Source organism: Tachyglossus aculeatus, chromosome 16 (genome assembly GCF_015852505.1).
Source record: "Tachyglossus aculeatus isolate mTacAcu1 chromosome 16, mTacAcu1.pri, whole genome shotgun sequence".
NCBI classification, from domain to species: Eukaryota; Metazoa; Chordata; class Mammalia; order Monotremata; family Tachyglossidae; genus Tachyglossus; species Tachyglossus aculeatus.
This window is the reverse complement of record NC_052081.1, coordinates 45,613,872-45,734,170: the sequence shown is the minus strand read 5'-3', so window position 1 is coordinate 45,734,170 and position 120,299 is coordinate 45,613,872. Positions and strand designations below refer to the sequence as shown.

General features: G+C 48.6%; 1 protein-coding gene across 1 annotated transcript; it reads right to left on the bottom strand.

The window, feature by feature from the left end:
- Positions 1 to 13,573: 13,573 nt before the first annotated feature.
- Positions 13,574 to 58,202, bottom strand: MFSD2A (major facilitator superfamily domain containing 2A). Its single transcript, XM_038757881.1, has 14 exons — positions 58,091 to 58,202; positions 53,185 to 53,310; positions 47,617 to 47,741; positions 31,397 to 31,520; positions 29,988 to 30,066; positions 29,389 to 29,564; positions 26,529 to 26,619; positions 24,893 to 25,014; positions 24,184 to 24,267; positions 21,463 to 21,546; positions 21,238 to 21,350; positions 17,989 to 18,132; positions 17,695 to 17,865; positions 13,574 to 14,316 (listed from the first exon to the last, which is right to left on the bottom strand). The coding sequence occupies exons 1-14, from the start codon at positions 58,178 to 58,180 to the stop codon at positions 14,259 to 14,261; spliced, it is 1,587 nt and encodes a 528-aa protein (XP_038613809.1). The 5' UTR covers positions 58,181 to 58,202; the 3' UTR covers positions 13,574 to 14,258.
- Positions 58,203 to 120,299: the final 62,097 nt, after the last annotated feature.

Sequence of the window (120,299 nt, the reverse complement as noted above, 5' to 3'; positions counted from 1 at the left end):
GTACTAAGCGCTTGGGAAGTACAAATTGGCAACATATAGAGACAGTCCCTACCCAACAGTTATTATTATTATCTATTATTATTTATTATTTATTTATTTATTCTATTTATTTTATTTTGTTAGTATGTTTGGTTTTGTTCTCTGTCTCCCCCTTTTAATCAATCAATCAATCAAACATTTATTGAGCGCTTACTATGTGCAGAGCACCGTACTAAGCGCTTGGGAAGTACAAATTGGCAACATATAGAGACAGTCCCTACCCAACAGTTATTATTATTATTTATTATTTATTTATTTATTCTATTTATTTTATTTTGTTAGTATGTTTGGTTTTGTTCTCTGTCTCCCCCTTTTATCATCATCATCAATCGTATTTACTGAGCGCTTACTATGTGCAGAGCACTGTACTAAGCGCTTGGGAAGTACAAATTGGCAACATATAGAGACGGTCCCTACCCAACAGTGGGCTCACAGTCTAAAAGGGGGAGACGGAGAACAAAACCAAACATGCTAACAAAATAAAATAAATAGAATAGATATGTATAAATAGAATAGATATGTATTTATTGAGCGCTTACTGTGTGCAGAGCACTGGACGAAGCGCTTGGGAAATACAAGTCGGCAACAGATAGAGACAGTCATCCTCATCATCAGTCGTATTTATTGAGCGCTTACTGTGTGCAGAGCACTGGACTAAGCGCTTGGGAAGTCCAAGTTGGCAACATAGAGAGACGGTCCCTACCCAACAGCGGGCTCACAGTCTAGAAGGGGGAGACAGAGAACAAAACCAGACAAACTAACAAAATCAAATAAATAGAATAGATATGTACAAGTAAGATAAATAAATAAGTAAATAAATAGAGTAATAAATATGTACAAACGTATATACATATATACAGGTGCTGTGGGGAAAGGAAGGGGGTAAGATGGGGGGTGGAGAGGGGGACGGCCCTCTGCTGGAGTAAGGCTCCTGATTGGCTGGGCTTGCGGCCCCTAAATCCGAGGCGTGCTGTGATTGGTCAGATTTAGAAGAGGCCACGCCCCCTTTCGACGAGGCGGGCGCGGTCCCGGTTTCGTCCCGCCCCCCCGCTGGAGGAAAGCTCCTGATTGGCTGAGCTGTGTCCCCTAAGGCCGAGGCGGTGCTGTGAGTGGTCGGGTTTAGAGGAGGCCCCGCCCCCTTTCGACGAGGCGGGCGCGGTCCCGGTTTAGTCCCGCCCCCCCGCTGGAGGAAGGCTCCTGATTGGCTGGGCTTGCGGCCCCTAAGGAGGAGGCGGTGCTGTGAGTGGTCGGGTTTAGAGGAGGCCCCGCTCCCTTTCGACGAGGCGGGCGCGGTCCCGGTTTGGTCCCGCCCCCCGCGGGAGGAAAGCTCCTGATTGGCTATGCTTGCGGCCCGTAATGTCGAGGCGGTGCTGTGAGTGGTCGGGCTTAGAGGAGGCCGCGCCCCCTTTCGACGAGGCGGGCGCAGTCCCGGTTTAGTCCCGCCCCCCTGCTGGAGAAAGGCTCCTGATTGGCTGGGCTTGCGTCCCTAAATCCGAAGCGATGTCGTGATTGGTCGGTTTTAGAGGAGGCCCCGCCCCCTTTCGACGAGGTGGGCGCGGTCCCGGTGTAGTCCCGCCCCCCGCTGGAGGAAGGCTCCTGATTGGCTGAGCTTGCGGCCCCTAAGACCTGGGCAGTGCTGTGAGTGGTCGGGCTTAGAGGAGGCCCCGCCCCCTGCCGGAGGGAGCCTTGAGGGGAGGCCCCGCCCACTTTCGACGAAGCGGACCAATGAGCGGGCGCCGTCCCGGTTTAGTCCCGCCCCCTGCTGGAGGAAGGCTTCTGATTGGCTGAGCTTGCGGCCCAGTGGGGAGGCGAGAACCCTCCGCCCTAAATTCATTCATTCATTCACTCAGTCGTATTTATTGAGCGCTTACTATGTGCAGAGCACTGGACTAAGCGCTTGGGAAGTACAAGTCGACAACATACAGAGACGGTCCCTACCCAACATTGGGCTCACAGTCAAGAAGGGGGAGACACACAACAAAACAAACTAAATAGACAGGTGTCAAAATAATAATGATGGCATTTGTTAAGCACTTACTATGTGCCAAGCACTGTTCTAAGCGCTGGGGGGGATACAAGGTGATCAGGCTGTCCCACGTGGGGCTTACAGTCTTCATCCCCATTTTACAGATGAGGTCACCGAGGCCCAGAGAAGATAATAATACTAATAATAACATTTATTAAGCACTTACTATGTGCAAAGCACTGTTTTAGGCACTAGGGAGGTTACAATAATAATAATAATAATGGCATTTATTAAGCACTTACTATGTGCCAAGCAGTGTTCTAAGCGCTGGGGGGGATACAAGGTGATCAGGCTGTCCCACGTGGGGCTCACAGTCTTCATCATCAATCATCATCAATCATATTTATTGAGTGCTTACTGTGTGCAGAGCACTGTACTAAGCGCTTGGGAAGTACAAGTTGGCAACATATAGAGACGGTCCCTACCCAACAGTGGGCTCATTTACAGATGAAGTCACCGAGGCCCAGAGAAGTGAATAATAATAATAATAATAATAATAATAATGGCAATTATTAAGCACTTACTATGTGCAAAGCACTGTTTTAGGCACTAGGGAGGTTACAATAATAATAATAACAGCATTTTTTAAGCACTTACTATGTGCGATGCACTGTTCTAAGCGCGGGGGTGGATACAAGGTGATCAGGTTGTCCCACGGGGGGGGGCTCACAGTCTTCATCCCCATTGTACAGATGAGGTAATTGAGGCCCAGAGAATAATAATTATGGCATTTACTAAGTGCTTACTATGTGCAAAACACTGTTCTAAGCACTGGAGAGGTTACAAGGTGATCAGGTTGTCCCACGGGGGGACTCACAGTCTTAATCCCCATTTTACAGATGAGGTCACCGAGGCCCAGAGAAGATAATAATACTAATAATAACATTTATTAAGCACTTACTATGTGCAAAGCACTGTTTTAGGCACTAGGGAGGTTACAATAATAATAATAATAATGGCATTTATTAAGCACTTACTATGTGCCAAGCAGTGTTCTAAGCGCTGGGGGGGATACAAGGTGATCAGGCTGTCTCACGTGGGGCTCACAGTCTTCATCATCAATCATCATCAATCATATTTATTGAGTGCTTACTGTGTGCAGAGCACTGTACTAAGCGCTTGGGAAGTACAAGTTGGCAATATATAGAGACGGTCCCTACCCAACAGTGGGCTCATTTACAGATGAAGTCACCGAGGCCCAGAGAAGTGAATAATAATAATAATAATAATAATTATGGCAATTATTAAGCACTTACTATGTGCAAAGCACTGTTTTAGGCACTAGGGAGGTTACAATAATAATAATAGCATTTTTTAAGCACTTACTATGTGCAATGCACTGTTCTAAGCGCGGGGGTGGATACAAGGTGATCAGGTTGTCCCACGGGGGGGGCTCACAGTCTTCATCCCCATTGTACAGATGAGGTAATTGAGGCCCAGAGAATAATAATTATGGCATTTACTAAGTGCTTACTATGTGCAAAACACTGTTCTAAGCACTGGGGAGGTTACAAGGTGATCAGGTTGTCCCACGGGGGGACTCACAGTCTTAATCCCCATTTTGCAGATGAGGTAACTGAGGCTCAGAGATGTGAAGTGACTTGCCCAAAGTCACACACCTGACAATTGGCGGAGGCGGGATTTGAACCCATGTGTCTGTTACTGTTATATTGTACTCTCCCAAGCGTTTAGTACAGTGCTTGCACCCAATAAGCGCTCGATAAATACGATTGAATGAATATGGAGCGTTTAGAACTTAGTAAGCGCCTAACAAATAATAATAATAATAATAATGATGGCATTTGTTAAGCGCTTATGATGTGCAGAGCACTGTTCTAAGCGCTGGGGGGAAATACAAGGTGATCAAGTTGTCCCACGTGGGGCTCACAGTCATCATCCCCATTTTCCAGATGAGGGAACTGAGGCCCAGAGAAGTGAAGTGACTTGCCCAAGGTCACACAGCAGACATCATCATCATCATCAGTCATATTTATTGAGCGCTTACTGTGTGCAGAGCACTGTACTAAGCGCTTGGGAAGTACAAATTGGCAACATATAGAGACAGTCCCTGCCCAACAGTGGGCTCACAGTCTAAAAGTGGGCTCACGGTGGAGCCGGAATTCGAACCCATGACCTCTGGCTCCAAAGCCCGGGCTCTTTCCCACCGAGCCACGCTGCTTCGACCGTGGCTGCCCTCAGCTCCACACCGCCGGAGCACGGGTAGGGAATGAACGGATCATCATCATCAATCAACATCATCATCATCAATCGTATTTATTGAGCGCTTACTATGTGCAGAGCACTGTACTAAGCGCTTGGGAAGTACAAATTGGCAACACATAGAGACAGTCCCTATCCAACAGTGGGCTCACAGTCTAAAAGTGGGCTCATGGTGGAGCCGGTATTCGAACCCATGACCTCTGGCTCCAAAGCCCGGTCTCTTACCCACCAAGCCACGCTGCTTCGACCGTGGCTGCCCTCAGCTCCACACCGCCGGAGCACGGGAAGGGAATGAACGGATCATCATCATCAATCAACATCATCATCATCAATCGTATTTATTGAGCGCTTACTATGTGCAGAGCACTGTACTAAGCGCTCGGGAAGTACAAATTGGCAACACATAGAGACAGTCCCTGCCCAACAGTGGGCTCACAGTCTAAAAGTGGGCTCATGGTGGAGCCGGGATTCGAACCCATGACCTCTGGCTCCAAAGCCCGGGCTCTTTCCCACTGAGCCACGCTGCTTCGACCGTGGCTGCCCTCAGCTCCACACCGCCGGAGCACGGGAAGGGAATGAACGGATCATCATCATCAATCATCATCATCATCATCAATCGTATTTATTGAGCGCTTACTATGTGCAGAGCACTGTACTAAGCGCTTGGGACGTGCAAATTGGCAACATATAAAGACAGTCCCTGCCCAACAGTGGGCTCACAGTCTAAAAGTGGGCTCACGGTGGAGCCGGGATTCGAACCCATGACCTCTGGCTCCAAAGCCCGGGCTCTTACCCACCGAGCCACGCTGCTTCGACCGTGGCTGCCCTCAGCTCCACACCGCCGGAGCACGGGAAGGGAATGAACGGATCATCATCATCAATCATCATCATCAATCGTATTTATTGAGCGCTTACTATGTGCAGAGCACTGTACTAAGCGCTCGGGAAGTACAAATTGGCAACACATAGAGACAGTCCCTACCCAACAGTGGGCTCACAGTCTAAAAGGGGGCTCACAGTCTAAAAATCGTATTTACTGAGCGCTTCCTGTGTGCAGAGCACTGGACTAAGCGCTTGGGAAGTCCAAGTTGGCAACATACAGAGACGGTCCCTGCCCAACAGATGGGAAGGAGGCCTCGCCGCCCTCGCCACCGCTTCCTGCTTGTCCTCCGGGCTCCGTTACCAAAGATGGTCACGTCTGGGCGCCCCGGCGGCGAGGAGGAAGCGCCAGGCGAGGTCTGTTTCCGGGCCCGAGTCGCTCCGGGTGGGCCCGAGCTCCCGTTACTCAGAGGGAATGAAATGTGAGGAATTTCATCCCATTGCTACCCGGTTTCTATAATTACACTGACATCTAGCGATGTCTTTCATCGAGCCAGGCCGGACGGGAGGCCGCACGAACGCTATTTCGGTTCCCTCTTCCTCCTCCCTTTAGGCCCGAAGAGCAGATCAGGGCTCACACCCTCCGCCCAGACACTTCTCCTCTCTCCCCCTCCCTCGGAGCTATAATTATTTCTAAAAAAAACCCAACAAGTGTCTGCTTCCCGCCCCCATCCCAAGTGTATGCAGTCTGGGAGGCTGCTTCCAGCCTCCCATTTGGTGCCTGGAGGAGGTGGCCAAGAATAACCCTGTTAAACTTTCTTTCCAGAATTCCCGAGGGCTCTGGAAACACGCTCTCATCCCGCCGTAGGCCGGGAGCCCACTGTTGGGTAGGGACCGTCTCTATATGTTGCCAACTTGTACTTCCCAAGCGCTTAGTACAGTGCTCTGCACACAGTAAGCACTCAATAAATACGATTGATTGATTGAGAGGGAGAGCTGGCCATCTTACCTCCTACCCTTCCCCACAGCACCTGTATATATGTATATATGTTTGTACATATTTATTACTCTATTTTACTTGTACATATCTATTCAATTTATTTTATTTTGTTAGTATGTTTGGTTTTGTTCTCCGTCTCCCCCTTTTAGACTGTGAGCCCACTGTTGGGTAGGGACTGTCTCTATATGTTGCCGACTTGGACTTCCCAAGCGCTTAGTACAGTGCTCTGCACACAGTAAGCGCTCAATAAATACGATTGATTGATTGAGAGGGAGAGCTGGCCATCTTACCTCCTTCCCTTCGCCACAGCACCTGTATATATGTATATATGTTTGTACATATTTATTACTCTATTTATTTATTTTACTTGTACATATCTATTCTATTTATTTTATTGTGTTAGCATGTTTGGTTTTGTTCTCCGTCTCCCCCTTTTAGACTGTGAGCCCACTGCTGGGTAGGGACTGTCTCTATATGTTGCCGACTTGGACTTCCCAAGCGCTTAGTCCAGTGCTCTGCACACGGTAAGCGCTCAATAAATACGATTGATTGATTGAGAGGGAGAGCTGGCCATCTTACCTCCTTCCCTTCGCCACAGCACCTGTATATATGTCTATATGTTTGTACATATTTATTACTCTATTTTACTTGTACCTATCTATTCTATTTATTTTATTTTAATATGTTTGGTTTTATTCTCCGTCTCCCCCTTTGAGACTGTGAGCCCACTGTTGGGTAGGGACTGTCTCTATATGTTGCCAACTTGGACTTCCCAAGCGCTTAGTACAGTGCTCTGCACACAGTAAGCGCTCAATAAATACGATTGATTGATTGAGAGGGAGAGCTGGCCATCTTACCTCCTTCCCTTCGCCACAGCACCTGTACATATGTATATATGTTTGTACATATTTATTACTCTATTTATTTTACTTGTACATATCTATTCTATTTATTTTATTGTGTTAGTATGTTTGGTTTTGTTCTCCGTCTCCCCCTTTTAGACTGTGAGCCCACTGTTGAGTAGGGACTGTCTCTATATGTTGCCAATTTGTACTTCCCAAGCGCTTAGTACAGTGCTCTGCACACAGTAAGTGCTCAATAAGTACAACTGATTGATTGATTGATTGATTGAGAGGGAGAGCTGGCCATCTTACCTCCTTCCCTTCCCCACAGCACCTGTATATGTGTATATATGTTTGTTCATATTTATTACTCTATTTATTCATTTATTTTACTTGTACATATCTATTCTATTTATTTTATTTTGTTAGTATGTTTGGTTTTGTTCTCCGTCTCCCCCTTTTAGACTGTGAGCCCACTGTTGGGTAGGGACCGTCTGTATATGTTGCCAACTTGTACTTCCCAAGCGCTTAGTACAGTGCTCTGCACACAGTAAGCGCTCAATAAATACAATTGATTGATTGATTGATTGAGTTCCGGAGTTCCTGTTTCCTAATTAATAATAATAATGTCGGTATTTGTTAAGTGCTTACTATGTGCAAAGCACTGTTCTAAGCGCTGGGGTAGGTACAAGGTAATCAGGTTGTCCCACGTGGGGCTCCCAGTCTTCATCCCCATTTTCCAGATGAGGTAACTGAGGCCCAGAGAAGTGAAGTGACTTGCCCAAAGTCACACAGCTGACAAGTGGCGGAGCCGGGATTTGAACCCATGACCTCTGACTCCAAAGCCCGGGCTCTTTCCACTGAGCCACGCTGCTTCCCACTGGCTGGACTGACCTCCCTTAGAGAAGCAGAGTGGCTCAGTGGAAAGTGAGCCCACTGTTGGGTAGGGACCGTCTCTATATGTTGCCAACTTGTACTTCCCAAGCGCTTAGTACAGTGTTCTGCACACAGTAAGTGCTCAATAAATACGATTGAATGAATGAATGAATGAATGAATGAATGTGCAAAGCACTGCTCTAAGCGCTGGAGGGGGACACAGGGTGATCAGGTTGTCCCACGTGGGGCTCACAGTCTTAAACCCCATTTTACAGATGAAGTAACTGAGGCTCAGAGAAGTGAAGTGACCTGCCCAAGGTCACACAGCAGACATGTGGCAGGGCAGGGATTAGAACCCAGGACCTCTGACTCCCAAGCCCGGGCTCTTTCCGCTGAGCCAAGCTACTTTTTTTATGGTATTTATTAAGCGCTTACTATGTGCAAAGCACTGTTCTAAGCGCTGGGGAGGTTACCAGGTGATCAGGTTGTCCCACGGTGGGGCTCACAGTCTTAATCCCCATTTTGCAGATGAGGGAACTGAGGCCCAGAGATGTGAAGTGACTTGCCCAAAGTCACACACCTGGCAATTGGCGGAGGCGGGATTTGAACCCATGTGTCTGTTATGGTTATATTGTACTCTCCCAAGCGTTTAGTACAGTGCTTGCACCCAATTAAGCGCTCGATAAATACGATTGAATTAATGCAACCCCCCAGTGGGAGATGGGGTGGGGGCCAGGGGAAGTTGGGAAAGAAGATGCAGAGAAGCAGCGTGGCTCAGTGGAAAGGAGCCCGGGCTTTGGAGTCAGAGGTCATGGGTTCAAATCCCGGCTCCGCCAAAGCTGTGTGACTTTGGGCAAGTCACTTCACTTCTCTGGGCCTCGGTTCCCTCATCTGGAAAATGGGGATGAAGACTGGGAGCCCCCCGGGGGACAACCCGATCACCTTGTATCCCCCCAGCGCTTAGAACATATAGAACTATGAACTTAGAACATAGAACTATGCGCTTGGCACATAGTAAGCGCTTAATAAATGCCATTAAAGATAAAAAATAAAAAGATTTGCACATAGTAAGCGCTTAATAAATGCCATTAAAAATAAAAAATAAAAAGATTTGCACATAGTAAGTGCTTAATAAATGCCATTAAAAAATAAAATTAAATTAAAAAAAAAAGATGTCACCTCACCCCCTCTTGTCCCACCCCAAATTTCAGAGTCCTGAGTCGGTCCAGCTGCTGGGGGGGTGGGGGGGGGGGTGAGCCACTTGCCAGGAAAAAAGGGGGATGAGAGGTCAGGAACTGTGCCGGGAAGGGAATGGGATTTGTTGTGGTTGTGCTCCCGGTTGTCAAGGAAAGGAGAGAAGGAGAGGGAGCCCAAGTGGGAGAGGCCCAAGTCCTTGAGGGAAAAAGATCCGTGGGGAAGGGAACAGGGAGAGGTGACTAAGGAGGATGGAAGGGGTGGGGTGGGGGAGATGGGAGGTGAAGAGGGAATAATACTTGTCTGCTGTGTGATTTTGGGCAAGTCAATCAATCAATCGTATTTATTGAGCGCTTACTGTGTGAAGAGCACTGGACTAAGCGCTTGGGAAGTCCAAGTTGGCAACATATAGAGACGGTCCCTACCCAATAGTGGGCTCACAGTCTAGAAGGGGGAGACAGACAACAAAACAAAATATATTAACAAAGTAAAATAAATAGAATAGATACGTACAAGCAAAATAAATAGAGTAATAAAGACGAACAAACATATATACATATATATAGGTGCTGTGGGGAGGGGAAGGAGGTAAGGCGGGGGGAGAGGAAGGAGGGGGCTGAGTGTGGGAAGGCCTCCTGGAGGAGGTGAGCTCTCAGTAGGGCCTTGAAGGGAGGAAGAGAGCGAGCTTGGCGGATGTGCGGAGGGAGGGCATTCTTCTCTGCGCCTCAGTTACCTCATCTGTAAAATGGGGATTAAGACTGGAAGACCCAGGTGGGACAACCTGATAACTTTGTATTTACCCCAGCGCTTAGAACAGTGCTTGGCACCTCGTAAGCGCTTAACAAATACCATCATTATTATTATTATCTGTTAAGCACTTACTATGTGCTGAGCGCTTGGCACATTGTTGCCAATTTGTACTTCTCAAGCACTTTGTACAGTGCTGTGCACACAGTAAGTGCTCAATAAATACGATTGAATGAATGAGTGAGCCCACTGTTGGGTTGGGACCGTCTCTATATGTTGCCAACTTGTACTTCCCAAGTGCTTAGTACACTGCTGTGCACACAGGAAGCGCTCAATAAATACGATTGAATGAATGAATGAGCCCACTGTTGGGTTGGGACCGTCTCTATATGTTGCCAACTTGTACTTCCCAAGTGCTTAGTACACTGCTGTGCACACAGTAAGCACTCAATAAATACGATTGAATGAATGAATGAGCCCACTGTTGGGTAGGGACCGTCTCTATATGTTGCCAACTTGGACTTCCCAAGCGCTTAGTACAGTGCTCTGCACACAGTAAGCGCTCAATAGATACGATTGAATGAATGAATGAATGAATGAGCGCTGTATTAAGCGCTGGGGTGGATCCAAGCAAATCGAGTTGGGCACAGTCCCTGTCCCACGTGGGTCTCAAAGTCTCCGCCCCCATTTTACAGATGAGGGGACTGAGGCCCAGAGAAGTGAAGTGAGTTGCTCAAGGCCGCACAGAGGACAAGGGGTGGAGCCGGAATTAGAACCCACGACCTTCTGACTCCCAGGATGGAGTCAGATAATAATAATAATAATAGCATTTATTAAGCGCTTACTATGTGCAAAGCACTGTTCTAAGCGTTGGGGAGGTTACAAGGTGATCAGGTTGTCCCACGGGGGGCTCACAGTCTTAATCCCGGCTCCTCCAGTTGTCAGCTGTGTGACTTTGGGCAAGTCACTTGACTTCTCAGTGCCTCAGTTCCCTCATCTGGAAAATGGGGATTAAGACTGTGAGCCCCCCGTGGGACAACTTGATCACCTTGTAACCTCCTCAGCGCATAGAACAGTGCTTTGCACATAGTAGGCGCTTAATACATGCCATCATTATTATTATTAATCCCCATTTTACAGGAAGCATTCATTCATTCATTCAATCGTATGTATTGAGCGCTTACTGTGTGCAGAGCACTGTACTAAGCCCTTGGGAAGTCCAAGTTGGCAACATAAAGAGACGGTCCCTACCCAACAGTGGGCTCACAGTCTAAAAGGGGGAGACAGAGAATAAAACCAAACATACTAACAAAATAAAATAAATAGAATAGATACGTACAAGTAAAATAGAGTAATAAATCTGAACAAACATATATACATATATACAGGTGCTGTGGGGAAGGGAAGGAGGTAAGATGGGGGGGATGGAGAGGGGAAGGGGCTCAGTGTGGGAAGGCCTCCTGGAGGAGGTGAGCTCTCAGTAGGGTCTTGAAGGGAGGAAGACTTGGACACCCAGCTGACAATTGGCGGAGCCGGGATTTGAACCCACGACCACTGACTCCAAAGCCCGGGCTCTTTCCACTGAGCCACGCTGCTTCTCCCACCCCAAGGCCAAGTCCTCTCGGCAGCCGGAACACCTGGCCCCAGGGTGCAGCTGAGGACACGGATGTTGGTCCCCCCACTTTCCCTCCTCCACCTGCCCCCCGGGGCTCCTCCCGCTCCAACCTCTGACACGCAAGAACTTGTGTGCCCCCAAAACAACGCCCTTCCCTCCTCCCCTCCCGGCCGCTCCCCATCCCCTGGTTGGCCCCGCTGCTGAAAAATGTGCTCACCGAGGGTGAAAAAAACCTACCCCGCTCCTCCGGGCTCTGGGGTGGCAGAGGCCCATTCGTTCAGTCGTATTTATTGAGCGCTTACTGTGTGCAGAGCACTGGGCTAAGCGCTTGGGAAGTCCAAGTTGGCAACATCTAGAGACGGTCCCTACCCAACAGTGGGCTCACAGGCCCAGATCCCCTCACCCCCTTTTCCGGCCATTCCCAGAGACCGTTAGATAATCAATCGATCCATCGTATTTATTGAGCGCTTACTGTGTGCACGGCACTGGGCTAAGCGCTTGGGAAGTCCAAGTTGGCAACATCTAGAGACGGTCCCTACCCAACAGTGGGCTCACAGGCCCAGATCCCCTCACCCCCCTTTTCCGGCCATTCCCAGAGACCGTTAGATAATCAATCGATCCATCGTATTTATTGAGCGCTTACTGTGTGCACGGCACTGGGCTAAGCGCTTGGGAAGTCCAAGTTGGCAACATCTAGAGACGGTCCCTACCCAACAGTGGGCTCACAGGCCCAGATCCCCTCACCCCCTTTTCCGGCCATTCCCAGAGACCGTTAGATAATCAATCGATCCATCGTATTTATTGAGCGCTTACTGTGTGCACAGCACTGGGCTAAGCACTTGGGAAGTCCAAGTTGGCAACATCTAGAGACAGTCCCTACCCAACAGTGGGCTCACAGGCCCAGACCCCCTCACCTCCTTTTCCGGCCATTCCCAGAGACCGTTAGATAATCAATTGATCCATCGTATTTATTGAGCGCTTGCTGTGTGCAGAGCACTGTACTAAGCGCTTGGGAAGTACAAGTTGGCAACATCTAGAGACGGTCCCTACCCAACAGTGGGCTCACAGGCCCAGATCCCCTCACCCCCTTTTCCGGCCATTCCCAGAGACCATTAGATAATCAATCAATCAATCATATTTATTGAGCGCTTACTGTGTGCAGAGCACTGGGCTAAGCGCTTGGGAAGTCCAAGTTGGTAACATATAGAGACGGTCCCTACCCAACAGTGGGCTCACAGGCCTAGACCCCTCACCCCCTTTCCCGGCCATTCCCAGAGACCGTTAGATAATCAATCAATCAATCAATCAATCGTATTTATTGAGCGCTTACTGTGTGCAGAGCACTGTACTAAGTGCTTGGGAAGTACAAGTTGGCAACATATAGAGACGGTCCCTACCCAACAGTAGATAAGGCGAGGCTTGTCCCAGCTTCGTGGGGAAGAAAAATCAAGGAAGAAGAGGAGCTATGCCTACACCGGCGGTCAGAGGGATGATATCCGTGTCATGACAATGACTCTCCCCACGTTCAGAATCTTATTCATTCATTTAATCATATTTATTGAGCGCTTACCGTGTGCAGAGCACTGAACTAAGCGCTTGGGAAGTTCAAATAGAGACGGTCCCTGCCCAACAGTGGGCTCACAGTCTAGAAGTCATGGCCTAGTGGAAAGAGCCCAGGCTTTGGAGTCAGAGGTCATGGTTTCGAATCCCGGCTCCACCACGTCTGCTGTGTGACCTTAGGCAAGTCACTTAACTTCTCAGAGCCTCAGTTACCTCATCTGTAAAATGGGGATGAAGACTGTGAGCCCCCCGTGGGACAACCTGATCAGCTTGTATCCCCCACCCAGCGCTTAGAACAGTGCTTTGCACATAGTAAGCGCTTAACAAATGCCATCATTATTATTATCTCCTCCAAGAGGCCTTCCCTTCCTCTTCTCCCACTCCCTTCTGCATCGCCCTGACTTGCTCCCTTTATTCATCCCCCCTCCCAGCCCCACGGCACTTATGTCCCCATCTGCCATTTATTTATATCAATCAATCAATCAATCGCATTTATTGAGCACTTACTGTGTGCAGAGCACTGTACTAAGCGCTTGGGAAGTACAAGTTGGCAACATATAGAGAGGTCTGTCTCCCCCCTCTAGACTGTAAGCTCATTTAGGGCAGGGAATGGGTCCGTTTATCAGTACCGCGTGCTCTTCCAAGCGCTCTGGACCCAGGAAGCGCTCAATAAATATGACCGACTGACACGTGCTCCCCTCCCCAGGGGATTTCAGTGCCACATGCGCGCCCGCCTGCTTACCCGCATGCTCGGCTTCCGTCCAAATCACTCACCGTCCGAAGATCGCGCGCACGTTCTTAGTCACCGATCCCCCCATCTTTAGTCACAGCCTCGCACGCACAAACCCACGGCGAGGGTTTTCGACAACCCGCTTCCCTTTTTCCTCGCCCCCGCCCCTCCAATTAATAACGTTCACAGCACCGCGGGTTTGCTTTCCGAACAGTTGTATACCCAAATAGGAAAATATTTCATCTGTACAGCGTCATTAAGTTATTAATTAGTCTTAGAAAACGTTTCTCTACATTAGTGTCGCGTCCCCCGCCCGCCCCGCGGTGGAGAGGGGGCAGAGATCGCAGCGTATTCACAGTGTCGGCGCCGGCCCCGTCGGGACGCGCCGGGCCCGGCCCTCGTCGTCCGACCAGGGGATGGTCGCAACGGTGCTCGCTCGGTAGGTCTCGTGTAATGTACACTACTCCCGGCGCCCGGGGTCGGCCCCCCGGGCCCGCGGTCCACCCCGTCTCCCGTCCCTCGACGAGCCGGGATGCTCCGGGCTGGCGCCGGCCATCGTGGTCCTGCTCGGGACTCCGGGCCCTCCGCTCTCACAGGATGCTGGCCAGCTCTGTGGAGTCGGAGTCCGAACTGGAACTGCTCTCGTCCCTGCGGAGACAACGGGAGTGGGCCACGCTCCTCCGGAAAGGCCGGGGAAGACGGCGGGGCCCGGCCCGGGAGGGAGCCGAGGAATCGGGAGCCCCCGGGTTCCGATCGTGGCTCCGCCGGGCGACCTCGGGGGGAGTCACTTCGCCTTGGGGCCTCAGTTTCCGCAAAATGGGGATTGGGAAGCAGCGTGGCCCGGTGGCGGGCTTCGGAGCCAAATCCCGGCTCCGCCAACGGTCAGCTGGGTGACTTTGGGCAAGTCACTTCTCTGGGCCTCAGTTGCCTCATCTGGAAAATGGGGATGAAGACTGTGAGCCCCCCTGAGGGATAACCTGATCACCTTGTAACCTCCCCAGTGCTTAGAACAGTGCTTTGCACATAGTAAGCACTTAATAAATGCCATCATTATTATCATTATTTTTCTCTGGACCTCAGTTCCCTCATTTGGAAAATGGGGATGAAGACCGTGAGCACCCCGAGGGATAACCTGATCACCTTGGAACCTCCCCAGTGCTTAGAACAGTGCTTTGCACATAGTAAGCACTTAATAAATGCCATTATTATTATTATTTTTATTATTATTCTCTGGGCCTCAGTTCCCTCATTTGGAAAATGGGGATTAAGACTGTGAGCCCTCCGAGGAATAACCTGATCGCCTTGTAACCTCCCCTACGCTTAGAACAGTGCTTTACACATAGTAAGCACTTAATAAATGCCATCATTATTATTATTATTATTATTCTCTGGGCCTCAGTTCCCTCGTCTGTAAAATGGGTATTAAGACTGTGAGCCCTCCGAGGAATAACCTGATCACCTCGTAACCTCCCCAGTGCTTAGAACAGTGCTTTGCACCTAGTAAGCACTTAATAAATGCCATCATTATTATTATTATTCTCTGGGCCTCAGTTCCCTCATCTGTAAAATGGGGATTAAGACTGTGAGCACCCCCGTGGGACAACCTGATCACCTTGTAACCTTGCAGGTACTTAGAGAAGCAGCGTGGCTCAGTGGAAAGAGCCCGGGCTTTGGAGTCAGAGGTTGTGGGTTCAAATCCCGGCTCCGCCAATTGTCAGCTGTGTGACCTTGGGCAAGTCACTTCTCTGGGCCTCAGTGACCTCATCTGGAAAATGGGGATTAAGACTGTGAGCCCCCCGTGGGACAACCTGATCACCCTGTAACATCCCCAGCGCTTAGAACAGTGCTTTGCACATAGTAAGCACTTAAAAAATGCCATCATCATCATAAGACCGTGAGCCTTGTGTGAGACACGGACTGTGTCCAACCTGATCAGCTTGTATGTATCCCAGCGCCTAGTACAGGGGCTGTCACAGTAATAATAATAATAATAATGGTACTTGTTAAGCGCTTATTACATGCCAAGCACCGTTCTAAGCACTGAGGTAGGTACAATTTGATAATAATAATAATGATGGTATTCGTTAAGCGTTTACTATGTGCAAAGCACTGTTCTAAGTGCTGGGGAGGTTACAAGGTGATCAGGTTGTCCCAAGGGGGGGCTCACGGTTTTAATCCCCATTTTACAGATGAGGGAACTGAGGCCCAGAGAAGTGAAGTGACTTGCCCAAAGTCACACAGCTGACAGTTGACGGAGCTGGGATTTGAACCCATGACCTCTGACTCCAAAGCCCGGGCTCTTTCCACTGAGCCCTGTTCCTTCTTCATTTGATCAGTAGGAAGGGCTTAAATACCATAAAAAAAAGTAGGAGGGAGAACAGGTACTGAATCCCCATTTTGCAGGTGAGGAAACTGAGGCATGGAAAAATGAAGTGACTTAATAATAATAATAACGATGGTATTTGTTAAGCGCTTACTATGTGCAAAGCACTGTTCTAAGTGCTGGGGAGGTTACAAGGTGATCAGGTTGTCCCAAGGGGGGGCTCACGGTTTTAATCCCCATTTTACAGATGAGGGAACTGAGGCCCAGAGAAGTGAAGTGACTTGCCCAAAGTCACACAGCTGACAGTTGACGGAGCCCAAATTTGAACCCATGACCTCTGACTCCAAAGCCCAGGCTCTTTCCACTGAGCCACGTTCCTTCTTCATTTGATCGGTAGGAAGGGCTTAAATATCATAAAAAAAAGTAAAAGGGAGAACAGGTACTGAATCCCCATTCTGCAGGTGAGGAAACTGAGGCATGGAAAACTGAAGTGACTTAATAATAATAATAATAATAATAATAATAATAATGACAATGGTATTTGTTAAGTGCCTACTATGTGCGAGGCACTGGGGAGCCCAGAAGGTGATCAGGTTGTCCCACAGAGGGCTCACAGTTTTAATCCCCATTTTACAGATGAGGTAACTGAGGCACAGAGAAGTGAAGTGACTTGCCCAAGGTCACACAGCTGACATTTGGCGGAGCCGGGATTTGAACCCACAACCTCTGACTCCAAAGCCCGGGCTCTTTCCACTGAGCCACGTTTCTTCTTCATTTGATCTTCTAGACTGTGAGCCCACTGTTGGGTAGGGACCGCCTCTATATGTTGCCAACTTGGACTTCCCAAGCGCTTAGTCCAGTGCTCTGCACACAGTAAGTGCTCAATAAATACAATTGAATGAATGAATGAATAGGGACAGTCTCTATATGTTGCCAACTGGCATTTCCCAAGCGCTTAGTCCAGTGCTCCGCACACAGTAAGCGCTCAATAAATACGATTGAATGAATGGGGACCATCTCTATACGTTGCCAACTTGTACTTCCCAAGCGCTTAGTCCAGTGCTCCTCACACAGTAAGCGCTCAATACAACTGAATGAATGAATGAATAGGGACGGTCTCTATATGTTGCCAACTTGTACTTCCCAAGCACTTAGTCCAGTGCTCCGCACACAGTAAGCGCTCAATGAATGAATGAATGAATAGGGGCTGTCTCTATATGTTGCCAACTTGTACTTTCCAAGTGCTCAGTCCAGTGCTCCGCACACAGTAAGCGCTCAATGAATGAATGAATGAATAGGGACCGTCTATGTTGCCAACTTGTATTTCCCAAGCGCTTAGTCCAGTGCTCCGCACACAGCAAGCCCTCAAGAAATACGACTGAATGAATGAATTTGATGGGTAGTAAGGGCTTAAGTACCATACCAAAAAAGCAGGAGGGAGAACAGGTACTGAACCCCCATTTTGCAGGTGAGGAACCGAGGCACGGAAAGGTGAAGTGACTTGTCAGCAGGCAAGTGGTGGAGACCCCCCCGGGGATCCGGGTGACCCCAGAACCACCAGCATCACAGACTGAGGTGATGGTGGCCGGACTGGATGGCAATTCCTTGGCTCATTCAAGCCACCCACCCCGGGGCAGCCGCAACAGAGGGGTGCTTAAGACAGGGACACCGTCCCGCCTCCCCACCCCCCGCCAGGTCCTAACCGCTGCATGGCTTTCTTGTTCTCTCTCCGCTTCTCCTCGTTGATGGGGTACAGCTTGAAAAGGAACAGCCCCAGGAAGATGAGGACGATGGGGGCCGCCGTGACCAGGGCCTTCAGGGTCATCTTCACCGCTTCGGGCTGGGAGCAGCCGCGGGTCTCGTAGCCGGCGAACCTGAGGCCGTTGGAGGGGGAGACGGGGGGTGGTCTGCGAGGGCCGGGCCGCTCGGGGTCCCTAGCCGCGGGCACCCTTGGGTGGCTGCCCCCTCTCCGCCCTCCCCGGGGGCCGGGAACTCACTCGAGGCTCAGCGTGGAGATGCCCAGGGAGATGCCCGAGGCGAACTTGGTGAAGAAGACGTAGAAGGAGAAGAAGATGGCCTCGTGGCCCCGTGATTTGGGGTGCGTCAGGTTGAAGTCATCGATCACATCAGGGAGCATGGACCTGACAAACGTAACAGACGGTGTTTAATAATAATGATGATGGCATTTATTCAGCGCTTACTATGTGCAAAGCGCCGTTCTAAGTGCTGGAGATGCCCAGGGAGATGCCCGAGGAGAATTTGGTAAAGACGACGTAGAAGGAGAAGAAGATGGCCTTGTGGCCCCATGATTTGGGGTGCGTCAGGTTGAAGTCAGCGATCACATCAGGGAGCGTAGACCTGATAAACATAACAGACGGTGCTTAATAATAATGATAATGGCATTTATTCAGTGCTTACTACGTGCAAAGCGCCGTTCTAAGCACTGGAGATGCCCAGGGAGATGCCCAAGGCGAATCTGGTAAAGACGACGTAGAAGAAGATGGCCTCGTGGCCCCGTGATTTAGGGTGCGTCAGGTTGAAGTCAGCGATCACATCAGGGAGCGTGGACCTGGCAAACCTAACAGACGGTGTTTAATAATAATGATAATGCCATTTATTCAGCGCTTACTATGTGCAAAGCACCGTTCTAAGCGCTGGAGATGCCCAGGGAGATGCCCGAGGCGAATTTGGTAAAGAAGACGTAGGAGAAGAGGATGGCCTCGTGGCCCCGTGATTTAGGGTGCATTAGGTTGAAGTCATCGATCACATCAGGGAACGTGGACCTGACAAACCTAACAGATGGTGTTTAATACTGATAATGGCATTTACTCAGCGCTTACTATGTGCAAAGCACTGTTCTAAGCGCTGGGGAGGTTACAAGGTGATCAGCACTTAGTACAGTGCTCTGCACACAGTAAGCACTCAATAAATATGATTGAATGAATCAGGTTGTCCCATGGGGGGCTCAGTCTTCATCCCCGTTTGACAGATGAGGTAACTGAGGCCCAGAGAATAATAATAATAATGGCATTTATTAAGCACTTACTATATGCAAAGCACCGTTCTAAGCGCTGGGGAGGTTACAAGGTGATCAGGTTGTCCCAAGGGTAACTGAGGCCCAGAGAATAATAATAATAATAATGATGGCATTTATTAAGCACTTACTATGTGCAAAGCACCGTTCTAAGCGCTGGGGAGGTTACAAGGTGATCAGGTTGTCCCACGGGGGGCTCACAGTCTTCATCCCCATTTTACAGATGAGGTACTGAGGCCCAGAGAAGTGAAGTGACTTGCCCCAAGTCACACAGCTGACAATTGGCGGAGCCGGGGTTTGAACCCATGGCCTCTGACTCCAAAGCCCAGGCTCTTTCCACTGAACCACGCTGCTTCTCGTAATAATGGTAATAATAATAATAGTATTTTGTGGTATTTGTTAAACACATTATATATTATATGGCAGGCACTGTTCTAAGTGCTGGGGTAGATACAAGTTAATCGCGTTGGACACAGTCCATGTCCCACGTAGGGCTCCCCATTTTCCAGATGAGGTAACTGAGGCCCAGAGAAGTGAAGTGACTTGCCCAAGGTCATACAGCAGCAGGCTAGACTGTGAGCCCGTTGCTGGATGGGGACTGTCGCCTAACTGTACTTTCCAAGCGCTTAGTCCAGTGCTCTGCACACAGTAAGCGCTCAATAAATACAACTGAATGAAGACTGAGCCCCCTCCTTCCTCTCCCCCCCCACAGCACCTGTATATACGTATATATGTTCGTACAGATTTATTACTCTATTTTACTTGTACATATTTATTTTATTTATTTTATTTTGTTAATATGTTTTATTTTGTTTGTCTCCCCCTTCTAGACTGTGAGCCCGCTGGTGGGTAGGGACCATCTTTAGATGTTGCCAACTTGTACTTCCCAAGCGCTTGGTACAGTGCTCTGCACACAGTAAGTGCTCAATAAATACAACTGAATGAAGACTGAGCCCCTTCCTTCCTCTTCCCCTCGCCTTACCTCCTTCCCCTCCCCACAGCACCTGTATATATGTTTGTACATATTTATTACTCTATTTAACTTGTACATATTTATTCTATTTATTTTATTTTGTTAATATGTTTTATTTTGTTGTCTGTCTCCCCTTCCTAGACTGTGAGCCCGCTGTTGGGTAGGGACCGTCTCTAGATGTTGCTGACTTGGACTTCCCAAGTGCTTAGTACAGTGCTCTGCACGCAGTAAGTGCTCAATAAATACGACTGAATGAAGACTGAGCCCCCTCCTTCTTCTCCCCCTCCCCCTGCCTTACCTCCTTCCCTTCCCCACAGCACCTGAATATATATGTTTGTACACATTTATTACTCTATTTATTTTACAGCACCTGTACATATGTATATATGTTTGTACATATTTATTACTCTATTTTACTTGTACATATTTATTCTATTTATTTTATTTTGTTAATATGTTTTGTTTTGTTGTCTGTCTCCCCCTTCTAGACTGTGACCCCGCTGTTGGGTAGAGACCGTCTCTATGTTGCCGACTTGTACTTCCCAAGCGCTCGGTACAGTGCTCTGCACACAGTAAGTGCTCAATAAATACGATTGATTGATTGATTGATTCTATTTATTTTATTTTGTTAATATGTTTTGTTTTGTTGTCTGTCTCCCCCTTCTAGACTGGGAACCCGCTGTTGGGTAGGGACCGTCTCTATGTTGCTGACTTGTACTTCCCAAGCGCTCGGTACAGTGCTCTGCACACAGTAAGCGCTCAATAAATACAATTGAATGAATGAAAGAATGAATGAAAAGTGGCGAAGTCGGAATTAATAATAATAATAATAATAATAATAATAATAATAAAAAGCACTGTTCTAAGCGCTGGGGAGGTTACAAGGTGATCAGGTTGTCCCACGGGGGGGCTCACAGTCTTCACCCCGATTTTACCGATGAGGGAACTGAGGCCCGGAGAATAAGCGGCTCGCCCAAAGTCACACAGCTGACAATTGGCAGAGCTGGGAACCCAGGTCCTCCAGACTCAATCAATCGTATTTATTGAGCGCTTACTGTGTGCAGAGCACTGTACTAAGCGCTCGACTCCCGGCCCAGGCGCTCTCCACTAAGCCCCGCTTCTTCTCCTGACCCCTGTGCCCCCTGCCCGTCCTCAGGCTCTGCCCACGAGAGGAAGGGGGTTCAGGATCCCTGCCCACTGCCCGGCCCGCCGCCGCCGTAGCCGCCCTCCTTTGCTCACCAGGGCAGGAGGAAGGCAGCCGCCACACTGATGCCCGCGGCCACCGCCACCACGTAGGTGACAATCAAGTTGCTCTCCAGGACGGCCACCAGGACAAGGAAGGGCACGGCGGACTGTGGAGCAGCGGGGAAGAAGGGGAAGGGGAAGGGGAGGGTCACTGGGGTGGCCGGGGCAGGGATTCAGCCCACTCCGACCTCCGCCGCCCTCCCCCTGCCCTCGGCTCACCGAGATCCCGACGTACACGGCGGTTTTCTTCCCAAACTGGGTCAGGAACCACTGCCAGATGGGAATGGTGAGGGTGGCGGAGACCTGAGCGGGAGGAGGGAAGAGGGCGGGTAAACCAAGGCACCGGAGGCCGACAAGGGAATCCGCTGGAGGGAACCGGGCAAGGCAACTGGCCCCGAAGCCTAGTGATGATGATGGCATTTATTAAGCGCTTACTACTACTAATAATAATAATGATGGCATTTATTATGCGCTTACTATGTGCAAAGCACTGTTCTAAGCGCTGGGGAGGTTACAAGGTGATCAGGTTGTCCCACGGGGGGCTCACAGTCTAAATCCCCATTTTACAGATGAGGAAACTGAGGCACAGAGTAGTGACTTGCCCAAAGTCACCCAGCTGACAATTGGCGGAGCCGGAATTTGAACCCATGACCTCTGACTCCAAAGCCCGGGCTCTTTCCACTGAGCCATGCTGCTTGTCATGGATGGGGCTCAAGGATGGGATTGAACCCCCCTAACCCCCCAATCTAGAAGGGGTGGCTGTGAAGCCAGAGACAGGGTGGAGGGGGTGGGAAGGACAGAAGTACTTCCCAAGCGCTTAGTACAGTGCTCTGCACATAGTAAGCGCTCAATAAATACGATTGATGACAATGATGATGACGCAAGGTGGTTGTGTGTATGGGAGTGAGTGTGTGAGTTTGTGGCTGGAAATGTGTGTTCATTCATTTATTCATCCTATTTATTGAACATTTACTGTGCGCAGAGCACTGTACTAAGCACTTGGGATGGTAAAAAGAAGCATTCCTATTCCCTGGAGGGTGGCCCACGTCCTCCCCCGGGCCTAGAATGCCCTCCCTCTGCCCATCCGCCAAGCTAGCTCTCTTCCTCCCTTCAAGGCCCTACTGAGAGCTCACCTCCTCCAGGAGGCCTTCCCACACTGAGCCCTTCCTTCCTCTCCCCCTCGTCCCCCTCTCCATCCCCCCGCATCTTACCCCTTCCCTTCCCCACAGCACCTGTATATATGTATATATGTTTGTACATATTTATTACTCTATTTATTTATTTTATCATCATCAATCGCATTTATTGAACGCTTACTATGTGCAGAGCACTGTACTAAGTGCTTGGGAAGTAAAAATTGGCAACATATAGAGACAGTCCCTACCCAACAGTGGGCTCACAGTCTAAAAGGGGGAGACAGAGAACAAAACCAAACATACTAACAAAATAAAATAAATAGAATAGATATGTACAAGTAAAATAAATAGAGTAATAAATATGTACAAACATATATACAGGTGCTGTGGGGAAGGGAAGGAGGTAAGAGGGGGGGGATGGAGAGGGGGGCGAGGGGGAGAGGAAAGAGGGGGCTCAGTCTGGGAAGGCCTCCTGGAGGAGGTGAGCTCTCAGTAGGGCCTTGAAGGGAGGAAGACAGCTAGCTTGGCGGATGGGCAGAGGGAGGGCATTCCAGGCCCGGGGGATGATTGTACCTATCTATTCTATTTATTTTATTTTGTTAGTATGTTTGGTTTTGTTCTCTGTCTCCCCCTTCTAGACTGTGAGCCCACTGTTGGGCAGGGATCGTCTCTATATGTTGCCAACTTGTACTTCCCAAGCGCTTAGTCCAGTGCTCTGCACACAGTAAGCGCTCAATAAATATGACTGATTGATTGATTGATTGATTCCTGAAGCTCAGCCACCTGGAACTAAGGCATCAATCAATCAATCAATTGTATTTATTGAGCGCTTACTCCCCACCGCCTCGCCCCTCCCGTCTCCCTCGGTGCTGGACTGGACAGTCTTTGAGACTGTGAGCCCACTGTTGGGTAGGGACTGTCTCTATATGTGGCCAATTTGTACTTCCCAAGCGCTTAGTACAGTGCTCTGCACATAGTAAGCGCTCAATAAATACGATTGATGATGATGATGACCCCACTTTCCCTGGCACCTGAGCTGGTGCTGAGCTCTGGGGTGGAGTTGGGCCCACCCACCCCCAGGCTGGAGATGTCTGGCCAATCTAGACCACTGGCTGGGCCTGGGCCCCAGTTGGCTTGGGTCCTTAAAGAGGGGGAGGTTGGTGGGACTGTTTTTTTGGCCTCCCCTCGGACCACACCAGCCTGAGACGCTCCTCCTCTTTCCCCACGCTTAGAGAAGCAGCGTGGCTCACTGGAAAGAGCCCGGGCTTTGGAGTCAGAAGTCATGGGTTCAAATCCCAGCTCTGCCAATTGTCAGCTGGGTGATTTTGGGCGAGTCACTTCACTTCTCTGGGCCTCAGTGACCTCTTCTGAAAATGGGGATTAAGACTGTGAGCCCCAAGTGGGACAACCTGATCACCTTGTATCCTCCCCAGCGCTTAGAACAGCGCTTTGTACATAGTAAGCGCTTAACAAATGCCGTCATTATTATTATTATCCTCACTCTAACCCCAGTGTTCCCTTACCACGCCCCCTCCATCCTTCACACACACCCCCAAAAAAATCCTAAGATCCCTAACCGTGCCCCCTCCCATCCATCACACACACAAAGCCCCCCGCCAGCCTTTTCTTCTCCTCGTCCCGGGCGGCGGGAGCCAGGAACAAAGAGCTCACTGTTCTCCTACCCCAGGCCCTGCCCACTCTGGCCTTCCCACCCAGTCATCCCTCCCTCCATTCCCAGCCCCCACGCGACTCCATCCACGGGGAAGGTTGTGGGGAAAGATGTAGGCTGTCGGGGGGAACGCACCATGATGGCCAGGAGCAGATTCTGGAACTCGTTGCGGAAGCCCAGCGTGTAGGTGCAGAACAAGGCAAAATTCCCTTCCACCAGCTGCAGAGACAGAAGCCGGGACAGGGAGAATTTGGGGGGACGGTGGGGGATGGCTCAGCGGGGCCCCTCATTCATTCAACGGATTTATTGACCGCTCGCTGTGTACGGAACACCGTACTAAGCGCTTGGGAGAGCGCAATAGAACAACAAACGGCCACGTCCCTGCCCACGATGAGCTCACAGTCTAGAGAAGCAGCGAGGCTCAGTGGAAAGAGCCCGGGCTTTGGAGTCGGAGGTCATGGCTTCAGATCCCGGCTCCGCCACTTGTCAGCTGGGTGACTCTGGGCAAGTCACTTCACTTCTCTGGGCCTCAGTCCCCCCATCTGTCAAATGGGGATGAAGACTGTGAGCCCCCCCGCGGGACAACCTGATCGCCTTGTAACCTCCCCAGCGCTTAGAACAGTGCTTTGCACATAGTAAGTGCTTAATAAATGCCATCGTATTATTATTGTTATTAGAGGCCCCTCCCCGCCGCGCGGGACAACCTGATCGCCTTGTAACTTCCCCAGTGCTTAAAACAGTGCTTTGCACATAGTAAGCGCTTAATAAATGCCATCGCATTATTATTATTATTATTATTATTATTATTATTATTATTAGAGGCCCCTCCCCACCGGTTGCTCACCATGAAGGCCAGGGAGGTGAAGAGGAAGCCGGCAATCAGCTTGATGTAGGGACCGTGGCTCATGACCAGTTTGAGCCCCTTCCAAAAGGAGACGGGCTTGTCCGTCTGGGAGTCACAGGGTTCTGTGGGGTTGGGGGGGACAGGGAGAGGATGAGGAGGCTGCCCCCACCCCCGCCATTTCCCTAGCCCACCCTGACCGTGATAGACCCCCGGAATCTTGCCAACACACACACTCACTCACTCACCACGGGGTCAAAGGCCCAGGCCTGAGGAGGGGCGGAGGCAGGGAGGTACCATTATTGGGTTTCCACTCTGGGTCCCCCCTTTTCCCCCTTCCCCCTCCATGAAAGCCCCTTTGTGGCTGGTCAGTGAGACCGTGTGCATCCGCCCATCCGGACGGGAGTGGGGCTAGGAGAGGCGAGACAGATTCCCTCTTTGTCTCCGGTGATGTTTGCGCCTCTGGGAGCATCTCCCCGCCCCGTCCCGCTCGTGTTGGGGGGGGGAGCAGCAGGCCTCTGAGGGGCCGGAGAGGCCAAGTCTCAGCCCCCCCAGGCCTCGAGACACTTCCCACCCCCACAACGTTGCTGCCTCCTCCTGCTGCCCTCCTGGACCCCGGCTCTTCCGCTGTCAGGGGCCACGATGAGGAGTCGGGATGGATGCAAGGGGCCCAGCTGTGTGACCAGAGTGGGGGGCTCCATCTCCACCCTCTTGCTGGAAGCTCTGGAGACCCCGGAAAACAGCTATAAAGGGCGGGAGTGGCCCCTCGGTGACTGCGGGGACCCCTCCTCCAGTGAGGAGCCTGTGGCCACCCAAGGAGAGCGGGGAAGGAGGGCGGCTCTGTGCCACCTGATGTTCCATACGGGCAGGGTCCGGGGGGAAGATCTCGGGGTCCCCATGGGAGCGGGGAGCCTCTCCCCAGAGGAAACTGGGGTGCCCCTCCACCTGTTGGCACTCCAGTAGCGGCAGTCAAACCGAGTCACACAGCCCCTCATTCCCACCTCAGGTTCCCCCGGGCCCACCCACATCCCCCCGGCCCCAACTCCGCCCCAGACCCCTAATAATAATCATGATGGTATCTGTTCAGCGCTTACTAACAAGTCCACTTAAGCTTACTTAAGTCCAGCGCTTAGAGAAGCAGCATGGCTCAGTGGAAAAAGCACGGGCTTTGGAGTCAGAGGTCATGGGTTCGAATCCCGCCTCTGCCACATGCCTGCTGTGTGACCTTGGGCAAGTCACTTAACTTCTCTGAGCCTTAGCTACCTCATCTGTAAAATGGGGATTAAGACTGTGAGCCCCATGTGGGACAACTCGATCACCTTGTATCCCCCCCAGCGCTTAGAATGGTGCTTTTCACATAGTAAGCGCTTAACAAATGCAATTATTATTATTATTATTATTATTATTATTATTATTATTATTATTACTATGTGCCAGGCACTGTACTAAGCGCCGGGGCGGATCCAAGCAAAGCAAGAGGGACACAGTCCACGTGAGGGGCTCACAGTCTCAAACCGCACTTTCCAGATGAGGGAACTGCGGCTCAGAGAAGCCAAGTGACTTGTCCAAGATCACCCAGCAGACAAGTGGGGGGTGACCAGGGCTCTATCCACTTGGCCGCTTCTCGGTTTGCCCTTACCCCGCTGCTCCTTCACGCCCAGAAAGAGGATGACAGCGCAGAGGATGTAGATAGCCACGATGACCCCGGCCGCGATCATGTACGCGTTCTTCTGTGGGAGGCAAGGACATTTTTGGGGGGGCGGGGAGGAGAGGGAGTGGTCATCAGGGGGTCAGCGAGGGCAGCGGACCCCAAGTTCAGAGATCTCTCCCTGCTTCCCCGAGCCATCAGCCAGTCAGTCGATCATATCTGAGCGCTTACCATGCTCAGAGCACTGTACTCGTGTACTCTCTGTAGTAATACTAATACTAATAATAATACTTCATAGTCTTCTAGACTGTGAGCCCACTGTTGGGTAGGGACCGTCTCTATATGTTGCCAACTTGGACTTCCCAAGAGCTTAGTCCAGTGCTCTGCACACAGTAAGCGCTCAATAAATACGATTGAATGAGTGAATGAATAGGGACCGTCTCTATATGTTGCCAACTTGTACTTCCCAAGTGCTTAGTACAGTGCTCTGCACACAGTAAGCGCTCAATAAATACGATTGAATGAATGAATGAATGAATAGGGACTGTCTCTATATGTTGCCAACTTGTACTTTCCAAGTGCTTAGTACAGTGCTCTGCACACAGTAAGTGCTCAATAAATACGATTGATTGATTGACTAATAATAATGTTGGCACTTGTTAAGCGCTTACTGTGTGCCAAGCACTGTTCTAAGCGCCGGGGAGGTTACAAGGTGATTAGCTTGTCCCATGGCGGGGAGCTCACACAATTTTAATCCCCGTTTTCCAGATGAGGTAACTGAGGCCCAGAGAAGTGAAGTGACTTGCCCAAAGTCACACAGCTGACAGTTGGCAGAGCAAGGATTTGAACCCACAACCTCTGACTCCAAAGCCCGGACTCTTTCCACTGAGCCATGCTGCTTCTGTACACAGAGAATAGTGCTTTTTTTATGGCATTTATTAAGCACTTACTATGTGCAAAGCACTGTTCTAAGCACATTTATTCAGCACTTTCTATGTGCAAAGCACTGTTCTAAGCGCTGGGGAGGTTACAAGGTGATCAGGTTGTCCCATGTGGGGCTCACAGTCTTAATACCTGTTTTACAGATGAAGTAACTGAGGCACAGAGAAGTTAAGTGACTTGTCCAGAGTCACACAGCTGACAATGGGTGGAGCCGGGGTTTGAACCCATGACCTCTGACTCCAAAGCCCGGGCTCTTTCCATTGAGCCATGCTGCTTCTCATAGTAAACACTTACTAAATGCCATTATTATTATGATTATTACTAAGCGCTTGGGAGAGTACGTTACAACAATAAACCATCACTTTCCCTGCCCACAACGAGCTTACAATCTAGCGGGGGAGACGGACATTAATAGAAATAAATAAATGACCGATATGGACATAAGAGCTGTGGTGCAGAAAAGGGAGGATCAGGCACATCATCTCCTCCAACACCACCCCCGACTCCACATTCATTCATTAAATCATATTTATTGAGCGCTTACTGTGTGCAGAGCACTGTACTAAGTGCTTGGGAAGTACAAGTTGGCAACGTATTCATTCATTCAATCTCATTTATTGAGAGCTTACTGTGTGCAGAGCACTGTACTAAGCGCTTGGGAAGTCCAAGTTGGCAACATATAGAGACGATCCCTACCCAACGGCGGGCTCACAGTCTAGAGCGGTCCACAGCGGTCTTCCCTTCCCCACACTTGACTCTGGTGGTCCTCCAGCTCATCCTTCTCAATCAATCAATCAATCAATCACATTTATTGAGCGCTTACTGTGTGCAGAGCACTGTACTAAGCGCTTGGGAAGTACAAGTTGGCAACATATTCATTCATTCACTCAATCGCATTTATTGAGCGCTTACTGTGTGCAGAGCACTGTACTAAGAGCTTGGGAAGTCCAAGTTGGCAACATATAGAGATGGTCCCTAGCCAACGGCCGGCTCACAGTCTAGAGCGGTCCACAGCAGTCTTCCCTTCCCCACACTTGACTCTGGTGGTCCTCCGGCTCATCCTTCTCAAGTTAAGACCCCCACTGGGGGTGGTGGGGGCAGCCGTGCCCTCCAGCCGGGGCCTTGCCAAGGGGTCACGGGAAACGGCCTGGGCCTGGGCAGGCCGTGCCCACCCGTGGGCGTTTTCTGTCCCATTAGGGCCTGGGCCCATTCATTCATTCATTCAATCATATTTATCGAGCACTTACTGTGTGCAGAGCACTGTACTAAGCGCTTGGGAAGTACAAGTCGGCAACATATAGAGACGGTCCCTACCCAACAACGGGCTCACAGTCTAGAAACGGGCCACCACCCTGGGGGTCAGCCAGGGCTGGGCCCAATCAATCAATCAATCAATCGTATTTATTGAGCGCTTACTGCGTGCAGAGCACTGTACTAAATGCTTGGGAAGTACAAGTTGGCAACATATAGAGACAGTCCCTACCCAGCAGTGGGCTCACAGTCTAGAACGGGGAGACAGAGAACAAAACCAAACATATTAACAAGATAAAATGAATAGAATAGATATGTACAAGTAAAATAAATAGAGTAATAAATATGTACATACATATATACAGGTGCTGTGGGGAAGGGAAGGAGGTAAGATGGGGGATGGAGAGGGGGACGAGGGGGAGAGGGGGAGAGGATACAACCTATCGGGAAGCCTCTGGAGAGGACTTCCCAGGAGCTTTGATGACGGCGAGAGTTATGGATTGGCAGACTTGAATTGGGGTGGAGGAACTTAATAATAATAATGTTGGTATTTGTTAAGCACTTACTATGTGCCAAGCACCGTTTTAAGCACCGGGGTAGATACAAGGCCCAAGTAGACCAAAGCCCCCCCCACCCTCCGCCCCCCGCCAGGACCCACCGTGCTGGTGAGCGAGCCGGAGTCGTGCGTCCTGTTCACGTCCTTCGTGGCCCCCGAGGTGTTGCTACTGACGGTGTTGAGGATGGTATTCGGGAGGCAGGGAGTGTCCACCTGGCCCACGATCTGCCCCTGGATGGCAGTGCCCAGCACGGTGCCCAACACCTCCACCGTCATTCCTGGCAGAGCGGGGAGGACAGAGGAGGTCATCCCCGCTGCAGGGGCTGGGCAGAGAGGGGGGTCCCCTCCATTGGATGTCTCAGCTCCAAGATCGTCTCTCACTGCCTCCCGCCCGCTAATACGGACTCTCTCTCTCCCTCCCTCCCACGGCGGGTCAGAGGACGCCTGGCAAAGACCTCAGAACTTCCTTAGGATGGGGAAGTGGGAAGGACAGCGCAATTTTCTCCCATCCTGGCTCACAAGCCACCATCACGGGGTGTTGAGTTTCCTCTGTGGGGGACACACACTCACACACCGCCTCCCACCCCAACGTCTGAGCGCCCGACTTCGGGCGTCCCCGCCGGCAAGCGGTCAGCACCCCCGCGGCGGCGTTGGAGGGGACGGGGCGAGGTTTTGACCGCCGGCGGCGGGGAGGGGCTCACGGTAAGCGGTGGCCGAGTCTCGCTCGCTCTGCTCCGTGCTGATGAACATGGTCAGGGCTGAGTACGGGACGTGGAAGCACTGGGGAGGGAAAGCCGAGGGCTCAGTCGTCAGAAACCCACTCGAGGCCCGCGGGAAATGGGGATCCCGAGGCCGGGAGCCCAGCTTCCTCCCCCTAGGTCCCCGCTCTTTCCTTCTTGGAAGCCCGACGCACCCTGGGAAGAATAATAATAATAATGATGGCATTTATTAAGCGCTTACTACGTGCAAAGCACTGTTCTAAGCGCTGGAAGCCCGGTGTACCCTGAGAGAGGGTCAGGGGCAAACCCATTCCAGGGGAGCCACAGGAGGCCTCTAATCAGGGCAGGCTCGGGCCTCCGCCGACTCATCCGTTCACTCGGTCGTATTTACTGAGCGCTTATTGTGTGCGGAGCACTGTACTAAGTACTTGGGAGACTCCAGTACAGCATGGCATAGTGGGTAGAGCATGGGCCTGGGAATCAGAAGGTCATGGATTCTAACCCCAGCTCCGCCACTTCATTCATTCATTCACTCAGTCGTATTTATCGAGCACTCACTGTGTGCAGAGCACTGTACTAAGCGCTTGGAAAGTAGACTGTGAGCCCACTGTTGGGTAGGGTTACTGTTGGGTCTCTATATGTTCCCAACTTGTACTTCCCAAGCGCTTAGTACAGTGCTCTGCACACAGTAAGCGCTCAATAAATACGACTGATGATGATGATGATGATGATGAAAGTACAAGCTGGCAAGTCAGCCGGGGGGCTTGGGCAAGTTACTTCACTTCTCTGTGCCTCAGTTACCTCATCTGTCAAATAGTAACAACAACGATGGCATTTATTAAGCGCTTACTATGTGCAAAGCACTGTTCTAAGCGCTGGGGAGGTTACAAGGTGATCAGGTTGTCCCACGGGGGCTCACAGTCTTCATCCCCATTTTACAGATGAGGGAACTGAGGCACCGAGAAGCGAAGCGACTTGCCCGAAGTCACCCAGCTGACAGTTGGCGGAGCTGGGATTTGAACCCACGGCCTCTGACTCCAAAGCCCGGGCTCTTTCCACTGAGCCACGCTGCTTCTCTATGAGGACTGGGGACTAAGACTGTGAGCAGGACTGTGTCTAACCCAATTTGCTTGTATCTACCCTGGCGCTTAGTACAGTGCCTGGCACAAAGTAAGTGCTTAATGCCATCACTGTTATTATTGATGATAATTGTCATTATTAACAATGACTCCCTCCAATCCTGCGAGCCCCGAGACAGAGTCTCCTGGTCCCATCCCAGAGGAGGCCGAGAGGGCCCGGTTCGGGAGGAAGAATTGATTTTTTTCCTCTTGCTGCCCCCGACTCAATCAATCAATCAATCGTATTTATTGACCGTGACCACCGTGACTCACCGTGACCAGGGTCTCGAACAGGCAGTAGAAGATGAGGTACCAAATCACCTGCCCCGTGGAGAAATCCGGCACGAACCAGATGAGGAAGTAGGTGATCATGGCGAACGGGGTGGAGAAGATGATCCTGATTGCGGGTGGGGACAAAAAAAACAATCAATCAATTCCATTTATTGAGGGCTTACGGTGCACAGAGCACTGTACTAAGCGCTTGGGACAGCACAGTATAAAAGACACATTCCCTGCCCGCAATGGGCTCGGCCTGATTCTTCAGGAGAATTTTAATAATAACGATGGCATTTATTAAGGGCTTACTCTGTGCAAAGCACTGTTCTAAGTGCTGGGGAGGTTACAAGGTGATCAGATTGTCCCACGGGGGGCTCCCAGTCTTCATCCCCATTTTACAGATGAGGGAACTGAGGCCCAGAGAAGTCAAGTGACTCGCCCAAAGTCATACAGCTGACAACTGTAAAATGGGGATGAAGACTGTTAGCCCCAAGTGGGACAACCTGATCACCTTGTAAACTCCCCAGCGCTTAGAACAGTGCTTTGCACATAGTAAGCGCTTAACAAATGCCATCAAAAAACCCAAAAAAACTGGCAGACCTGGGATTTGAACCCATGACCTCTGACTCCAAAGCCCGGGCTCTTTCCACTGAGCCACGCTGCTTCTCCACCGTCAGGGTAGAAGAGGTGAGAAGCAGCATGGCACAGTCAGAAGGTCATGGGTTCTAATCCCGGCTCCGCCACTTGTCTGCTGTGTGACCTTGGGCAAGTCACTTCAATTCACTTAGAGAAGCAGCCTGGCTCAGTGGAAAGAGCATGGACTTTGGAGTCAGAGGTCATGGGTTCGAATCCTGGCTCTGCCTCTTGTCAGCTGTGTGACTTTGGGCAAGTCACTTAACTTCTCTGGGCCTCAGGTAGCTCATCTGTAAAATGGGGATGAAGACTGTGAGCCCCCTGTGGGATAACCTGACCTTGTATCTTGTATACCCCCAGCTCTTAGAACAGTGCCTTGCACATAGTAAGTGCTTGAATAATGCCATTATTATTATTATTATTATTATTATTAATATTATTATTCTCCGTTGCCTCAGTTCGCTCATCTTGTAAAACGGGGATTGAGACGGTGAGCCCCACACGGGACAAGGACTGTGTCTAATCCTATGGAAAGTGACTGGCACATAGTTAATGCTTTACAAAGACCATAATTATTCATTATTAAGAGGGGAAAGGAGTGGCGGGAAACCAGGCTGGAAAGAACGGACCGCAACAGTGAACCAGATAAAAATGTGTTCGTGTTTCCACGCCTTCCCCATTGGACTATAAGCTCCTTGAAGGCAAAGGAGGGTATCTTGAGATTCCTCTAGACGCTCCCTGGCCCTCCCAGCTTTCCCCCAGTGCCCAGTCTGGACTGTTGACTTGTTGAGGGTCAGGGGACCCACTCCCAAAACAGGGACCGGTCCTCGTTTCAAAGCCCCGAGGCCACCGGATACATCTGGTAGGACAGAAAGCCGGTGGCAGGACACGAGGGAATGTGGGGGACACAGGAGAGGAGGGGATGGACCGAGATCAACTCCCTCTCTTCTCCCGCACCCCCCACCAGCCCCAGTAATCATCCCCTCCTTACGGGAAGCAAGGCATCAAAGGATCGGATGAGGAAGGGGATCTCCAACAGCTATGCTAAGGCCCAGACCGGGGGAGTCCGAGGGAAGCAGAGGGCGAGGATTCAGCCCACCCTCTGTCCCGTTCCCAGGAGCCTTTCAGCCGGAATTCCCCTCCCACCCTCCCGGAGAAAACTCCAGGCACAGGAGGCGTGTAGGGAATTTTGGGGAAGACGGCCAGGGGATACGAGCTTGGACGAGCCTCAATCAATCAATCAATCGTATTTATTGAGCGCTTACTGTGTGCAGAGCACCGTACTAAGCGCTTGGGAAGTCCAAGTTGGCAACATATAGAGACGGTCCCTACCCAACAGCGGTCTCACAGTCTAGCTGGGCTGAACAAAGTTCATCCATTCATTCAGTCGTATTTATTGAGTGTTTACTGGGTGCAGAGCACCGTACTAAGCGCTTGGGAAGTCCAAGTTGGCAACATATAGAGACGGTCCCTACCCAACAGTGGGCTCACAGTCTAGCTGGGCTGAACAAAGTTCATCCGTTCATTCAGTCATATTTATTGAGCGCTTACTGGGTGCAGAGCACCGTACTAAGTGCTTGGGAAGTCCAAGTTGGCAACGTATAGAGACGGTCCCTACCCAACAGTGGGCTCACAGTCTAGCTGGGCTGAACAAAGTTCATCCGTTCATTCAGTCGTATTTATTGAGCGTCTACTGGGTGAAGGGCACCGTACTAAGTGCTTGGGAGGGGACGATGCAACCACAGATGGACCAATCCCCTGGCTATGGCAAGCTCACAGTCTTGGGGAGGCGTGGAGGGAGAGAGTGATAGAAAGTCAACAGCTTTAATAACCACATGGCGAGGGCGAGATAACAGTAGAGCCGGAGGAGGGAAGTCCACCAGAAGGGTAGACTGAGGCTGACAGCTGCCCGCCTCCCTTTTTCTGTCACGGGGCCTTCTTCTCTAAGGCCCTACTGAGAGCTCACCTCCTCCAGGAGGCCTTCCCAGACTGAGCCCCTTCCTTCCTCTCCCCCTCGTCCCCCTCTCCATCCCCCCCATCTTACCTCCTTCCCTTCCCCACAGCACCTGTATATATGTATATATGTTTGTACATATTTATTACTCTATTTATCTTACTTGTACATATCTATTCTACTTATTTTATTATATTAGTATGTTTGGTTTTGTTCTCTGTCTCCCCGTTCTAGACTGCGAGCCCGCTGTTGGGTAGGGACTGTCTCTATGTGTTGCCGACTTGTACTTCCCAAGCGCTTAGTCCAGTGCTCTGCACACAGTAAGCGCTCAGTAAATACGATGGATTGATTGATTGATTCTCTACTGTTTTTCCCCTCAGTAAAGACCACTGACTGGGCTTTGGGAAAGAAGATGGAGGAGAGTTGAGTCCTGGCAGTGTAATTATAGTGACCATCTTGGGGTTGAGAAGGCCCCTGCCCTTCCACAGGATTCCAGGAGGGAGAAGGGATTACAAAGCTAAACTTCCAGAATACACTTCTAGACGGTGAGCCCGTTGTTGGGAAGGGATTGTCTCTATTTTGCTGCAGGATGGTGCTTAGTACAGTGCTCGGCACACCGTAAGTGCTCAATCAATATGACTGAATGAACGAATGAAAGAACTTTCTCCTCCCAAGGGGAGTGAGTGTTTACTTTGGGCAGGGCAGTGCTCTAAGCGCCCTCGGGAGAGTATAATACGGGAGGTGGACATTATCCCTGCCAAGGAGCTTCCTCTCTAGTGGGAAAGGCGGATTTTAAAATAAATTCCAGAGGTTCGCCTCCCTGGTCTTTTAGACTTTTACAGTCTTTTAGACTGTGAGCCCACTGTTGGGTAGGGACCGTCTCTAGATGTTGCCAACTTGGACTTCCCAAGCGCTTAGTCCAGTGCTCTGCCCACAGTAAGCGCTCAATAAATACGATGGATTGATTGATTGATTGGTGGCCCAGAACTTCAGGAGTAGGGACAGGGAGAGGAGTCAAGGTTGGAGGATGGAGAGCAGGACGACGCAAACGTACCCACCCCACACTCTCCGCCTCCCCTCCAAACTGGGCTCCCACATTCTGTGTGCCAAAGCCAATCAATCAATCATATTTATTGAGCGCTTACTGTCTGCAGAGCACTGGACTAAGCGCTTGGGAAGTACAAGTTGGCAACATATAGAGACAGTCCCTACCCAACAGTGGGCTCACAGTCTAAAAGATCGGATACTAGCCAACTGACCCTTACAATTAGTCCTCGGTTTAGGAGCCCTGGTCTTCTGAAGGACACGGGGACACCGGAGCCGACCAACAGAGCCAGAACTGAAAAGGATGCGGGGAAAACAGACCAGCTGACCCTTTCCAAACCTTGGGAGAATACAATATAACAATAATAATAATGGTGGTATTTAAGCACTTGCTATGTGCTAAGCACTGTGATAATCATAATAATAATGGCATTTTATTAAGCGCTTACTATGTGCAAAGCACTGTTCTAAGCGCTGGGGAGGTTACAAGGTGATCAGATTGTCCCACGGGGGGCTCACAGTCTTAATCCCCATTTTCCAGATGAGGTCACTGAGGCCCAGAGAAGTGAAGTGACTTGCCCAAAGTCACACAGCTGACAGTTGGTGGAGCCTGGATTTGAACCCATGACCTCTGACTCCAAAGCCCAGGCTCTTTTCCAATGAGCCACGCTGCTTCTCTTGGCTCAATGGAGGAGGGCGGGGGTGGTACCTCGTGGCTCAGTGGAAAGAGCCCAGGCTTTGGAGTCAGAAGTCAGGGGTTCAAATCCCAGCTCTGCCAATTGCCAGCTGTGTGACTTTGGGAAAGTCACTTCACTTCTCTGGGCCTCAGTTACCTCATCTGGAAAATGGGGATGAAGACTGTGAGCCCCATGTGGGACAACCTGATCACCTTGCATCCTCCCCAGCACTTAGAACAGTGCTTTGCACATAGTAAGCGCTTAATAAATGCCATTATTATTATTATTACCTAATGGTCACCCCCAATGGAGGATGGGGGGTGGTACCTAATGGTCACCCCCAAAAAGGTATAGCTCTTAGCTATAGCAACCCATTGGTCGCAGGGCCCCAAGCCTGGGGGTGGTGGGCCTCAGTTACCTCATCTGTAAAATGGGGATTAAGACTGTGAGCCCCCCGTGGGACAGCCTGATCACCTTGTAACCTTCCCAACACTTAGAACAGTGCTTTGCACATAGTAAGTGCTTAATAAATGCTATTATTATTATTATAATTACCTAATGGTCACCCCCAATGGAGGCAGGAGGGGTGGTACCTAATGGTCACCCCCAAAAAGATATAGCTCTTAGCTATAGCAACCCACTGGTCGCAGGGCCCCAAGCCTGGGGGTGGTGGGGGGACGGAGACGGTGCCCTTACTGTTTGCTCTTGGTGGTGGGAGACTCTCTTTAATGATGGCATTTATTAAGCGCTTACTATGTGCAAAGCACTGTTCTAAGTGCTGGGGAGGTTACGAGGTGATCAGGTTGTCCCACGGGGGGCTCACAGTCTTAATCCCCACTTTACAGATGAGGGAACTGAGGCACAGAGAAGTTAAGTGACTTGCCCAAAGTCATACAGCTGACAATTGGCGGAGTTGGGGTTTGAACCCATGACCTCTGACTCCAAAGACCATGCTTTTTCCACTGAGCCATGCTGCTTCTCATGAGCTCCCTTCCCTTCCCTTGGTACAGTGCTCCGCACAGAGTAAATGCTCTTTTTTCTGGTATTTTTTCAATCAATCAATCGTATTTATTGAGCGCTTACTGAGTGCAGAGCACTGGACTAAGCGCTTGGGAAGTCCAAGTTGGCGACATATAGAGACGGTCCCTACCCAACAGCGGGCTCACAGTCTAGAAGGAGCGCTTATTAAGTGCCAGGCATCGTTCTCAGCGCTGGGGTAGATACAGGCAAATCAGGTTGGACCCGCTCCCTGTCCCACGTGGGATTCACCATCTGAAGCCTCATCTGTTTCCAGATGAGGAAACTGAGGCCCAGAGAAGTCGCTTGACTTGCCAAAGGTCACAGGGCAGACCCGGGGCGGAGTTGAGGTTAGAATCCAGGTCAATCAATCAATCAATCCTATTTCTTGAGCGCTTACTGTGTGCAGAGCACTGGACTAAGCGCTTGGGAAGTACAAGATGGCAACATATAGAGACGGTCCCTACCCAACAGTGGGCTCACAGTCCTTCCTACTCCCGGGCCCGGGTTCTATCCACTATGCCGTGCTGCCTCTCGACAACCTCAATCGATACGTTCAGGAGATACTACTGATTGGTTGATTGATTGATGGATAATACGTTCAGGAGCTACTATTGATTGATGGACTGATTCCCCCTCTCCACCCAGCTCATGCCTGCTTCCTGGTAACTCTGGGATCCCGGCAACCCCAACAAGAAACCAGGCGGGCGGGGGCAGGACTCGGGAAAGTTTTCCATTCCTTCAAGGGAGTATGACGCCACCCAGAGAAAATCCAGCAGCCGCCTCCTCCGGATAATAATAATAATAATAATGATGGCATTTATTAAGCGCTTACTACGTGCAAAACACTTTTCTAAGCGCCGGGGAGGTTACAAGGTGATCAGGTTGTCCCACGTGGGGCTCCCAGTCTTCATCCCCATTTTCCAGATGAGGGAACTGAGGCCCAGAGAAGTGAAGTGACTTGCCCAAAGTCACCCAGCCGACAATTGGCAGAGCCAGGATTTGAACCCATGACCTCTGACTCCAAAGCCTGCGCTCTTTCCACTGAGCCACGCTGCTTCTATCATCAGCCACGAGGGAGGGGTGTGGTACTGCCCTCCCCCTGGGTGGGGAACGGGGGAGAGTGGACACTCCCATCGGAAAGACGCTGTCATCAAGGCACATATGCGTAAGCACACATGTCACCGGGCAAGTCAGTCAGTCAATCATGTCTACCGAGTGCTCACCGAGTACTGAGCACTGCACTAAGCGCTTTTTTTAAATAACGGCATTTATTAAGCCATTAATAAGCGCTGGGGAGGTTACAAGGTGATCAGGTTGTCCCACGGGGGGCTCACGGTCTTAATCAGTGCTCTCCATCCTCCCCATCTTACCTCCTTCCCTTCCCCACAGCACCTGTATATATGTTTGTACATATTTATTACTCTATTTGTGCATATCTATTCTATTTATTTTATTTTGTTAGTATGTTTGGTTTTGTTCTCTGTCTCCCCCTTTTAGACTGTGAGCCCACTGTTGGGTAGGGACCGTCTCTATATACTGCCAACTTGTACTTCCCAAGCACTTAGTACAGTGCTCTGCACACAGTAAGCGCTCAATAAATACGATTGATTGATTGATTAGAACAGTGCTTTGCACATATGAGCACTTAATAAATGCCATTATTATTATTATTATTATTATTATTAATCCCCATTTTTCCAGATGAGGTAACTGAAGCACAGAGAGGTCAAGTGACTTGCCCAAAGTCACACAGCTGACAAGTGGCAGACCCGGGATTTGAACCCATGACCTCTGACTCCAAAGCCCATGCTTTTTCCACTGAGCCTCGCTGCTTCTCTAAGCGCTTGAAAGGGTATGAACAGTGTGCCTTTGGGCAAGTCACTTCACTTCTCTGTGCCTCAGTTTCCTCATATCTGGAAAATGGGGATTAAGACTGTGAGCCCCCTGTGGGACCACCTGATCTCCTTGTAAACTCCCCAGTGCTTAGAACAGTGCTTTGCACATAGTAAGTGCTTAATAAATGCCATTATTATTATTATTATTATTCCCTGCTCACAACGAGCTTAGAGTCTATAAGGGAAGACTGACATTAATATGAACAAATTACAGATAGGGACATTCATTCATTCAATTAATAATGATGGCATTTGTTAAGCGCTTACTATGTGCAAAGCACTGTTCTAAGCCCTGGCGGGGATACAAGGCGATCAGGTTGTCCCACTGGGGGCTCACAGTCTTAATCCCCATTTTCCAGATGAGGGAACTGAGGCTCAGAGAAGTTAAGTGACTTGCCCAAGGTCACACAATTCAATTGCATTCATTGAGCACTTACTGTGTGCAGAACAATCAATCGTATTTATTGAGCGCTTACTGTGTGCAGAGCACTGTACTAAGCGCTTGGGAAGTACAAGTTGGCAACATATAGAGACGGTCCCCACCCAACAGTGAGCTCACAGTTTAGAAGGGGGAAACAGAGAACAAAACAAAACATATTAACAGAATAAAATAAACAGAATAAATATGCACAAGTAAAATAAATAGAGTAATAAATACATACAAACATATATACAGGTTCTGTGGGGAAGGGAAGGAGGTAAGGCGGGGGGGGGGGATGGAGAGGGGGAGTAGAACAGTACAGTAGGACACTGTACTAAGCGTTTGGAAAGTACAATTCAGCAACAAAGAGAGACAATCCCTGCCCACAACGGGCTCATAGTCTAGAAGGGGGAGACAGGCATCAAAACAATTAAACAGGCTGTGAGCTCACTGTGGGCAGGAATGTGCCTGTGGTTATGTTGGCCTCTCCCAAGTGCTTAGTACAGTGCTTTGCATTCGATAAGCGCTCAGTAAATAGGACTGAATGAAGGAATGAATGCCGTGGGGCTGGGAGGGGGAGATGAATGAAGGGAGCAAGTCAGGGCGATGAAGGAGGGAGTGGGAGAAGAGGAAAGGAAGGCTTAGTCAGGGAAGCTCATTGTGGGCGGGGAATGTGTCTGTTACACTGTAATAATAATAATAATAATAATGGCATTTATTAAGCGCTTACTATGTGCAAAGCACTGTTCTAAGCGCTGGGGAGGTTACAAGGTGATCAGGTTTTCCCACATGGGGCTCACAGTCTTAATCCCCGTTTTCCAGATGAGGTAACTGAGGCACAGAGAAATTAAGTGACTTGCCCAAAGTCACACAGCTGACAATTGGTGGAGCCGGGATTCAAACCCATGACCTCTGACTCCAAAGCCCGTGCTCTTTCCACTGAGCCACGCTCCCAAGTGCTTAGAACAGTGCTTTGCACATAGCAAGTGCTCAATAAATCTGACTGAATGAACGGAAAGCCTCTGGAAGATGTGCCTTCAATAAACCTTTGAAGCGGGGAAAGAGTCATCGTCACCCAGATGCACATGCACAAACTTTAATGTAGGTCATCTCCTCGACTGGTTGTGGGCAGAGAATAATAATAATAATAATAATAATAATGATGGCATTTGTTGATTGCTTACTATGTGCCAAGCACTGTTCTAAGCGCTGGGGATTATACAAGGTGATCAGGTTGTCCCACGTGGGGCTCACAGTCTTCATCCCCATTTTACAGATGAGGTCACTGAGGCACAGAGAAGTGTATAATAACAATGACATTTATTATGCGCTTACTATGTGCCAAGCACTGTTCTAAGCACTGGGGAGTATACAAGGTGATCAGGTTGTCCCACGTGGGGCTCACAGTCTTCATCCCCATTTTACAGATGAAGGAACTGAGGCCCAGAGAAGTGAAGTGACTTGGAGAAGCAGCGTGGCTCAGTGGAAAGAGCCCGGGCTTTGGAGTCGGAGGTCATGGGTTCAAATTCCGGCTCCGCCAACTGTCAGCTGTGTGACTTTGGGCAAGTCTCTTCTCTGGGCCTCAGTTCCCTCATCTGTCAAAGGGGGATGAAGACTGCGAGCCCCCTGTGGGACAACCTGATCCCCTTGTAACCTCCCCAGCGCTTAGAACAGTGCTTTGCACATAGTAAGCGCTTAATAAATTCCCCCATTATTATTAATAATAAATGTCATCGTTATTATTATTATTATTATTATTATTATTATTATTATTATTATTATAAATGACTGACCCAAAGTCACACAGCTGTTGAGTGGCAGAGCCGGGATCAGAACCCACGACCCCTGACTGCAAACCCGGGCTCTTTCCACCGAGCCACGCTGCTTCTCCATGTTTCTGCTTATGGTCATACTGTCCTCTCCCAAGCGCTTCGAGAAGCAGCGTGGCTCAGTGGGAAAAGCCCGGGCTTTGCAGTCAGAGGTCGTGGGTTCGAATCCCAGCTCCACCACAAGTTTACTGTGTGACCTTGGGCAAGTCACTTCACTTCTCTGAGCCTCAGTGACCTCATCTGGAAAAATGGGGATCAAGACTGTGAGCCCTACGTGGGACAACTTGGTCACACTGTATCCCCCCCGCGCTTAGAACAGTGCTTTGCACGTAGTAAGCGCTTAACAAATGCCATTATTATTATTAGCACGGTGCCCTGCACACAGTAAGCGCTCAATAAATACGATTGAATGAATGAATAATTAAGTCAGCCACGGGCTCTTGGGGCCTGGCACAGGTTTGACTCATAGTAACCTCGGCCGGCTTGGCCTGACTCAACCCAGCTGTGCCAGGAAGAGGGGGCGGTGGGCACCAGGCGGGCCCGCGTGACCAAAACACACCCCTTCCCCTCCCCTGGGGCAGGGGCAGTGCCAGCTCCACCCCATTCCCTCTCCCACCCCCTCCACCCTGACTCCAGCCTGTGGAATTGGGTGAACAATCACCCAGAAAAATCACAAAAACAAAAAACCATAAGAATAAAGCAGCTCCCTCCACATAATAATAATGATAATAATAATAATGATGGCATTTGTTAAGCGCTTACTACGTGCCAAGCACTGTTCTAAGCACTGGGGGGATACAAGGTGATCAGATTGTCCCACGTGGGGCTCACAGCCATCACAAATGATAATAATGGCATTTATTAAGCGCTTACTATGTGCAAAGCACTGTTCTAAGCGCTGGGGAGGTTACAAGGTAATGAGGCTGTCCCACGCGGGGGCTCACAGTCTTCATCCCCGTTTTACAGATGAGGTCACTGAAGCACAGAGAAGTGAAGTGACTTGCCCAAAGTCACCCAGCTGACAGTTGGCAGAGCCGGGGTTTGAACCCATGACCTCTGACTCCAAAGCCCGGGCTCTTTCCACTGAGCCACACTGCTTCTCCAAATGATGGCATTTGTTCATTCATTCATCCATTCAATTGTATTTATTGAGCGCTTACTGCATGCAGAGCACTGGACTAAGCGCTTGGGAAGTCCAAGTTGGCAACATCTAGAGACGGTCCCTACCCAACAGTGGGCTCACGGTCTAGAAGACTTTGTTAAGCACTTACGACGTGCCAAGCACTGTTCTAAGCGCTGGGGTAGATGCAAGGTGATCAGGTTGTCCCACGGGGGGCTCACAGTCTTCGTCCCCATTTTACAGATGAGGTCACTGAGGCCCAGAGAAGTGGAGCGACTTGCCCAAAGTCACACAGCTGATGAGTGGCGGAGTCGGGATTAGAACCCATGACCTCTGACTTCCAAGCCCGGGCTCTTTCCACTAAGCCACGCGTCTCCACAGTGGGCTCACAGTCTAGAAGACTTTGTTAAGCGCTTGTTAAGCTTTGTTAAGCACTTACGACGCGCCAAGCACTGTTCTAAGCGCTGGGGTAGATACAAGGTGATCAGGTTGTCCCACGGGGGGCTCACAGTCTTCGTCCCCATTTTACAGATGAGGTCACTGAGGCCCAGAGAAGTGGAGCGACTTGTCCAAAGTCACACAGCTGACAAGTGGCGGAGTCGGGATTAGAACCCATGACCTCTGACTTCCAAGCCTGGGCTCTTTCCACTAAGCCACGCGTCCACAACCCTTCAGACTGAATTTATTACTTTATTTATTTTATTTGTGCATATTTATTCTATTTATTTTATTTTGTTAATATGTTTTGTTGTCTGTCTCCCCCTTCTAGACTGTGAGCCCACTGTTGGGTAGGGACCGTCTCTAGATGTTGCCAACTTGGACTTCCCAAGCGCTTAGTACAGTACAGGGGGTTGTGGGCAGGGAATGTGACTGTCCTAAGCTTACTACAGTTTATTACTCTATTTATTTTATTTGTACATATTTATTCTATTTATTTTATTTTGTTAATACGTCTACAGTGTATTCATTACTCTATTTTATTTGTACATATTTATTCTATTTATTTTATTTTGTTAATATGTCTACAGTGTATTTATTACTCTATTTTATTTGTACATATTTATTCTATTTATTTTATTTTGTTAATATGTTTTGTTTTGTTCTCTGTCTCCCCCTTCTAGACTGTGAGCCCGCCGTTGGGTAGGGACCGTCTCTAGATGTTACCAACTTGGACTTCCCAAGCGCTTAGTACAGTGCTCTGCACGCAGTAAGCGCTCCATAAATACGACTGAATGAATACAGTGCTTTGCACACAGTAAGCGCTTAATAAATACGATTGACTGAATAAATGGGGGTGAGAGTAGGGGGTAAGGCTTCTCATCCCCGCTCACGAAGGGCTGGATGGCAGGATCCATCATTAAACAAAATAGTATCTCATCCTTGGCTGTGAAATGAGAGTTTTCTCTGCTTCCACCCAACCCCCCTGCTGAGGCAGGAGTCGGGGGAATCAAAGAAATGAAATTCCCAGCCCCAAAGCCTTGGAATTAACACATTCCAGAAACTCCCAAGGGCAGAGACCTTCCCGGAGAGCCCACGGAGCTGAGTGGGCACCCTTCGAGTTTGAGAGATCAGGAGACCAAAAACCACCCTCCGCTTGACAGCTACTTGACTGTAATAATAACAATAATAATAATAGCATTTATTAAGCGCTAGGTGCAAAGCACTGTTCTATGTTGCCAACTTGTACTTCCCAAGCGCTTAGTACAGTGCTCTGCACACAGTAAGCGCTCAATAAATACGACTGAATGAATGAAAAGTTCTAAGTGCTGGGGAGGTTACAAGGTGATCAGGTTGTCCCACATGAGGCTCACAGTCTTCATCCCCATTTTACAGATGAGGGAACTGAGGCCCAGAGAAGTGAAGTGACTCAAAGTCATACAGCTAAGTGGCAGAGCCAGGATTTGAACCCATGACCTCCGACTCCAAAGCCCGGGCTCTTTCCACTGAGCCGCGCTGCTTCTTAAGCATCCCAAGGGCAGGACTGGAGTCTGCCCAACTCTATTGTACCCTGTCAAGTGTTTAATACACGCTGTGTGACCTTGGGCAAGTCACGCTCCGCACCCAGGATCACATAAGTGCTCAGAAGAAGCGTGGCCTGGTGCATAGTGTGCCCGCCTCAGAGTAGGAGGACTTGGGTTCCAATCCTGACTCTGCCACTTGTCCCAAGCCCACTCAGTTTCACATTCAGTTTATTCCGAAATTTCACCCCGACACATCTGCGGGATTTTAGACTGTCAACTCGTTATGGGCCGAGAACGTGTCTGTTATATTGTATCCTCTCAAGCACTTAGTACAGTGTTCCGCACCCCGCAAGTGCTCAATAAATACGGCTGACTGGGTTTTAGACTCCCTCGTCCCGTTCCCAGGATCTGGAAATCTGTCTGCCTTCCCCATTAGATTGCAAACTCCCTGAGAGCGGCTAATGGGTATTTGTCTTCTGTGGTACTCTCCCAAATATTTAGGAGAGCGCTCTGTGCTAAGCGTTGACTATCCTTGACTGAGTAGGTTCTTCGAGGACAGGAATAATAATAATAATAATACTAGACCTGCCCCAGCCCTGAACAAATTTACAAATTTACAAAATTACAGATTGTAAACTCCTTGAGGGTAGGAATCTACCTCACCCGTGCACTTAGTACTCAGTCACCCCACCCCTGCTCCATTTATGTGCATATTCTTACTTGTAATAATAATAATAATGATGGCATTTATTAAGTGCTTACTATGTGCAAATCACTATTCTAAGCGCTGGGGAGGTTACAAGGTGATCAGGTCGTCCCACGGGGGGCTCACAGTCTTAATCCCCATTTTACAGATGAGGGAACTGAGGCCCAGAGAAGTGAAGTGACTTGCCCAAAGTCACACAGCTGACAAGCGGCGGAGCTGGGATTTGAACCCATGACCTCTGACTCCAAAGCCCGGGCTCTTCCCACTGAGCCACGCTGCTTCCCACTTACTTATTAAGCACTTACTATGTGCAAAGCACTGTTCTAAGCACTGGGGGGGTTACAAGGTGATCAGGTCATCCCACAGGGGGCTCACAGTTTTAATCCCCATTTTACAGATGAGGGAACTGAGGCCCAGAGAGGTGAAGTGACTTGCCCAAAGTCACACAGCTGACAATTGGCAGAGTCGGGATTTGCACCCATGACCTCTGACTCCAAAGCCTGTGCTCTTTCCACTGAGCCATGCTGTCTCTCTAAGGTATTTGCTGAGCGCTTATTCTGTGCAGAGCACTGTAGTAAGTGCTAGGGAAAGAGCGTTGATAGTCTATTGTAACGTTTTAATAATAATAATAATAATAATAATGTCATTTATTAAACGCTTACTATGTGCAAAGCACTGTTCTAAGCACTGGGGAGGTTACAAGGTAAGCAGATTGTCCCACGGGGGGGGCTCACAGTCTTCATCCCCATTTTACAGATGAGGTAACTGAGGCCCAGAGAAGTGAAGTGACTTGCCCCAAGTCACACAGCTGACAATTGGCGGAGCCGGGATTTGAACCCATGACCTCTGACTCCAAATCCCAGGCTCTAACTTTTAGAGTCTCCCCCTCTAGACTGTAAGCTCCTGGTGGTAAATACAAATTAATCAGGTTGGACACAGTCCCTGTCCCACACGGGGCTGACACTCTCCATCCCCACTTTTCAGATGAGGTAACTGAGGCCCAGAAAAGCGAAGCGGCTTGCCCGAGGTCACACAGCCGACGTGTGGCAGGGCCAGGATTAGAACCCAGGTCCTTCTGACTCCCAAGCCCGGGCTCTAAACCACGCTGCTTCTCAGCTGCTGATTGTTAGAGCCCGGGTTTTAGAGTCAGAGGTTGTGGGTTCAAATCCCAGCTCCTCCAATTGTCAGCTGTGTGACTTTGGGCAAGTCACTTAACTTGTCTGGGCCTCAGTTCCCTCATCTGTAAAATGGGGGTGAAGACTGTGAACCCTCTGTGGGACAACCTGATCACCTTGTATCGCCCCAGCGCTTAGAACAGTGCTTTGCACATAGTAAGCGCTTAATAAATGCCATTAAAAAAAAAATAAAAAGTTCTTTGAGGGCAGGGATTTTGTCTGTCAACTACGTCCTATTCTTCCGGGTGCACTGTTTGACACACGGTAGCTGCGGGAAAAATAGGATTGACGGGAATTCTTCCGCGGGATGGATTGGAGCATCCTGTTCTAGACCTTCCACTCTCTCCCTGGGGCAGAAGTTTATTGTTCTATCATACTCTCCCAAGCGCTTAGTACAGTGGTCCACCCACAACAGGTGCTCGACAAATACAGTCAAATGAATAAATGCTCTCAATCAATCAATCGTATTTATTGAGCGCTTACTGTGTGCAGAGCACTGTACTAAGCGCTTGGGAAGTCCAAGTTGGCAACATCTAGAGATAGTCCCTACCCAACAGTGGGCTCACAGTCTAAAAGGGGGGAGACGGAGAACAAAACCAAACATACTCACAAAATAAATAGAATAGATATGTACAAGTAAAATAAATAAATAAAAATAAATAAATAAATAAATAAAAAATAAAAAAATAAGTTCCAAACATACTCACAAAATAAAATAAATAGAATAGATATGTACAAGTAAAATAAATAAATAAAAATAAATAAATAAATAAAAATAAAATAAATAATAAATAAAAATAAAATAAATAATAAATATAAATAAATAAATAAATAAAAAATAAGTTCCCCAGCCCACCTGGATCAGGAGATCCAATGACATGCTCTCCGCCGATCATTTCCTCTGCCGAGCCCAAGGTTCCCCTTAATCGTATTTATTGAGCGCTTACTGTGTGCAGAGCACTGTACTAAGCGCTTCATCAGCCACGGAGGTGGTGAGAGAGCGGCAATGACAGCCCCAAGTGGCTTACCCACACTGGGGTGGGGGAAGCACAGTTTCTGCCAACACCCAGGGGCAGGGAAGAGGAAGCATTGGCAGGGAGTGATAATAATAATTCTGGTATTTGTTAAGCGCTTACTGTGTGCCAGGCACTGTAATGATAATAATCATGATTTTATTTGTTAAGCGCTTACTATGTGCATTGTTCTAAGCGCTGGGGAGGTTACAAGGTGATCAGGTTGTCCCACGGGGGGCTCCCAGTTTTAAAAAATCCTCATTTTACAGATGAGGAAGTGAGGCACAGAGACGTGAAGTGCCCAAAGTCACACAGCTGACACTTGGCGGAGGCTGGATTTGAACCCATGACCTCTGACTCCAAAGCCCACCGAGTCACGCCACGCTGACTGTACTAAGCGCTGGGGTGGCTACGAGATTCGGCTCAGAAACGGCCTGGTGCGGTTTGGTCCCACGTTTCCTGCCCTGGGGTTGGGGCGGGAGGAGGGAAGCGGAGGGGAACAGATCTCGCGAAGTGGGATGTGGATTCTTTGAGAGGAAATAGCTCCTACCGGGCTCAAGCCTGGTGGGGGACGTGTGTACACACACACAAACACACAAACACACACCCACACGCCTTTCTAACTTACGTTGCTGATGCACCCGCTTCCCCATCACCCTCCCACGGCCACCCCCTTCAGCCACGTCGTTGGGAGGGAGAAGGGAGACGCGCAGGGCAGACGTTGGCAAAGGCTGAGGAGGGAGAAAGGGGGAGAAGCCCCTCCTCTTACCAGGGCATGAGGCGACCCAGGCGGTTCCAGTGGGACTTGCTGATGAAGAAGCCCACCATGGGGTCCGTGACGGCGTCCCAGGCCCGGCCGAAAAATAGGATGATAGAGGCGTAGAAGGGGTCCACCTGCCCCGGGGAGAGGAGAAAAGGTCGTGACCCTTCTAGACTGTGAGCCCGTTCTTGGGTAGGGAGAAACTCCTCACCCTGGGCTTCCAGGCTGTCCATCCATCCCCTTGCCCCCTCCTACCTCACCTCCCTTCTGTCCTTCTCCAGCCCAGCCCGCACCCTCCGCTCCTCTGCCACCGCTAATCTCCTCACCGTTAGGCCTCGTTCTCGCCCGTCCCGCCGTCGACACCCGGCCCACGTGCTCCCCCTGGCCCGGAATGCCCTCCCTCTGCCCATCCACCAAGCTAGCTCTCTTCCTCCCTTCAAGGCCCTGCTGAGAGCTCACCTCCTCCAGGAGGCCTTCCCAGACTGAGCCCCTTCCTTCCTCTCCCCCTCGTCCCCCTCTCCATCCCCCCATCTTACCTCCTTCCCTTCCCCACAGCACCTGTATATATATATATATATATATATATATATATATATATATATGTTTGTACATATTTATTACTCTATTTATTTATTTTACTTGTACATATCTATCCTATTTATTTTATTTTGTTAGTATGTTTGGTTTTGTTCTCTGTCTCCCCCTTTTAGACTGTGAGCCCACTGTTGGGTAGGGACTGTCTCTATATGTTGCCAATTTGTACTTCCCAAGCGCTTAGTATAGTGCTCTGCACATAGTAAGCGCTCAATAAATACGATTGATGATGATGATGATGATGCACAGCACTGTACTAAGCGCTTGGGAAGTCCAAGTTGGCAACATATAGAGACGGTCCTTACCCAACAGTGGGCTCACAGTCTCTCCCTCCTCCCCATCCCCCCCCACCTTACCTCCTTCCCCTACCCACAGCACCTGTATATATGTATATGTTTGTACAGATTTATTACTCCATTTTATTTGTACATATTTATTCTATTTATTTTATTCTTGTTAATATGTTTTGTTCTCTGTCTCCCCCTTCTAGACTGTGAGCCCACTGTTGGGTAGGGACCGTCTCTAGATGTTGCCAACTTGGACTTCCCAAGCGCTTAGTACAGTGCTCTGCACACAGTAAGCGCTCAATAAATACGATTAAATGAATGAATGAACGCAGTTTCCTCATCTGTAAAATAGGGATTCAATGCCCGTTCTCCCTCCTACTTAAATTGTAAGCCCCATGTGGAGCCTAACCTGATTGTATCGTCTCTGCCCTGAGCGTTTAGTACGTACAGTGCTCGCTACATAGTAAGTGTTTTAACAAGTACCACATTGTATTACCCACACCTTCCACTCCCCAGTTTTAGCAAATTTTTTCCCCCTCCCTTCTTCAGTATCCTAAAAAGCCAACTCCTCCAGAATGCATTCTCTGATTTGGGCAAGTCACGTCACTTCTCTGAGCCTCAGTGACCTCATCTGTAAAATGGGGATGAAGACTGTGAGCCCCCCGTGGGACAAGCTGATCACCTTGTAACCTCCCCAGCGCTTAGAACAGTGCTTGGCACATAGGAAGCGCTTAATAAATGCCATCATTATTATTAACCCATTCATTCATTCAATCGTATTTATTGTGCACTTACTGTGTGCAGAGCACTGTACTAAGCGCTTGGGAAGTACAAGTTGGCAACATATGGAGACGGTCCCTACCCAACAGTGGGCTCACAGTCTAGAAGGGGGAGACAGACAACAAAATAAAACATAGTAACAAAGTAAAATAAATAGAATAAATAGGTACAAGTAAAATAAATAGAGTAATAAATGCGTACCAACATATATACAAGTGCTGCGGTGAGGGAAAGGAGGTAAGGCGGGGGCTCAATCTGTGTCAATCAATGGTATTTACTGAGTGCTAAATGTGCGCAGAGCACTAATAATAATAATAATGATGGCATTTATTAAGCGCTTACTATGTGCAGAGCACTGTACTAAGCGCTTGGGAAGTACAAGCTGGCAACATATAGACACGGTCCCTACCCAACAGTGGGCTCACAGTCTAGGAGGGGGAGACAGGGAACAAAATAAAACATAGTAACAAAGTAAAATAAATTGAATAAATATGTACAAGTAAAATAGAGTAATAAATGCGTACAAACATATATACAGGTGCTGTGGTGAGGGGAAGGAGGTAAGGCGGGGGCTCAATCTGTGTCAGTCAATCAATGGTATTTATTGAGTGCTTAATGTGCGCAGATCACTAATAATAATAATAATGATGGCATTTATTAAGCACTTACTATGTGCAAAGCACTGTTCTAAGCGCTGGGGAGGTAACAAGGTAATCAGGTTGACCCACGGGGGGCTCACGGTCTTCATCCCCATTTTACAGATGAGGGAACTGAGGCGTAGAGAAGTGAAGTGACTTGCCCAAAGTCACCCAGCTGACAATTGGCGGAGCCGGGATTCGAACCCATGACCTCTCACTCCAAAGCCCGGGCTCTTTCCACTGAGCCATGCTGCTTCTCTGTACTGTACTAAAGCACTCGGGAAAGGACATTATAACAGAGTTGGTAGACATATTACCTCCTCACAGTAAGCTCGCAGACACTGTACTGTACTAAGCACCTGCCCAGACCTGCCTAATTAGTCAGCTAATCGTCTTTAATGAGCGCTTACTGACAGCGATCCCCAGCACTGACATGTGTCTACTCTTTCCTTCTCAACTTTCGCCCATTTCTGATGGCTCACCTTCCCCCGACAGATGGTGAGCAGCGTGGCTCAGTGGAAAGAGCCCGGGCTTGGGAGTCAGAGGTCATGGGTTCAAATCCCGGCTCCACCAATTGTCAGCTGTGTGACTTTGGGCAAGTCACTTCACTTCTCTGGGCCTCAGTTCCCTCATCTGGAAAATGGGGATTAAGACTGTGAGCCCCCCGTGGGACAACCTGATCGCCTTGTATCCACCCAGTGCTTAGAACAGTGCTTTGCGTGGGTAGGGAACGTCTCTATATGTTGCCAACTTGTACTTCCCAAGCGCTTAGTACAGTGCTCTGCACACAGTAAGCGCTCAATAAATACGATTGATGATGATGATGATGATGATAGTAAGCACTTAACATATATCATTATTTGTTTTGTTGTCTGTCTCCCCCTTCTAGACTGTGAGCCCACCGTTGGGTGGGGACCGTCTCTATAGGTGGCCAACTTGTACTTCCCAAGCGCTTAGTCCAGTGGTCTGCACACAGTAAGCGCTCAATAAATACGATTGAATGAATGAATGAACGAACTTCTTCAGGGCGAAGACCATATCTTTTCCTGTTAAAAACGCCTAGTTCAGTGCCCTGCCGGCACTAGGCCAACGCTGTTGGTTATGCCTTAGGGTGACGAGAATGAATCAGCTTTCGACCGTTACTACTACTACTACTAATAATGTTGGCATTTAATAAACGCTTACTTATGTACAAAGCACTGTTCTAAGCGCTGGGGAGGTTACAAGGTACATATCTATTCTATTTATTTTATTTTGTTAGTATGTTTGGTTTTGTTCTCTGTCTCCCCCTTTTAGACTGTGAGCCCACTGTTGGGTAGGGACCGTCTCTATATGTTTGCCAACTTGTACTTCCCAAGCGCTCAGTCCAGTGCTCTGCACACAGTACGCGCTCAATAAATACGATTGATTGATTGATTGATGTGTCACCGAAACCGGCTCCTTATCTCCATTCCTCCTTATCTCCTTCCTCCATTCCTATTACTCTATTTATTTATTTTACTTGTACATATCTATTCTATTTATTTTATTTTGTTAATATGTTTGGTTTTGTTGTCTGTCTCCCCCTTTTAGACTGTGAGCCCACTGTTGGGTAGGGACTGTCTCTATATGTTGCCACCTTGTACTTCCCAAGCGCTTAGTACAGTGCTCTGCACACAGTAAGCGCTCAATAAATACAACTGATTGATTGATTGACCTGGTTGTCCCACAGGGTGTTCACAGTCTTAATCCTCATTTTACAGCTGAGGGAACTGAGGCCCAGAGAAGTGAAGTGACTTGCCCAACTGCTGACAACTGGCAGAGCCGGGATTTGAACCCATGACCTATGACTCCAAAGCCCGGGGTCTTTCCACAGAGCCACGCTGCTCCTCCCAGCTGCCAACGAATGCCAACTGAAGACGGCCCCGAGCGGATCTGTGGTCCCTGCCTTCGAGGAATCGCCAATCCCAAATTGGGTCCTCCCCTTCTTGGTCCTAGGACCAAGCCCAGGACCTTCTCCTCCCCTCACCCCAGGGGCCCGGATGGCAGCGGACGGACGGGGCAGCCTGGTCCCCCAACCAGGAACGGGAAGTTCCTGCTTTTCTTGGAAAAAGAGAATGCCATCAGCAGCCAGCCTCCTTCACACTCCGCCTTGCCCAATTTCTAAGTATTCTTTCCTCTACCTCATCGGTAGGTGAGGGAAGGGTGGGAGCCACACGTCAAGCCAGATCAAACCCAAAACTGACCAAGGCCTCGGCCTCTCCCGGCCAAGGAAGCTGATGCCGGGGTTGGCGTTTATTAATAATAATAACAACATTATTATTAAATGCTTACCGTGCGCACGCTAGGATAGATACAATGCTATCAGCTCGGTCATTCATTCATTCAATCACATTTAGTGAGCGCTTACTGTGTGCAGAGCACTGAACTAAGCGCTTCGGAAGTCCAAGTTGGCAACATATAGAGACGGTCCCTACCCAACAGTGGGCTCACCCCATCCCACATGGGGCTCACCATCTAAAAGGTGAGAGAGACCCAGGAAGTAAAGTGACTCGCCCAACATCACACGCATAGTGGATTCAGCCCGGGCCTTGGGGTCAGAAGGCCATGGGTTCTAATCCCAGCACTGCCACTTTTCTGCTGTGTGACTTTGGGCAAGTCACTTGACTTCTCTGGGCCTCAGTTACCTCATCTGTGAAATGGGGATTGAGACTGTGAGCCCCACGTGGGACAGGGACTGTGTCCAACGCGATTTGCTTGTATCCACCCCAGCACTTTGTAATAATAATAATAATAATAATAATAATAATGGCATTTATTAAGCGCTTACTATGTGCAAAGCACTGTTCTAAGCGCTGGGTATAGTGCCTGGCACATAGTAAGCGCTTAATACCATAATTATTAGAGAAGCAGCGTGGCTCAGTGGAAAGAGCATGGGTTTTGGAGTCAGAGGTCATGGGTTCAAATCCCGACTCCATCAGCTGTGTGACTTTGGGCAAGTCACTCCACTTCTCTGGGCCTCAGTTCCCTCATCCGTAAAATGGGGATGAAGACCGTGAGCCCCCCGTGGGACAACCTGATCACCTTGTAACCTTCCCAGCGCTTAGAACAGTGCTTTGCACATAGTTAAGCGCTTAATAAATGTCGTTATTATTATTATTATTATTTCCACTAGGCCACGCTGCTTCCCTTTCCAAGACGGAGGTCTGCTCTGGTTTCCCGATCCCCTCGCGGGCCTGTCGAGCTCCCTCCCAACGCTCGCTCGGTTTTCCCCTCTCCGGGCCGCGTCCGCCACTCACCTGGGCGACGTCCAGCAGGTAGATCTGGAGAAAGAAGCCCAGGGCGCAGCCGGTGATCTGGTAGGGGGCACCACCCACGGCATAGCACAGCTTGTTGCAGATGGACAGCTTCTGTTTCCCCTCCTTCTGCAGGGACGGACGAGAGAGGGGCACCGGGGTGACTCCTGAGGACTCCATCGCTGCCCGGCTTTGCCCCCCTTATAGATGCCCAAGCGGCTGCCCGCTGCTGCGGGGAAAGAGCAGGACCAGACAGGGAGGGGCACGAGGGCGTCTGCACCCTGGATTCGCCATCTCCAAAGAGTCCCGGGAACCGGTCTGTTGGTGGCACCTACTAAAAGCAGCAGGAGAGCGTCTCCCCCAGCCCTCTGCCCCCCTCCCCCAACCTCAACCCCCAAGCCCGGCTGGCTCCAAACCAGGTCGTTACCACCTGCAGTCGATCAGGGTAAAAGCTGGTTTCAGCGGCTTAACCGGTCCCTTACGCGCCCCGCCACAACCTGAAAATCTTCTCTGGAGATCCCGGGCAACCAGCAGCCCTGGGACCATTCAGTCGTATTTCTTGGACGCTTACTTGTGTGCACAGCACTGTGCTAAGCCCTTGGGGGAGTACACTACAACAATAAACTGACACATTCCCTGCCCAGGATGAGTTTCCAGCCTCCAGCCTGTCCTGGGCCTGTGGACAGCTTAGGGGGAAAGTTGAAGTGGGAGGAAAGGGGATCCAACTGAGCTCGACCCTCGAGCTCGCTCAGCAGCTGCGGGTTTAGAGCTCTAGGCTTCGCCCACTGATCCGGGCTCAGGATGGCTCTGGAGACCCTCACGCTAATGTCCGCCCCCACCCCACCTGTCAGTCTCCCTGGGCTGGGAGGAGAACGGATCCCAGCAGGCTTCTTCAATCCCAACCCTGAATCACAGGTCCTTGAATGGGGCCATTCTCCAGGCCTGGGGGCCCGGGGCAGGGAGAGAGAGAGAGAGAGAGAGAGAGAGAGACATACAGAGAGGCAGAGACAGAGAGAGAGAGGCAGAGAGACAGAGAGGCACAGAGAGAGGAAGAGAGAGAGGCACAGGCACAGACACAGACACACACACACACACACACACACACACACACACACACACAGAGTGAGAGAGACACAGAGTGAGACACAGAGCGAGAGAGAGAGAGAGAGAGAGAGATACACACAGAAAGATGACCCCCCCCACACACACACAGAGGGGCACAGAGAGGGGGTACGGGGGGGCACAGAGAGAGAGAGAGGGGGGGCACAGAGAGAGAGAGGGGGGCACAGAGAGAGAGAGGGGGGCACAGAGAGAGAGAGGGGGGCAAAGAGGGGGGCACAGAGAAGGGGGCACAGAGGGGGGCAGAGAGAGAGGGGCACACAGAGAGAGGGAGGGCACACAGAGAGAGAGGGGGCACAGGGGGAGGCGCACAGGGGGCGGGGGGGCAGAGAGAGAGCGGGGCAGAGAGAGAAAGAGAGGGGCACAGAGAGAGAAAGAGAGGGGAGAGAGGGGGGCACAGAGAGAGAGAGGCAGAGAGAGGGGGGGCACAGAGATAGACAGAGACACAGAGAAAGAAAGGGAGCGAGACAAGGAGAGAGAGACACACACAAGGCGGGAGGAAGGATGGGAAGGAGGGCCCTTCCCATTCCCTTGTGGATCTGACTCGCGTGTTAATAATGCTACTTGTTCAGCGCTTACTATGTGCCCAAGACACTGCACTAAGCGCTGGGCTGAATCCCAGGCCCGGGGCTCAATCACGACGGCCGGGGCTCCCCGCTCCTTAGGGCCTCAACGACGGAAACGCAATCCAGAAAACCCAAGGGAAAGGCCGGGGGGCGCCTGGGTCCCTCTGCTCCCCACCAGGTGTGGGGGGGGGGGATGGGCCCGCACCCCGAAACCGGGGGGCCAGGGGATCCCACAAGGCGGCCCCCCCGCTCCCGGAGACAAACTGGAGCAGAAGGGACGGACTGAAGTTAAGCTCGGAAAGTCTGGCCGTCTGAAGAATGGGTTGAAACCTAATCACCGGGACCCATCCACACCAGGCCGACCCGAGGTAGGGGAGAAATAGAGCCTCAAATACTGCGCTACTGTACACACCATTCATTCATTCATTCAATCGTATTTATTGAGCGCTTACCGTGTGCGGAGCACTGTACTAAGCGCTTGGGAAGTACAATTCGGCAACAGAGACAATCCCTACCCAACAACGGGGGCTCACACAGTCTAGAAGGGGGAGACAACGCACACATACTGTATGTACACTTTAAATCCCCCCTTCTAGACTGTGAGCCCACTGGTGGGTAGGGACCGTCTCTAGATGTTGCCAACTTGGACTTCCTAAGCGCTTAGTACAGTGCTCTGCACACAGTAAGCGCTCAATAAATACGATTGAAGGAATGAATGAATGAAGCGCTTAGAAAGTACAATTCGGCAACATATGGAGACGGTCCCTACCCCACAGTGGGCTCACAGTCTAGAAGGGGGAGACAATGCACACATACTGCACACTCTAAATCCCCAGCGTGTGTACACAGGCTCACTCACTCATTCAATCGTATTTATTGAGCGCTTACAGTGTGCAGAGCACTGTGCTAAGCGCTTAGAAAGTACAATTCGGCAACAGATGGAGACGGTCCCTACTCCACAACAGGCTCACAGCCTAGAAGACGGAGACAATGCACACATACTGCACACTTTAAATCCCCAGCGTGTGTACACGCTGTACACACGATCACTCATTCAATCGTATTTACTGAGCGCTTACAGTGTGAAGAGCACTATACTAAGCGCTTAGAAAGTACAATTCGGCAACAGATGGAGACGGTCCCTACCCCACAACGGGCTCACAGTCTAGAAGGGGGAGACAATGCACACACACTGTACACTCTAAATCCCCAGCGTGTGTACACACGCTCACTCATTCATTCAATCGTATTTATTGAGCACTTACAGTGTGCAGAGCAGTCAATCAATCAATCGTATTTATTGAGCGCTTACTGTGTGCAGAGCACTGTACTAAGCGCTTGGGAAGTACAAGTTGGCAACATATAGAGACAGTCCCTACCCAACAGTGGGCTCACAGTCTAAAAGAGCACTGGACTAAGCGCTTAGAAAGTACAATTCGGCAACAGATGGAGGCCTCCTCCAGGAGGCCTTCCCAGACTGAGCCCCTTCCTTCCTCTCCCCCTCGTCCCCCTCTCCATCCCCCCATCTTACCTCCTTCCCTTCCCCACAACACCTGTATATATGTATATATGTTTGTACATATTTATTACTCTATTTTACTTGTACATATCTATTCTATTTATTTTATTTTGTTAGTATGTTTGGTTTTGTTCTCTGTCTCCCCTTTTAGACTGTGAGCCCACTGTTGGGTAGGGACTGTCTCTATATATTGCCAATTTGTACTTCCCAAGCGCTTAGTACAGTGCTCTGCACATAGTAAGCGCTCAATAAATACGATTGATGATGATGATGATGATGACGGTCCCTACTCCACAACAGGCTCACAGTCTAGAACGGGGAGACAATACGCACATACCGTGCACTCTAAATCCCCACACGCTCATTCATCCAATCGCATTTACTGAGCGCTTGCAGTGTACGGGGCACTGTACTAAGCGCTTGGAAAGTACAATTCGGCAACAGAGACAAGAACGGGCTCGCAGGCTAGAAGAGGGAGACAATGCGCCCGAACTGTACACCCTAAATCCCCAGCGTGTGTACACACGCTCACTCACTCATCCTCACTCCCTCCTCTATCCAACCCCTCTTTCCCTGGAAAAACTGATTCCTCATCCCTGTCCGGTCCTGCTTAAGGACACGTTTCCCGGGTTAGGGCGGTGGAGGGGGGCTGGACCCCATCTTCTCCCCCTCCTCCTGGTGCTCTCCCCCCGTGGCCCGCAGGCCCGGCCCTGTCGCCGCTGTGTGCCTTTAGGCAAGCCACTTGCCTTCTCTGTGCCTCAGCTCCCTCATCTGTAAAATGGGGATTCACAGTGTGAGCCGCACGTGGGACAACCTGATTACCCTTCCCGGCGCTTAGAACAGCGCCTGGCACATAGTAAGCGCTTAACAGACACCATCATCATTGTCACTACTAGACTAGACTATCCTTCTAGACTGTGGCCCGTCTCTATATGTTGCCAACTTGCACTTCCCAAGCGCTTAGTACAGTGCTCTGCACGCAGTAGGCGCTCAATAAATACGATTGATTGATTGATCTCTAGCCTGTGAGCCCGTTGTTGGGTTGGGATGGAGCCAATCTCTCTCTGTTGCCGACCTGTCCTTCCCAAGCGCTTAGCCCAGTGCTCTGCACACAGTAAGCGCTCAATCAGAGAAGCAGCGTGGCTCAATGGAAAGAGCCCGGGCTTTGGAGTCGGAGGTCACGGGTTCAAATCCCGCCTCCGCCACTTGTCAGCCGGGTCACTTTGGGCAAGTCACTTCTCTGGGCCTCAGTTCCCCCATCTGGAAAATGGGGATTAAGACCGTGACAACCTGATCACCCCTGGAACCTCCCCAGCGCTTAGAACAATCAATCAATCAAGCGCTTACTGTGCGCAGAGCACTGTCCTAAGCGCTTGGGAAGGCCAAGTTGGCAACATATCCCCAACGGTGGGCTCACAGTCTAGAAGAGCGCTTTGCACATAGTAAGCGCTTAATAAGTGCCGTTATTAATTAATGAATTAACCCATACCTAGTTGAGGAAGGCTGGAAAGCCCATTCTCCGGGGACTTGGACTTCCCAAGCGCTTAGTCCAGTGCTCTGCACACAGTGAGCGCTCCATACATACGACTTGATTGATTGATGGTGGGGATTTCCCCAGTGGGCCGCACGTGGCCCGGCCCTCTCCCCCTGTTCCCCCCCCCCCCAAAGCCCCGGGGAGGGTCCTAGACGCCCCCCAGCCTCTCACCTTGGGCAGACACCTCTCCTGCGGTTTGAGGATGCCCGGGGACAGCAGGCCCGTAGCCGAGGCGCTCTCAGCCCCCTCGCCCTTGGCCATGGCCCTGGGGCTCCCGGGCAGGCGATGAATGAAAAGCCGGGGACCGTCGCGTTGGCTTTTTTTCTTTCTCTTTCCCTCCTCCTCCTCCTCTTCCTCCTCCCCCTCCTCCTCCTCCTCCTCCTCGTCAGGCTCTCGTGTTCCAGTCCCGCCCCCACCCGCCAAGGCCTGCCCCTCCGCCTTCTCCCTCTTAAAGACACAGAAAAGCTCCTCCTCCTCTCCTTTCTTTCCCTCCCTCACTCCCATCGTACTTGCCGAGCGCTCACTAATAATGATGGCATTTGTTATACTCCTAATAATCATAATAATGACGCTTATTAAGCGCAAAGCACTGTTCTAAGCGCTGGGGAGGCTACAAGGAGGTGGCAGCAGCAGCTAAGCTGATAATGATAATGATGATGGTATTTATTAAGCGCTTACTATGTCCCTCACTCCCATCGTCCTTGCCGAGCGCTCACTAATAATGATGGCATTTCTTATACTCCTAATAATCGTAATAATGACGTTTATTAAGCGCAAAGCACTGTTCTAAGCGCTGGGGAGGCTACAAGGAGGTGGCAGCAGCAGCCAAGCTGATAATGATAATGGTATTTATTAAGCGCTTACTATGTCCCTCACTCCCATCGTCCTTACCGAGCGCTCGCTAATAATGATGGCATTTCTTATACCCCTAATAATCATAATAATGACGTTTATTAAGCGCAAAGCACTGTTCTAAGCGCTGGGGAGGCTACAAGGAGGTGGCAGCAGCAGCCAAGCTGATAATGATGATGGTATTTATTAAGCGCTTACTATGTCCCTCACTCCCATCGTCCTTGCCGAGCGCTCACTAATAATGATGGCATTTCTTATACTCCTAATAATCGTAATAATGACGTTTATTAAGCGCAAAGCACTGTTCTAATTGCTGGGGAGGCTACAAGGAGGTGGTAGCCGCAGCCAAGCTGATAATAAAACTGATGATGGTATTTATTAAGCGCTTTCTATGTCCCTCACTCCCATCGTCCTTACCGAGCGCTCACTAATACTGATGGCATTTCTTATACTCCTAATAATCATAATAATGACGTTTATTAAGCGCAAAGCCCTGTTCTAAGCGCTGGGGAGGCTACAAGGAGGTGGTAGCTGCAGCCAAGCTGATAATGATAATGATGATGGTATTTATTAAGTGCTTACTATGTCCCTCACTCCCATCATACTTACCGAGGGCTCACTAATGATGATGGCATTTGTTATACTCCAAATAATAATGATAATGACGTTTATTAAGCGTTTATTAAGCGCAAAGCACTGTTCTAAGCGCTGGGGAGGCTACAAGGAGGTGGTAGCCGCAGCCAAGCTGATAATAATACTGATGATGGTGTTTATTAAGCGCTTACTATGTCCCTCACTCCCATCGTCCTTACCGAGCGCTCACTAATAATGATGGCATTTCTTACACTCCTAATAATCATAATAATGACGTTTATTAAGCGTTTATTAAGCGCAAAGCACTGTTCTAAGCACTGGGGAGGTTACAAGGAGGTGGTAGCAGCAGAACTCCCAAATCCCAAGCTGATAATCATAATAATAATGATGAAGGTATTTATTAAGCGCTTACTATTTGCAAGGCACTGTTCTAAGCTCTGGGGAGGTTACAAGGAGGTGGTAGCAGCAGCCAAGTTGATAATAATAATGATGATGGTATTTATTCAGCACTTACTATGTCCCTCACTCCCATCGTCCTTACCGAGCGCTCACTAATAATGATGGCATTTCTTATACTCCTAATAATCATAATAATGACGTTTATTAAGGGCAAAGCACTGTTCTAAGCGCTGGGGAGGCTACAAGGAGGTGGTAGCAGCAGCCAAGCTGATAATGATAATGATGATGGTATTTATTAAGCGCTTACTATGTCCCTCACTCCCATCGTACTTGCCGAGCGCTCGCTAATAATGATGGCTTTTCTTATACTCCTAATAATAATAATAATGACGTTTATTAAGAGCAAAGCACTGTTCTAAGCGCTGGGGAGGTTACAAGGAGGTGGTAGCAGCAGAACTCCCCAATCCCAAGCTGACAATAATAATAGTGATGGTATTTATTAAGCGCTTACTATGTCCCTCACTCCCATCGTCCTTACCGAGCGCTCGCTAATAATGATGGCATTTCTTATACTCCTAATAATCATAATAATGACGTTTATTAAGCACAAAGCACTGTTCTAAGCGCTGGGAAGGCTACAAGGAGGTAGTAGCAGCAGCCAAGCTGATAATGATAATGATGATGGTATTTATTAAGCGCTTACTATGTCCCTCACTCCCATCATACTTACCGAGCGCTCACTAATAATGATGGCATTTCTTATACTCCCAATAATAATGATAATGACGTTTATTAAGCGTTTATTAAGCGCAAAGCACTGTTCTAAGCGCTGGGGAGGTTACAAGGAGGTGGTAGCAGCAGAACTCCCAAATCCGAAGCTGATAATAATAATAATAATGATGGTATTTATTAAGCGCTTACTATGTCCCTCACTCCCATCGTACTTACTGAGCGCTCACTAATAATGATGGCATTTCTTATACCCCTAATCATCATAATAATGACGTTTATTAAGCGTTTATTAAGCGCAAAGCACTGTTCTAAGCACTGGGGAGGTTACAAGGAGGTGGTAGCAGCAGCCAAGCTGATAATAATAATGATGATGGTATTTATTAAGCTCTTACTATGTCCCTCACTCCCATCGTCCTTGCCGAGCGCTCACTAATAATGATGGCATTTCTTATACTCCTAATAATCATAATAATGATGTTTATTAAGTGCAAAGCACTGTTCTCAGGGCTGGGGAGGCTACAAGGAGGTGGTAGCAGCAGCCAAGCTGATAATAATAATGATGATGGTATTTATTAAGCGCTTACTATGTCCCTCACTCCCATCGTCCTTACCAAGCGCTCACTAATAATGATGGCATTTCTTATACTCCTAATAATCATAATAATGACGTTTATTAAGCATTTATTAAGCGCAAAGCACTGTTCTAAGCGCTGGGGAGGTTACAAGGAGGTGGTAGCAGCAGAACTCCCAAATCCCAAGCTGATAATAATAATAATGATGATGATGGTATTTATTAAGCGCTTACTATGTGCAAGGAACTGTTCTAAGCGCTGGGGAGGTTACAAGGTTGCTGGAAGGAGCAGGTGGTAGCAGCAGAACTCCCAAATCCCAAGCTAATAATAATAATAATAATAATAATAATGGTATTTATTAAGTGCTTACTATGTCAAAGCACTGTTCTAAGCACTGGGGAGGATACAAGATGATCAGGTTGTCCCACGTGGGGCTCACATTCTTCATTCCCATTTTCCAGATGAGGGAACTGAGACACAGAGTAGTGAAATGACTTGCCCAAGTGGCGGAGTCAGGATTTGAACCCATGACTTCTGACTCTCAAGCCTGTCTAGAAGGTGCCAGGAAGGTGGAAAACTAGCAGGAAACACCTTTAGAGATGGGAAAGTGGGATGCACATGGATGGGCTCCAGATTCTGGGCTCCGGGCTTTCTGTTCCACTGTCTGAGTGAGCATAATAATAATAATAATAACAATAATAATAATAATAATAATAATAATAATAAATAAATAAAAATGGTATTTGTTAAGTGCTTACTATGTGCCAAGCACTGTTCTAAGCACTGGGATGGATACAGGTAAATAGAGATGGACACAGTCCCTGTCCCATGTGGGGCTCATGGTCTCAATCCTCATTTTATAGATGAGGTAACTGAGGCCCAGAGAAATGAAGTGACTTTCTCCAGGTCACCCAGCAGACAAGTGGCGGAGCCGGGATTAGAACCCAGGGCCACCAGGCTGCTTCTCACTATGCCTCACTACTTCTATTAGGCTTTCCGAAGAGAAGCAGCGTGGCTCAGTGGCAAGAGCCCGGGCTTTGGAGTCAGAGGTCATGGGTTCAAATCCCGGCTCCGCCAATCAGCTGTGTGACTTTGGGCAAGTCACTTCACTTCTCGGGGCCTCAGTTCCCTCATCTGTGAAATGGGGATGAAGACTGTGAGCCCCCCGTGGGACAACCTGATCACCTTGTAACCTCCCCAGCGCTTAGGACAGTGATTTGCACATAGTAAGTGCTTAATAAATGCCATTATTATTATTATTATCAGCTTGGGATTGGGGAGTTCTGCTGCTACCACCTCCTCCTTTTCTCTGCTCCCCACTTGGTTTTCCTATCGTTCTTCTGTTTCCCCAGGGAGGCCAGACGAGAGAGTTATGTCACCCAGGAAATTGTGCCCAAGTTGGGGTCAAATAGAGGTCCTTCAACCCGCACCACCGTTCATCAGGGCTAAAGGTCTTGGGAGCTCAGGAGAGGCCCGCAGAATCCTGACCTCCAAACATCCCCCCGACCCCGGGCCCCAGAGCCAGAGTTAGAGCATGGGTTTGGGAGCCAGAAGGACCTGGGTTCTAAACCCGCCGCCGCCGCCACTTGTCTGCTGTGTCACCTTGGGGAAGTCACTTCACTTCTCTGTGCCTCAGTGACCTCATCCGTAAAATGGGGATTAAAAGTGTGAGCCCCAAGGGGGGGTCAGGGAATGGGTCCAACCTGATTAACTTCCAGTGCTTAGGACAGTGCTTGGCACATAGTAAGCGGCTTAACAAGTATCGTAATTATTATTATTAGCCCTGCCCTCTGTGCCCTGTGGCGCTGGGGGAGAGTGGGGCTTCCGACCAGTTTCCACCTGGTGCCAGGCTTCCCTTTCCGCTGCCGCCAAATCGAGGACAGAACAGACCCTCCCGGCCCCCTCAGGGGTTCTGAGTCCTTAATTTAATAATAATAATAAGGATGGCATTTATTAAGCTCTTACTATGTGCAAAGCACTGTTCTAAGCGCTGATGAGGTGTGTGTGTGGGGGGGTCTTTCCTCTGTTGCAGGTTCAGAGACCCCCTCCTGAGCCCAGGGAACAGCTCCGGTCCCTGGGGTCCCCGCGGTGGCGGGGAGATCCTCAACCCCTCAAAGAGGGGTCTGAAACGTTCTCCCTTGGGGGCATCTCCCACTCCTCTTCCGGGCTTCAATCTCAGAAGTCGTTGACCGGGGGTCAGTTTGGGAGAACAGAGGGGGAGAGCAGCCTGATGATGGTAGTGCCAGGGTGGTGGCGGTTCCTCCCTTTGGATGGGCCCTATCCGAGGTCTCACCCTGGCTGCCTTGATGAGCAGGAGATAAGCCCTGGTCCACGGTACAAATTGGGAAACAGCGGGCCAAGGTTAAAGAGTCCAAGCTCGCCTGGCAAAGAGATGGCTTCAGGAGGGCAGGGTGAGTGGCCCCGGTGCTTCTTCGGCTGCATACCTCAGGGGAGGTCTAAAATGCAGAATGGGAACAGGCTTCGATGTGGCCATCTCTGGGCATTGGCTCCCCTCCCTTCTGCCCCTTCCCTCTCTCCTCCTCTTCCCTCCTCTCCCTTTGCAGCCTAAGTGTGAATCCAACCCTCCATGGACTTTGCATTTCTCTGTGGCAACATGTGGCTACTCCTCAGATTGACTCCGAAGATAGGATTTGCGAATGACATCATGACCGTTCTGCCTGGCTGACGGGACTCTGTCAAGTGCCCACGAGGCTGCTCTGGGTTTCGGTCTCTTTCTCCGTCTAGACTGTTCCCACCCCACCACTCCTACTCCACGAGGAAGTAGAGGAGCAGTGTGACCTAGAGGATAGAGCCCTTGTCTGGTCCAGTGCTGGGGAATCATTAATAGTAACGGTGGTATTTGGTAAGCGCTTACTACGTGCCAAGCGCTGCACTAAGCACCGAAATGGGTACAAGTGAATCAGGTTGGACGCAGTCCCTGGCCCAACTAGGGCTCACAGTCCTAAGGAGGGAGAATAGGGGTTTAACCTCTATTTTACCAACGAGGAAACTGAAGAGCGGAGCGTTTAAGTGACCTGGCTAGGGCCACCCAACATCATCATCATCATCATCATCAATCGTATTTATTGAGCGCTTACTATGTGCAGAGCACTGTACTAAGAGCTTGGGAAGTACAAATTGGCAACATATAGAGACAGTCCCTACCCAACAGTGGGCTCACAGTCTAAAAGGGGGAGACAGAGAACAAAACCATACTAACAAAATAAATAGAATAGATATGTACAAATAAAATAAAAAAAATAAATAAATAGAGTAATAAATCTGTACAAACATATATACATATATACAGGTGCTGTGGGGAAGGGAAGGAGGTAAGATGGGGGGGGGTGGAGAGGGGGACGAGGGGGAGGGGAAGGAAGGGGCTCAGTCTGGGAAGGCCTCCTGGAGGAGGTGAGCTCTCAGCAGGGCCCTGAAGGGAGGAAGAGAGCTAGCTTGGCGGATGGGCAGAGGGAGGGCATTTCAGGCCCGGGGGATGACGTGGGCCGGGGGTCGATGGCGGGACAGGCGACAGCGAGGTATGGTGAGGAGATCAGCAGTGGAGGAGCAGAGGGTGCGGATAAGTAAGTGGTGAAGCCAGAATTAGAACCCAGGTCCTCTGACACCCCCTCCGCCTTCCCAAAGGTCACTAATGATCTCGTTCTTGCCACATCCAACGGCCTCTAGCCCATTCTAATCCTCCTCGCCCTCCTTCTCCCGGAAACATCATCCAACCTTGGTATCACTGACACTGCCCTCTCATTCTCCGTCTCTTTCTTGGACTCCTCCTCTGCCTCCCAACCCCTCACTGTGGGGAGGCAGGGTTCATTCCTGAGTCCCCCTCTCTTCTCCACCTCCACCCACTCCCTTGGAGAACCCGTTCATTCACATGGCTTCAACTACTACCTCTTTGAGGATAATAATAATAATAATGATGATAATAATAATAATGATGGTATTTGTTAAGCGCTTACTATGTGCAAAGCACCATTCTAAGTGCTGGGGAGGTTACAAAGTGATCAGGTTGTCCCACGGGAGGCTTACAGTTTTAATCCCCATTTTACAGATGAGGTAACTGAGGCACAGAGAAGTTGTCACCCAGCTGACAAGTGGCAGAGTCGGAATTTGAACCCATGGCCTTTGACTCCAAAGCCCAGGCTCTTTCCACTGAGCCACGCATGGTATTTGTTAAGCACGTACTATGTGCAAAGCACTGTTGATACCCAAGTCTACAGCCCTGGTCTCTCTCTCTCTCTCTCTCTCTCTCTCTCTCTCTGCAATCTCGCATTTCCTCTTGCCTTCAAGACAGCTCTACTTGGATGTCCTCCCAGCTCATAATAATAATAATAATAATAATAATAATAATAATAATAATTGATCATAATTATAGTACTTGCTAAGCCAAGCACTGTTCTAAATGCTGGGGTAGATACAAGTTAATCAGGTTGGACACAGTCCCTGTCCCACATGGGGCTCACATTCTTAATCCCTATTTTACAGATGAGGTAACTGAGGCACAGAGAATTTCTATTATTATTATTATGGTATTTGTTAAGCGCTTACTGTGTGCCAAGCACTGTTCTAAGCGCCGGGGTAGATACAAGGTAATCGGGTTGGCCCACATGGGGCTCACAGTCTTAATCCCCATTTTACAGTTGAGGTAACTGAGGCACAGAGAAGTTAAGTGGCTTGCCCAAGGTCACACAACAGACAAGTGGTGAAGTCGGGATTAGAACCCATGTCCTCTGACTCCCAAGCTCGTGCTCTTGTCACTAAGCCACGCTGCTTCTCTAGTGAAGTGACTTGCCCCAGACCACAGCGCGGCTCAGTGGAAAGAGCCTGGGCTTTGGAGTCAGAGGTCATGGGTTCAAACCCCGGCTCCATCACTTATCAGCTGTGTGACTTTGGGCAAGTCACTTAACTTCTCTGGGCCTCAGTTACCTCATCTGGAAAATGGGGATGAAGACTGTGAGCCCCCCGTGGGACAACCTAATCACCTTGTTAACCTCCCCAGCGCTTAGAACAGTGCTTTGCACATAGTAAGTGCTTAATAAATGCTATCATTATTATTATTGATATTATTATATTATATTATATTATATTATATTATATTATATTATATTATATTATATTATATTATATTATATTATTATATATTATGTTATATTATATTATATTATTATATATTATGTTATATTATATTACATTATATATATTATATTATATTATATAATGTTATATTATATTCTATTATATGTTATATTTCATATTATATTATATATTATATTATATATTATATTACATTCTATTATAATGATAATATTATTATTACCAGACTTGTGCTGGAGCAGGATTAGAACCCAGGCCCATGCTCTATCATCATCAATCGTATTTATTGAGCGCTTACTGTGTGCAGAGCACTGTACTAAGCGCTTGGGAAGTACAAATTGGCAACATATAGAGACAGTCCCTACCCAACAGTGGGCTCACAGTCTAAAAGACTGTCTATCCATTAGACCATGCAACTTCTCAAACTTAATACACCTAAGACAGGACTCCTTATCTTCCCACCCAAACCCCGTCCTCCCCCCGACTTTCCCATCACTGTTAGACGGCACACCCTCCTTCCTGCCTCACAAGCCCATAACCTTGGCTCATCCTTGACTTCTCTCTCCCACTGCCTGTTTTTACGAAGTCTCACTCAAGCTTTCGGAAACATGCAGGACGGAACTGCGCCTCACGCACGCTGTTGTGGAAGCTATCGCTCCCACGCGGGAGCGGGACCCGATGATGACGTATTTGTCCATCTGGCTGCACCAGCCCTATCTCGACGAGGGCGGTTAAATGCACTTGGAAAGCATGCTCTACGAAACGGGACACCGACCCTAGTGACCCCCTCCTCCTCACCCCACTGCTGGGCCCGTCAGCGGACGGCCCTGGGGACGGAGGGGTCAGGAGGACAGTGCTCTGCACATAGTAAGCGCTCAATAAATACGATTGATGAGGAGGAGGAGGAGGAGGAACGAACCCGGTGCGGCCTGGGTGCCGTCACAGTAGGGACTCGGTGGGCAGGCCTCGGGCCACTCTCCCGGCACCTTCAGCTGTCCCTCTGGGGAGCCTCGGCCTGTGGAGGATCGGCGGGCTGTGCTGTGTGACCCTCACCGGGGCAACATTTCTTACGCACAATAAGTGGACGGGCTGCCTGACGCGTTCCAGGGGTTCCGCTGTCATTTTTCTAACGTGTACAGGTGCAGTTTGAGGCTTAGTAAGGCCCAGAGCCCTTCATTCATTCATTCAATCGTATTTATCAAGCGCTTACTGTGTGCAGAGCACTGTACTAATCAATCAATCAATCAATCAATCATATTTATCGAGCGCTTACTGTGTGCAGAGCACTGTACTAATCAATCAATCAATCAATCGTATTGAGCACTTACTGTGTGCAGAGCACTGTATTAAGCGCTTGGGAAAGTACAAGTTGGCAACATCTAGAGACGGTCCCTATCCAACAGTGGGCTCACAGTCTAGAAGGGGGAGACAGAGAACAAAACAAAACATATTAACAGAATAAAATAGATAGAATAAATATGTACAAGTAAAATAAATAGAGTAAGAAATCCGTACAAACATATATACATACATACAGGTGCTGTGGGGAAGGGAAGGAGGAAAGGCGGGGGGGATGGAGAGGGGGAGGAGGGGGCTCAGTGTGGGAAGGCCTCCTGGAGGAGGTGAGCTCTCAGTAGGGCCTTGAAGGGAGGAAGAGAGCTAGCTTGGCGGATGTGTGGAGGGAGGGCATTCCAGGCCAGGGGGAGGACGTGGGCCGGGGGGCAACAGCGGGACGGGCGAGAACGAGGCCCGGTGAGGAGATTAGCGGCAGAGGAGCGGAGGGTGCGGGCTGGGCTGGAGAAGGAGAGAAGGGAGGTGAGGTAGGAGGGGGCGAGGGGATGGACAGCCTTGAAGCCAAGGGTGAGGAGTTTCTGCCTGATGCGTAGGTTGATTGGTAGCCACTGGAGATTTTTGCAGCCCTTGCTGCAGGTGAGTGAGCCGGCTCTCTTTTTGCCATTCCCGGTTGTGCCAGTGCCCGAGGGCAGACCAGTACTACCTCACTCCACCCATTCTGGGTGCTTTCCTCTTTCCCCTGACCACGCTGCTAGTGTCTGTGCTCAGCCAACCCATTTCAATCAATCAATCGTATTTATTGAGTGCTTACTGTGTGCAGAGCAGGGTACTAAGCGCTTGGGAAGTACAAGTTGGCAACATATAGAGACAGTCCCTACCCAACAGTGAGCTCACAGTCTAAAAGCTGCCATTTCTTAGCTGCCATTCGCCCCTGAGCCTCACTGTCTCCAACCTGAGGCCCAAGTTTTCCCTTTGGAAAGCTCGGTTTGTACGGCTCGTAGGAAGGTGGCAGCCCCCTCCGTGTCAGAAGCCTGCACCTATTCCCCTCCACCCTGTCACTGTCCTCTTTGCCCTGAACTATGTTGATGCAGGAACAGGTGAGCACCTGAGTCCCAACCCCTTTTTAGGCAGGCCATTGGATAAAGGCTAGACTGTGAGCCTGCTTCTAGGTAGGGACCGTCTCTATATGTTGCCAGCTTGTACTTCCCAAGCACTTAGTACAGCGCTCTGCACACAGTAAGCGCTCAATAAATACGATTGAATGAATGAATTCAACCCACATATTCGTTCAGTCGGTGAGCACTTACCATGTGCGGAGCACTGTACTAAGCACTTGGAAGAGTACAGCAATAAATAGACACATTTCCTGCCCACAGTGAGCTTAAAGTCTACTTGCCAGTCGCCTACAGTACATATCCAATCCATTTACTAAATCCTATCGATTCCACCTTCACAACCTCGGTAAAATCCGCCCTTTCCCCTCCATCCAAACTGCTACCACGTTCATCCAAAAACTTATCCTAACCCGCCTTGCTTACCGTATCAGCTTTCTTGCAGACCTCCCAACCTCCTGTCTCTCCCCATACTTCACTCTGCTGCCCGGCTCATATTTCTACAGAAATGTTCAGGCCATGTCTCCCCACTCCTCAAGAAACTCCAGTTGCCCATCCGCCTCTGCATCAAACAAAAACTCCTCACCGCCCGCATCCCGCCTCTGGCCTGGAATGCCCTCCCTCTTTGAATCCAACGGATTAGTATTTTCTCCCCCCTCAAATCCTTCCTGAAGGCACGTCTCCTCCAAAAGGCCTTCACTAATTAAGCCCTCCTTTCTTCTTCTCCCTCTCCCTTCTCCTTCGCCCTGACTTGCCCTCTTAATTCATGCCCCCCTCCCAGCCCCACAGCAATTATGTCCATGTCTGTAATTTATTTATTTCTGTTAATGTCTGTCAGCCCTTCTAGACTATAAACTTGTTGTGGGACACTTGTTGTGTCTGTTTATTGTTATACTATACTCTCCCAAGCCCTTAGTACAGCGTTCTGCATGCAGTAAACACTCAATAAATGTGATTGAATGATTGAATAAACGCAGGGCTGTGCTCTTTCCACTAGGCCATGCTGATCCTTAACAAACAAACCTCTGTAACCAATCAATCAATCAGTGGTATTTATTGGCACTCTACTGTGGGCAGAGCCCTGTACTAAGCACTTGGGAGACAGGCATCCTCATTTAGCCTGCCACCTTGGCTATTATGCCCTTTCAGCTCGTTCATTCAATCGTATTTATTGAGCACTTACTGTGTGCAGAGCACTATACTAAGCGCTTGGGAAGTACAAGTCGGCAACATATAGAGACGGTCCCTACCCAACAACGGGCTCACAGTCTAGAAGAGGGAGACAGACAACAAAACAAAACATGTGAACAGGTGTCATCAGAATAAATAGAAATAAAGCTAGATGTGCATCATTAACAAAATAAATAGAATAGTAAATATGGACAAGTAAAATAAATAGAGTAATAAATCTGTACAAACATATATACGGGTGCTGTGGGGAGGGGAAGGAGGTAGGGTGGGGGGGGATGGGGAGGAGGAGAGGAAAAAGGGGGCTCAGTCTGGAAAGGCCTTCTGGAGGAGGTGAGCGCTCAATAGGGCTTTGAAGGGAGGAAGAAAGCTCATTCTAACCCTCTCATTTAGCCTGTCGCAACTTGCCACTTCGCTACAGCAGCTAACTCACGTATCAGCTCTAGAGGTTGCAGTTCATTCATTCATTCAATCGCATTTATTGAGCGCTTACTGTGTGCAGAGCACTGTACTAAGAACTTGGGAAGTACAAGTCGGCAACATATAGAGACGGTCCCTACCCAACAACGGGCTCACAGTCTAGAAGGAGGAGACAGACAACAAAACAAAACATGTGGTCAGGTGTCAAGTCATCAGAATAGATAGAAGTAAAGCTAGAGGCACATCACTGACAAAACAAATAGTAAATATGTACAAGTAAAATAAATAGAGTAATAAATCTGCACAGTTCAACAGGGCTGGAGATTCAGATTGTTCGGAAGTCCGGTGAAAGCTGGGTGGTTAGCCCATTCTGGGCCAAAATGTAAAGATCTACTATGTAAAAATCAACCAATCAGTGGTATTTATTGAGTGCTTACTGTGTGCAGAATGCTGTGCTAAGCACTTGGGAGAGCACACCATAACATTCATTCAATGTCATTTATTGAGCATTTCCTGTGTGCAGAGCACTGTACTAAGCGCTTGGGAGAGTACAATACAACAGAGTTGGTAGGCACATTCCCCACTCACAATGAGCTTACAGTCTAGAGAAGCAGCGTGGCTCAGTGGAAAGAGCCCGAGCTCTGGAGTCAGAGGTCATGGGTTCAAATCCCAGTTCTGCCACTTGTCAGCTGCGTGACTTTGGGCAAGTCAATTCACTTCTCTGGGCCTCAGTTCCTCATCTGTAAAATGAGGATTAAGACTGTGAGCCCCCCCAGGGACAACCTGATCACCTTGCAACCTCCTCAGCGCTTAGAACAGTGCTTTGCACATAGTAAGTGCTTAATAAATAATAATAATAATGGCATTTGTTGAGTGCTTACTATGTGCAGAGCACTGTTCTAAGCGCTGGGGAGGTTACAAGGTGACCAAGTTGTCCCACGTGGGGCTCACAGTCTTAATCACCATTTTACAGATGAGGTAACTGAGGCTCAGAGAAGTTAAGCGACTTGCCCAAGGTCACACAGGAGACATGTGGTGGCGTCAGGATTCGAACCCATGACCTCTGACTTCAAAGCCCATGCTCTTTCCACTGAGCCACGCTGCTCCACCATCATTAATTAATTAGGGAGGAGACAGATATTAATATAAATAAATTGCAGTTTGTACAGATTTCTTACTCTATTTTACTTGTACATATTTACTATTCTATTTATTTTGCTAATGATGTGCATTTAGCTTTACTTCGATTTGTTCTGACGACTTGACGCCTGTCCACATGTTTTGTTTTGTTGTCTGTCTCCCCCTTCTAGACTGTGAGCCCATTGTTAGGTAGGGACTGTCTCTAGATGTTGCCGACTTGTACTTCCCAAGCGCTAAGCACAGTGCTCTGCACACAGTAAGCGCTCAATAAATACGATTGATGATGATGATGATGATGATTGAATGAATGAATCTGCGGGGCTGGGAGAGGGGATGAAAAAAAGGGAGCAAGTCCGGGTGACGCAGAAGGGAGTGGGAGAAGAGGAAAGGGGACCTTAGTCTAAGAGGCCTCCTGGAGGAGATGAGCCTTCAATAAGGCTTTGAAAGAGGGGAGAGTGATTTGTTCCCTGCCCACAACGAGCTTCCAGTCTAGAGAAGAATACAGATGCTAATATAAATAAATAAATTACGACCGTGGATGTAAGAGCTGTGGGATTGAGGGGGCGGTGAATAAACACAGACAGAGCAGGTCAGGCACAGACTGGTGAGATGGATGGCTGGGAAAAGGGTGGTGAAAACAGCAGTTTTGGGGCAAAATCTTCCCCCCAACACCCGGCTCGCCATTGCCAAAGGCTGGACGGGGCTGGAGGGGTGGCGGGGAGCAGGGGGAGAAAATTTAAAGCATGCTTCCACTCCTGGAGCATTGGAGTGTTGCCTGCCAAATGGACACTAGCTATCAAATGCCAAGGATGTTCTGTTCTGTTCCCAGGCTCCATGTGTGACCCAGCCATCAGTAGGGGAAAGTTCTTTGTGAAAAGCGTAAAGGTTAAAGAGCAGAAAGAAGTCATAAACGTCAAGGAGATAATAATTGTGGTATTTGTTAAGCACTTACTAGGTGCCAGGCACTGTACTAAGCGCTGGGGCGGAGACAAGCAAATCGGGTTGGACACAGTCCCTGTCCCATGTCTCAATCCCCATTTTACAGATGAGGGAACCCAGGCACAGAGAAGGGAAGTGATGTGCACAAGGTGGGGGGTGTAAGCTGTAAATTTGATTTGATAAAATCAAAATTAAATTCCAGCGCTTAGAACAGTGCATTGCACATAGTAAGCGCTTAATAAATGCCATCATTATTATTATAAAAACTCAAAAGATTAGAAAAGAAGGGAGACAATGCAAGCGATGCCTTTGAGAAGCAGCATGGCCTAATGATGGCATTTATTAAGCACTTACTATTTGCAAAACACTGTTCTAAGCGTGGGGAGGTTACAAGTCGATCAGGTTGTCCCACGGGGGGGCTCACAGTCTTAATCCCCATTTAACAGATGAGGTACTGAGGCACAGAGAAGTTAAGTGACTTGCCCAAAGTCACACAACTGACAATTGGCGGAGCCAGAGTTTGAACCCATGACCTCTGACTCCGAAGCCCGGGCTCTTTCCATTGAGCCACACTGCTAGTGGACAGAGAACAGGGCTGGGAGTAAGAAGGACCTTCTAATCCCAGCTCTGCTACTTGCCTGCTGTCTCACAGAGGAGATCTTTTTTCTTTTCTTTTTTTTTATGGTATTCATTAAGCGCTTACTATGTGCCAGGCACTGTTCTAAGCACTGGTTTGGAACAGAGCAGTGCTCGACACCTAGTAAGAACTTAACAGTACCATCATTATTCTACAAGGTAATCAGGGTTAACAGTCTTAATCCCCTTTTTCCAGATGAGGTAACAGGCACAGAGAAGTTAAGTGACTTGCCCAAAGTCCCACAGCAGGTGAATGGCAGAGCTGGGATTAGAACCCAGGTGCCTCTGACGCCCAGATCCATGCTTTATCCATTAATTCACGAGGGAGGGAGGGAATGACGGCTTCTTGTTTGGAGGTGGAGCTGGATGGAAGTGAGCAGATACCTCGGGCTCCAGAGATTCCGGATTCCAATAATAATTATGATATTGAATCCCTGTTTTAGAGATGAGGAAACTGCAGGAGAGACGAGTTAAGTGACTCACTCAAGATCACGCAGCGGGCAAGTAGTGGAGCTGGGATTTGAACCCAGTTCCTCTTGCTCCCAGGCCTGTACTTTTTCCACTAGGCAAAGTTGCTCCGGAGAAATCCAAAACCCAGAAAAGTCCCAGAGAAGAAAAAGAAAAAAGAAAATAAAGAAGGCTGGGAAGATCCTGCTGTGACCTTGGGGTCCACGGGGCTGGGAGCCAGCTCCTCAGTGTGGTTACCGGGAGCCTGCTTGGAAAAAATCTTGGCCGGGGGTCTGGTGGAAAGAGCATCACTTGAGAGTCAGGAGACCTGGATTTAAATACCAGCTCTGCCACTAGCCTGCTGTGTGACCTAACTGCTCTGGGCCTCCATTTCCTTATCTGAAAAATAATAATAATAACAGTTTGTGGTATTTGTTAAGCGCTTACTATGTGCCAGGGGTACATAAAAGGTAATCAGGTTGGACACGTTCCGTATCCCACATAGGGCTTACAGTCTTGATCCCCATTTTACAGATGAGGCCCAGGGAAGAGAAGTGGTTTGCCCAAGGTCATACAGCAGACAAGTGGCGGAGCCGGGATTAGAACCCAGGTCTTTCTGATTCCCAGACCCGAGCTCTGTCCACTAGGCCATGCTGCCTCTTATCATGGGAATGATAAGCTCTAGACTGGAAGCTCATTGTGAGCAGGGAACGTGTCTATCCATGCTAGAGAAGCAGTGTGGCTCAGTGGAAGGAGCACTGGCTTTGGAGTCGGAGGTCACGGGTTCATATCCCGGCTCCACCAATTGTCAGCTGTGTGACTTTGGGCAAGTCACTTTCCTTCTCTGTGCCTCCGTTCCCTCGTCTGTAAAATGAGGATTGACTGTGAGCCCCCTGTGAGACAACCTGATCACCTTGTATGCTCCCCAGCGCTTAGAACAGTGCTTTGCATATAGTAAGTGCTTAATAAATGCCATTATTATTGCTATTACTTTCCCAAGCACTTAGTACAATGCTGTGCACACAATAAATACCATTGATCGGTCGGGGAAACAGACACTTAAAAAATTACAGATGGGGGAGAAGTAAAGAATATAAACTGTGTACTGAAGTGCTACACGTTGCTTGAAGGGTTAGAATTTAACGGCTTTTGGGGGTCATGAAAGAGCCGGAATGGAAGTTGGGGATATAAGAGGGGAAATTGATTAATCAGGGAAGGTTTCCTGGAAGAGGACTTTGAAAATGGGGAGACCTGTGGTCTGTCAGATTCATTCATTTGATCAAATTTATTGAGTGCTATTGAGTGCACTATTCATTGAGTGCACTATAATAAGCACTTGGGAGAGGAAAAGAGAACAATAAATTGGCATATTCCCTGCCCACAGTGAGTTTACAGTCTAGAGGGGGGAGACAGGGTGAGGGTAGATTTGTGAGAGAGGAGAATGAGGTGTCATGATTAGGTTCCCTTGAGAGGAATGAAGAAAGCCAGCTGGGGTTTAGTGGGAGAAGGAAATGGATTAAGTAGGAGGGAGAGAGCTTACTGAATGCACTAAAGCTAATAATCAAGAATTTTGCTTAAAGCAGAGGGGAATGGACATCTTCTAGAGGTTTCTGAGGAATGGAGAGATGTGTGGAAAGTGACAAATTAGAAAAATCATCAAGGCAGCAGACTGAAATCTCATTATATCATTATTTACAACCTCTAGAGTGTAAACTCCACATCCCTTACTGTGTGCAGATCACTATACTAAGTCCTTGGGAGAGTAGAAGATAAGGATATCACAGGCTCATTCCCTGCCCACAACAAGCTTACAGTCCTAGATAGGGAGATTGACACTGCTAGAAATAAATAAATTACAGATATGTACGCAAATGCTGTAGGGCTAGGACGGGTGATGAATAAAGGGAGCAAGTCAGAGTGATACAGGAGGGAGTGAGAAAAAAGGAAACGAAGACTTGGTTGGGAAAGGCCTCTGGAGAAGATGTGCCTCCAATAAGGCTTTGAATGGGGGGGAAGAGTAATTGTCTGTGGGATTTAAGGGGAGAGGGCATTTCAGGCCAGAGGCAGGATGTGGGCGAGAGGCTGATGGTGAGATAGATGAGTTCAAGGTGCAGAGAGAAGGAGCAGAGTGTGTGGGCTGAGTTGGAGTAAGATTAATGAGGTGAGGTAGGAGAGAGCCAGGTGATTTGAGTTCTTTGAAGCCACTGGTGGGGAGTTTCTGTTTGATGCAGAGGTGGGTGGGCACCCACTGGAGGTTCTTGAGGAGTGGGGAAAGGTGGTCTGAATATTTTTGTAGAAAAATGATCCAGGCAGCAGAGTGAAGTATGGACTGGAATGGGGAGAGACAGGACGCTGGGAGATCAGTAAAGGGGCTGGTACAGTAATCAAGGAGGGATAGAATACGGGTCTGGATTAATGAGCTAGCAGTTTAGATGGAGAGGAAAGGGTGGATTTTAGCGATACTGTGTGAAGGTCAAACCGACAGGATTTAGTGATGGATTGAATATATGGGTTGAATGAGAGAGAGGAGTCAAGGAGAACGTCAAGGTTCTGGGTTTGTGAGAGAGGAAGGAAGGTGAAGCCATCAACAGCGATGGGAGGAGAGTCGGAGGGAGGACAGGGTTTTGGGTGGGAAGGTGAGAAGTTCAGTTTTAGACATGTTAAGTTGGAGGTGACGGGAGGACATCCAAATAGAGATGTCTCGAAGGCAGGAGGAAATGCGAGACTGCGGGGAGGGAGAGATCAGGGCTGGAGATGGAAATTGGGTATCACTTGCACAGAGGTGGTATCTTCTAGACTGTGAGCCCGTTGTTGGGAAGGGACCGTCTCTATATGTTGCCAACTTGTACTTCCCAAGAGCTTAGTACAGTGTTCTGCACATAGTAAGCGCTCAATAAATACGATTGAATGAATGAATGGGGGTGAATGATTTCTCCAAGGGAGTGGATTTAGATGAAGAATAGAAGAGGATCCAGAACTGAACCTTTAAGGACCCACAGTTAGCAGGTAGATGGTAAGGAATGAGCCTGTTAATACTGTTGTATTCTCTCCCACGTGCTTAGTACAGTGCTCTACAGCCAAGTCAGAAGGGCATGGGTTCTAATCCTGGCTCCACCACTTGTCTGCTGTGAGACCTTGGGCAAGGCACTTCACTTCTCTGCGCCTCATCTGCAAAGTGGGGATTGACTGAGAAGCAGCATGACTCAGTGGAAAGAGCCCGGGCTTGGGAGGCAGAGGTCATGGGTTCGAATCCCAGCTCCGCCAACTGTCAGCTGTGTGACTTTGGGCAAGTCACTTAACTTCTCTGGGCCTCAGTTCCCTCATCTGTAAAGTGGGGATTAAAACTGTGAGCCCCACGTGGGACAACCTGATCACCTTGTAACCTCCCCAGCACTTAGAACAGTGCTTCTAGTCTTCTAGACCGTAAGCCTACTGTTGGGTAGGGACCATCTCTAGATGTTGCCAACTTGTACTTCCCAAGCGCTTAGTACAGTGCTCTGCACATAGTAAGCGCTCAATAAGTACGATTGAATGAGTGACTGAATGAATGCTTTGCACATGGTAAGCGCTTAATAAATACCATCATTATTATTATTATTATTAAGCCTGTGAGCCCCATGTGGGACATGGACTGTGGCCATCCTGATTACCTTGCATCTACCCCAGCGCTTAGAACAGTGCCTGGTACATAGTAAGCGCTTAACACATACCAAAAAAAAGCAAGGCACTCAATAACACCACTGGTTGATTACAAAGTACAGACTGGAGACCTTTCCATTTCATTCCATTCCTGTTATTTATTTCAGTGTCAGCCTCCCCTGTTAGGTTGTAAATTCTTAGAGGGCTGGGATTGTGTCTGCCAGCTATTGTTCACTCTCAAGAATTTAATGTAGAGCCAAACCCAGCAGGTGCTCAATAATAATAATAATAATGGCATTTATTAAGCGCTTACTATGTGCAAAGCACTGTTCTAAGCTCTAGGGTGGTTACAAGGTGATCAGGCTGTCCCACGGGGGGCTCACAGTCTTAATCCCCATTTTACAGATGAGGGAACTGAGGCCCAGAGAAGTGAAGTGACTTGCCCAAAGTCACACAGCTGACAATTGGCGGAGCCGGGATTTGAACCCATGACCTCTGACTCCAAAGCCCGGGCTCTTTCCACTGAGCCACGCTGCTTCTCTAATACCAATAAATGCTAATGATTTAGCCTAGGAGCCTGCAGAGATCCTAGGACCAGGGTACAGTAAGGATACAACCTTTCAGGAGGGTTCAGGCGACCCTGCCCCGCGGCCATTAAGGCTCAACTCCAGGAGTCAGAAGGACCTGGGTTCTAATCCTGCTCGGCCACTTTTCCGCTGAGTGACCTCGGGTAAGTCACTTCACTTCTCGGCCCCTCAGTTCCCTCATCTGTCAAATGGGAATTAAGACCGTGAGCCCCATGTGGGACGGGGACTGTGTCCTACCCGATATGTTTGTATGGATCCCAGCGCTTAGTACAGTCCCTGGCACGTAGTAAATGCTTAACAAATCAAGGGTCCCCTTCTTTTCTCCGTCTACACCCACTCCCTCGGAAAATTCATTCCCTCCCACGGCTTCAACTATCACCTCTAAGCTGATGACACCCAAACCTACGTATCCAGCCCTGATCTCCCTCCCTCTTTGAGGTCTTGCGTATCCTCCTGCCTTCGAGACATCTCTGCTTGGATGTCCGCCTCATCTGTAAAATGGGGATGAAGACCGTAAGCCCCCTGTGGTGCAACCTGGTCCCCCTGTATCTGCCCCAGCGCTTAGAAAGGTGCTTTGCACATAGTAAGCGCTTAACAAATGCCATCATCATCATCTCATAACTATTCTATTGATTTTATTTTGTTAGTATGTTTGGTTTTGTTCTCCGTCTCCCCCTTTTAGACTGGGAGCCCACTGTTGGGTAGGGACCGTCTCTATACGTTGCCAACTTGTACTTCCCAAGTGCTTAGTACAGTGCTCAGCACACAGTAAGCGCTCAATAAATACGATTGAATGAATGAATGAATGAATCTCATATCTATTCTATTGATTTTATTTTGTTAGTATGTTTGGTTTTGTTCTCCATCTCCCCCTTTTAGACTGTGAGCCCACTGTTGGGTAGGGACCGTCTCTATATGTTGCCAACTTGGACTTCCCAAGCGCTTAGTACAGTGCTCTGCACACAGTAAGCGCTCAATAAATACGATTGAATGAATGAATGAGTGAACAAATACCACCATGATTATTATCGTTTAGTCAATGCCCGCTGCCGGCCCTGACTCTCCCCAAACATGCCCAGCTGGTAGTGTGGGCGGCCCGGGCTGCTCTCCCCAATTTGCCGGGGGTGTCCAGGTGGTGAAAGGGACTGTGGGGGCTAGTAGAGGTCGAGGGGGAGTGGTCCCAAACAGGACCAGAAGTGTGTGTGTCTTCAGCCAACAGAGACATTATTATTATTATTATTATTATTATTATTATTATTATCACTCCGAAGTCACTTCCCTGGGCCTCAGTTCCCTCATCTGTAAAATGAGGATGAAAACTGTGAGCCTCCCATGGGACAACCTGGTCACCTTGTATCCTCCCCAGTGCTTAGAACAGTGCTTTGCACCTAGTAAGCGCTTAACAAATGCCATTATTATTATTATTATTATTCACTCCACTTCTCTGGGCCTCAGTTCCCTCATCTGTAAAATGGGGATGAAGACTGTGAGCCTCCCATGGGACAACCTGGTCACCTTGTATCCTCCCCAGTGCTTAGAACAGTGCTTTGCACATAGTAAGCGCTTAACAAATACCATCATTATTATTATTATTATTATTGTCACTCCACTATTTTGGGCCTCAGTTCCCTCATCTGTAAAATGGGGATGAAGACTGTGAGCCCCCCGTGGGACAACCTGATCACCTTGTATCCTCCCCAGCGCTTAGAACAGTGCTTTGCACATAGTAAGCGCTTAACACATGCCATCATTATTATTATTAAGTCACTCCACTTCTCTGGGCCTCAGTTCCCTCATCTGTAAAATGGGGATGAAGACTGCGGGCCCCCCGTGGGACAACCTGATCACCTTGCATCCTCCCCAGCGCTTAGAACAGTGCTTTGCACATAGTAAGCGCTTAACAAATGCCATCATTATTATTATTACTATTGTCACTTCACTGGGCCTCAGTTCCCTCATCTGTAAAATGGGGATGAAGACTGTGAGCCCCCCGTGGAACAACCTGATCACCTTGTAACCTCCCCAGCACTTAGAATAGTGCATTGCACATAGTAAGTGCTTAATAAATGCCATTATTATTATTATTATGTCCCAGGTCAGATCCTGAAGACCATTCCTCTACCCTCTTGAAGGTGCCATTTTTTTAATGGCATTTATTAAGCGCTTACTATGTGCAAAGCACTGTTCTAAGCGCTGTTTGGCACCACCCTGAGGATCAAGTGGAAGAACCCAATGCCAACTGCTGTACATAATAGGGCTGGTTTTCCCACCACTCCCTCAGAGGCACTTAGCTGCCTGGAGGCAGGGGGATGTCCATAATGACCTCTCCCTGCTGTGGGAGTCTAACTCATAGCAGGGGGGATTTCTTCCCAAGCCTTGTTCACCCCTAAGTGTGGACAGTGTGGACCTGTATATATGTATATATGTTTGTACGTATTTATTACTCTATTTATTTCACTTGTACCTATTTATTCTATTAATTTTATTTGGTTTATATGTTTTGTTTTGTTGTCTGTCTCCCCCTTCAAGACTGTGAATCTGTTGCTGGGTAGGGACCATCTCTAGATGTTGCCAACTTGTACTTCCCAAGCGCTTATAATAATGGCACTTGTTAAGCGCTTACTATGTGCAAAGCACCGTTCTAAGCGCTGGGGAGGGGAAACAAGGTAATGAGGTTGCCCCATGTGGGGCTCACAGTCTTCATCCCCATTTTACAGGTGAGGGAACTGAGGCTCAGAGAAGTTAAGTGACTTACCCAAGGTCACACAGCAGACATGTGGCAGAGCCGGGATTCAAACCTATGATCTCTGACTCCAAAGCCCGGGCTCTTTCCACTGAGCCATGCTGCTTTTAGTACAGTGCTCCGCACACAGTAAGCGCTCAATAAATACGATTGACTGTGAGCCCACTGTTGGGTAGGGACCGTCTCTCTATGTTGCCAACTTGTACTTCCCAAGCGCTTAGCACAGTGCTCTGCACACAGTAAGTGCTCAATAAGCAAGCCACTTAACTTCTCTGTGCCTCAGTGACCTCATCTGTAAAATGGGGATTAAGACTGTGAGCCCCACGTGGGACAACCTGATCACCTTGTATCCCCCCAGCGTTTAGAACAGTGGTTTATGCATAGTAAATCATCATCAATCATATTTACTGAGCGCTTACTATGTGCAGAGCACTATACTAAGCACTTGGGAAGTACAAATTGGCAACATATAGAGACGGTCCCTACCCAACAGTGGGCTCACAGTCTAAATGCTTAACAAATACCATTATAAATACAACTGAATGAATGAATGATTGAATGAATGAGTGAATGGACGGGGAAACGGGAGTGGGAGGGGGGCAGTGTGGGAATAATAATAATAATAATGGCATTTATTAAGTGTTTACTATGTGCAAAGCACTGTTCTAAGTGCTGGGGAGGTTACAAAGTGATCAGGTTGTCCCACGGGGGGGGGGGGGGGGTTAACGCTCTTAATCCCCATTTTACAGATGAGGCAACTGAGGCCCAGAGAAGTGACTCGCCCAAAGTCAATGCAGTGAATTGCAGGCTGTGCCCGGGCCCACAGTGAAGCAAAGAAGAAACCGAAGATCTTTATCGTGGGCCGAAAAGACCTTGGGCCTCTCTGCCCGCCGTCCAAAGTCTCATTTGCGTTGTACCCCGGTGAGGCTGGCTGTGACTCCACCGTGGGACTCCTGGGGTTCATCCACCTTTGAGGGAACGCCCACCTCATCCCCGCATCTGGGGCCCTGCCAGCCGGCCTGAGGAAACGAAGGGCCTCGGGCGGGCAGGAGCCTGGGCCTCATCATCAGTCGCATTTATTGAGCGCTTACTGTGTGCAGAGCACTGGACTAAGCGCTTGGGAAGTCCAAGTTGGCAACGTATAGAGACAGTCATCATCATCATCATCAATCGTATTTATTGAGCGTTTACTGTGTGCAGAGCACTGGACTAAGCGCTTGGGAAGTCCAAGTTGGCAACATACAGAGACAGTCATCATCATCAATCGTATTTATTGAGCATTTACTATGTGCAGAGCACTGGACTAAGCGCGTGGGACGTACAAATTGGCAACATATAGAGATGGTCCCTACCCAACAGTGGGCTCACAGTCTAAAAGGGGGAGACAGAGAACTAAACCAAACATACTAACAAAATCCCTACCCAACAGTGGGCTCACAGTCTAAAAGGGGGAGACGGAGAACAAAACCAAACATACTAACAAAATAAAATAAATAGAATAGATATGTACAAGTAAAATAAATAGAGTAACGAATATGTACCAACATATATACATATATACAGGTGCTGTGGGGAAGGGAAGGAGGTAAGATGGGGGGGATGGAGAGGGGGATGAGGGGGAGAGGAAGGAAGGGGCTCAGTCTGGGAAGGCCTCCTGGAGGAGGTGAGCGCTCAGTAGGGCCTCAGTTTCAGCTCTGCCAGTGTGCCTCACTCTGCCCGTCTCCCTGGCACTGGAGTTTCTCTCTCTGTCGGAGGGTGTGGCAGCTGAACGGTTGGCTCTTTATCAGGGCCATCGGTGCTGGGTGAACGGAGAAATTACCTACTGCCTTGGCAGCTTAATTACCCACCGCCTTGGCACCATCTCCTCCCTCCTCCTCCTCCTCCTCCTCCTCCTCTCTTATCCCCGTCCCTGGCTCCATTTCGTGGGAACCACTCCTCCGCCGCAGACCCAGGCTCGTAATTCTTGCAAGATGGCATCACCCAGCTCTTCCCTGGCAAGAAGAAGCAGCGTGGCTCAGCGGAAAGAGCCCGGGCTTGGGAGTCAGAGGTCAGGGGTTCAACTCCCGGCTCCGCCAACTGGGCCTCAGTTCCCTCGTCTGTAAAATGGGCATTAAGACCGTGAGCCCCACGTGGGACAACCTGATCACCTTGTATCCCCCCAGTGCTTAGAACAGTGCTTTGCAAATGGTAAGCACTTAACAAATACCATCATTATTATTATGTGCACAAGCTATCGCAATGTACTCTCCCAAGCACTTAGAACAGTGCTCTGCACACGGTAAGCGCTCAAAAAATACCACTGCTGATGCAGCATGGCCAAGTAGAGAGAGCCCGAGTGTGGGAGTCAGAAGGACCTGGGTTCTATTCCCAGCCCTCCCCCACTCGTCTGCTGTGTGACCTTAGGCAAGTCACTTTACTTCTCTGGGCTTCGGTTGCCTCATCTGTAAAATGGGGATTAAGACTGTGAGTCCCAACTGGGACAGGGAATGTATCCAACCCGATTTGCTTGCACCCACCCCAGCACTTAATACAGTGCCTGGCACATAGGAAGTGCTTAAAAATACCACCATTATTATTATTATTGATATAACATAATCAAATGGGACAAAGTCCCTGTCCCACATTCATTCATTAATTCAATCATATTTATTGAGCACTTACTGTGTGCAGAGCACTGTAATAACAATAACAATAATAATGATGGCATTTGTTAAGCACTTACTATGTGCAAAGCACCATTCTAAGCGCTGGGGAGGTTACAAGGCGATCAGCTTGTCCTGTGGGGGGCTCACAGTTTTAATCCCCATTTTACAGATGAGGTAACTGAGGCACAGAGAATTTAAGTGACTTGCCCAACTGTCACACAGCTGACAGTTGGCGGAGCCGGAATTTGGGACCCATGACCTCTGACTCCAAAGCCCGGGCTCTTTCCATTGAGCCATGCTGCTTGTGAGCCCCAGCTGGGACAGGGAATGTGTCCAACCCTATTTGCTTGCACCCACCCCAGCGCTTAGTACAGTGCCTGGCACATAGGAAGCGCTTAAAAATACCATCATTATTATTATTATTGATATAACCCCCCTTCTAGACTGTGAGCCCACTGTTGGGTAGGGACTGTCTGTATATGTTGCCAACTTGTACTTCCCAAGTGCTTAGTACAGTGCTCTGCTCACAGTAAGCGCTCAATAAATACGATTGATTGATTGATTAAGTGGGACAAAGTTCCTGTCCCACATTCATTCAGTCATATTTATTGAGCACTTACTGTGTGCAGAGCACTATAATAATAATAATGGCATTTGTTAAGCGCTTACTATGTGCAAAGCACCGTTCTAAGCACTGGGGGGGATACAAAGCGATCAGGTTGTCTCACGTGAGGCTCACAGTCTTAATCCCCATTTTACAGATGAGGTCACTGAGGCTCAGAGAAGTTAAGTGGCTTGCCCAAGGTCACACAGCAGACATGTTGTGGAGCTGGAATTCGAACCCATGACCTCTGGCTCCAAAGCCCGTGCTCTTTCCACTGAGCCATGCTGCTTCTTGTGCTAAGCATTTGTATAGGGCTCACGCTTTAAGTAGGAGGATGAACAGATGATAATAATAATAATAATGATGGCATTGATTAAGCACTTACTATGTGCAAAGCACTGTTCTAAGCGCTGGGGAGGTTACAAAGTGATCAGGTTGCCCCATGGGGGACTCACAGTCTTAAGCCCCATTTTACAGACGAGGTACTGAGGCACAGAGAAGTTAAGCAGCTTGCCCAAAGTCACACAGCTGACCATTGGCGGAGCCAGGGTTTGAACCCATGACCTCTGACTCCCAAGTCTGTGCTCTTCCCACTGAGCCACGCTGCATTTAATTCCTATTTTACAGATAAGGAAATTGAGGCACAAGAAAGGAAAGCCACTTGCTTTAAAGCGGTCACACAGAAGACAAGTGGCAGAGCCGGGATTAGGGCCCAGGTTTCTGATTCCCGGGCCTGTGCTCTTTCCAGTAGCCCAAAGGAGAGTTGAGGGCTGCCCAGGAGCCGGATTCGATCAATCAATCAATCAATCGTTATTTACTGAGCGCTTACTGTGTGCAGAGCACTATACTAAGCGCTTGGGAAGTCCAAGATTCTGCAACCCATAACCGGGGTGATGAGGGGAAACAGAGGGGCCGCCTGGCATCTCCTGTACTTCCCAAGCGCTTAGTACAGTGCTCTGCACATAGTAAGCGCTCAATAAATACGATTGATGATGATGATGATGATGATAGCGAACCTGCTCAGCTGACGGGATGTGCCAACCTCCATGGTGACTTTTCTGGGTATGCCCACTGAGCAGGCTGGCAGGCACCCGCATTACACTTAACTTCTCTGTGCCTCAGTTACCTCAACTGTAAAATGGGGATTAATACTGTAAGTCCCCTGTGGGACAACCAGGTCACCGTGTAACCTCCCCAGTGCTTAGAACAGTGCCTTGCACATAGTAAACGCTTAATAAATGTCATTTAAAAATAATAATAATAATAACAACTGTGGTAATAATAATGACAATGATGACATTTATTAAGCACTTACTACGTGCAAAGCACTGTTCAGGTTACAAGGAGATCAGGTTGTCCCACGGGGACAGTCTTAATCGCCATTTTACAGACGAGGGAACGGAGGCCCAGTGAAGTGCCTTGCCCAAAGTCACGTAGCTGACAATTGGCAGGGCCAGGATTCGAACCCATGACCCCGGAGTCCAAAGCCCATGCTCTTTCCACTGAGCCACGCTGCTTCTCTGGCATTTGTTAAGTGCTTACTATGTGCCAAGTCTGTTCTAAGCTCTGAGGTAGATACAAGGCAATCAGGTTGAACACAGTCCCTGTACCACATAGGACACACACTCTTAATCCCCATTTTGCAGATGAGATAACTGAGGCCCAGAGAAGGGAAGTGATTTGCACAAGGACACACAACAGACATAAAAATAATAATAATAATAATAATAATAATAATGGCATTTGTTAAGTGTGTGCTATCTGCGAAGCACTGTTCTAAGTGCTGGGGGAGATACAAGGTGATCAGGTTGTCCCACGGGGGGCTCACGGTCTTAATCCCCATTTTACAGATGAGGGAACTGAGGCTCAGAGAAGCAGCGTGGCTCAGTGGAAAGAGCCCGGGTTTTGGAGTCAGAGGTCATGGGTTCAAATCCCGGCTCCAGCACTTGTCAGCTGTGTGACTTTGGGCAAGTCATTTCACTTCTCTGTGCCTCAGTGACCTCATCTGTAAAATGGGGGTGAAGACTGTGAGCCCCCCGTGGGACAACCTGTTCACCTTGTAACCTCCCCAGTGCTTAGAACAGTGCTTTGCATATAGCAAGCACTTTATAAGTGCTATTATTATTATTATTAAGTGACTTGCCCAAGGTCACACAGCAGACATGTGGCGGAGCTGGGATTAGAGACCATGTCCATGCTGCTTCATGAGAAGCAGCGTGACTTCGTGGAAAGAGCCCGGGTTTGGGAGTCAGAGGTCATGGGTTCTAATCCCACCTCTGCCACTTGTCAGCTGTGTGACTTTGGACAAGTCACTTAACTTCTCTGAGCCTCAATTACCTCATCTGTAAAAGGGGGATTAAGACTGTGAGCCCCACGTGGGACAACCTGATGACCTTGTATCTACCCTAGCGCTTAGAACAGTGCTTGGCACATAGTAAGCGCGTAACAAATGCCACCGTTATTATTATTATGTCCTCGGACTCTCAGGCCTGTGTTCTTTCCATTAGGGGACACACACTCTCTCCCTCTCTCCCTTCCCCATCTCCTGGGAGAACGAGCCTCCTCTTGCCCGGAGGATTCCTCAATTCCTCATTAGATAATTAAAGGGAGGGATAACAGCAGTTGGGAATATTTTAAGGACGCCCACGCCGATGGGAAGGGTCTTCCCTTCCCCACAGCACCTATATATATGTATATATGTTTGTACAGATTTATTACTCTATTTATTTTACTTGTATATATCTATTCTATTTATTTTATTTCGTTAATATGTTTTGTTTGGTTCTCTGTCTCCCCCTTCTAGACTGTGAGCCCACTGTTGGGTAGGGACCGTCTCTCTATGTTGCTGACTTGTATTTCTCAAGCACTTAGTCCAGTGCTCTGCACACAGTAAGCGCTCAATAAATACGATTGATTGATTGAGCACGAAGACAGCTGAGGGGTGACCACCCAGGGCCCAAAAACCTGTCTTTTTGCTCCAAGGGTCTGTGGCCGCCCACCTCATCCCCAGGCTTCAGGACTCAGATTCATTCATTCATTCATTCAATCGCATTTATTGAGCGCTTACTGTGTGCAGAGCACTGGACTACGTGCTTGGGAAGTGCAAGTTGGCAACATATAGAGACGGTCCCTACCCAACAGATGCAGCCCTGACCCTGCCAAGCCTCCAGGCATATTCTGGGCACCTACCACATGCTCTTTGGCTGACTAGGATCAGGTGAGCTTCATCCTTGGCCCTGACACAAGGCCCAGATACTTAGAACTCAAAGGCCCCGGGGGTGAGGGAGGTGGGAAGCTTTTACAAAGGTGACTCTGCTTGGAGTCCAAGCCTGACTGATCAATCAATCAATTGTATTTATTGAGCACTTACTGTGTGCAGAGCACTGTACTAAGGCCCTACTGAGAGCTCACCTCCTCCAGGAGGCCTTCCCAGACTGAGCCCCCTTCTTCCTCTCCCCCTCGTTCCCCTCTCCATCCCCCCGTCTTACCTCCTTCCCTTCCCCACAGCACCTGTATATATGTTTGTACATATTTATTACTCTATTTATTTATTTATTTTACTTGTACATATCTATTCTATTTATTTTATTTTGTTAGTATGTTTGGTTTTGTTCTCGGTCTCCCCCTTTTAGACTGTGAGCCCACTGTTGGGTAGGAACTGTCTCTATGTTGCCAACTTGTACTTCCCAAGCGCTTAGTACAGTGCTCTGCACACAGTAAGCGCTCAATAAATACGATTGATTGATTGATTGCAGAGTACTGTACTAAGGCCCTACTGAGAGCTCACCTCCTCCAGGAGGCCTTCTCAGACTGAGTCCCCTCCTTCCTCTCCCCCTCATTCCCCTCTCCATCCCCCCGTCTTACCTCCTTCCCTTCCCCACAGCATCTGTATATATGTTTGTACATATTTATTACTCCATTTATCTATTTATTTTACCATTACATCTCTATTCTATTTATTTCATTTTGTTAATATGTTTGGTTTTGTTGTCTGTCTCCCCCTTCTAGACTGTGAGCCCACTGTTGGGTAGGGACTGTCTCTATATGTTGCCAACTTGTACTTCCCAAGCGCTTAGTCCAGTGCTCTGCACACAGTAAGCGCTCAATAAATACAATTGATTGATTGATTGGGTAGGGACTGTCTCTATATGTTGCCAACTTGGACTTCCCAAGCGCTTAGTACAGTGCTCTGCACACAGTAAGCACTCAATAAATATGATTGATTGATGATTGATTGATTGTTGGGTAGGGACTGTCTCTATATGTTGCCAACTTGTACTTCCCAAGCGCTTAGTACAGTGCCTTGCACACAGTAAGCGCTCAATAAATACGATTGATTGATTGGGAAGTCCAAGTTGGCAACATCTAGAGACGGTCCCTACCCAACAGTGGGCTCACAGCCTAGAAGGGGGAGACGGAGAACAAAGCAAAACATATTAACAAAATAAAATAAATAGGATATGTACAAGTAAAATCAATAAATAAATAGAGTATTAAATACGGACAAATATATACATATATACAGGATGTACATATAAACAGCCCACCCAGGTGGGCCCTGGATTCTTCTCCTCCCATGTCCTGCCCAGGTCAATGTTCTGAATTTGCCTCCTCCCTTCTCTCCGACCCGTTTCGTCTGTAGGCCTGTCTCTCGTTACCAAGGCAATCCGGTTCCCAACACATCATCATCAATCGTATTTATTGAGCGCTTACTGTGTGCAGAGCACTGTACTAAGCGCTTGGGAAGTACAAATTGGCAACATATAGAGACAGTCCCTACCCAACAGTGGGCTCACAGTCTAAAAGGGGGTGACAGAGAACAAAACCAAACATACTAACAAAATAAAATAAATAGAATAGATATGTACAAGTAAAATAAATAAATAGAGTAATAAATATGTACAAACATATATACATATATACAGGTGCTGTGGGGAAGGGAAGGAGGTAAGATGGGGGGATGGAGAGGGGGACGAGGGGGAGAGGAAGGAAGGGGCTCAGTGTGGGAAGGCCTCCTGGAGGAGGTGAGCTCTCAGTAGGGCCTTGAAGGGAGGAAGAGAGCGAACTTGGCGGATGGGCAGAGGGATTGGGGGCATTCCAGGCCAGGGGGAGGACGTGGGCCGGGGGTCAATGGCGGGACAGGTGAGAACGAGGTGAACGAGGTGAAGTGAACACATCTTCACTTTGTTTCCCGGGAGTAGCTGAAAATAAAATAAAGCTACTCTTTGAGCGGGGTGAGTGGGTTTAATCACCTTGAGAACCGGGGAGAAAACCCCACCCAGGGGGTGTTGCTGCCCATCCTGAAATATTTATCCTGTATTGTACTTTGATTAAATTAGATGCTGTACCGTATAAAAGAAAGCCGGTTACTTAGAGCTGAGCTTTGAATCCCTGCCTCTCAACCACCTCTCCCTATTTATGCTGGAAGAAGCGCTAGGAGTAATAAATTAGTCTCCGGCATGCCCTTTGAGATGGCATTTATTAAGCGCTATGTGCAAAGCACTGTTCTAAGCGCTGGGGAGGTTACAATCAATCAATCGTATTTATTGAGCGCTTATGGTGTGCAGAGCACTGTACTAAGCGCTTGGGAAGTACAGGTTGGCAACATATAGAGACGGTCCCTACCCAACAGTGGGCTCACAGTCTAGAAGGGGGAGACAAGGAGATCTACAAGGAGATCAGGTTGTCCCACAGGGGGCTCCCAGTCTTCATCCCCATTTTCCAGGTGAGGGAACTGAGGCCCAGAGATGTGAAGTGACTTGCTCAAAGTCACACAGCTGACAATTGGTGGAACCAGGATTTGAACCCGTGACCTCTGATTCCAAAGGCCGGGCTCTTTCCACTGAGCCACGCTGCTTCTGGGTAGGGACTGTCTCTATATGTTGCCATCTTGTACTTCCCAAGCGCTTAGTCCAGTGCTCTGCACACAGTAAGCGCTCAATAAATACGATTGAATGAATGAGTGAATGAATGAGTGAATGAATGAATGAATGAATGAATGAATGAATGATGTGGGTCGAGGAAAGAGTTAAAGTCCCCTTGGGCCTCGCCCCCCGGGGCTCCCTGTGATTGGCTGCGGGGGCAGGCCGGGCAACCAATCAGGGCTCCGCCTCCCTCCCCTTCCCCTCCTCTGTCCCGCCCAATCATTAATAATAATAATAATAATAATAATAATAATATCTGTTAAGCACTTACTATGTGCCAAGCACCGTTCTAAGCGCTGGAGGAGATACAAGGTGATCAGGTTGTCCCACTTGGGGAATCACGGTCTTCATCCCCATTTTACAGATGAGTTAACTGAAGCACAGAGGATAATAATAATAATAATGGCATTTATTAAGCGCTTACTATGTGCAAAGCACTGTTCTAAGCGCTGGAGGAGATACAAGGTGATCAGGTTGTCCCACTTGGGGAATCACAGTCTTCATCCCCATTTTACAGATGAGGTAACTGAGGCACAGAGAATAATAATAATAATAATAATAATGGCATTTATTAAGCGCTTACTATGTGCAAAGCACTGTTTTAAGCGCTGGAGGAGATACAAGGTGATCAGGTTGTCCCACTTGGGGAATCATGGTCTTCATTCCCATTTTACAGATGAGGTAACCGAGGCACAGAGAATAATAATAATAATAATAATAATGGCATTTATTAAGTGCTTACTATGTGCAAAGCACTGTTCTAAGCGCTGGGGAGGTAACAAGTTCTGCACACAGTAAGCGCTCAATAAATGCGATTGAATGAACAAGGTGATCGGGTTGTCCCAAGGGGGGCTCAAAGTCTTCATCCCCATTTTTTAGATGAGGGAACTGAGGCACAGAGGAGTTCTAGACTGTGAGCCCACTGTTGGGTAGGGACCGTCTCTATATGTTGCCAACTTGTACTTCCCAAGCGCTTAGTACAGTGCTCTGCACACAGTAAGCGCTCAATAAATACAATTGATTTATTGATTAAGTGACTTGCCCACAGTCACCCAGCTGACAAGTGGCAGCACAGGAATTTGAACCCATGACCTCTGACTCCAAAGCCCGGGCTCTTTCTGCTGAGCCACGCTGTAACTTGCCCAAAGTCACACAGCTGACAAGTGGCAGAGCCAAGATTTGAACCCATGACCTCTGATTCCAAAGGCCAGGCTCTTTCTACTGAGCCACGCTGTAACTTACCCAAAGTCACACAGCTGACAAGTGGCAGTGCTTATGGGTCTCTATTTATTCTCTATTTATTATTTGACTCTTCCCAGACTGAGCCCCCTTTTTCCTCTCCTCCTCCCCATCCCCCCGGCCCTACCTCCTTCCCCTCCCCACAGCACCTGTATATATGTTTGTACAGATTTATTACTCTATTTATTTTACTTGTACATATTTACTATTCTATTTATTTTGTTAATGATCTAGCTTTATTTATTAAGCACATCTAGCTTTATTTCTATTTATTCTGATGACTTGCCACCTGTTCACGTTTTGTTTTGTTGCCTGTCTCCCCCTTCTAGACTGGGAGCCCGTTGTTCATATTTACCATTCTATTTATTTTGTTAATGATGCACATCTAGTTTTATTTCTATTTATTCTGATGACTTGACACCTGTCCACATGTTTTGTTTTGTTGCCTGTCTCCCCCTTCTAGACTGGAAGCCCGTTGTTCATATTTACTATTCTATTTATTTTGTCAATGATGCACATCTAGCTTTATTTCTATTTATTCTGATGACTTGACACCTGTCCACATGTTTGGTTTTGTTGCCTGTCTCCCCCTTCTAGACTGGGAGCCCGTTGTTCATATTTACTATTCTATTTATTTTGTTAATGATGCACATCTAGCTTTATTTCTATTTATTCTGATGACTTGACACCTGTCCACATGTTTTGTTTTGTTGCCTGTCTCCCCCTTCTAGACTGGGAGCCCGTTGTTGGGTAGGGACCTTCTCTATATGTTGCCCACTTGGACTTCCCAAGTGCTTAGTACAGTGCTCTGCACACAGTAAGGGCTCAATAAATATGATTGATTGATTGGGAGCCTGTTGTTGGGTAGGGACCGTCTCTATATGTTGCCCACTTGGACTTCCCAAGCACTTAGTCCAGTGCTCTGCACACAGTAAGGGCTCAATAAATTTGATTTATTGATTGGGAGCCCGTTGTTGGGTAGGGACCGTCTCTATATGTTGCCCACTTGGACTTCCCAAGTGCTTAGTACAGTGGTCTGCACACAGTAGGTGCTCAATAAATACCATTGAATGAATGAATGAAATGACACAGGGAACTGGGAGGTCGCTGTCCTCGAGGTCATCGCTCCTGGGGAGGTTCCACATCACCAGTGAACTCGGGTCACTGGGTCGCAGGACACTAGCGGGACCAAGTGCAAGTCCAGGACTCCAGTCAGGTTGCCCCCGGTCACCCCAACATCAACAGCCATGAGAAAAACAGAAACTTTGACCCCTGCCAGAGGAGTCCCACCCAGGCCCGAGAAGAGGACAGGGAAAAAGGTGGGGAGGGAGGAAGACATCAGAGAGGGAAGTGGCCCTGACTATGTATATATGTTTGCCCATACTTATTACTCTATTTATTTTACTTGTACATATCTGTTCTATTTTATTTTGTCAGTATGTTTGGTTTTGTTCTCTGTCTCCCCCTTCTAATAATAATAATAATGGCATTTGTTAAGCACTTACTACATGCAAAGCACTGTTCTAAGTGCTGGGGAGGTTACAAGGTGATCAGGTTGTCCCACGTGGGGCTCACAGTCTTAATCCTCCTTTTACAGATGAGGTAACTGAGGCTCAGAGAAGTGAAGTGACTTGCCCAAGGTCACACAGCAGACGGGTGGCGGAGGCGGGGTTCGAACCCAGGACCTCTGACTCCAGAGCCCGGGCTCTTTCCACTGAGCCGCGTTCTCCTAGACTGTGAGCCCACTGTTGGGTAGGGACTGTCTCTATATGTTGCCAACTTGGACTTCCCAAGCGCTTAGTCCAGTGCTCTGCACACAGTAAGCGCTCAATAAATACGATTGATTGATTGATTCTCTAATGGCCCATTGTCCATAGTTGGGCAGGGGCGGGAGGCCTCAGATCAAAGCCTTCTGAAACCCCGGAGCAGAACCCTAATTAAAGAAAACAGCTCAATTAGAGACTTATTAACCCGGAAGCTTGTTATGGTGGGAGAGACCCTTACTGTAACGCCACCCCACCCATTCCTCCCTCTGTTCGCCCCAGCTGGGAATAATAATAATAATAATAATAATAATAATGGTATTGGTTAAGCTCTTACTATGTGCAAAGCACTGTTCTAAGCGCTGGGGAGATACAAGGTCATCAGGTTGTCCCACATGGAGCTCACAGTCTTCATCCTCATTTTCCAGATCAGGGAACCGAGGCACAGAGAAGTGAAGTGACTTGCCCAAAGTCACACAGCTGACAAGTGGCGGAGGCGGGATTTGAACCCATGACCTCTGACTCCAAAGCCCGGGATTGTACTTTCCAAGCGCTTAGTCCAGTGCTCTGCACACAGTAAGCGCTCAATAAATACGATTGATTGGTTGATTGATTTCCACTGAGCCACATTGCTCTGTGTGGCTCAGGAACACCCTCCCCAGGCTCCCAGTCCGTGGCTCAGTGGAAAGAGCTCAGGCTTGGGAGTCAGAGGTCTTGGGTTCTAATCCCGGCTCTGCCACTTGCCAGCTGTGTGACTTTGGGCAAGTCACTTCACTTCTCTGGGCCTCAGTTACCTCATCTGTAAAATGGGGATGAAAACTGTGAGCCCCAAGTGGGACAACCTGATTTCCTTGTATCCCCCCAGTGCTTGGAACAGTGCTTTGCATATAGTAAGTGCTTAACAAATGCTATTATTATTATCATTATTATTATTATTATTATTCTCTGGGCCTCAATTACCTCATCTGTAAAACAGGGATTAAAACTGTGAGCCCCAGGTGGGACAACCTGATTTCCTTGTCTCCCCCCAATGCTTAGAACAGTGCTTTGCTCATAGTAAGCGCTTAACAAATGCCATTATTATTATTCACTCTGCCCAACCACTTCACCCCTGGCCTGCAAAACCCTCCAGAAAAGCCACCTCCAGGAAGCCTTCTCTTATCAACCCCCATTGGGTAGGGACCGTCTCTATATGCTGCAACTTGTATTTCCCAATCGCTTAGTACAGTGCTCTGCACACAGTAAGCGCTCAATAAATACGATTGATTGAATGAATGAATGAATCCTCAGCATTTATGGTTCTCTATTTATTCAGCCTCCTCCAGGAGGCCTTCCCAGACTGAGCCCCCTTTTTCCTCTCCTCCTCCCCATCCACCCCCGTCCTACCCGCTTCCCCTCCCCACAGCACTTGTATTTATTTGTACTGATTTATTACTCTATTTTACTTGTCCATATTTACTATTCTATTTATTTTGTTAATGATGTGCATAGAGCTCTAATTCTATTTGTTCTGACAATTTTGACACCTGTCTACATATTTTGTTTTGTTGTCTGCCTCCCCCTTCTAGCCTGTGAGCCCGTTGTTGGGACCGTCTCTATGTGTTGCCAACTTGTACTTCCCAAGCGCTTAGTCCAGTGCTCTGCACGCAGTAAGCGCTCAATAAATACGATTGAATGAAGGAAAGAATTTGTCACCAACTGATGCCTGTCATTTTTTTAAAATTGTGGTATTTGTTAAGTGCTTACCGTGAGCCCCATGTGGGACAGGGACCGTGTCCAACCTGATTTGCTTGTAACCACCCGAGAGCTTAGAACAGGGCCTGGCACATAGTAAGCACTTAAGCGCTTAGGGTACAGCAGCGTGACTCAGTGGAAAGAACCCGGGCTTTGGAGTCAGAGGTCATGGGTTCAAATCCCAGCTCCGCCAACTGCCAGCTGTGTGACTTTGGGCAAATCACTTCACTTCTCTGGGCCTCAGTTCCCTCATCTGGAAAATGGGGGTTAAGACTGTGAGCCCCACGTGGGACAACCTGATCGCCTTGTAACCTCCCCAGCGCTTACAACAGTGCTTTGCACATAGTAAGAGCTTAATAAATGCCATCATTATTATGATTATTATTATTGTAACCTCCCCAGCGCTTAGAACAGTGCTTTGCACATAGTAAGTGCTTAATAAATGCCATTATTATTATTATTATTATTATTGTAACCTCCCCAGCGCTTAGAACAGTGCTTTGCACATAGTAAGCGCTTAATAAATGCCATCATCATTATTATTATTGTAACCTCCCCAGCGCTTAGAACAGTGATTTGCACATAGTAAGCGCTTAATAAATGCCATCATTATTATTATTATTATTATTACTGTAACCTCCCCAGCGCTTAGAACGGTGCTTTGCACATAGTAAGCGCTTAATAAATGCCATCATTACTATTATTATTATTATTGTAACCTCCCTAGCGCTTAGAACAGTGCTTTGCACATAGTAAGGGCTTAATAAATCAATCAATCGTATTTATTGAGTGCTTACTGTGCGCAGAGCACTGTACTAAGCGCTTGGGAAGTACAAGTTGGCAACATAGAGACAGTCCCTACCCAACAGTGGGCTCACAGTCTAAAAATTATTATTATTATTATTATTGTAACCTCCCCAGCGCTTAGAACAGTGCTTTGCACATAGTAAGCGCTTAGTAAATGCCATTAAAAAACCTATAATTATTGTTATTATCATTATTATTATTACTTCCCCGGGGGAGGACCCTGGTTCTGGACATAGGCAGGGTCTAATTATCTTGAATCTAACCCATAAATATCAAATGACTTCACCGGGACCGGCCAAGGCCGGAACAGCTGCTCCTCGCTCAGGGACAAGATGAGGGCAGAGGGTCCGGGGCTGGACTTGTCTGGACACCCACTGAGTGTCCTAGTTGCAGCCCCGCAGGGAAAGCGCTGCGCTCACTGGGGCTTTGGGGGTCCGAAGCCGGGGTGGCCTGGGCCTCGTCCCCCAGACACATGGGCTGACCCTTCCAATCAATCAATCAATCGTATTTATTGAGCGCTTACTGTGTGCAGAGCACTGTATTAAGCAGTTGGGAAGTCCAAGTGGGTAACATCCAGAGACGGTCCCTACCCAACAGCGGGCTCACGGTCTAGAAGGGGGAGACAGACAACAAAACCAAACCTATTAACAAAATAAAACAAATAGAATAAATATGTACTAGTAAAATAAATAGAGTAATAAATACATACAAACATATATATATACATATATATATACATATATGCTGTGTGACTTTGGGCAAGTCACTTAAACTTCTCTGTGCCTCGGTTACCTCATCTGTAAAATGGGTATTAAGACTGTGAGCTCCCCGTGGGACAACCTGATCACCTTGTAACCTCCCCAGTGCTTAGAACAGTGCTTTGCACATAGTAAGCACTTAATAAATGCCATCATTATTATTATTATTATACAGGATACATAAGTTGGCAAGTCCAAGTTGGCAACATATAGAGACGGTCCCTACCCAACAGCGGGCTCACAGCCACCCGGGCAAGGAGTGGGAAGTGGGATCGCGAACCAGGTGGACAGCTCTGTGTTTGTGCAGCTCGGCGGGGCTGGAGAGCGGAGTGGCGGGGATCAATCAATCAATCAATCGTATTTATTGAGCGCTTACTGTGTGCAGAGCACTGGACTAAGCGCTTGGGAAGTCCAAGTTGGCAACATATAGAGACGGTCCCTACCCAACAGTGGGCTCACAGTCTAAAAGCCCTGTCCCCCTCTCCATCCCCCTCATCTTACCTCCTTCCCTTCCCCACAGCACCTATATATATGTATATATGTTTGTACATATTTATTACTCTATTTATTTATTTTACTTGTACATATCTATTCTATTTATTTCATTTTGTTAGTATGTTTGGTTTTGTTCTCCGTCTCCCCCTTTTAGACTGTGAGTCCACTGTTGGGTAGGGACCGTCCCTATATGTCGCCAACTTGGACTTCCCAAGCGCTTAGTCCAGTGCTCTGCACACAGTAAGCGCTCAATAAATACGGTTGATTGATTGATTAAAAGAGGGGTGTGGGGGATGCGGGGTGGTTGTTTGTCCTGGATTCCTCTCCAGACAGTGCAAACATGGCCCCGTGCCAGACACGGGCGGATGTGGCGCTTCATCTTCTCTCTGCCCAAAAGTGAGACCAGGGGACCAGAGGGTCACAGTAGCCGGGACCCTTCGCCTTGGAAAACTCTTCCTACCGGCTGAATCCAAGAGGCCGCACGTCCTCGGGCCCTGGGAGTCAGGAGGCCTGATTCTAGTTCCCGCATAAGTCAGGCCTGCTATGAGACCATGGACAAGCCTCTTAACCAATCAATCGTATTTATTGAGCGCTTACTGTGTGCAGAGCACTGTACTAAGCGCTTGGGAAGTACACATTGGCAACACTTGGCAACCACTCGGGGACTCGCTTTCCTCATCGGTAAAATGGGAATACGATCCCCGCTCCCCCGCCCTCCCGCTTAGTCTGAGAGTCCCATGAGGGACGGGGACCGTGTCTGATCCGGTTGTCTTCTAAAGGGCCTCAGCCTGGTGCGGCGGACGATACCATAATTAACAAATAAATGTCAGCTGTGTGACTTTGGACAGGTGGCTCAGTGGAAAGAGCCCGGGCTTTGGAGTCAGAGGTCGTGGGTTCAAATCCTCGCTCTGCCACTTGTCAGCAGTGTGACTATGGGCAAGTCACTTCACTTCTCTGGGCCTCAGTTCCCTCATCTGGAAAATGGGGATTAAGACTGTGAGCCCCCTGTGGGACAACCTGATCACCTTGTAAACTCCCCAGCGCATAGAACAGTGATTCACACATAGTAAGCGCTTAATAAATGCCGTCATTATTATTATTATTCTCAGGGCCTCAGTTCCCTCATCTGGAAACTGTGACTGTGAGCCCACTTTTAGACTGTGAGCCCCCTGTTAGGTAGGGACTGTCTCTATATGTTGCCAACTTGGACTTCCCAAGCGCTTAATACAGTGCTCTGCGCACAGTAAGCGCTCAATAAATATGATTGATTGATTGATTGGAAAATGGGGATTAAGACTGTGAGCCCCCCGTGGGACAACCTGATCACCTTGTAAACTCCCCAGTGCTTAGAACAGTGATTCACACGTAGTAAGCGCTTAATAAATGCCGTCATTATTATTATTATTATTATTATTCTCTGGGCCTCAGTTCCCTCATCTGGAAACTGTGACTGTGAGCCCACTTTTAGACTGTGAGCCCACCGTTGAGTAGGGACTGCCTCTATATGTTGCCAACTTGTACTTCCCAAGCGCTTAATACAGTGCTCTGCACACAGTAAGCACTTGGAAAATGGGGATTAAGACTGTGAGCCCCCCGTGGGACAACCTGATCACCTTGTAACCCCCCCCAGCGCTTAGAACAGTGCTTTGCACACAGTAAGCGCTTAATAAATGCCATCGTTGTTATTATTATTATTATTAAATAAATCAACGGCGCCCCGGACACGGGGTGTCAGAGCGTAGGCTGGGCTGGGGCTCCTCTCCCGTTGACTGAAACGCGTGATGTGATCTCAAGACAAGCAACAACATCAATGAACCGGGGACAGTTATGCAACGAACAATATTTAATGTTCGCGGCTTGACTGTTTGCTTTCTTTTTTGGATTAGGACTCCTTGGTCTGGGCTAGGAGTGGATGGGGGATTGGGAAGCAGGTGATGGGGAGAGGAAGGGGCGGGGGGAACGACGGGAGGCACGGGGTGATGCCGGTAAATGGTTTCGAGGGCTCTAATGGGAAAGGGGAAATGAGGAATGCCTGGGCCGTGGCCTAATAATAAAAGCAATGGTACTTGTTAATCATCATTATGATGGTATTTGTTGAGCGCTTACTATGTGCCAAGCACTGTTCTAACCGCTGGGGAGGGGGATGCAAGGTAAGCAGGTTGCCCCAGATGGGGCTCACAGTCTTCATCCCCATTCTACAGATGAGGTAATAATAATAATAATGATAGCATTTATTAAGCGCTTACTATGGCAAAGCACTGTTCTAAGCGCTGGGGAGGTGACAAGGTGATTAGGTTGTTGTCCCACGGGGGGCTCACAGTCTTCATCCCCACTTGACAGATGAGGTAACTGAGGCACAGAGAAGTGAAGTGACATGCCCAAGTCAATCAATCGATCAATCAATCGTATTTATTGAGCGCTTACTGTGTGCAGAGTACTGTACTAAGCGCTTGGGAAGTACAAGCTGGCAACATCTAGAGACAGTCCCTACCCAACAGTGGGCTCACAGTCTAAAAGTCATACAGCTGATAAGTTAAGCACTTACTATGTGCCAAGCACTGTTCTAGTGACCAGGTAGATAAGAGTTAATCAGATTGGATGCTGTCCCTGTCCCACATGGGCCTCCGTCTTAATCCCATTTTACGGATGAAGCAACTGAGCCACAGAGAAGTGAAGTGACTATTTTATGGTACTTATTAAATGCTTACTATGTGCCAGGCGCTGGGGTGGGTCCAAGCAAATCAGGTTGGACACAGTCCCTGTCCCATGTGGGACTCACAGCCTCAATCCCCATTTTACAGATGAGGTCACTGAGGCACCGAGAAGTCAAGTGACTTGCCCAAGCTCATACAGCAGACAAGTGGCGGAGCCAGGATTAGAACCCACGTCTTTCCGACCCTCAGGCCCATGCTCTTCCACTAGGCCTCTCTGGTTCTTGAGAGCCCGCTGTTGGGTAGGGACCGTCTCTATACGTTGCCAACTTGTACTTCCCAAGCGCTTAGTACAGTGCTCTGCACACAGTAAGCGCTCAACAAATGCCATCATTAAATTAATTGGGAGTGCAGTAAGCGCTCAATAAATACGATTGAATCTCCTGATCTCCTCACCGTACCTCGCTCTCGCCTGTCCCGCCATCGACCCCCGGCCCACGTCCTCCCCCGGGCCTGGAATGCCCCCAATCCCTCCGCCCATCCACCAAGCTAGCTCTCTTCCTCCCTTCAAGGCCCTGCTGAGAGCTCACCTCCTCCAGGAGGCCTTCCCAGACTGAGCCCCTTCCTTCCTCTCCCCCTCGTCCCCCTCTCCATCCCCCCCATCTTACCTCCTTCCCTTCCCCTCAGCACCTGTATATATGTATACATGTTTGTACATATTTTTTACTCTATTTATTTATTTATTTATTTATTTTGCTTGTACATATCTATTCTATTTATTTTATTTTGTTAGTATGTTTGGTTTTGTTCTCTGTCTCCCCCTTTTAGACTGTGAGCCCACTGTTGGGTAGGGACTGTCTCTATATGTTGCCAGCTTGTACTTCTCAAGCGCTTAGTACAGTGCTCTGCACATAGTAAGCGCTCAATAAATACGATTGATGATGATGATGATAATTGAATGAATGAATGAATGAATGAATCCTAGAGGCCTAAGATCTCCTTTGAGGGGAGCGGGGAGAAACTAAGCAATGGTGGGTGGAATACATGACCAGGGAGGAGAGTGGGTTTGATTCATTCAATTGTATTTATTGAGTGCTTACTGCACTCCCAATTAATTTAATGATGGCATTTGTTAAGCGCTTACTATGTGCAGAGCACTGTTCTAAGTGCTGGGGAGGTTACAAGGTGATCAGGTTGTCCCACGGGAGGCTCACAGTCTTACTTCCCATTTTACAGATGAGGTAACTGAGGCCCAGAGAAGTGAAGTGACTTGCCTAAAGTCGCACAGCTGACACTTGGCGGAGCCGGGATTTGAACCCATGACCTCTGACCCCCAAGCCCGGGCTCTTTCCATTGAGCCACGCACCAATTCCCCCTGCCCTGAAGTCTCACCATAACCCAGACACTCTGTCTGGGTTTTGCCCTCTAGACGAGAGAGAGAGACAGAGACAGAGTGTGTATGTGTGTGTAAGCGCGCTTCAATCAATCAATCGTATTTATTGAACGCTTACTGTGTGCAGAGCACTGGACTAGGCGCTTGGGAAGTCCAAGTTGGCAACATATAGAGACAGTCCCTACCCAACAGTGGGCTCACAGTCTAAAAGGGGGAGACAGAGAACAAAACCAAACAGACCCCAGCTCCCCCAGCTTCAAAGCCCTCCTGAAAATCCCCCTTCTCCAGGAAGGCTTCCCCGATTAATCCCCACCTCTCCGGACCCGGCCCTATTCGTTCCTGGATTTCCATACTCCGGCTCTCTGCTTTTCCCCTCCTGCCCCTCCCCGCTATTTGTAAAATAATTTCCTTCTGTCTGTCCTCCTCGGAGAATTATAAGTCACTTGAGGCCAAGGACTGCGATTTTTAACTCGAGTGGACTCTCCTAAAAACTTAGTACAGTGCTTTGCACACAGACGACTTCTAGACTGTGAGCCCACTGTTGGGTAGGGACCGTCTCTATATGTTGCCAACTTGTACTTCACAAGCGCTTAGTACAGTGCTCTGCACACAGTAAGCGCTCAATAAATACGATTGATTGATTGTTCTAAGCTCTGGCATAGATACAAATTAATCCAGTTAGACACAGTCCCTGTCCCAGATGGGGCTCACAATCTTAATCCCTATTTTTACCGATGAGGTAACTGAGGCACAGAAAACTTGCCCAAGGTGACAAGGCAATTGATCAATCCATCGTATTTATTGAGCGCTTACTTTGTGCAGAGCACTGTACTAAGCGCTTGGGAAGTACAATCAATCAATCAATCGTATTTATTGAGCGCTTACTGTGTGCAGAGCGCTTGGGAAGTGCAAGTTGGCAACATATAGAGACAGTCCCTACCCAACAAACAGATCAGTAGTGGAGCCGGGATTAGAACCCAGGTCCTTTTGACCCCCAGGCCCGGGCTCTATCCACTATCCACGCTGGAGAAGCAGCGTGGCTCAGTGGAAAGAGCCCGGGCTTTGGAGTCAGAGGTCATGGGTTCAAATCCCGGCTCTGCCACTTGTCAGCTGTGTGACTTTGGACAAGTCACTTCTCTACGCCTCAGTTCCCTCAGCTGGAAAATGGGGATGAAGACTGTGAGCCCCATGAGGGACAACCTGATCATCATCATCATCATCATCATCAATCGTATTTATTGAGTGCTCACTCTGTGCAGAGTACTGTGCTAAGCGCTTGGGAAGTACAAGTTGGCAACATCTAGAGACAGTCCCTACCCAACAGTGGGCTCACAGTCTAAAAGGGGGAGACAGAGAACAAAACCCAACATACTAACAAAATAAAATAAATAGAATAGATATGTACAAGTAAATTAGAGTAATAAATATGTACAAACATATATACATATATACAGGTGCTGTGGGGAAGGGAAGGAGGTAAGATGGGGGGATGGAGAGGGGGACGAGGGGGAGAGGAAGGAAGGGGCTCAGTTTGGGTGATCAACCTGATCACCTTGTAACCTCCCCAGCGCTTAGAACAGTGCTTTGCACATACTAAGCGCTTAACAAATGCTGCCATCATCATCATCACTAGGCCATCCTGCTTCCTGATTGTCCCCCTTGTCCCACCCCGACTCTTCACCTGGTGTTCCCCGCCCTCCCCTGCCTGGTCCGGAAGGTGGCCAGGCCCGCTGGCGTCCACACTAGCCAGAGCGGCTTGACGGGCTGCGGGGGGAGTGTTTGGGGAGGCTTGGGGGGCGGCCAAAGTGACTGGGAACAGCTTCTCAAGGGCCCCTCAAGAGGCCCGGAGCTCCGGCCAAGAGCCTCCTTCACCACCGCCCCGGTTACAAAGGATCCTTTCTCTCCTGGGGCCTCTTCCGGATGAAGAGGGTTAAATTCCCAACCCTCTGCCCAAACATTGCCCGCCTGCCCGCTCCGGGCACAGCCCCCTCGAACGATGGGGTGAGACCAACGCCACCGCCCGGGCCCCCGGACTGACCAGTGAGAAGGCCGCAGAGGTGGCCTGGCCACAGCTCCTGATTCTGGGGGCTGACGGAGTGGGGGGGGACCAGTAGGGAGGAGACAGTATCTGGAGCCCAAACTCACGCTCAATCAATCGTATTGATTGAGCGCTTACTGTGTGCAGAGCACTGGACTAAGCACTTGGGAAGTCCAAGTTGGCAACATCTAGAGACGGTCCCTACCCAACAGTGGGCTCACAGTCTAGAAGGGGGAGACAGAGAACAAAACCAAACATACTAACAAAATAAAATAAATAGAATAGATATGTACAAGTAAAATAGAGTAATAAATATGTACAAACATATATACAGGTGCTGTGGGGAAGGGAAGGAGGTAAGATGGGGGGGGATGGAGAGGGGGACGAGGGGGACCTCTGACATTTGAGGGGCGGGAGGAAGTCTCCCCCCGGCTCTGCCTAGGATCTGGAAGATTAATAGCCGCCCCTCTGCTCCTCCCCTGACCCCTCTTTTCCTTTGGTTTCGGGCCGGGGGGCGAGTGGAAGCCGAAATGATCTTGAAAGGTGTAGATCCAGGGGCAGGGCCGGAGACCCTGGGGAGGGCAAGGCAAAGCAGAGAAGTTCAGGGACAGTTGAACCTCATTTCCCCCAAAAGATTTATTATTATTATAATTATTATATAATATAATATGTTATTATAATGCATAATATATTACAATAATGATACAATACTACAATATATTGCAATAATGATACTATATTACTAGTAATGATATATTAATAATATTAATGATGATAATAATGGTGTTTGTTAAGTGAGAAAATGGGGATTAAAACTGTGAGCCCCCCATGGGACAACCTGATCACCTTGTAACCACCCCAGTGCCTAGAACAGTGGCTTGCACATAGTAAGCGCTTAATAAGTGCCTTCATTATTATTATTATTATTATTAAGCACTTACTATGTGCCAAGCACTGTTCTAAACACTGGGGTAGTTACAAGGTAAGCAGTTTGGATGCAGTCCCTTTCCCCCCTGCTGCTTGCCATCTTAATCAGTTAATGAGGTGACTGAGGCCCAGAGAAGTGACTTGCCCAAGGTCACATAGCAGACCACTGGAGGAGTCAGAATTCGAACACAGGTCCTTCTGACTTCCAGCTCCGTGCTCTGTCCGCTAAGCCACGCTGCTTCCGCTCGATCTCCTATCCTGCATCTCCCATCCTCCCATCCATTCGAATATGACTGAATGAATGACGTGTGAGTGGGTGTTACCAGGGTCACTGACCACCCTCCCTCCTCATATAATAATAATAATAATAATAATAATGGCATTTGTTAAGCGCTTACTATATGCAAAGCACTGTTCAACAGGCAATTACTCTCCCTCCATTCAAAGCTTTAATGAAAGCCCATCTCCTCCAAGAGGCCTTCCCTGACTAAGCCCTCCTTTCCTCTTCTCCCACTCCCTTCTACGTCACCATGACTTGCTCCCTTTATTCATCCCTCCTCCCAGTCCCACAGCACTTCTATCCATATCCGACTCCCCCTCTAGACTGTAAGTTTGTTGTGGGCAGGGAATGTGTCTGTTATATTGTTCTATTGGACTCTCCCAAGCGCTTAGTACAGTGCTCTGCACACAAGTGCTCAATAAATATGATTGAATAATAACAGTAATAATGATGACATTTATTAAGTGCTTACTATGTTCAAAGCACTGTTCTAAGCACTGGGGAGGTTTCAAGTCAATCAGGTTGTCCCACGGGGGGCTCACAGTCTTCATCCCCATTTTACATATGAGGGAACGGAGGCACAGAGAAGCTAAGTGACTTGCCCAGAGTCACCCAGCTGACAAGTGGCAGAGCCGGGATTTGAACCCATGACCTCTGACTCCAAAGCCCGGGCTCTTTCCACTGAGCCACGCTGCTTCTAATGAATGAAGTGTGAGTGTGTGTTCCCCGGGCTGGGAGATAGTGGCAGCGGGAGGATTGCACAAAAAACTGAGAAGCAGCATGGCCCAGTAGTTAGAGAAGCAGCGTGGCTCAGTGGAAAGAGCCCGGGCTTTGGAGTCAGAAGTCATGGGTTCAAATCCTGGCTCCGCCAATTGTCAGCTGTGTGACTTTGGTCAAGTCACTTCACTTCTCTGGGCCTCAGTTACCTCATCTGTAAAACGGGGATGAAGACTGTGAGCCCCCCGTGGGACAACCTCATCACTTTGTAACCTCCCCAGTGCTTAGAACAGTAAGCGCTCACAAAGTAAGCGCTTAACAAATGCCATTATTATTATTATTATTATTAGAGCCTGGGCGTCAGGAGGACCTGGGTTCTAATCCCGGCTCTGCCACTTGTCCACTGTGGATGAAATCACTTCACTTCTCTTGGCTTCGGTTCCCTCATCTGTAAAACGGGGATGAAGACCGTGAGGCCCAAGTGGGGCACGGATTGGGTCCAACCTGATTAGCCTGACTCTATCTCAGGGCTTAGTACAGTACTCGGCACATAGTAAGCGCTTCACAAATACCATTAAAAAAAAAAAAAAGGCAGGCAGGACTTGAGGCTTCCTAAAGCGGCTCCTCCCATGGCACCGCAGAGGCGGGAAATCCCCACCAGGGCCCAGAGGGTGATGCCCTCTGGGATCCCAGCTCTGCCAATTGTCAGCTGCGTGACTTTGGGCAAGTCGCTTAACTTCTCTGGGCCTCAGTTCCCTCATCTGGAAAACGGGGATGAAGACTGTGAGCCCCCCGTGGGACAACCTCATCACTCTGTAACCTCCCCGGCGCTTAGAACAGTGCTTTGCACATAGTAAGCGCTTAATAAATGCCATTATTATTATTATTATTATTATTATGCCAACCCACAAGAAGGCCCCTGAGGGGGATCAGACTTTTAGACTGTGAGCCCACTGTTGGGTAGGGCCCGTCTCTATATGTCGCCATCTTGTACTTCCCAAGCGCTTAGTACAGTGCTCTGAACACAGTAAGCGCTCAATAAATGACTGCTTTCCGCCAAGCTAGCTCTCTTCCTCCCTTCAAGGCCCTACTGAGAGCTCACCTCCTCCAGGAGGCCTTCCCACACTGAGCCCCTTCCTTCCTCTCCCCCTCGTTCCCCTCTCCATCCCCCCATCTTACCTCCTTCCCTTCCCCACAGCACCTGTATATATGTAGGTATGTTTGTACATATTTATCACTCTATTTATTTATTTATTTATTTATTTATTTTACTTGTACACAACTATTCTATTTATTTTATTTTGTTAGTATGTTTGGTTTTGTTCTCTGTCTCCCCCTTTTAGACTGTGAGCCCACTGTTGGGTAGGGACTGTCTCTATGTGTTGCCAATTTGTACTTCCCAAGCGCTTAGTACAGTGCTGTGCACATAGTAAGCGCTCAATAAATACGATTGATTGATTGATTGATTGATTGTTGGGTAGGGACTGTCTCTATATGTTGCCAATTTGGACTTCCCAAGCGCTGAGTACAGTGCTCTGCACATCGTCAGCGCTCAATAAATACGACTGCTGATGAATAAATACGATTGATTGATTGATTGATTGATTGATCAGAGAGCCACATCTGCCTCATTGTCTCCCCCACCCCAGCCATACCATGGCTACCCCAGGGGCCTCTGGGAAAAGAGGAGGCCGCATGGGCGGCGTTTCCATGCTCGGAGGGGTCTTCCGCCTCCCGACTGCGGGTTTGGGCTTGAAACCTGGCCCCGATTCCTCCCCCCCGTCCACCGGAGGCCCAGACCCCATGTCCAGGGGAAGTCTGGCCCAGGTTCCCATCAAAAGCCACATTCCTCCCCCCAGGAGGCTTCCCCCAACAGGCTGCTCGCTCCCTGCGGTGAAGTTCCCAACTCCGGATAACTCCCCTTCCCTCTCCGGCCTGGGCCTTTCAAACGCTGGCCAACTTTTATCGGATTTCCCCCTCATTTCCCAGACCCCCGGCCGCACTGTCCAAACTTGTCTGCTTTCAGGAGAACTTCCAAGCAGGCACCCCCGCGACCATAAAAGCGGCAGGAATAGGAAGCGGGGCTGGGCCTGTCTGATTCCTCCTCACCTGCCGGAGCCCCTCTCGGTGGGAACCGCAAGAATTCCCTGCCGGCTGGAATTTGGACCTCAGCTGCCTCAGTCTGCTGCTCCCCTCCCTTCCTCCTCTTTGTAGCTGGGCCTTCTTCATCCTGTCCCAAGGACATTTCATCCATTCCGATCCCGGGGCCTCATTCTCAAAATGAGAAGCAGCGTGGCTCAGTGGAAAGAGCCTGGGCTTTGGAGTCAGAGTTCATGGGTTTGAATCCCGGCTCCGCCAATTGTCAGCTGTGTGACTTGGGGCAAGTCACTTAACTTCTCTGTGCCTCAGTTCCCTCATCTGTAAAATGGGGATTAAGACTGTGAGCCCCCCATGGGACAACCTGATTTCCTTGTAACCTCCCCAGCGCTTAGAACAGTGCTTTGCACATAGTAAGCGCTTAATAAATGACATTATTATTATTATTATTATTTAATCCCGAGGAGAACTTGAAGGGTTTGGAAGGCCTAATCCTCCAAGCCCCATTGGCAGAGAAGTAGTAATTGCGGCATTTGTTAAACCCTCACTACGTGCCAAGCACTGTTCTAAGCGTTGGGGTAGATCCAGCGCTCAGAACGGGGCTCAGCGCTTAGAACAGTGCTAGGCACAGAGTAAGCGCTTAATAAATACCATCATTTATTATTTACAAGGCAATTGGGTCGGGCACAGTCCTGTCCCACTTGGGGCTCACAGTCTTAATCACGGACGAGGCCACCAAGGCCAGAGAAGTGAAGTGACTTGCCCATGGTCTCGGGTTTTGCACATAGTAAGCGCTTAATAAATGCCATCATTATTATAACAGATGCACATAGTAAGCCATCATTAATTATAACAGACAAGCGGCGGGGCCGGAATTAGAACCCAGGTCCTTCTGACTCTCAGGTCTGTGCTCTATCCACTAGGCCAAGCTGCCTCTGGAAAGAGCCCGGTTCTGGGAATCAGAGGACCTGGGATCTATTCCCTGTTACTCACTTCACTGTTGCGAGACCTCGAGCAAGTCTTTCAAGTTTTCCGTGTCCCGGTTTCCTCATTTGTAAAACGGGGTCAATCAATCGATCCGTCACTCAATTGGATTTATTGAGTGCTTACTGTGTGCAGAGCACTGGACTAAGTGTCTGGGAAACTACAATATAACAGAGTTGGGAGACACGTTCCCTACCCACAAGGAGCTTACAGTCTAGAGGGGGAAACAGACATTAAAATAATTAAATTGCAGATATAATAATAATGGCATTTATTAAGTGCTTACCATGTGCGAAGCACTGTTCTAAGTGCTGGGGAGGTTACAAGGTGATCAGGTTGTCCCACGGGGTGCTCACAGTCTTCATCCCCATTTTACAGATGAGTTAACTGAGGCACAGAGAAGTGAAGTGACTTGACCAAAGTCACACAGCTGACAATTGGCGGAGACGGGATTTGAACTCACGACCTCTGACTCCAAAGCCCGGGCTCTTTCCACTGTGCCACAGTATGGATGCAAGTGCTGTGGGGTTGAGAGTGGGGTAAATATTAAGAGAAGCAGCGTGACTCAGTGGAAAGAGCTCGGGCTTTGGAGTCAGAGGTCATGGGTTCAAATCCCTGCTCTACCAATTGTCAGCTGTGTGACTTGGGGCAAGTCACTTCACTTCTCTGGGCCTCAGTTCCCTCATCTGTAAAATGGGGATTAAGACTGTGAGCCCCGCCATGGGACAACCTGATCACCTTGTAACCTCCCCAGCGCTTAGTACAGTGATTTGCACATAGTAAGTGCTTAATAAATGCCATCATTATTATTATTATTATTATCAAGCTTTAAGGGTACAGGTCCAAGATAATAATAATAATAATGGCATTTATTAAGCACTTACTATGTGCAAAGCACTGTTCTAAGCACTGGGGAGGTTACAAGGTGATCGGGTTGTCCCACGGGGGGCTCACCGTCTTAATCCCCATTTTACAGATGAGGTAACTGAGGCACAGAGACGTTAAGTGACTTGCCCAAAGTCACACAGCTGACAATTGGCCGAGCCGTAATTTGAACCCATGACCTCTGACTCCAAAGCCTGGGCTCTTTCCCACTGAGCCACGCTGTTTCCTTAAGATGATGCAGAAGGGAGAGGAAGTCAGGGAAAAGAGGGCTTAAGTGGGGAAGGCCTCTTTGAGAAGATGTGACTTTAATAATGCTTTGAATCAATCAATCAATTGTATTTATTGAGCGCTTACTGTGTGCAGAGCACTGTACTAAGCGCTTGGGAAGTCCAAGTTGGCAACATATAGAGACAGTCCCTACCCAACAGTGGGCTCACAGTCTTTGAAGGTGGGGAGAGTGGCGGGGGTGGTCTGTCAGATATGATGGGGAAGGGGATTCCAGGCCAGAGGGAGGACATGGATGAGGAGTAAGATAGACAAAGACTGAGGCACGATGAGTTGGTTGGCGTTCACAGATGAGGAAACTGAGGCCCAGAGAAGTGACTACCTCAGGGTCACCCAGCAAACAAGTGGCAGATCAGGGATTCGAACCCAGGTCCCGCGACTCCCAGCCCCGTGCTCTTCCCACTAGGTCACGCCGCTTCATGTTAAGGCCCCATCCGAGCGCGGAGGTGGCTGAGCAGTTGCCATGACCAGGATGATGGGCTGTGGGTGTGGTCAATCAGAGAAGACCACCCGGAGGAGGTGGCTTTTTGGAAGAGCTGTGAAGGAGGGGAACAATGGGTTTGGTGCAGGGGCTTGGGTGATTTCCGGGGTTATGGCCTATTAGCAGCAGTCCAACTGACTCCCTTAGAGCAGCACTAAATGGGAGCTCAGTAAATACCATCCCCATTACCAAAGCAAGTCACATAACTTCCCTATGACTCAATTTCCTCTCACTTTCAATCAGTCAATCAATCAATCGTATTTATTGAGCGCTTACTATGTGCAGAGCACTGTACTAAGCGCTTGGGAAGTACAAATTGGCAACATATAGAGGCAGTCTCCACCCAACAGTGGGCTCACAGTCTAAAAGGGGGAGACAGAGAACAAAACCAAACATACTAACAAAATAAAATAAATAGGATAGATATGTACAAGTAAAATAAATAAATAAATAGAGTAATAAATATGTAATAAATATGTACAAATATATGTACATATATACAGGTGCTGTGGGGAAGGGAAGGAGGTAAGATGGGGGGGATGGAGAGGGAGACGAGGGGGAGAGGAAGGAAGGGGCTCAGTCTGGGAAGGCCTTCCATTTCCATACTCCATTCCCTTTAGACTGTGAGCCCCTTGATTATATTGTATCACCCCCAGTGTTTTATTCAGTGCTAGACACCTAGTAAGTGCTTACCAAAGCAGCATGGCTCGGCGGAAAGAGCACGGGCTTTGGAGTCGGAGGTCATGGGTTCAAATCCCGGCTCCGCCACTTGTCAGCTGTGAGACTTTGGGCAAGTCACTTAACTTCTCTGAGCCTCAGTTACCTCATCTGTAAAATGGGGATTAAGACTGTGAACCTTTTTTCATTTTATTTTGTTAATGTTTTGTTGTCTGTCTCCCTCTTCTAGACTGTGAGCCTGCTGTTGGGTAGGGACCGTCTCTATCTGTTGCCAGCTTGTCCTTCCCAAGCGCTTAGTACAGTGCTCTGCACACAGTAAGCGCTCAATAAATACGATTGAATGAATGAATGAATGAATGAACCCCCCCGTGGGACAACCTGATCACTTTGAATGCCCCCCAGCGCTTAGAACAGTGCTTTGCACATAGTAAGCACTTAACAAATGCCAACATTATTATTATTATTATTATTATTATTATTATTATTATATTGGTGCTCATATCCAACAGACAATGACTCTCCCCACCTTCAAAGCCTTATTGAAGGCTCATCCCCTCCAAGGGGTCTTCCCTGACTAAGCCCTTATTTCCTCTCCTCCTACTCTTTTCTGCTTTGCTCTTGGATTTGCTCCCTTTATTCCCCTCTCCCTCAGCCCCAAGGCATATCCATCACTTATTAATTTATATTAATGTCTGTCACCCCCTCTAAGCTCACGAGGGCAAGGGACGGGTCTACCGACTCCGTGGCACCGTCATTCATTCAATCAATCAATCAATCAATCGTATTTATTGAGCGCTTACTGTGTGCAGAGCACTGGACTAAGCGCTTGGGAAGTACAAGTTTGCAACATATAGAGATGGTCCCTACCCAACAACGGGCTCACAGTCTAGAAGCGGGAGACAGACAACAAAACACGGAGACAGGTGTCAAAACCATCAGAATAAATAGAATTATAGCTATATGCACAGCATTAATAAAATTAATAAAATAAATTAATAAAATAAAATATAGTAGTAAATATGTACAAGTAAAATAGAGTAATAAATCTGTACAAATATGTAACTGCCCTATCACAAGAGAAGCAGCATGGCTCAATGGAAAGAGCCCGGGCTTTGGAGTCAGAGGTCACGGGTTCAAATCCCGGCACCGCCACTTGTCAGCTGTGTGACTTTGGGCAAGTCACTTCACTTCTCTGGGCCTCAGTTCCCTCATCTGGAAAATGGGGATTAAGACTGTGAGCCTCCTGTGGGGCAACCTGATCTCCTTGGAACCTCCCCAGCGCTTAGAACACTGCTTTGCACATAGTAAGAAATATGCTTAAGAAATACCATTATTATTATTATTATTATTATTATTACAAACACTGAGTATAGGGCTCTGCACACAGTAAGCGATCAGTCAATACGGATGATCGATTGACTGATTGATTATTGCTCCCTCTGTCTCCCAGGAGGCAGGTAATAATAATGATGGCATTTATTAAGTGCTTACTATGTGCAAATCAATCAATCAATCGTATTTGTTGAGCACTTACTGTGTGCAGAGCACTGTAGTAAGCGCTTGGGAAGTACAAGTTGGCAACATATAGAGACGGTCCCTACCCAACAGTGGGCTCACAGTCTTAAAGGGGGAGACAGAGAACAAAACCAAATGCACTGTTCTAAGCCCTGGGGAAGTTAGAAGGTGATGAGGTTGTCCCACGGGGGGCTCACAGGTTTAATCCCCATTTTACAGATGAGGGAACTGGGGCACAGGGAATAATAATAATAATAATGGCATTTATTAAGCACTTACTATGTGCAAAGCACTGGTCTAAGCACTGAGGAGGTTACAGGGTGATCAGGTTGTCCCACGTGGGGCTCACAGTCTTCATCCCCATTTTACAGATGAGGGAACAGAGAAGTTAAGAAGTCACCCAGCTGCCAATTGGCGGAGCCGGGATTTGAACCCATGACCTCTGGCTCCAAAGTGACTCTTTCCACTGAGCCACGCTGCTTCTCAAGTGAAGTGACTGGCCCAAAGTCAACCGGCTGGCAAGCGGCAGAGCCAGGGTTTGAACCCGTGACCTCTGACTCTAAAGCCCGGGCTCTTTCCACCGAGCCACGCCGCTTCGGCCCAGTGGCCGCCCTTGGAGGCCTTCGGGGTTCCCCAGCCGATGCCACCCGCTTTCTTGGCCTGCTGCGAAGACGGGCTCCCAAGAGGGGGTTTGCCCTCCAACCCCCCAGCCCTCCAGGCGCCCCGATGCCCCCACCGGGACAGGACCGGTCCCCTGATGACCTCCAATGTCCTGGCACCCCGCTCCGGCCGCGCTCCGGCCCCCGCCCTTTCCCACCTTTGTGTGGGGATCAAACGGGCGCTGTGTGTGTTTGTTTGTGTCGGGGCTGTCTTCCCTTGGAAGGGCAGGGACTGGACGTGGCCCCGGTCCAGGCACTTGAAAGAAGATTGGGCGGCGGACGAGAGGATGGGGCAGAACGGGGCTGACGGCGGGCGCGGGCCGGCGTCCAGGGCCTCGTCGGTCCGGGCCTCCACGGGGGCTGGGGGACGGGGGGACGGAGGGGGCGGAGGACGAAAGGTCAGGCTGGGGGCCCAATGTCCGGGAGACGGAGGGAGGCACGGCCCCACGGCCCCTTCCCTGACCCCCCTCTTGAAATGAGTGACAGTGGGGAACTGACGGCCCCCCAAAAGTGGCTCTCAAATCATCCCCGGCCGGGCCCCTTCTCAGGACGCCTTCCCGCACTCCAAGCGGGCCGCGGCCTAGCTCTCCCCGCATCATCATCATCATCAGTCGTATTTATTGAGCGCTTACTGTGTGCAGAGCACTGTACTTGGGAAGTACAACTTGGCAGCAAATAGAGACAGTCCCTACCCAACAGTGGGCTCACTCTGTTCGGGACCCATTTTGCGGCTCCTCTCTGAGCTCTCCTCTCCCAAATCTGGGACCGCTCCCCTCCAGGCTGCTTCCCACCCTGACCCCCGCCGTGACCCCCTTGGGAAGCAGCATGGCCTAGTGGCTAGAGCACGGGCCTGGGAGCCAGAATGTCATGGGTTCGAAACCCAGTTCCGCCGCTTGTCTGCTGTGTGGCCTTAGCGCTTAGTACAGTGCTATGCACATAGTAAGTGCTCAATAAATACGATTGATGATGATGATGATGATGATGGCCTTGGGCAACTCACTTCACCTCTCTGTGCCTCAGTTCCCTCATCAGTACGATGGGGATGAAGACTGTGAGCCCCCCGTGGGACAACCTGATCACATTGTAACTTCCCCAGCGCTTAGAACAGTGCTTTGCAATCAATCAATCAATCGTATTTATTGAGCGCTTACTGTGTGCAGAGCACTGTACTAAGCGCTTGGGAAGTACAAGTTGGCAACATAAAGAGACAGTCCCTACCCAACCGTGGGCTTAAACGCTTAATAAATGCCATTATTATTATTGCTATTATTCTTCTAGACTGTGAGCCCACTGTTGGGTAGGGACCGTGGGAGCCACAGGCTTAATCCCCATGTTTTACAGTTGAGGTAACTGAGGCCCAGAGAATAATAATCAATCAATCAATCAATCATATTTATTGAGTGCTTACTGTGTGCAGAGCACTGTACTAAGCGCTTGGGAAGTACAAGTTGGCAACATATAGAGACAGTCCCTACCCAACAGTGGGCTTAAGCGCTTAATAAATGCCATTATTAATATTGTTACTATTCTTCTAGACTGTGAGCCCACTGTTGGGTAGGGACCGTCTCTATATGTTGCCAACTTGTACTTCCCAAGCGCTTAGTACAGTGCTCTGCACACAGTAAGCGTTCAATAAATATGATTGATTGATTGACTGATTATTATTCTCTGGGCCTCAGTTACCTCATCTGAAAAAAATGGGGATTAAGCCTGTGAATCCCACGTGGGACAGGAACTGGCTCTAACCTGATTTGCTTGAATCCACCCCACCCACTTAGTATAGTGCCTGGGACTTAGTAAGTGCTTAAAAAATACCATGATTATTATTCAGCGCTTAGAACTGTGCTTTGCACATATTAAGCGCTTAAGAAATACTATTATTATTATTATTATTATTATTATTGAAGTCCAAAAGCTCCTATGGGCTCCATGGCCAGGAGAAGGCCCTCTATTCAGCAGACACAGTGGTTCCCTTCCGCTGTGCCCTTAATATTAATAATAATAATAATGGTATTTGTTAAGCGCTTACTATGTGCAAAGGTGATCAGGTTGTCCCACGGGGGGCTCACAGCTTTAATCCCCATTTTACAGATGAGATAACTGAGGCACAGAGAAATTAAGTGACTCGCCCAAAGTCACACAGCTGACAGTTGGCAGAGCCGGAATTTGAACCCATGACCTCTGACTCCAAAGCCCGGGCTCTTTCCACTGAGCCACACTGCTTCTCCCTAGGACCCCCGGACACAACCTGTGAGCCCCCAGCCCACTCTAGCCTAGATCCCCAGACGTCCATGCTTGCTTTGAAATTCATTCATTCATTCAATCATATTTATTGAGCGCGTACTGTGTGCAGAGCACTGTACTAAGCGCTTGGGAAGTACAAGTTGGCAACATCTAGAGACGGTCCCTACCCAACAACGGGATCACAGTCTAGAAGGGGGAGATGGACAACAAAAAAAACACGTGAAATTGTTTCTGTAATTTATTTTTTTCTGTTAATGTCTGTCTCCCCCTCTAGACTGTAAGCTTGTTGTGAGCAGGGAATTCATTCATTCATTCAATCGTATTTATTGAGCGCTTACTGTGTACAGAGCACTGTACTAAGCGCTTGGGAAGTCCAAGCTGGCAACATATAGAGACGGTCCCTACCCAACAGTGGGCTCACAGTCTAGAAGGGGGAGACAGAGAACAAAACGTATTAACAGAATAAAATAAATAGAATAGATATGTACAAGTAAAATCATCATCAATCGTATTTATTGAGCACTTACTATGTGCAGAGCACTGTACTAAGCGCTTTGGAGAGTACAATACAATTCATCATCATCATCAATCGTATCTATTGAGCACTTACTATGTGCAGAGCACTGTACTAAGCGCTTGGGAAGTACAAATTGGCAACATATAGAGACAGTCCCTACCCAACAGTGGGCTCACAGTCTAAAAGGGGAAGACAGAGAACAAAACCAAACATACTAACAAAATAAGATAAATAGAATAGATATGTACAAGTAAAATAAATAGAGTAATAAATAGTACAAATATATATATATATATATATATATATATAAACAGGTGCTGTGGGGAAGGAAAGGAGGTATATGTCTGTTTATTGTTAATAATAATAACTATGGTATTTGTCAAGCACTCATGTGCCAGACACTGTACTAAGCGCTGGGATGGGTACAAGCAAATTGGGCTGGATGCGGTCCCAGTCCCACACGGGGCACTCAGTCTCAAGCCCCATTTTACAGATGAGGCACAGAGAGGTGAAGTGACTTGTCCAAGGCCACACAGCAGACAAGTAGGGGAGCCGGGATTAGAACCCATGACCTTCTGACTCACAAGCTAACGCTCAGTCCACAGTGCCATGCTGCTTCTTGGATGTTTCCCATTCCTCCCCTCTCCTCTGTGCACAATCCCCGGGTACCCTAACCCAAGCCCATCTAAGGCCTGTCCCAATCTAGCCTTTTTTTTTTTTATGGTATTTGTTAAACGCTTACTATGTGCCAGGCACTGTACTAAGAAGTCCTGGGATAGACACATCATCATCATCAATCGTATTTATTGAGCGCTTACTATGTGCAGAGCACTGTACTAAGCACTTGGGAAGTACAAATTGGCAACATATAGAGACAGTCCCTCCCCACCAGTGGGCTCACAGTCTAAAAGGGGGAGACAGAGAACAAAACCAAACATACTAACAAAATAAAATAAATAGAATAGATATGTACAAATAAATTAAATAAATAAATAAATAAATAGAGTAAAAAAATATGTACAAACATATATACAGGGTAATCAAGTTGGACGCAGTCTGTGTTGCGAAAAGGGCTCATGATCTTAATCCCCATTTCACAGATGATGCAACTGAGGCTCAAACAAGCAGACAAGTGGCGGAGCAAGTCACTAAACTTCTCTGTGCCTCAGTTCCCTCATCTGGAAAATGGGGGTTAAGACGGTGAACCCCCCGTGGGACAACCTGATCACCTTGTAACCTCCCCAGCGCTTAGAACCTCCCCCTTCTAGACTGTAAGCCCACTGTTGGGTAGGGACTGTCCCTATATGTTGCCAACTTGTACTATCCAAGCGCTTAGTACAGTGCTCTGCACACAGTAAGCGCTCAATAAATACGATCGATTGATTGATTGCTTTGCACATAGTAAGCGCTTGGCTCAGTGGAAAGAGCCCGGGCTTTGGAGTCAGAGGTCATCGGTTCAAATCCCCACTCCGCCACTTGTCAGCTGTGTGACTTTGGGCAAGTCACTTAACTTCTCTGTGCCTCAGTTACCTCATCTGTAAAATGGGGATGAAGACTGTGAGCCCCCCGTGGGACAACCTGATCACCCTGTAAACTCCCCAGTGCTTAGAACAGTGCTTTGCACATAGTAAGCGCTTAATAAATGTCATTATTATAATAAATGCCATATAAGAGGCAGCGTGGCTCAGTGGAAAGAGCCCGGGCTTTGGAGTCAGAGGTCATGAGTTCAAATCCCAGCTCCGCCAATCGCCAGCTGGGTGACAAGTCACTTCATTTCTGCTGAGAAGCAGCGTGGCTCAGTGGAAATGAGCCCGGGCTTTGGATTCAGAGGTCATGGGTTCAAATCCCAGCTCTGCCAATTGCCAGCTGGGTGACAAGTCACTTCATTTCTGCTGAGAAGCAGCGTGGCTCAGTGGAAATGAGCCGGGGCTTTGGAGTCAGAGGTCATGGGTTCAAATCCCGGCTCTGCCAGTTGTCAGCTGTGTGACTTTGGGCAAGTCTCTTAACTTCTCTGGGCCTCAGTTCCCTCATCTGTAAAATGGGGATGAAGACCGTGAGCCCCCCGTGGGACGACCTGCTCATCTTGTAACCTCCCCAGCGCTTAGAACAGTGCTTTGCACATAGTAAGCGCTTAATAAATGCCATCATCATCATCTTTCTGACTCTTGGGCCTCTGCTGTATCCAGTAGGGCTTAACAAATGTTATGAAATAAAAAGGAAAGGGCAGAGGGGGGGACAAGGCCTGAATTCCCTCCCTCCTCAAATCCAACGGACAACGACTCTCCCCACTTTCATCCTGTCTAAACCCTCTTTTCCTCTTCTCCCACTCCCTTCGGCGTCACCCTTCCTTCATCTCCCGCAACCCCACGGCACTTATGTCCATAATCCGTAATTTATGTCTATCAATGCCTGTCTCCCCCTCTAGACTGTAAGCTCGTCGTGAGGGAATGTATCCGTTTATTCTCGTATTCCCAAGCGTTTAGTACAGTGCTTTGCCCGCCGTAAGGGCTCCCTAAATACGACTGAATGAATGGGATGAAGTGTACAGAATCTTGAAGGGTGCGGACGGGGAGAACGGGAAACTGTGGCTCGCCCAATCCCATATTTCCAGTAATGAGGAACCACTGAAGCTTGACAGCGGTGAGGTCACAATAAACACGAGGAAAAATTATTTTGTTTGGGAAGAGGCAAACGGCCCGCACTCGTTCTCTCAGCAAGCTGGGAAACAGTATGGCCTAGTGGGAAGAGCAGGAGACTGGGAATCAGAGGGTCCTGGGTTCTAATCCTGCCTCGGCCACTTGTCTGTTCATCATCATCATCATCATCATCAATCGTATTTATTGAGCGCTTACTATGTGCAGAGCACTGTACTAAGCGCTTGGGAAGTACAAATTGGCAACACATAGAGACGGTCCCTACCCAACAGTGGGCTCACAGTCTAAAAGGGGGGAGACAGAGAACAAAACCAAACATACTAACAAAATAAAATAAATAGAATAGATATGTACAAATAAAATAAATAGAGTAAAAAATATGTACAAACATATATACATATATACAGGTGCTGTGGGGAAGGGAAGGAGGTAAGATGGGGGGGATGGAGAGGGGGACGAGGGGGAGAGGAAGGAAGGGGCTCAGTCTGGGAAGGCCTCCTGGAGGAGGTGAGCTCTCAGCAGGGCCTTGAAGTCTGTTGTGTGACTTCAGGCCAGTCACTTAATTTCTCTGCACTTGTTTCCTCAAAAGTCGACCAATCAGTGGTATTAGAAAAGCAGCGTGGCTCGGTGGAAAGAGCCCGGGCTTTGGAGTCAGAGGTCATGGGTTCAAGTCCCGGCTCTGCCAATTGTCAGCTGGGTGACTTCGGGCAAGTCACTTCACTTCTCTGGGCCTCAGTTCCCTCATCTGTAAAATGGGGATGAAGACTGTGAGCCCCCCCGTGGGACAACCTGATTGCCTTGTAACCTCCCCACACTTAGAACAGTGCTTTGCACATTGTAAGCGCTTAATAAATGCCATTATTATTATTATTATTTCTTGAGCACTGACTGTCCGTAGAGGACTGGGTTAAGTGCTTGGGAGAGTACATCACATCAGAGTTGGTAAGAATAATAACAATAATAATGATAATTATTAAGCACTTACTATGTGCCAAGCATTGTTCTAAGCGCTGGGACAGATGCAAGTTATCAGGTTGTACCACGTGGGGCTCACAGTCTTAATCCCCATTTTGCAGATGAGGGAACTAAGTCACAGAGAAGTGAAGTGACTTGCCCAAAGTCATACAGCTGACAAGTGGCAGGGCCGGGATTTGAACCCACGACCTCTGACTCCCAAGCCCGGGCTCTTTCCATAAAGCCACGCTGCTTGGTAGACACATTCCCTGCCCACGAGGAGCTTAAAGTCTAGAGGGAGACCACTTTTCCTCTTAAATCCCAGAATGCTGTTCTAAAAAACTGATCAAATCAGGAGAGGTGTTAAATAATAATAATGGTATTTGTTAAACGCTTACTATGTGCAAAGCGCTGTTCTAAGAGCTGGGGAGGTTACAAGGTGATGAGGTTGTCCCACGGGGGGCTCACAATCTTAATCCCCATTTTACAGATGAGGTAACCGAGGCACAGAGAAGTTAAGTCCTTAGAACAGTGCTTTGCACATAGTAAGTGCTTAATAAATACCATCATTATTATTATTATTAAGTGACTTACCCAAAGTCACACAGCTGACAATTGGCAGAGCTGGGATTTGAACGCATGACCTCTGACTCCAAAGCCCGGGCTCTTTCCACTGAGCCATACTGCTTCTATCAGCGCTTAGAACAGAGTGCTTTTTACATAGTAAGCGCTTAATAAATGCCATCATTATTATTATCTATAAAGTGGGGATTAATGACTTGTTCTCCTATCATAAATTGGGAACCCTTGGAGGGACACTGTCTGTGTCTAATTTTCACCTGTATACTCAATCAATCGTATTTATTGAGCGCTTACTGTGTGCAGAGCACTGTACTAAGCGCTTGGGAAGTACAAGCTGGCAACATACTCTTTCCCAGCACTTAATGCGCTTCTCTGAGGAAAGTATGCTCTTAATAATTAATCCATCAATGATATTTATTAAGTGCTTACGCTGTGCAGAACACTGTACTAAGTGCTTTGGAGAGTACGATACAATTCATCATCATCATCAATCGTATTTATTGAGCGCTTACTATGTGCAGAGCACTGTACTAAGCGCTTGGGAAGTACAAATTGGCAACACATAGAGACAGTCCCTACCCAACAGTGGGCTCACAGTCTAAAAGGGGGAGACAGAGAACAAAACCAAACATACTAACAAAATAAAATAAATAGAATAGATATGTACAAGTAAAATAAATAAATAAATAGAGTAATAAATATGTACAAACATATGTACATATATACAGGTGCTGTGGGGAAGGGAATTCAGTTGGGAAATACATTTCCCACCCACTACGAGAAGCAACACGGCCTAGTGGCTCGAGCACAGGCCTTGGGGGGTCAGGAGGACCTGGGTTCTAATTCCAGCTCTGCTACTTGTCTGCTGTGTGACCTTTGGGACAGTCACTTCACCTCTCTGTGCCTCATTGACTTCATCTGTAAACTGGAGATTAAGACTGTGAGTCCCATGTGGGACATGGACAATGTCCAAGCCGATTTGTTTATATCTACCCCAGCGCTTAGTACAATGGCTGGCACATAGTAAGCACTCAACAAATACTATAAAAACCCCCCACAAAAAAATGAGTTTACAGTTTAGAGGGCATAAATACTTCTACTATCTCTACTACTACTATTAGACTGTGGGCCCCTTCAAGGACCAGGATTGTATCTTATCTGTTTATATGTATATATGCTTGTACATATTTATTACTCTATTTATTTATTTATTTATTTATTTATTTTGCTTGTACATATCTATTCTATTTATTTTATTTTGTTAGTATGTTTGGTTTTGTTCTCCGTCTCCCCCTTTTAGACTGTGAGCCCACTGTTGGGTAGGGACCGTCTCTATATGTTGCCAATTTGTACTTCCCAAGCGCTTAGTACAGTGCTCTGCACATAGTAAGCGCTCAATAAATACGATTGATGATGATGATGATCTGTTTATCCTGTATCTCTCCAGGGCTCAGTACAGTGTTTTTTTTTT

Bases quoted from the DNA above. Each gene is read 5' to 3' on its own strand.
- MFSD2A (XM_038757881.1), bottom strand. From the start codon at position 58,180: ATGGCCAAGGGCGAGGGGGCTGAGAGCGCCTCGGCTACGGGCCTGCTG. The intron at 26,620-29,388 runs GTGGGTCCTGGC...TGCCTCCCACAG, and splicing joins CCGGCTCGCTCACCAGCACG to AAGAACGCGTACATGATCGC. The intron at 24,268-24,892 runs GTGAGCAACCGG...CTGTCTCTGCAG, and splicing joins TCACCTCCCTGGCCTTCATG to CTGGTGGAAGGGAATTTTGC.